Source organism: Symphodus melops, assembly GCF_947650265.1.
Source record: "Symphodus melops genome assembly, chromosome: 14".
Classification (NCBI taxonomy): domain Eukaryota; kingdom Metazoa; phylum Chordata; class Actinopteri; order Labriformes; family Labridae; genus Symphodus; species Symphodus melops.
In genome coordinates this window covers 14,827,203-14,969,722 of record NC_136704.1, presented here as the reverse complement: position 1 = coordinate 14,969,722, position 142,520 = coordinate 14,827,203, and the positions used below count along the sequence as shown (strand labels likewise).

Genomic DNA, 142,520 nt, shown 5'->3' with positions numbered 1-142,520 from the left:
TAATTCTCTCCCTTGTGAGTGACCAGCTGGGTCTGCAAACTATTCAGCCGTAGAAGCCAATGTCAACCCTTGTTGAGCCCTGTCATTGGAGGACAACAGTCAGCTCAAGAATATTACAGGGAGGGAGCTGGATTACATGTTAACAGACATGTTGTTTTGGCACTTTTAAAGACATTTAAACTCCATTTACATTTCCCAAAAGACTGGGAGATAATCATAGTCCTGCTCCACAATGATGAGGGCAAAGCCATCTCAATTCATATCCACTAACAATCCACAATTTGTCTCGTCCTTCTGGGTGAGTACTTTGGGCCAGAGAAGTTAATAATGCTTGTAATGGTCAGAAAATATCTGTCACAACACCAAAGCCAAAAATCTCCATTAGTAGCAGCATGAAAAAGTAAAGTGTTATTGTTGCTGCCACAACATAGCAGATGGTCAGGCGTTTACTAAGCTGGAAGTGAACCCGACTACAGCACCATTGACATTCACCAACTGGATAGTGGGGATAGCTCCCAGGGGTGACAGTATCATAATAGGCTCATGATGCCCAGTAAGATCCCCAGTTTATTCTCCTCTTTAAATGGCGCATTAGGAGCAGACAGGTGTGGAGAAATCCATTTATATCATAGCTGCAGCTTGTCCTGTGGCTGCAAGAGCTCAATGAGCAGTACAGCTGGGGTGCCATTCTTGCAGTATTTTTCACTGTTGCCTCACTCTGCAAAGATATACAGTGGAATCTATTTAATGTTTCCCGATGTCCTGCTAGTGATGATTCCTGCAGTTCTCCCTGTAGAACAGTTATCCAGTACTTTTCCCATCTTTTTTGGAGCTCTACAGTATATACTTTTGCTTTTCTACATCTTATAGGGAAATACTAAACAGTGAAAGTACCTAAAGCAAATATACTCAACAAAAATATAAACGCAACACTTTTGTTTTTGCTCCCATTTGTCATGAGATGGACTCAAAGATCTAAAATTCATTCCAGATACACAATATTACCATTTCTCTCAAACATTGTTCATAAATCTGTCTAAATGTGTGATAGTGAGCACTTTTGCTTTGCTGAGACAATCCATCCCACCTCACAGGTGTGCCACATCAAGATGCTCATCAGACACCATGATTAGTGCACAGGTGTACCTTATACTGCCCACAATAAAAGGCCACTCTGAAATGTGCAGTTTTGTCTCACAGCAAAATGCCACAGATGGCGCAAGCATTGAGGGAGCGTGCAATTGGCATGCTGACAGCAGGAATGTCAACCAGATCTGTTGCTCGGGCATTGAATGTTCATTTCTCCACCATAAGCCGTCTCCAAAGGCGTTTCAGAGAATATGGCAGTACATCCAACCGGCCTCACAACCGCAGACCACGTGTAACCACACCAGCCCAGGACCTCCACATCCAGCAGGTTCACCTCCAAGATCGTCTGAGACCAGCTACACAGACAGCTGCTGAAACAATTGGTTTGCATAACCAAAGAATTTCTGCACAAACTGTCAGAAACCGTCTCAGGGAAGCTCAACTGCATGCTCGTCGTCCTCATCGGGGTCTTAACCTGACTCCAGATCGTCGCCGTAACAGACTTGAGTGGGCAAATGCTCACATTCGATGGCGTCTGGCACGTTGGAGAGGTGTTCTCTTCACGGATGAATCTCGGTTTACATTGTTCAGGGCAGATGGCAGACAGCGTGTGTGGCGTCGTGTGGGTGAGCGCTTTGCTGATGTCAATGTTGTGGATCGAGTGGCCCATGGTGGTGGTGGGGTTATGGTATGGGCAGGCATCTGTTATGGACGAAGAACACAGGTGCATTTTATTGATGGCATTTTGAATGCACAGAGATACCGTGATGAGATCCTGAGGCCCATTGTTGTGCCATACATCCATGAACATCACCTCATGTTTCAGCAAGATAATGCACGGCCCCATGTTGCAAGGATCTGTACACAATTCTTGGAAGCTGAAAATGTCCCAGTTCTTGCATGGCCAGCATACTCACCGGACATGTCACCCATTGAGCATGTTTGGGATGTGCTTGACCGGCGTATACGACAGCGCGTACCAGTTCCCACTAATATCCAGCAACTTCGCACAGCCATTGAAGAGGAGTGGACCAACATTCCACAGGCCACAATTGACAATCTGATAAACTCTATGCGAAGAAGATGTGTTGCACTGCATGAGGCAAATGGTGGTCACACCAGATACTGACTGGTTCTGAGTCCCCAGACCCTCAATAAAGCAAAAACTGCACATTTCAGGGTGGCCTTTTATTGTGGACAGTCTAAGGTACACCTATGCACTAATCATGGTGTCTGATGAGCATCTTGATGTGGCACACCTGTGAGGTGGGATGGATTGTCTCAGCAAAGCAAAAGTGCTCACTATCACACATTTAGACAGATTTATGAACAATGTTTGAGAGAAATGGTAATATTGTGTATCTGGAATGAATTTTAGATCTTTGAGTCCATCTCATGACAAATGGGAGCAAAAACAAAAGTGTTGCGTTTATATTTTTGTTGAGTGTATATTGAGGGTGATCATACAGAACGAACAAACAACAATTACATCATAATGTATTATGTATGTATTTTAACAGCCACATTTCCCCCTGGGATTAATGAAGTATATGTGATTTCTGATTTTCAAAACTTTTAAATCATTTAAATGCTGCCGACTCTGGGTTTGTGATCGACTGATCGATTTAAGGTCGGTATTGGCCCCGTTGACAGACATCGGCCCATCTGCAAATAATGTGGCATAACTTTGTGGGCAATTGTGTATCTGCTGCGTCGTAACAATTTAATGCTGGCCTCTAGCGCTGATTCGAAGAGGTTTTTTTATTGGGCAGAAGAAGTCACCTGTTGGTCAAACTCTGATCTGTTTTCATGAGACAAACATCCAACAGAATCTTGGCATCGTGGGAATCTAATAACGAAATAAGTGATTATAAAATAACGTCTACTGGCAATCAGCTAAACTATTGACTTAAAAATTGACATCAGCCCTAATTTTGCACATTTGGTGCATCACTTGTTGTAATGATCATTTGTACTTGCAAATATCACTAAATCTGCCACTATAGAATAGATTCCATTTAGGAGGCTCCAGTTCATATCCATTATAGTAATCAACTTCAATTCTAAATTTGAATGACCAATTTCAACTTGAAGTCCCCTGGTTCTCAAATATGTATTTTTTTTTCTCTGTTTTGCTTCACTCTGGTATTTGACCGTCACTGTGCAACTGTAGTTTTGCTTAATATGTAAACGATGTAATCTGAAACTTGTGTGGAGTAGAGCCAAGTGAATCTGCAAATCTCCTATTATACGGCCAGTATCAGTGTTAGCCTTATATACAGTTTATATAGTACCAATACGTCATTTCTTGTTTGTTTTCGACTTTTTCCAAGTGCTAACATTCTTCTTTGTACAAAGGACATATCATGTCCCTCATAGAGCAGCTCTGAATATCACGTAAACAGATTGTTTAAGAAAGGTCATTAATAATGCTTGCAGGTCAACAGCTCAGTCGCTGAGTATAAACAGGTTTTATGGTGGTGTTTATAGTCACTCAAGGTCAGAGTGCACATGTTTACTTACCGGTACTTGCTAATAGTACAATAGGGGGTGCCCAATTGACAGCTGACCTTAACATGTGTTCAGAATAACTGATGACATCACAAATGTTTTTGAATCAAATTATGACCAACTAACTTAAGAGTGTTCTATTTCTGAACCCTTTGGACTGTCTCATACAGAACTTTTTCATTTTAGACATAAGTAATGTCGCTCTTAGGCGTCTTCATGTCCTTTGCTCTTCTGTACATAGTCTATATTTTCAAAGAACTGCTAATAATAATAATAATAATAAATTACTCACCACTATTCATCCCCTATTTCCTCGCAAAAGTTACTCAATGTGTGTGCTAAAGTGTGAGAGGGGTGGCATGAGTCAGCACATTATCCAGTGTACTGCAGAGGAACTGCTTTGCTCAATTTTCCTCGGATGACTGGTTTGTATAACCCTCACAGTAACATCCTGTGGCTGTCTGGTCTCGGAGCAGATGTTGGGTAGGCAGGAATATTTCAAACTGCTTTCTGATCCTGCTGCCTTTGACTCTGACGCTGCAAACAAGGTGTCCAGGTTATCTAAGAACAAAGCGGAGTGTCTGGGCCACATTTTAAAGAGGATGGCTAAAAAAAACAAACCTCTCTAGTTTTCTTGCTAAGAGATGGATGAGATGATTTATTCAGCCATGCTCAACTTTCCTTACACCAGAGTCATTGACCTTCTCATCCTGGCGCATTCAACTGTGGTTCATAACTTACCAGGTCTAAGATCAAATATGAATTTCTGGACACATTTGGGTGAGAGATTTAAAAATCAACTTTCTGTATTGTTGGGAGTTATACAAGAAGATTGAAATATTACTTGCATGCATTTGGTAAAAATGAAGCTGCGCATATAGCCTGTTAGCTTAGCTTAATAAAGCTGTATTTTCTTGGCCAAATTAGAAAAAAATAAAGGGTAAATCATTTTGAAGGTTTATATTTCTGCTCTTCCAAACAGTCACTTTGGAACTAAAGAAGCCTTTCGATGGAGAGATGTCACATCTTAAACCAAGTCTGTTACCTAAGCATCAGAAAATCAATTAAACAGTTAGCCCAGCTCTGTCTAAGTGAACATGTCATACCTGTGCAGCTAGCTGTAACCGTTTACTTGCTTCTCTTTTAACTCATACAAAGAATGTATTGTTTAGCTTATAGTTCCTCAAACAGCAAACTTTCTCCAACCTCCAATCTCTAATTAGCATGTTGACAACCAGCACTATGGTAAGAAGTCAAATAATCATGCTTTCTTTTTAACCAAAGCAAATGTCACATCTAGCTGATTTTGTCTGTTGCTTAAATTAGGCAGTTCACCCCGAAAAAAAGTACGCTCTGCTTGCACAGAGTTCCTGGAACAATTGGTTTCAGTGCAAAGGTCTGTGCCTGAGGCGCTATTGATCTGAGCCACGATTAAAAGGGACAGACAGAGAGAGGGAAGAAACCACAGTGAGAGAAGGTATTTTGTGACGCACAAAGGCAGCATCCCTCGTGACGACATGGGTTCAGACACCTGCAGATAGCTAGTGTTGCTATCTCATGCTGCATCTGTCACTCATATATTTCTGGTCAATTAAACCCAACCATGCACGCTTTATTTGCTCTGCAAACTCTCAACAAGGCCATGAATTATTGAAACCCCAGCAGTGAGTTGTATCTGTGTCACAGTAGTTTGTTGTTTAGACTTTTGACACAGGGAGTCTCCTTGGGGACCATTACTCATCGCTTGTGTCTGACTTACTGCTGCGGAGTGCCACATTGAGATCTTCATTGCCAGTTGGCAGCACTGCCTGAAAGAACAATTATATAGAGACTATTTGATGTTGTATGAGGTCACTGCAGTAGATCTACGCGTTGGTATAGGTGCTTTGTTTCATTCATTTTCATTTCACGGGAGTAACATAAAAACATAAGCATACCTTTTATTTCAGGCAGAATACGAGAACCACGATAAAAATATATGAACACAATACTTTTTGTTACTGCTTACTCTCACATGCATATTCAACAGGGCCAGCCTTCTGGTGGGGCGTGATTGCCTTTTAATCATATCCCTGTTGTGGGGCCACCTGCATGTGACACCCATTAAAGATGATGTGGGTCAGATAACATTTCCACATACTTGCACCTGTCACACAAGCAAATTAAGACAGATGTGTCGGCAGCCTGCCATTGCTACTGAAACCTTTCCTCGGAAATCTGCCAAATCATCTGAATGTTGCTGAGTCATACATTTGGACCAAGCTCTACTACTAGTGTTCATGATTATTTTTGTTTTAATAATGAAACTTTCACCATGTCTCATTGCCGATCATTTGTTTTATGCTTTCTTCTCTCTGCGTCTGTGTTTTAATTTTCTGTTGCAGTACGTCTTGATTCTTGTTCTGTATTAAAACTGTATTAGATTAATGTTTCATTGGCAAAGACCCTTGACTGACCTAAATTCTGAACGTACTGGACAAAAGCTATAGTAAAAGAATAACAAACGTTGAAGCTTTATCTTACAAAAATATGTAAGGCCAAAAGAGAGCTGGATGGAACATGTTTTTTTGGGGGGGGGGGAAATACCATTGGATGCAACTTTGGTCGATAGAGCAATGAGTTGGACTATTAGATCTGTCACCTTGACAAAAATTGGATAGGATTCCATGAATGTGAGACAGATATTCACAGTGCATAGAGGGTGAATGTCCATGATTTCATGAATGCATTGAGTGACGTGGACAGTCTTTCACTGTTACCAGAGCGTAAAGCTCCAAACCACAAAGTGAATTATGTTCTTATGTATTCAAATCAACTGAGATGACATTTTTTAAAACCCCACCTGTTGTCAATCAAAACCGACCGCAGAATCAATTCATTGACTGACTTTGTAAGCCATGCCACGTTGTGTCTGACCTCAATTCTGAACCCTGCTTACAGCCAAACATTTGGTATAAGGCAAAAACAGTTTGGTGTTGATGTTACACAAATCAATGTATGCAAATGTTCTTTTTTTTTTTTTTGAAAGACTGAATTTCCACATTTGTCTTGCTTCAAGCAGTAATAGTCTTCCAATGCCATTTATCTGAATTGTTAGCTTGGGTAAGACTGGGGAAAAGCTATTTTGTTTACACACCTTAAATGTCAATTTTATAAACCTCGACCACTGGATTGTTTTACAGTATTTGCTCTGTTGTTTGACACAAGACTGATGCTTTGACTTTCATTTGACCCAAAGTGGGTTCAGAAAAAAGTGTTTAATCATCATTCCATTGGGCAAATATTTCTCTCGTGTTAACTGCTGAAATTTTAGAAGAAATGTTGCTGACATAGAAATAGATGCATGCACTGGCATCCCTCTGGTGCATCAGTAGTAAATGAAATTTTTCTCAGACTGCAATGTGCCAAAAAAGCGAGAGTAATGACTAGTAACAGCATCAAACTCTGTGAATTCTGTGAGTGAAGAAAACAGTTGTGCAAAATGTGTGGAGGAAGAATCAATAGTATTGTGATTTTAAGTTGGAATGGCGACGTGGTGCCAGGATTAATTTAGTGCTAGTATACACTCGACTAGAGCGGAATGAATGTGAAAGGTCAAGTGGGGTGTACCTCACTTCATTACTCTGTCATCTCAATCAAATGCAACTCCCTCTACTTATTCACAGGCTCCTTGACTGAACGTGTCAGAGCTTCATTGGATTGATGAATGTTATTCTCCCGTCGCAACAATCCTCAAAGTGCTGCGCTAAATAATGACCAACAGACCTGACTAATGAGTGTGGTTAGTCGCAGCCGAGGTCAGAGCTTTCGTTTGCCTCTCTTACTTTGTGGGCTGTGTGATGAGAGATCTTCATTTGCGGGCCGTGATGATGATTGATAATCGTAGGTCTAAACTTTTCCACGGGAGTCTCCACACTTCACGATCGTTCACCTCTGGTGTTAGTAAGATGAATGGTCCTCCCTCCTCTGGAAACAGAGAAATAATTTTCTCTTCTGCTCTCGTGAAAGCTATTGTCGAGAAAAAAAGGGGGAAGGAAAATATGACAACGGGGAAAGATGGCTGAATAGTGATTACTGGAAACTGGTAGGGATCATTTTTCATGTTTGCATAAGTGGTCATGCTTTAAGTACCCCCTAAAGCTGTTTAACGACTTTGCATTGAGATAAGAGTCTTTATTTTAATCATTAGTCACAGAATTTACAGAATAAAGCACAATGCATAACCTCTAATTACATTTATTTAGTGTTTCTCATGGTCTTTGAATGATCATTTTCTTCTGGCTTTACACTGTCAGTGATACACTTGATAGCAGGAACCCTTTAGAAAGTGGGGGGAAAAAAAGTATACTGGCCACAAGAAGGCACTGAAGCGCCTTGTGATTCTCTCACCCTTTTCAATTTCCAGAGAACAGCTATTGAGAGTTTTCTGATGGGCTTTATTTTAACTGGTTGTATTCACAGCACTTTTCCTTCACAAAGCAATATACATACAAACTAATCTTCATCTTATTCCAGGAACTGATTGGTATTTAACTTATTTCAGAGAATTGTACAGGTCATAACCCAACTCGTGGCAGATAAGCAGAAAAATCTCATTTCTAGGTCCATGAAATTTTGCTTTATAATCGGTTTAGTTGTTTTGCCTCAAAGCCTTCTTCAGAGGGATTTTGCTGGTCACGCTCAATATAAGCATCCTAGTATTGACTTTGTGCTTCAGACCAACGCTCAAACAGCAGCCCTGCCTTTTGGGATGCTGCTTTGCTTGTCAGGCATTTTTTTTGGAGCAAAACAATAAAATCCAAGGATTTCACTTTGATTTTGCAAATAAACATCCATCGCGTTTTTAGCTTCTAATGTTCTTTTCTGTTTTCATGTTGTGAACTCAAAGAGAATGACGATAAATTCATAAAGACATCATCATTGATAAAAGAAAAGTGCAACCATAATTTACAGCGAAAGGCTTTTTAGTATTCTGTGTGAGCTTGACGCTCAGTGGAGGAGAAGCTTCACGTCTGATGTCATTGTCCTGGTGTCATGGCGTAAATTGTTTCCATCACTGCTCGAGTGACTTCTCGGTTCTCCTCGTACCGTGGCCTTGTTGTACTGGCTCCCGCAGCCTCTCGTCATCACTTTTCGCTGTACTCGCAACCTTGCAGGTCGAATCACACCCTGCATCTCATCAGAGAATATTACCTAACACTCGGAGGACAACATTCATCAACGTCATGGGGCTTTTGCCAACAGTGCATTTCTTTCTGTGGCTGCCATGAGTCCATTTCAGTTGTTCCCTCAGCACAGGTTACCTTGTGCGACCTGTGCCACTTCAGCAGAGCACACACAGTATCTCTTTCAAGGTTCTTCATCTTAAGTTTCTGCTGATGTGAATTATCTCTAAATTCCTCTATAGCATGTGTCCTGATCTCAGTTTTAGGTTGCTCTCTTAATGGGTTGCCACTGTAACACAATGCTGCAGATGTCCAAACGTTTTAGAAATTAGGGGAGAAAATGTCTGCAAATTCAAAAACACACAATGATCTGACACAAATACAACAATTGAAGCCCTACAAATGAAAACTTAATGTAATGCATGAATGGGACTCTGGATAGCCTCGCGGTTATGATGCTAGTCCCATGTACAGAGGTTGCAGTCCTTGTCGCAATGCATAGGTTCAAATCCGACTGCGGCCCTTTGCTGTACGTCATCTCCCACTCTCTCCCCCACACATTTCCTGTTTTTTTTTCATTCTGTCCTTTTCAATAAAGGCCCAAAAAACAAGTGCATGAAAAATAACAACAAAGAAACCAAAAAGCACTGACAGCAAAGGGCCATACAAATACAAAGAATGACAAGAGAGACAGAAACCAGACCCTTTGTTTTTATTAATAGAAGACAAGTTGATAGATATGGAGTTAAATCTGAATTCACTGACGTTGATCAAAAACTGTCATTGTAAAACCCAAACAGAAGTGTATTATCTAATTGACAGAGAACTTTACATAATTAACAACTGCTGCAAAAAGTAGCTGTTGTTAGCTTGTTGCCTTAGTTAGCCATGCAGCTGAAATTGGAAACGCCTCTCTTTGCCTGGTACCCTGTTCGGTATAGGAGCTATGAGCATCAGGTATGTGTTGGTGTTCTGATAGTTTTTGTCTTTAACTTCACTATTGATTTTCTCCATTCAATGCTTTTCACCAAAAGTCAACTCAACTTAGCGCCCTCAACAGGCCTGGAGTATTTCTATTTTCATACAAAGCATTTTTCTGTTGTCTTCTTTTGTATAATTTAGTGTATTTGCAGCATGTTTGCTGTAAAGGCCTTTGTTCTGCAGCAAATATTATGAGGCATGTTTTGCCTTTGTCGTAGTCAACTTGCATTTTCATGTACATCCAATTGTTCCTAAATTTGCACCACATTTATCCCATTGAAAATTTTTGCAGAACCTTCGCAGCTTGGGATTATGGATACAGAATACAGATCATTTCTGTTTATTTTTAAACAATTTTATTAATCGCATGCAAGCTCCTATTTTGAGGATCAAACTGTAAAATATATAAATTCGGCTATCATTACAATCCAAAACCACATCGAAGATGCAACACCCATGATGATCCCAGATGTTATGTTGCGAATATTCTCTGTGCACACCAAAGCTCAGCCTAAATGTGTTTGACACAGACATGGGTGAAGAGTTTGCTCTTTCCAGAACAAATCATTATCAAACACACCTTGTGTCAGTGTTTACAGGAGCTTTTTCTGCCAAATTCTTTCTAGACTTACAATTTCTTATATTCATGACACGCCACCAAACATGCCTGAGAGCAGGTTGCACATTAAACTTTCATGAGATAAAGAACTGTGGTATCAACAACATTTTAAGTAACAAGTCCACTCAGTTTACGAGCATTGCATCACTTATAATATCACCACACAGGCAGACATGGCTTAAGCACAGCTTTGGGGGCTGTATGTTGTTTAGAGCCTCTTAGAGGAACAACAGACATCCAAAAACACCCTTGGGAATTTAGAATGATCCCACTTATCTTGGAGTCACGTAAGAGCTACAGCAGCCACATCAATGTAGAGGAAATCACATTAGCTCCCAGAAAGCCTTTTGATTTAGAGAGTACAAACACGTAAGCCATGTCAAGGGAGCTGGCATGCATGTGCAAATCACAGTATCTAATTTATTATTGAACATTAGTGAGCTGCGTCCTTGGCATTTTAAACACTGCAGGTATGAATCTTGAATCTATGTGAAAAAGGGGAAAGAAGAACATGATGATGAAAGGAGCGAACTAAAGATATTCAAGAGAGCCCCCAGCCTATGCAAATGAGCTGCATGGAGATTGTTTTGAAAGCACACAATAGATAAAAAATTAGGTTTTAAAATAAATGTATACAAAGAAAGTATGTTTTCAAATAAAACTAAGGAGAATAAAGACATTTTGTATTGAACAAGGTTGAATCGCCGCGGTCCTTTTTTTAATCTGACATGTGACAAGGGATTCTTTCTCGTCAATAACAAAGCAAGTTGTTTTCCGCCACACATCAGCCTCTCTCTCTTCTTTACTTCTTTGCCCTTTCGACTACCCGATCAGAGTACAGCAAAAGGTCTTTGTGGATCCCGGTGTACACAGGTAGACCAAAGCCAATTTCAGATATGTCAGTGGAACTGATACCCGGCTTCCTGTGACAGCTTGAGTGGAACAGCCTCAGTCTGCATCTGAAAATCACCTCTGCTTACTGAGCGGAAACCATCCTTCACACTCGCCTGAAATGCTCTGTCAAGTTCTGTCGTCACACATCTATCATTGTTATGTTTACAATATGCTGGTTTTGAATTAAATCATTGATAAAATACTATGTTATCTTTAACCCCAGTCTTTCAACAAAATATCCCCCATGTAGCCTGTTTTCAAACAACCTGCGCCTCTCAGGCTTACCACACTACATGCAGGCTACGATGACAACAGCGGCCAAGCTATTGACTTTCAAAAGAGGCTGAAACAATAGACCACATGGGGGATGAACTGAGAAATTCTTTTTTCCAGCCTGCTTTTTTTAAATTTTGTTTTATTTTATTTTTTTCAATACTCTGTTTATCCCCGTGGGGCAATTCATGCACCAAGTGGTCGACCACAGGAGCAGTGACCTGCATACACCCTGACGGAGCAGGGGGAGCAATTCGGGGTTAAGTTTCTTGCCCAAGGACACATCGGACATGTTCCTGTTTGAGAGACCACTCTACCCACCCCCTGGTTGCAGATGTTGTCATCTGTTGACTCTAAGCTAACTAGGCTATTGTTGCCATTCAACTTCTCTGAAACCTGAAGAAATAATTTTAGTTACCTGGATCACTTTCGAAAATACCAATTCTATTTTTTGCCTGACAGCTAACTGTTTTCTGGTTTTGCCAGAAATACACAGACAATAAGTGTTGAATGCATTGACGTGTTCATTTGATAGCGTCTGAAGGGTGACATAATATATACATATACAGTTAATGTTGCAACCTGGGCCAACTCGAAAATAACAAAAATCCTTAAAAATGTTATTTAAATAACAAAAGTCTACCGAGCTTATGAAGCTTACATGACTTCAACTCTATACATCACAGCATGGCGGACAATGCTAGTACTAAACATGCCTGCCTTGATTAGCTGCATCTGCTAAGTTAAAAACTATAGTGTTTTGGGGCAGAGTTAACTGAATCTCAGGTAACCTCTGCAGGGTAGTTAAACAACTTACTAAGGCCTGAAGCACTGACGGTGCGAAGGACCCTATTGTTTCCTGAAGGAGTGTTTTTATTCTTCCACGACTTTGCCGCCACTTTTGAGTGCCAAAACATGAAGGAAAAAGGTCACCAAAATTTTCAAGGTCACCGGGTCTGGTGAAAAATTTGTTTTTCTATTTTTGTAAAAAAAAAAAAAAAAAAAAGTTCTCAAAATGACTCTAGGGCGCCCCCTTTTGATGACATTTAATTATGGTTTTTTGACTACGCAAATACAGTTTTTTTTACATGAATCATGCCAAGACCTAAAAAAACCTCCCTGATTGCTTGACTGTAATTTTGACAGGAAGTCCACTCGGATTTCTTGATAGTCAAAAAAACACTGTTTACAGGATACATACTTGAAGGTACTTATCCAAAAGCGTTCATGCGTTTGAAGCAAACTCTGTGTTACTGTGTTTTAGACATATTAAATATATTATGTTGTGCGCTGAACGTTATTTCGTTAAAGGGCGTGGCCGTGGTGTGTGGTCAAACTTTGATGTCTTTTAGATTTTTATCACTTTTAAAAGTGTTATCTTAAGTTTAAACTCAAAATTACTATTCAGATCTACTCATGTATGGATATTTAAATAGCATTGCTTTCAGAAAACCTTACTTTCACCTCAGTCTGTCCGTGTGTTTAAGACATGTTTAAGATCTCCTGTTGTGCTCCTCACCATTCTACAGAAAAGGTCGTGGCCTCGACGTGCAGTCAAACTTTGACTTTTACACAAATTAGACTGTATGGCCGACTGCTTGGCCACGTCTCGCGGTTGGATTCTCGTGGTTGCAACACACCCCGACGTGCACGAGGTGCTTCGGGCCCTTCAACACTGCTTGCGGTTTTAACGTTATATTTGTGTCCCCTTCTAAGCTGGATACAAACTGCATTCATTACCTTCAACTCCTCCTCCAGCACTTGACAACATTTTTCATTCTGCTTTCCCTCCTTTAATTGCTGTGTTCTGGGATTATGAAATAGAACGTGTCAATATAATTGGAGCCTGAATGGCAGCCCCCAATGCCCAAGATAAGTGTGCACCTTCTGTACTGAAGCATTCCCTTTACTTAAAAAAAAAAAGGATATTTGCACAACAAGCACAAAGTGAACTTTAAAGCGTTGCAGTAATGTATGCTGGTCCCTCTTTGTTTGATGCTGCTCTGTTGCAATAAGATCATTCCCTCAATGCTCATATTTAATGTGTCGAGTCGGAGCTTTTCAGTGACGGCGGTTTGCTGCAGAGCGTGGCGGGTGTCAGTGGGGAGCTGTGATCACACAATCGCATTTCCCTGTTTTCCCCTGTGGAGCTCATTCAGCATATTCCTGCGTAATTACCTCAAAGTGATTACAGAAATCAATGGAGTTCTGTCACTGCCGAGGGCACTTCCCATAGACTTGTATCATCACAGTATACATACCTGTCAATCTTTGATTTGATTAAGATTTTGGTCACATTTGACATCATGTTCAAACCCCTTTGCGTCACACACTCATTTGGACTCCTGCAACCTGTTGGCCTAAGGACAACTTGAGTGCCTCTTACATTTATTGGAATTGTAGGACTGGGAGTGTTTGCAGCTTTTTATAGAGCCCTGGGGACGAATGTCAGGATGCATCCCTCTGTGAAACCAGCAGCATTTTTTATGGGATCTGCTAGTGGAGATAATGAGTGAGAGCGGGGACTCTACTAAACCATCCATCTTGAGGCCCACTTGACAAGAAAAAGTGTGTTACATACTGTTGATATCTCAGGCGCACAGCAGACAGAAACATACCAAATACACCTGATAGTTCTTTAATTTTCCAAGCTGTTGACTAAAGACCAAATTAAACCCAGTAACATACGTGTACTCAATGCACCATGAAGTGTGCCTGTGTGCCTGTGTGTGTGTGTGTGTGTGTGTGTGTGTGTGTGTGTGTGTGTGTGTGTGTGTGTGTGTGTGTGTGTGTGTGTGTGTGTGTGTGTGTGTGTGTGTGTGTGTGCGCGCGCACAAAAACTAATGCATAAGTGAGTTGTGAGGAGCAGGATCATGACATACTAAATGACCTTGGACACTAACATTAAACTTGTGCAGTCTTTTTATTCCCTAGACATTTTGTCCCTTAAAAGACAGGACACAATGAATCAGGAAACAAAAAGACAAACGTCTAAATATATCTAGAGATCCATCAGGAGCGAAAGAAGTTCTCAGGTTGAAAGTCAGATTTTTATTTTTTTTTATTTCACCTCCACGACAGAGCAAACGTTGAAGGATAGTAATCCGAAATGAGGTTGTCGGAGGCATAAAAGACAAGAAACACTTACTCTTATTTGAGCTCATTTAAATGCACATACTCATGAATATGAATATTTTCAGCTCTCTGGAATCTAATTTCCCTGCTATGACTGTGCTCTATTCATCAACACATCTAATACAATATATATAGAGAGTGGAGCGGTTTGAACCATGATGACCTTTGCGATACATATCCTCCTATACTCTTTCTTGATAAGAGTAATAGTGAGAGAAGGCTTGAGGGAATTAAACATTAATTTATGTTAGTACAGAGATGTGTGCAAATAAAACATTTTTTGTCTCTGTTGCAAAACTGGTAATAAGACTTTATTTCAGTGGTTTCTAATTAAATGTCTGCAATTTTTAGGTTTAATTAGCAAACCTATGTGGACCTTGTTTCATTTGCTTTTTATTGAAGGCTCTCTTTGTCACGACAGGTTACCTCGTCACAAACACTTCCAGAGGCTGTAACCAACCCAACAAATCATCCAATGCCATCTTTTACCCTTAATACACTCATTAACCCTGCCGAAATGATCATTTTCTAAATGTGTCAGCTGACACAAGACCTTGACTCTTGTTTTATGCAGCATACACATCACATAATAGTGCTCATATCAACTAAAACAGCAATGCAAGAAATTACTCTTCTTCTCTGTCTGTTATAACCTTGTGAAAAAAAGAAAAAAAAGTGCAGATCGACAATAACAACTCAAAAGCCTTACCACAAAAGTCATACTTGGAATTAGAAGCTTTAAGATGACAACATAAAGCAACAAAATAAATAAGAAGGAAAACATGCAGGATTTCCATCGGAAAGACTTGTATTCTAAACAGCCCCACTTTAAACCCTGTTTTACAAAACGCTGCTAACAGTGATGTGTAAAAATGAAGATGCCACACTCCTCTGATTGCTGAAGGCTTTTAAAATAGTGTTTTTTGTGAACAGATCACTGGGAAATTGGCTCATTCATTTTCACGCCAAATTTAATTTCAAGAAGACATAACACGGTTATGTCTGCCATATTGTGCTCCCATTATTTTATTACAATCAATTTGTTACCGCCTGTGTATTTGGAAGATATGACTAAATTTGTTTGACAATAATGTGACACTTGCCGGAGGGGACTATTCATAAAATGAGGAGTTTCACCTCCAACACTGACACTGACACTAATGCTGCAATGTGTCTGATATACGGCGATGACTCCAGGGCTGATTGTGTTAGGCCTGTCAAGGACTCCTCACAACATGCTGAGAGCAGAGGTCCAAGCCAATGATTGGAATTTAGGGAGCTTGCAGGGTCATTGTAATATGCTGACCTTGGACCAAAAAACCCGAGACACACAGGGAAGGAGGTCAGGGGCTAGAAAACCATTGAGGAAGAGCACTGTACCGGGCAAAAAAAGAATATACTAGAACACTAAATATTAAAGAGCAATTACTGATTTTTTTTTTTTCATTTTTTTCTCAAACATTAAATTTCATTTGAAAATGTTTTGATGTAATCATGAGCTATCTTTATTTTGTCATCTAAATTTATTTTTCATTTTTACAAACGCTGTACAAATGTTTTCAATTGCCAGGCCAAACAAATGAAAAGCTCATTCTTTACGAAAACCTCTTGACTATTGGCCAAATGTGGCTTAAAAAGTGAGAATTCAACAGATGATTAACTGACTCAGGGAATAGCTTTTAAAAGAAAAGACTCGCACACTTTCAGTTCGTGACAACAACACTCAAATAACTCACTCAAATTGTAAATGAGGCTTTGGAATTACGTCTTTAAAGAAAGAATATGCAACTTTTTGGTCCTGTCGATGTTGCCCTGGAGTGCTAGCATGAATCCAAAACAACCTGAGCTGCATTGTTGTGCTAGCAGGCTAATGGTAGCGCCCTTTGGTTTGCTTGTAGCCTCACGTTGCATGCAAATGTACACGACATGACCATGATCCAAAAACGCTTACGTGACATTTAAATAAGCAGCTAGTACAGTATATTATTCTTATTTTCTCTATTCTTTCAATAAGCCGGCCGCACATTCAGCCTTTAAAGGAAAAAACAACAACATTGTGTTGTGGCTCATTTTCATCCATCTCATTTGAAAGAAAAGAATGTGCAACATTAGACACATAAATAGAGCAGAATATCCTCTGTTCATGTCTTTCTGAGTCGTGACTGTCTACAATGAGTGAGAAGTGTGAGTCCCCCCAGCTGGACTGTTGTCAGGTCGCGTTTACATACGCCTTACGTATTAAAGCTTTTTAGCAAAGGACTAGAGAAAAGGAGAATAGCTTACTCACTGGGTATTAAATATCACAAAAGTGTTTTTAGATCACGGTCATTCGGTTCCAATATATGTGTGATGTATAGTGAACCAAAGTGTGTTAACATTAGCCTGCTGACACAGCAATGCAGACAAAACACAAATTGAAAACATTACATTACAGATGTATTTCATTGACCTTATGGGTTTAGTTGTGTATTAAATTCTATGCACAAACATTTCAACACTTTTGGCTAAAAGTATCCCACTGTCTTCTTCAAATCTTTTTTTATTTGTCCTCTTCTGTTCGCACTTTAATTTGTTGTATGAATGACACCAACTAAAGTTGACAAAGAGCCTGACATTGCAAAAGCACACTTAACATGACACCTTACAAATGCTCTTATCTGCTGCGCCAACAAAAGGAACATTATTATAACCTGTAGCTGTTAATGGATTCCATAAAAATATTACACTTTGAAATGACGAACACATCAGCTTTCCCCCAAAGGTAAATTATTAATAAGATTTCGTGTAAGTCTATTTTCACGCTGTTTTGGGACTATTATGAGTGAGCTGTGCTGACGGGAGGCCATTACTCTACCTCCGTCCTATGAGTGCCTGCAGAGCTGGATTTTATGATAAAGTGCTTTAACCTTCTGTCAAAAAGAACAGCAGTCAAGTTCCTTTGTTTTGCCTTTAATGATGAATGCATTTCATAATAGCTCTGATTCTGATGAGAGGAAAGGAAAATGGCACAAAGACAGGAAAAAACATTGAGAGCAGGTAAAAAAAAAACAACACTTCAACTGCATGTAGCATACTAATGAACGCATTTGTTCAGAAGTTTTAAATTGGCTTTAGGTGGATTGATACATCTGAAATCCAGTAAAGAGAGGCACACAATTGACTTCATACACTGAAATATTTAAAGCTGCAGAAAGCATAAAGTAAACCTATGCAGTAAAAGAAAACAGACATCAAGGCAGGCAGTGTGAGCAGAAAAGAAAGACAACCAGGTTGCTGGAAGTTTGACAAAGAAAACTAGCTCTCCTTTTAGCCTATTGAAAATTACACAGTGGTCTGCAGACGTCAAACACATTAAATAACCTGCCTGTCCTCTTGAGCCAATCAGAGAGGAGCTCTGTAATCAGTACCAGATTGACTGCAGGTGTGATCAATCATAACTCCCCCCTGGAGTGAATGAGACTCTAACATGACTGAACAAAGCAAAAAGTACCAAACGTCCCACCTTAAGTCCAAACGAAGCACACATATTGAAGAAATACATCACGTAAACATTCCATTTTAAATAAGTTGAATTCATCAGTTTGTCATTTTAAAGTCATATTAACTGACCAATGAGTGAGAGGCGTGTACACCTTCTTATCGGCCTAAACATCCTCATCAATATATTCTGCACGTTAGAAGAGATGCTATGATCCATGACAAAGATTGTAATGGAAATGTACCCTAACCTTAAAAAAAAAAAAAAAGTACAGTGACGTTTCCAATTATTCTTGTGCTGCTGAGGTGTCCCTTTCGGTTAAGGATGGTTGATGTCCTATAGTTGAACCTGTCTATAATCTCCCTCGAGAAATGAAAGTAAGTTTCGCTCTACGGGTAAATAAAAGCCACTAAAGTTTTCACATTAACTCAATTCCATTAAAACCCACCCGGGACCAGAGACAGCAAAATCATTTGGGCTTTATTTACCAAGCTGCTGGGGGAGGAACACATCTCATGTAATGAATATCCCTAAGGGCTGCTGTGAATTCTTTACAGTAAGCTGAGTTTTCTTTCACTGCAAGTGAGGTTAGTTTGTGGTAGTCTGTATCGGCTATGTGAGTGTCTTTAAAGTTATGGAGTGTGTTATGTTGTGCATAAATATTGGTTGAATTGGTTGTGCTTGCTGGAAAAACCCTGCAAATCCACTGGATGCTGTCCGGTAAGCTCAAAAAAGGTGGACACGTGACATTAGCATTCGCTAAGAAACAAAATAGAACATTTTTACATTAATTTCAGAGAAAGTGGGTGGGGTGGGGATCTGGTGGTGCAAAATCTGGCTAAATGCCCCCAAAACAGGTTAATACACCCACGTTGGCGCAGCTCAAACACGACTTAAGAGGCACTTGATTGTCTTCCTGTGTTTCACACATCAAATTGAACTACAAGATTAAGAGACAGACTGTTGTCTATAAGGATGAGTAACTCATCTGGGTACATACTAGTCTGAGAGCCGGGATCAAGCTTTTAACTTTATGATTAAATACTGGGCTTAGCTTTATCACTTCAAACAGTGCGGCATACTTTGATTGTAATTCCCTCAAATATGGCACATAGCTTCAACTGAAAAAGTTAAGAAAAGTCATTTTCCTCAGCTCCTCATGCTGAATTAATACAAGAGTCTGTATGCCTTGGGAACATAAGAGTGGAAGGGAAATAGAAGGAACTCATACCGTGAAGGGTTTTTCATCTATCAGAATAAAAGTTCTTTAAAAAAAAAAAAATAGAGATTCAAAATATTTTTTACATTTTATATCTACATAAGCAGTCTGCTAATAAAACAGGACAGTGGGCTTAGGAAGCGTATGTCGCTGCATTACTCAGTGTGTGTGTGTGTGTGTGTGTGTGTGTGTGTGTGTCTGTATGACACCTTATCCTTTTATTTGGTGTGCTTGTTTTTGTCAGTCAATAAAATCAAGAAATGCTTCGCTAACACCTCGCTGACAGGTTCGTCAAAGTGTGAGACTCTTTGTCAGCAAATCACTACAGACTAAATGTGTCAGTATCCTCAGGAGGAGGCAATTTGCAGATGTGCGAGACAGTCAAGATAAGCCTTAACATACGACAGAAGCACGATGTAGTGGATGCCCCAGCAAAGTACAAAGTCCGTACGAATGGCTGTGGCTGCATAAAACCACCATCAGAGTTTATATGTATCAAAAGAGGTGTGTTACAGCTTGACTGACTGATTACTTTAACGCCTGAGTAAGCGCTGTGGCTCACCACCTTCAAGCCTAAACACACCTCTGGGCCTTTCTCTGAATCCCACGTGGCTGCCAGTGAAATTGAACTGTTTGAAACATGAACAGGATCAGATGATTTTTCTTCTTCAAAAGGAGGGAGAAGATATCCCCCTGTCAGTTCTGCTCTGCTGCTTGTGCAGTGATAAAATGGGATCGATGTTGATCGTCTCATTATTTAATAACGTTGCCTCCGAGGTTTGATAGGGAAGAGCAAAGAGCGTGCCGCTCACGTGCCTTATTACAGACGTACAGTGTGCATTAAATCTGCGCTTTTGTTTGTTAATTCTTCCTTGTACTGTATGTTCAATACAAATTCACATGTCGAAATGTCATTTAAATGACAGAATTATGATCCTGTCTAATAAGATGTCGACGTCTGATAATGCAGTATTATGAAACTAAGTTGTTCTGTTTTCACAGGCCACTAATAAATAGAGCGCTATAGTTGCCACAAGGCTGATGAGGCTTTATCACACTGCATCCACAAACATTTACTGAGTAACAAGGGTCTAATCTGTGAATTGTGATGATCTGATAAATGTTAATGCATTCAATAACGGATGTGAACTCACAGTTCCTTTATATCTGAGTTGATGTGCCATGAAAGGATCTTGAGTCAGGTTCTGTCAAACCAAATCATATGGACATATGAAGCTTATAGTCAGTAGGTCTTTTTTTTTTTTTTTTTTTTTTAAGTATGCATACGTCACTCATTTTCTTTGGCTAATGGTTCTGATTATTTTTTTACATTATGTTTGCAACATGCCCCTCCTTAATCCAAAATAACTCCCTAAAACGTTTCATTTTCCTTGACGTGACTGGCACTAAAAAAAAATCCAAGGTTAGCAATAGATCGCTGTAACATCATCTGGCTGCATCAGAATGGTTAATAAGCATGAACTTAACTCAGGCATTATAATCAGGCTGAGACAGAACTACAATAACGCTTTTTTAATTATTATTATTGTGGTAAAGTTAGACTTCTGCAATGTGTCTATTGAGAAGGGTCAAATTGAAATAACGATAAAAAAAGAAAGCTTAACAGCACAACCCTTATAGTCAGATGAAAACATTTACACATTACAGCTTGAAGCAATTTGATTAAGGTCAATTCACAAGTTAGGAATGCAAGACCGGTGGCGCCGATAGCGCAGCGGCAGCGCGCGCGCACCATGTTGCGAGGCTTTGCTCCTCGCGCGGGCGGCCCGGGTTTGCGTCCGGCCTGTGGCCACTTTCCCGCATGTCTCTCCCCACTCTCTCCCTGTTTCCGACTCTATCCACTGTCCTATCAATAAAGGCAAAAAGGCCAAAAATAAACCTTAAAAAAAAAAAAAAAAAAAAAAGGAATGCAAGACTACATTTATATAAGTGCAATGAGGAGACTCGTATTCAGTAGGTTGATCTATGAGTGACTGACAGCGTGCGGGCGAGATACATTTGTTTATCGTTATCATAACTATAGATCAGACTGAAGATCGACATTTCTTACTGGGACATATTTATTACTTCTTTCTACAAGCAGCCGTGAGGATCGGGAGTTGTATGGGTTTCCACAGCTCTACGGTGATCCTTTCCTGTATGCCAGCGTGGTTTATTCTGAGAAAAAAATCTTATCTTGCTGCCTTTTGAAATACATCCTGTGAAACTATGCTCGGGGAAATGTAAACCAGGGCTCCTCAGTGTGTAAACTGTAATTTTTGTTCTGAATCCAGCCAGATGACAGCGTTGACAGTTAGATAAGAATTTTTAAAACTGTCAAGTGTTCTCACAGATGTTCTGTTTTTTTGCTTGAGACATCCGTATTTAACTGGGATGGTATCATAAGAAGATACAACTCCTTTACAGTAGGTTTAGCGAATATTCACACGAGTGTAAATGTGCTGTTGTAGAAGCTGAACCAATGCACTTTTTTTCTTTTCTTCATATACAGTAGTTGCACGTATGCAACATTGGTGGTATATTGACTTTCTCAAGGATGCTCAGACATGTGACTGCAGGAGCTGGGGATCAAACCCTCGACCTTTCAGTTGAGAGATGACCCAATGAATGTATGTGCAACTGCATCTTGAAATAATGAGACCCATTATTAACTTAAGCGCAAGTAAAGTAATTAAATCAGGGAATCAAGAGTATAGCATGACAAGCTGACCAATCGTTTGTTTCTCCACTCCTATTGATAATGCTGCGTGCTCCAACACCATAACATTACACAGTGCCACATCCTATCAGTCATTTGTATTGCACCTTTAAACTCCAGAGAAAGTGGGCTAAGCAGCGGCATAAAGCCATGAGCTAAGCCTTTGTATGGTTCATCGGAGCAAAGTCTTCAGCCGTGGAGATGAATTTGTGCTAAAATATGTTTATAAAAGTTTGAAATTCTCTCAGATACATCTTTTTTTTGAAGTCAAACTTTTTGAGTTGCTCTACTTTCTGTATCATCTAAAACGATTTCTATTCAGAAATGTCTTGTGAAACAATCAAGGCTTTATCTTGTTTGACATGGCTATGTATCACGAAGGCAGAAGGATTAGAGTGTTTAAATACAATGCATCTTTTAGCCTTATTACTTTTTCTGCATAATCAGTTCTAGTGCTCTATGTTATATTGACTGCATAACATTACCATGACAATGTACAGTAAAGAAGCCTCACATGCATCCGTCCCTGTGCTAAAGATCCACTGATCTCTCTCTCACGACCTCCCTCGTAGCCTTTTGTGGATACAATCTTAACTGACATGCTCCACTGTTTTGCATGTTGAATGGAAACATTTAAGACCGAGTTAATCCCCCCCCCCCCCCCCCCCCCCCGATTCCCTGCTGCTGTCACTCGCACGCTTTTGGAAAAAAAAAAAAAAAAAACATCCACGAAATGTTCCTGAATAAAATCAACGTGGCACCGCACCTCCAATAGAGCAAGTCATTTTTAGACAGGAACATACAGGAAGAATCATTCGCTTAAACAGATTTGAGCTGCTTTTGAGGTAATCACCTGAGAGATTATGGGAAAAAAAAAAAAAAAAAAAAAAAAAACACCATGAGCCATAACTCAGACAGAGATGTTAGTTCCTGCTCCCTGCTGAACTCTGGATGAAATGTTTCCACGGTGCATGTTTCTGCTTGATCATTGTGTCGGCCATTAATCTGATGATTTATCATTTCCAGTCGAGCAGGAGTAACTTACAAAAAAATGTCGCTGGCAGTTTTCTGTTGAAGCTCATTAGCATATCATGTCGAATTTCCGGCCAAATAAACTCGTCCAATGGAAAGACAGCAAGCAGAATTGCACATACAGTAAATACCCAATAAGATTTCTTGAACTGTCACAGGTGTTCAATATGTAACACATTACATATCAGAGCTTTACTTAAACCTGTACAACTAGGAAGACTGGATGCTTTGTGCCAATAATTAAAACTAATAATAATCTAATAGAGATAAGACTATGATCATTTTTTTGTTTTCATGTTCCATAGTTCTTGTGAATATAAAAACATTTACGGTTTAGACATAAAGATATGAAACACTGCCTTTCAGTGCTTTTTTATAGGAAGTGTGTGAATCTATAGTGTATAGCTCTCTGACTTTATGCAAATCAATTGCTACACCAGTGGTGAACACTGAATTGGATCCTAAAATGCAAATAGAACCAGGGTCTTTATGTCATTGTTTCCTTTAGATATCACTGACGTCTTTGTAGTTCTCCATGAATGAGCAGTCTGAAAACATTTTGTAATAATACATAAGACAATGTCTTGTGCTTTTTGTCATCAGAAATCTTCTTGTTTGGCTCATTTCTTCTTGGATTAGACTTGTTATCATTTATTAATCTGTCCATAACCTGACAGCTGTAAAGACATTCTCTCTTAAATCATATATTGCATGATCAGTCGGATCAAAAGGCTAAACCCGCGCAGCGCTGACTTGCTTACAAATTGTCTGCTCGTGGATGTGAAAATAAATCACAGTGATAGATAATGTCAAAGTGATATATGTTGTGTGTTGTGGGATAGCTTTTAAACTTGATTATTCAGCATAAGATTAGAAAGAGGCCAGAGGAGAGTTAAGCATCTTTACATCGTGTGTCATACAAGCAGATGTTGACAGATGTTTTTGGTCGTAATCCCCCCGGCCAAATAAAATAAACATCTTCTCTGTGTCATTGTCTCTTTACATTATGTTAGAATTGAACACAGAAATAGATTGTCTGGTCTAAATGACATCGTTCTGATTTTTGGTCCAAAATTTACAGCAGGTCTGTTGGTACTCATTTACTTATTAATATGAATTTTCAACTAAAACCACTTAGCTTAGTTTACTATTGTGCTATAGTATGCCATAGCATAGCATAGCTTAGTGTTGAGACTGTAGCCTGGTGCTTTCTTACCCCTTTAAAGGGCACTCATTGAAATACTTTGAAATTCAAAAATTGTACCTCATAGTATTATTGGGACATAACAGAACTGTATTTCTGCTAAAATGTATATATATACATTTTTAAATTTCATTTAGAAAAATAAACATTGACGAAGTTACCATATTTGGTTCAAATGCCACAATAGCAGGATCAGTGACTTAGGGTGATCTCTTCTGATTGGCTGAGTGAGGATCATATGCTTCTTGACCTTACTGGGGTGCAGATGGGTGGCCATATATAATGTGTCCTAAAATTACCAAAAATAGTCACTTGCCCGATAAAGGGTTGCCCCTCGCCAAAATATGTCCCAAACTTTTTTTTTTCTTCCAAAGTTAGTCACTCTGCCCCCTTAGTGCGTTCACTTGAGATAGTTTTCTGCATAGTGTGGCTGTCAGTAATTGATTGATCTGCAGCTGCGTCATTTCTCTGAAAATATATAGATAACTGAACTGCTTAAATAGTCCACCAAATCCACATGGGTGACTGTTTACAGTATACAGAGGCACTAATGTCCAGGTGAGTTATCTGTGTGGGAAACACTTGATGTTCATTTGCTGGCTAAATGTATCATATAGACATCTACCTGATGAGTAACAACACATCAATGTAATCTTGAGGCCCCCCTGGATGATGAGGCCCTATGAACAGCTTGTGTTCAGCGTATAGGGAGGGGCAGCATTAGCGTTAACCTCGTCCCAGTGTTACTTCAGTGCAGGTATCTAAATGGGTACGATACAAACATTACAAAATAATACTTTGTTTTGTTTCTTGTTTGATGTTTCAAGGTAGTGCTTTCCCCCCATATTTGGCTGTGGGTTATTCCATCTTCCCCCCCTAGAAAAGAAAATATCACATCACTGTTTACTAAATCTGAAAATGTGTCACAATAAATCACAACCATCCCTCAGGAGCACTTGATGTGAAAAGACTTTAGGCTGGTGTCAAAAATGGGAATAAAGAGCCTTGTAAATATTCCACAACTTTTAGAACAACATTTGCCTGTGAAAATAAAGGGTGATTCCAACATGTCTGCAATTCTAATGAAGAATAATGAGTAATTAGCAGTGACATCCAAAACTACAAGTAATCAAGTTCAAGCCCAGAGATAACACATGGCATTAGTTTAGTTAAGGTCATGACTATATTGTAATTGCATCTCAATTAGCTGCTGTATTTATTTGGTAAAAGGCCAATCTTTAATGAGCAAGCAATAATTCCATGACAGGAAACAAAATGAATTATTCAGGAGATCAACCCTCTCTGTCATTGCCCATTTTTGAATGCTGGATCTTTTCTTGAGGTGACCTCTCTTTCAGGATTGGCTCTCAGGTGTATCGCGTTGAATGAGAGACCCTACAGCACCACTTCAATATGATGGGTAACATTTTATTTGTACTTGTAATTATTACCAATCATACCTTGTCCTGGGTAAAGTGCTCCGTTTAATTGACTTCAGGGTGTCTTGTAAATTCTCACAATGGAAACCATTTACAGTAAGTTATTCTAACAGTACTCATTACTCTGCATGTATGTCCAAGCCTTTAATATGAATGTAGTCTGTTAGGAGGGTGTTATCTCACATTAACTGTGAGGGACGTCAACAGATCTTTTTTGAGAATGTGACATCTTGATGACTTGGAAGCATATGAAGAGGGAAATCCTTCTTTCGTGAAAATCTTGACGTATTTTTATGTACAGCTAGATGTTTTATAAGCTACAGTATGGTACTGACTTTGAATATTGCTCGCATACTGTAACCTTTCTGACCTACAGCTGATGAACTGTGTAAACCGAAAGTCCCCCGTTTCCAAGACGTAGTTATCAGTTCTATTTCCAGAAGAAAAGATGTTTCAGTCCTTGTAGAATCAATGGAGTTTTTCAGACATACAATAAGAGTAACCAGGGAAGAGCTTGTTAACAATGTTATATTCTTAATGCAAAAGAAATGAAAACAGACTATTTTCGATCTTTTTTTTTTTTCTTTAGAAGTTGACTATGGTGGATATATTGCTCTTCCAGTTGGATGTTATAAAGGATTATGGGCCTCCATGGAAGCATTGTGTCTTCCACTCTGTGAGTATTAGTAAAGGAAATACAAGTTGTCCATATATTGCTCCTCACGGGCACCTCATTGGGCATTATCCCTTAATTAAAGCTTCTCCTAAATAACTCTTTCAGTGACTCGCAGTGTATAACATTGTTAACAGACAAATGCATGAAGACATGGGATCCAGGTTGATTTCATTTGTTTTTCGTTACTCGTAAAAGTGCTCTGCTTTTGTGAATTTGTTTTTGAAAATGTTTTCCAAAATGTCAATTTGTCTCAAGTTTTGTAAAAGTGTTCCACACTTTGTGCCTTTGTTTTGCACTTCCCAGCCACCAAAACTTGTCAACTGTTAACTTTAAGTTGAAGCAGGATGGTGCTTGACAAAATACAAGCATTTTTGGTCTAAGTTTCTACAACGAAATACGTCCAATACGTGGCTGTCATTTCAGATCATGGTGTTATTGTTTTCTCTATACGCTTCTCTTTAACAAACTTTCTCCCAGGCCCTGCAAAGTTTGAAGTTGCTCTTCTAAATGTCTAAATGTAGACTCCACAAAGCATGCATCATCTTCATTGACCTTTAAAGACAAATCCCTCTGCAGCTCTGATGCCTTCGAGTGGTTCAATAGTCCCTCTGAGAGTTTGTCTCTTGATGGGGCAAAATCAATACGCAGTTCTTGCACAACATTCATCTTGGTGTTTACGTTTGCCTAATCAGCAACAGAAAAAATCACTGGCACTCTGTCCAAACGCTCACTTGCCCCGCTCAGTAATAATGCTATGTGCTAATCTGTTATCTCATGTGCTCTGGCATTTTCTGCTGCAGAGTGCCTTTTAATTGGCCGTGCTGCCCTGATGTTTGCTTATTAAAGCTCAAGCTCCTCTCCTCTGTCTCTTCTTCATTTATTTAATCCTCACAGATCTTCTAACACATTCTTAATTAGCATTTTCACACGGCACTGTCGTGAGCATTCGAGGCAATCATCAGTTCATGTGCACCACATTTCTCTGTGACTGTGTGCTGAGAATACTATTCTTGTCTTCATTTCAGCCTTACCTTGTTTTGTCATTTCACCGTTTTCTATTTTGACAAACCTGCTGTTTGTATCTTAATGTAATTGGTATTTTGTTACTGTCCTGATGTTTTTTAAGCTATAATTGCATATTAAAATGTTTGTTTTTTTTCCTAACAATTTCCAAGCAAGAAGGGTAGGAAAACAGCTCTTGTTTTGAATTTCAACTGTGCATGTCTTCTGACGGGAAGAGTCGACGAAGCCGGTCTCTGCAGGACATGTTGACAACAGAGGAGATTGAACAAGGCAGAAATAACATGATTGGAGGAATCGATGCTGCAGACAGAAAAACAAAAACCATTATTGAGAATGATGCTGCAGAGCTGTCTGTTCAACCCTTGATGGAAAAATGGAGAGAAAAAAAATGTTTGATTTGACAGAAGCTCGCTGGCAATGACATTTGTGTTTCATTTAAAGAGACACTCTTTTGACTGCTGGTGTATGCAAAGATTTACAGCATCCATTCCACGACATGGAGATGCTTTACTCCTGTTTTCAATCAGCTCTTAATCATTAAACTTTGAAGGGGATCACTGAGCCGTCTCTCCAAGCATCTTGAACGAGTCCTGTGGTCATGGAGCTACACATGATCGATGCCTCCTGCTCTGTTCCTGTCTCAGAGGCTGCGCAAAGGTAATAACCAGACCATGACCCTCTCAAAAATGTTTTTCCCTTTGTCTTGAACCACTTCTGTTCCTGCAAAAATCCAAACCATAGCACACACACACACACACACACACACACACACACACATGTGGAGGGCATTCAGTACGTTCACAAACACACCCCTGTCCTCCATCAAATCAGAACTGTGAGTCAGCTATTGGAAATGTGGCAACTAAGGAAAGCACTTGATATGCAGGCATCTGCTTTGTGGCTTATCTCCACTGCTCAACTGTGCAGAGCAATTGCTGCTTGGCTGGCGTCGCAAAAATAATAATAAAAAAAAAAAAAGCGTTCTCTTTTCTTTTTCGCTTTGACCTCTCTTCATTTTTTCTCTGCCTTCTTCAGTTTGGTCTGTTCTGCTTCCCCATGGCTTCGCTGCTCTTAATTGCGATTTTGGAAAGGCATTATTAGAATCCGTTCCAATTATGTCAATTGCAATCAAACGGATGATTTAACCGTAATGTGAAAGATGGTCCAGTGCCATTGCAAAGCATGTTGGCATTAAAGTAGCGCTGCAGAAAAGAAATGATATGGCAAGCAAGCAGGGAGAGAAACAAAGGCAAAAATACAATGAAAAAGAGTCTCATATTTTCCATATATTTTCTTGGGGGTTAAAGGCTGTGTCCTATGAGAGTTCTTTATAGCAACTAGAGATTCACTTATAGAAGGACTTGCTTATAGTAAAAAAGTTATTCAGTGCTCTTTTATGGCACAGACACAATATATGACCCAGTTTATTTTTTTGGAGGGGATAGCTGGTATAACATTGTCTCCAAAACATAATAGTGATAATCTTTTGTTGGCAAGCTCGATTCCAGTACTGTCTGACAACAGATGTATGCAAATGTTTGGTTCAGCAGCAGGTCAAACTCGGCTTCATTCATTTGAGTGAGGTGCTCTATACTTCTACTGTATTCACAGTACACACACACACACACACACACACACACACACACACACACACACACACACACACACACAGTAGTGGGTTAATCCTAGTGTGGAGTATATCGTTGCTACGAGTAAAACAGAAATTTGAAAATGGGGAGCTGTGGAACCAGCACGGTTGGTTGGAAGTGTTTTTGCATTTCCTGCATTTTCTGCTAAACAAAAGGGTCAGCAGTTCATTCCCTCATTTGATTTAAGGGCAGGATTTAGATCCTACTGCAACCCAAAGCTCCATGGTCACCGTTACCATCATGGTGTGACGCTGAGCCTCAGGTGTGTGATTTCACAAGAACTTTGCATAAAATTTATTTGATTTTGCATTATGTGCATGAGTACAATATGTTGACCTATTACGATTTTACAACTGCCCAGTTTTAACACAGCAGACGTACTGATGGCCCAGCATGTGCTGATTCAAGCACCAGTTCCACGAGCTATACGCATCTGTGAGTCCACCAACAAAACAAACTATGGTTTTTTTTCTGTTGTGATGGCTGGACGTTGGCCGTGGTTGAGACAACATAGTCCGATGATGGCGGCTGGTCAAGCAATGGTCCTGGGGATGACACAGTCAGATGGTGGTGGCTGGGCGTCCAGCGGTGATTTTGGACATATCGTCAAGAAGAAGATGACGATTGCCTATAAAGGTTCTTTGAATGCATTTACATGAACGTTGATTTGTAACAGAGGCGTAACAGTCATACCTTGAACCAGCTATTGAGAAACAAGTATTAGGTATTAATAGAGCAGGGCTCAGTGAAAATCTCAGGAAATATAACTTTAATGATATCATTAACATTACATTCATTATGAAATCCAAATCTGAAGTTTAAAAGAAAAATGAGTCAAAGTGGAGGCTTTCATTTTCATATATCATTTCATATCGCATATCATTGGAATTAAATGCTCTGCCCCTTTGTCAGGAACTTGCCCCCTTGCTGGATGCTCAGGCGCTGTTTCTATCATTTCATTGTGTATTGAGCAAACCTAAAACTTCACTGCAAGTTTAAGGGATGATCCAGCTCAGACAGCTGCTCAAATTAGAGATTAAAATATTAAAATAGAGTCAAAATGTTGGAGGTTTCCCCCTACATGGATGACAGACGTTAAAACCCTCGAATCTTTGAAATCTTCGCTGGTTTTGTGCACATTTGCATTTCCATGCACATTTGATCCTCACGTAATGGTGGACTTATATTCTCACATTTCAAATAACATTTTAGCAAAATCAAGCCATATTAGTAGTTAGTGAGTTAGCAAACCAGCACAGCCATGGGTTTCATTTTTATTGTTGTTTTATTGTTAGAGGTCTTAATGTAGTCTGAAATCAACACTACAGCAAACATGTCTCTAACATCTTTATTCATTGAGTTGACGTGCTGCTATTATAGGTGTTACTAATATGATCATATATGAAAATGAGTGAGGGTTGGGGTATCAAGTACTGAATGAAGTCTAACTTCAAATTTTCAACCTACTTAAAGTAAACCATCCTCATCTCAACCTCAAGGTGTATCCATTTTTTTTTTTTACCTGTTTGCAGTTTTTCCTATAACCTCTGACTACCTTTCTATTTTTATACCCAAGTGGGTTTAACAAGGAGAAAATAGCAGACAAATGATAGGCCTAAGGACTATTTGTCAGTTATTCCCAGTTCCCAACCATCCCATTACGTTTTTTTTTTTTTTTTTACGAGCACTTCTGACATCTTTCTCGAAGCTCACATCTATCACTTAAGATTTCTCTTGCTCTCCAGCTATATATAATCAGGTTGCTTGCACCGCCTATATTTAGCCCATTCAATGTCCTGTAAGGACGGGGAGAGATAAGCATTATGTGGATGGGACTGTAAAAGCTGGTGTCTTTTATGTAGCTATTAAGACTCCAACACATTTTGTCAAAACCATTTATAGCCTCATAATATCCTTCAAATGCTTCTGTCTGTGCCCTTTCTCTCTCTCTTGCTAACACATGGAATTAAATCCTTGCTTACTCTCTCTCTCCTTTCCCGTCACTCTTGTTTGATGTCAGTTATAGTTTGAGCCATTTGCACCGCCAACGCCTCTGATTGCTCATTCCAGCTTCATTATGTATGTTAAATGAACAAATAGATTCACAGGCACCATTAAGTTCTCATACACACCCAAATGTGACTCCTCTAATTGAAATGAGGCTCAAATTACGCTATCTGAGGGTGGCAATTTACCTCAAAGTATTCACCCGTCTTGCTTCTTGTATAGCACTATAATACAGTTATCTTCACACTGTCAGACTTAACAGTTGGTGCAGAAGACAAGTGACACTGAGCAGCTCTCTGGAGTCAGATAGAGTGCCTTTGAGAGAGTTTTAAATGTGAGTCTGGTATAGTGGCTGCCTGACAAATTGGTTGGTGAGCTGTGGTCAATATAACTGTTGCTGTCATACTTAATGGATCACCGTCAATGTTCAAAATGACATTTTGAAAAAAAAAAAAAAAGAGGCTTATTTAAATGTGAAGGTAGAAACCATATAGGTTAACTTGTGAAGCTGGATAAAAACAATAAACAAATATCAATCTACCTGCACGACACCCATCCAATTTGACAGTGGTGGCGTGATAAATGAGCGCGGTCTAACAGCGCGTGTGATTGATAATTGTTGAACTGTGGTCGCCCGCCTGCCATCTCCACTGAGGCCTTCAAATTCATCAGGCATAGGAGGCAGATTGAGCTGATGACTGATATCTGTGTCTTTGTGTGTGAACCCTCAGCTTTTAAGCTTTCTGCTGCAAGCCAGGCAACTCAGCTGATCGTAACATCATGACGATTAATGATGTGATACGCATCAAGTTATGAACCTGGCCTCAAATAACGGCACAATATGTTGAACCCTTCTCATACTTAAATCATCCGCCTATGGAAGTCTTAATCTCAGAGCCCGAATCCAAAATAGCTAAGTAACTCAGAGTTTATATAAGGAATGAAAACACTGAAACCAGATTTTAATCTATTTTTTTATATCTTATGAATATTTATTTTCATTCAGATCTTTGTGGATAGCAAATATAAGTATATTTCATAATCATTAAGGCATTTTATTATTTCAAAACATTTATCTGAAGGCCTAAAAGTTTCAGCTACCTGCTGTGCCATTGGGCTTTTGCAAACAAAATTTCATGAATCTATTTAAGCAGGTGCTGCCATCCTCTCTCTACACACATCATCCAATGTGTTAATGAGGAATGGATACGCTTACACACTCTGTTCTCTGCTGATTGACTTCCTGTTTCCATCCTTCATTTTCAGATAGGGTCGTTATTAAGCAAATGAGTTACTGCTCCAGTGGGCTTAACCATCAGATAGCCATGACTGAAGGTTAATGACAGGCTTGTTCAATGGGAAATAGGAGCACAGGGGGAAACCTCTCGGGCAAGGCCGCTGCTATGTACATGTGCACTTTGACCCGATGTCATCCGATTCGAACACCAGGTCCTGACTCCCAAGGGTACAAAATCTGTGAACGCAGGCGGCAACAGATGCTCAATGCTAAACAGGAACAACATCATTAATCAAGGCGGGTAAAGGTGTCCTTAGCTTACCTCACACTTCTGCATAAGTTGTTTATTTCAGTAATGTACACCAGGTAGGGGGGGGGCTGACATAAATTATCTACAGTGGCAGAAGAACAATCGGAGAGAAGCTAACCTAAGCATGCAATTCACTAACATTTTTACACTACACAAGAGGTGAACATCTTATTATTCTCTTATAATTAAGCAGCAAAAGTATTAGGTAAAGAAGCTTTGCCGCTGGGACTATGATAATCCAGTGGTTGATAAAGTATTTAGTGGAAAAAACGTCCTGATCGCAGAGCTGCGCTTGAAACATCTCTAGCAGGACTCAAATTAATTGCTTTTCTTTTTGATTTACTGCAACTGCTCTCCAAAACCTTCCCCCTTGTATTAATGTGTTGTTTAACTCCATTGAAGTTATTTGTGTAGTTAAAATCAATCTTCATCCACTCTATAATTAGGTTTTCTGCGTTTTCCTCCTCCCCTGTCAAAGCAAGCCAAACAGCAGCCAAAGACTTTCTTGACAAATCCAAAATCCGCACCAAAAATCTTTCGCCGCAGGTTAATTGCCACGTTTGAAAAGTCAACCTCCTTTTCCAGTCTTGAATGAATCCTTCCTTTGTCTCCTGTGTGCCAAACATAAAAAGAAGAAAAAAAAATAAACAGCTTGAATCCTCAGGGCTGGCAGTGCCAACAGACATTGTTTGGCTCAGTGCCTGACTTCATAAGAAGATTCTTTCATTTGCAGCAGGCTCTCCTTCTTCAATATAGGGATAGAGGGAGGATGAGAGCTGGATTTTCCTGTATTACAGCAGAAAATCACTCTTATAATCTGAATTCGTGGCATTTCTGTGTCACTTTTGGTTTCCCTAAGAAATCTAGCAGTTATTCTTAGATGAGCAGCTGGATATACATTACATTCAATTGTACACACTTATAAAATGCAATACAAGTATGAGATATAGGTACTTTACATTTTCTAAAGTCCGTCCAGTTGACAAGAAGACCAATTAAAACTCCATTACTGGGGGCCGCTGGTGGCGCAGTTGTTAGTGCGCACGTCCTCGTGTATCGGGGCTATAGTACTCATGCGGATGGCCCGGGTTCCGACTGGCTTGTGGCCCCCCTCCCGCATGCCAATCCCCACTCTCTCTCCCCGACCTCTGTCTCTTTCCACCATCCTACCTCTGTAATAAAGGCATAAATAGACCAAAACATTTTTTTTTTAAAAACCCAACCCTATTACTGTGTATATTGACTTGTATTGAAGTCTGGGTAGAAAAGAAAAGAATGGAGACGTTTGAAATTACTGCAGAGGTAAGCAGTTGCACCTTGATAATCACTATTGTATTCCACTACAACTAAACCCTGCTTTAGGCCTACAGTATGCAAAGACATCAGATAGATACAAGTATTTTCCAGGATGACTTTCCAGTCCATTCAGGTGTCAATGTATGGCTTACAAGACACTCTTTGTTATTCAATTGTGTTTTTAACTGTAATAAGCATAATGCAGTTTGCATTATGATCCTGTTGTTAGGTTGAACTAAAGTTTGACAGAGTCAGCATTTCCAATAGAACCACCATGCCTCACAAACTAAAAAGTGATGTCACTGTAGCCCCGTCTCCACCAAGCGGTCCGGTATGGATCAGTACAGTTAAGTGCGTTTCCACAGCCAACCGTGCTCTATTTGGTAGGCGGTGATAGCCGCGTCAGCTAAGTAATAGCGTCACATGATAGCAGTTAATCGCTAACAGCTGACCTGCTAATAAATTCAACAAAGGAGAAAAAGGTGACACAAACAAAACCAACGATGAAAAACATCCAGCAATTCATCTGCTTTGTCACTGGCATGTGGCTGTTTATTACAAAAAGCAATCAAGGGAGAAATGTATAAATAATCGACTGGGTCTTTAAATGTGGCTTTCGATCAATCAACTGACTGCAGTGTTTAACTCCACCTTTTACTGTCGGATCGATATTCTTGGCACCCCAACGAAAAAAACCCCAAAAGTAGGAAAGTACGGGTGGGTAATTTGGGAAACTTTCCCGACTTTGGACTTTGAAAATGGTTCGAACTGAGACGAACCAAACTGAACCGCTAGTTGGAAACAGGGCTTTAGACTACGTCTATGTTTATACTTTCTACGGGCATAATAAACATGTGGACACTTTTATTACAGATTTGGATAATGTAGGCATCAGGTTGGCACTGCAAACAAGAGTGTATGTCATCATTGAGTTTTGATTTCCTGTCTTCTTATATATATATTTTTTTCCTAGTGTTTCTGTGTGTTAATGTTTGTTATTGTTGATTGTTTCATAGTGTAGTGTTATTGTTTAGTCTTTAGTGTTTTCAGTGTTATTTTGTGATGTCCTCTCCCTGTGCTTCTCTGTGTTTTCTTTCATCCTTCAATACCCTGTGTTTCTTCAGTGTTCCATGTTGTACATTGCAGTTCTCAGTGTTTCTTCCCCCCTGTGTCAGTTCATTGTCCTTGGTAGTCTGTAGTTTGTCTGTGTAGTATTTTGTATGTTTCTGGTCAGTGTTTCAAGTGCTTTTTGTGCAAGTGTTTTTTTTGTTTTTTGAGAAGTAAGTTTTGTTTTGCCTCTTTAGTTTAAATAAGTCATCTTTTTGTTGTTCTTGCGATTGGGTCCTCCTCCACTGTTTTTCAACCTGTGACCATGACGGTAAGGCATATCCTCAAGTTTTGTTCAAATATTCTAAACTTAAAAAAAAAAAAGGAGACAATTTTGAAAGTCAGTTGTTGAGTCACTTGGACTTCATTTTGTAACAACATTACTTCAATTTTTTTGATTTGTCTATTGCTTGAATTTATGATGTAATAACCACAAAAGCCAATTCAAATGTATTTTGTGTTGGCATGCTGCTGACTCTGTCATCTATGATGGATAACCTTTTTTTTTTTCTTTTCAAAGAAACTGCTTAGTTAGCATTTTTGCATGCTGAAGACAGTATTTACTGGGTAAAATGTGCCAAATTTTTAAATAGTCTCTTCTTCTAATAGTTTCTCTTCCTCTATGCTCATGGAAACTTGGGATGAATTATGTTACGGAAAGATAATTCTACTTAGTTTATTCCTTGCTACTTGCTTAAAGACACAGACACATTGGCACTTGTAGTAAAATCTCCCGTATTCACTGAGACTTAGCAGTTGAGGTGTAGCATTGTGTGGAGGACTGAAGACTTAGGGCCCCGTTTACACGGAGATGCTGTGACAGTAAGACGAAACAGTTGAGTAACTAATTTACTTTCGTTCACATGGCGTCGACCCCCCCCCCCCCCCCCCCCCCTTAATTGTACTTGCGCAGTAGCCGAGAACAAACAACAATGGCGGTGGATCCACTTGTGCTATGTGTGCTTCAGCAGCTACTCGCATTGTATAAAACAGAACCTTGATTTGATACATTGTGTACATCGCTGCCAAAAGAGCATCGAATACTTGCATCAAATAGTTCAACCTTTACCCAAGGGGCGACCATACACAGCATTTGAGTAAGACTTGGGAGCACTAGCCGCTGAGGAGGATGTTGTGGTGGAAGTGGTTATCTGTACAGATCTGTACGATCTGTACTTCGAATCCGGAGTGGGGTCGTTTTGCTGCGTTTCTTTCACAGCGTCTCCGTGTAAACGGGGCCTGAAATGCAATAGTCTGGTCTACAGAAGTTTCCCCTTTTCAGCTGGCTGGAGCCACCCTTACCCTTGTTTCTATGTGCTGCCCCTGTTGTCTAGCAACAGCTGCAGGAGACTAGGTTAGGTTTTTACATTATACTGGTAGCTATTTGAATTGAAAGCAAATTCTTACATTTAAAAGTGTCATTCGGCTGCTTGAGAGTCCGCTGATTTATTTGAATTGGCCAGCAATAAATCTCTGGATTCGTTGGTGCACTGGATGCCAGAAATGGGCACAATTTACTCTTTGCAAGTCGTGGTCAAGTCTTCCGTCTTTAAGGGTAGCTCCTAGTCCACTCCAAGTCAAGTCTGTTTTGGTTTAAATAAAGATAATAAAGTAAAAATATATTCTTAAAATACTTTAATTTAATTTATACTTTATATCCGAATATAGACCAGAAGCAGAACGGTTTAAGTTAGTAAAAGGCTGTCGTTCAGCTGGTCTGAAGGGCTTCTCTTGCCATCTTACTCCAGCCAGTCAGATGACATGTTGTAATTTTAACATCACAATGAGAGGTAGGAAACGAGGAAGCGCATGCTTTGTTTGGCCCTGAAAACATCGACAGCACTCTGTTCAGAGCAAAGAGACATTGATTGTCAGTCGGAGATGAGCCCGTCATTCAGGCCTCTTGTCTGAGAGTGCTGACATTTCCAGAGAGATGGCAGCTTCTCTGCTGAATTCCTGCATCCAGTTGCTGTTTTACATTTTCAGGTCGTGGCTTTTTATCTGCAGAGCCGAGCATGCCAGCCACATCATTAATTACTAACTCGATGCTTAATTACAACAGATTATTACGGTCTGTAAAAACAATTTGTAGAAGTTCATATTTAGATGCGAGACCAATAAAGCGGCTAATAAACAAAATTAGCAAAACATTCAGTTATAAATTGGTCAATTAAATATTCATTATTCTTGCTTTGATCATTGAACACATTTCACAATTCATGAATGGATTTGTATGAGGATTTTTGCATTTAAACCCAATTCAACATTAACCACAGTTGGCAGTTGCTCTTTGTCATATCTTTTTTTTTTTTTTAAATAAGACTTTGTTAAGAATGAAGAACATTTTTTTATATACTAATAGTTGACTCCATTAGAGAATCCTTTCAGACAACATTTCTTTAGCCACTTGTTATAGTTGTATAGTACATATGAGCCTCTTGTCTGAATGAGTCATTCATGTTAACAGCTTGAATGGTCTTTTAGACATTTTTCAGCAGCTGCTAATGGCCTTGTAAGTGCCGACTGTGTGTGTTCGTATGCCATATGTAGACCAACTTGTCTGAAAATATCCCTTGTTTGCGGACATAAAAACAGACTGTAATTCTTTTCTACCAAATCTACCTCCATCTGTTCGAGACCAGTTTCATCACTCTTTGGGCAAACAGATTGTGCGTAGACAAAACATGTCTCTGCAAATACAACTGGGAAGTTAAAAACCTTGACACCCGGGGACAATTAATTTTTATTGAATTGAATTGAATTGTTCAGGGCTCTAAAGGGAGCAGTGTAAAATTTCAGATTGCCTTAAATGATGTCACTTGAGTCAATGTTAGTGAGGCCCGAAGACTTCCAGTTTGCATGGGGACATTTAGAATAAGAAGTAATGATTGGAGTCTCGCAGCTTGAAGCTTGCTGGACTGCATTATGGGTAATATAGGCACCAAGTAGTCACCGCCTAGAAGAGTGCAAGGAATTTGAAATGCAAAATCTCTAATTTTGCTAAACCTTTTGTGTATCTTTTTTTTTTTAAAGAGGCCCATTGTGAATCCTCCACTTGAGCTTTATCAATAAAGTTTTTTGAAATCCAAAGACATTTGTAGTTTGATGCAAAGGTGAGGTCAGTAGTTGGGATGACAAATCTGTCAGTAGGCGATGGAGAAAACTCAAATCTTACCCTAAGTAGCTTTTGTTGCCCTTAACTTAGCTACATGATTGATCATAAAACACTCATATGGGTATAGATTTTACAATCGGGTGCATTTCACAAAAAGGAGCGTGTGATGATTTCCTCTTTGTCTTTTTTTGTACCATGTTACTTGATCTAACTTCATTTTTACTCTCATTATTATGTCTAATTGATGACACACACACGGGATAGCTGTTTTATTTCAAATGCCCTTTTTCGGATAGATGTGAATTATTTAGGAGGCTACCTCAGTCGGTTGCCCAACATTATCGCTTTATTCTTCGCCCATTTGATTAGTGATCATTTATTCATCGACTTGATAACATTTAATCGAGAGTGTCCACAGAAAGCTGAGTCTGCGATACAGAGTCAAGCCTTTGGAAAAAGAAAAGCTTGAGGGTAATGATTTCGTCACAAGTTATTGCTCCTTTCTTCATTCCTTCTCTCGTCTCTTTTACCCCTTTTTTTCCAGCCAAACTGAGCTTGCCAGACCTACATCGTGTGCTTTGGCCAGGAAGTTCAAACATTTCATCTGCAGTGAGGAAGAGGAGCAGGCAATTAGACCCATAATATTAGAGGAAAGCTCAGAACCCAAAGACTGCTGGGTTCACAACGAGGTCGGTTGTTATTTAAAGTTGATCATCCTAAAACAGCAAACATTGTGGCGAAGATCACTGTAGATATCCAGAAGCGCACACTTCATACAGTATGGTCAAAGCACACGAGTATAATCTTCAACGATTGATGTTTATGTTCCAATGACAGCATGTTTCTTGCTGTTGAAGTTGACCTATTTATCACACACACTGCTGGCAATAAATGTCTTGTATTATTAACGCAGTCTCCAAAGGGACATTGTCACCCGTTGTAGGCCACCGTGCAGTGTTGTTCCCAGTGCATAATTTATGCCTGCAATTAAGTAAGATCAAGCTAGCTAGCTTCGCTTTTACAAATGTCTATTATAATGATTTTAAATTCCCCTGAGACACTAAATATCTGTGTGAAATTTCATACCCTGGGATAAGAAATTGTCACACTTATGTCTGTTCAAGTGTCCAGTTGAATTGTGAACATTTGTATCCATCTAATCTGAATCTCTGAAGCTGAACTTACAGAATTTCTTCAGTGAAAGCCAATTTATTTTACAACTTGCAAGACTAATCAATTGAACGTCTCTTTTGTTATTCTTTTCCAGCTTTCCGACAGTCAATCAGTTTGAGCACTTGTGACCCCCATTACTTGCATCGACCCAGAACAAGAGATGGGATTCGATAAAGACTAAAAAATAAAGGTGAATTGAAGAAAAAAGTGGAGGTCAGTGCAGGTAAAGTATCAAAACGCCCTACTTTCTATATGACCCTTGTTGCCATTGAGTGTTTTATGTGTCTGTACTGCATGCGTTTCACTGTGAGCCGCAACATAGCAAAGACAGAGGCCCCTGGGAACCGAACACAGTATCATGAGGGTCACAGCTGACCAAGAACAATTCAGCAGTTTGATTTTTTTTTTCACAGAGATGGGAAAGTTGCAGCTTAGAGCATAATTAATGTATCTTTTGTCTTTCTGTCTGACAGCCATTGTCGTTTCTGCTCAACCCCATTATTGATGAGAATGAGCCTGCAGGTAAGTTTTTGTATCTCAAACTGTAAGACTGTTGTTTATTTTTAAAACCTGCAACAAAAAGAACCTATTTTTTGGGGCAGTGAAAAAAATGTTCATACATTTTTCAAGGAAAAAAATCATCATAACATTAAAGATTCTATGATAACTTGTTTACTATCGTTTGTTATTTTTATGGAAGCAAAGTTGGTAAAACAGATGCTAAATGGTTGCTGACTTTATTCTTCTTAATTTGACTCTTACAACTTTTTTTTGGTAAGACCAGCTCCATCCTGTAACTGAAAACATAAATCATCTTGGGTTTTTTTTATGTCCAACATTAATTAGTTTTGTTATTACGAAGGCAAAATCCTGCATGCTCAGGATGTCGAACCTGTTAGCAAGCAGTATAACCGGAGGGGAGATGGCGGTTTGGCACAGTGTTGAACCATCAGGCTACGACCCAGTGATCCCGCAGACGGGGTGCAGAACTCACCGGAGCCTCCACCTCAGATCCCCCACTGCGTAAGAGTGTCTCCACGGATACATGGCAACGGCAGTCATTCTGGGCTTCGCTCCCACGCGAAGCCATGGGTCTTCGGGGAGGACTGACCCAGTCTCGGACTCTGGAACATCAGTGATCGATGAGGCAATGCTTGTCTTCAACTTCAAAATGGTAAGGCAGCATCATCACACTCCAATGCACCATCGGCCAGTTACAGTCTGTAAGAATGTAGAAATAGTAGCCTGACAGCAGAATAGCGGGTTTTCACAGGCCAGCGGGCTTCCATGTTTCAAGTAGGCTAGAGAATATGCACCGCTGAGATATTCCTTAAAACGGTTTAAAAACTAGGTAACAGACTTTTCATTGTTGGAGCCTCTGACCAAGCCAACAGCACGCCGACACATGCGCATGTCTCTGAATTTATGAATAGGATTTCATTTTCTGTGTGTTGTTTTTGTTTACAATCTGACTAGCAAAAGATGAGCGAGAATGAAGATGGCTTTCAGAAATGATATGTAAGTAAATAAAATGCATTAAGTTGCTAAATAGCTCTGCTGTGCTGATGAGTTGGATGTTTCTTGTCCGTGGGTTCATCACTGTGACTTTCACTGATACAGAATCAGTTCTTAGCACGCTACATAGGGGCATGGATGTGTCCAACCACTTTCATACAGTCCTTCACAACCTTCACACTACATTAAAACCAATGAACTGAGAATATATTTCTAAGAGATGGCATCACATGTATAGTAATTTCATGGCTGCTGTATTTTCTGTGAAGTCACTTTTAATTAGAAATCATATGAGTGTGAACAATTTTCATCAACAAGCTCATTACAGGCTTACAAATTAAATTTCACAACCGATAATTCATTTAATGAAAAATCACTTATTTGCTTCTTCAGCAAGAGGCCATTTTTATATGGAGCAACAGGCAAAAACACTCATTATTCCAGTGAACAATCTAAATTAAGGGATAAGTGTGATTACATTTTTACTGTTTTGTTTTTTTTTGCCAACCCCTAAAATTACACTTGTGCCTTGGGACATGTAGGATAAGTGGGAAACTAAGTGGTGATAAAGATGAAGTGTGTTTAGAGAATATAGCGAGATGCTGTTAGCGTGATGAGTTCTAACAAGTCAAAAAGAAAATACCCATTTATCTTACACCTCACCAGGAACTAGTGCTGTGTGTCCGTGCCATCACAGCCTGTTGTGGCTGCTTTGCTGTTCAGTTATGGTTTTCAGCAGCCATTGTGGTTATATGATTGATTGAGCTGGTTAAAACTGTCTTCACATTGTGATGTCATAAAGATTCTTTATTAATTATTATTATCCTCATCCATCTCTCTGATATCGTCAGTTACAGTGTAATCGATTTATCCAGTTGATTACTTGTTAGATGTCAAATCTTTTTTTTCCCTTCTTCTTCAGTTTGATATTCTCTGGATGGAGAGGTTTGTATTATGTTCCTACTTCAAGGAAAAGCTTAACGCCTGCACTCTGGTTCAGTTTCACTGCTGACTGCTTTTTGTTTTTCTGTGTGTGAAGCTGCACTTGGAGGAAAAGCAGCTAAAATAAAGCTGACAGAAAGGAGTCTGAGAAGTAACCTCAAATACCTACTATTAGCCATAAGGACATTTCTGTTATGTTTTCAGCGGGCAGCTCCAGCGTCGGCTATGAGTCAGCCATCATTATAACTTCAGAGCCACCACAATGAGATGTTTGCGTAACTGAGTTAGTACGCCGGCCAGAGTGTGTGTCATTTATCCAAGACCGCCAGTCCAAATGGTTTATTTAAAAACAACATATCCGGAGCTTACCAAAGCCCAGCATGTTGGGCTGTCACTTTTGATTTAAACTAGCACATGAATGAAAAAAAAAGAAATCTAATTTTGGATCCGTTATATGACAGATTTTCATGCAGCAGGATGTGCCCCGATGCTACATGCTGCCTGAAACAGTCTCTTTTGCTATCTTTCACTTGTAGGGTGAAACTAAAGTTCAAGTTTCAAAATAAAGCAGTTTACAGTTTGCTGTAATGAATATTAAATATTCAAAACAACTTCAGTATTATGCCCTTTTTGGGGTTCATATATCTAATTTATGTGTCTACTACAGTGCGTTACTAATGTCACTAATGTTTGACTGTTTTTTATATTCTGCCATTAAGCAATACTACAGTTCTGTTGGACAGTGGGCCCGTCAGAGAATAAACCTTCATAGGGGCAAATAAGGTGGTGAACAAACACATCTGGAATGACCTACACAAACACAGCAATGGACATCATGTTCCTCACACCTTCACACCGCCTGGGACGCTCTGTACCTCCTGCAGAGTTTCTCCCCATCAGGGGGCATGGTGCCATAGTGATGAGGGAAAATGGTAGGAGGTGTTGTCTCATCTTCCTTTGTTTTTAACACTCCCCCACAAATAGAAAAAAAGGCTCCCCACGTGTGCCAAGTCAAACTACATTGTTAGTTCCTTATATTTTCGACCACTGAAGCTTCAGACCTATTAGAGATCAGTGGGCGGAACCTCACTCCCAGAATCAAAACTTTACATTGGACATGTTGCTTAGAAGCTCTATGGAGAGGGCTGAGCTGAACAGAATTTCCAAGATGGCAATTCCTTCTGAAGAAATCTCGGGATCAGTTGAGGAAACGGCCGTATGTGTTGTAGTTAATGTCTGTAGAGCATTCTGGGAGTTGTTGTCTTTCACCCACAAGCCAAAAAGACACTTTCTGCCTTTTCTCAGTCAAGAAGGCACCAACTTCAAACCTTATTTACATTTGTAATAGAAGTGACCCGGCATTAATACATTGTCACGTTTCAACGGGTGACGTCTCCCTTTAAAGACGGGGTCGAAAACTAGCATGATTTAGAAGGTAGCATCCTCTCCCTTCTCCGTCTTCCCCCAACCTCCTCCCCTCTGTGCTCGCTCAAAAGACACTCCCATCACTTACATGCACTAGCGCCATTGGTCCAAAAGTGTATTTCAGCTAATGCTTTGAGTGTGGGCTCGTGCGTGCTGAGGGCTTAATTGTTTTAATAAAATGCGGTCGAGCGCTGACATTGGTCAAAGTATTTGTTTACCTAACTGCTGCAGATGATGGATTTTTTTCCCCTTTCTTTTTCAGAGCACATGAATTATTATTGCTGTCATGACCTAAAGATTTCAACCAAAAACTTAAAAAGACCCTGCCTTTAAGTTAAAACAACAAAAGCCTACACATCCCGAAGAGGACAATACAGAATAATGTATCTATTGGAGAAATGGTAATATCTTTCTTTGTAAAAATGCCACTGCAAAAGACCTGTATTTTGTCTTTCTCCAGCAGCTATGATTACCTGAATGATTCCTTAACTACAGATGGCTAAAGGGCATCCTCAGCCTAATACTACTGCCCCATGTGTCATTTATGTATTCAAAAAAAGCCCAAGTGGCTTTTGTGTCCGTGCATACACTGGTTACATGATCCTGTCTGCTTGTAGTTTACATGTCCCTCCGACTCCAAAGCCTTTGACCCTTATAATTTGAGCCTGATTGTGCAACTGTTTCTCTCAGCACGAAGGTCTGTGGAGGTAGCAAACACGGGAAAGGAAATGTGCATGCGGACTCTTGACAGGCTGAGCACTCATTGGCTCCAGTTCCGCTTTAATTTGTCTCCATGCCATAGTTGTAGTCTGCAAGCGATTTCTCTGTCTGTTATTCGAATTTTTTCTTTGAAATGCATCAAGTCGAGAGTGGAGCCTCTTTAGAGCGTCTTCACTCTCTGAGTGTAAGCAGAGAGAGAAAAACACAAGCACAGATGGACGCACCTCTGTGTCATTACTTGACAGGCTGACAGCCTCTTGTGATTGTTTGAGTCTTCATATCATTCTTTCATTAACAAATTCCTCTTTGCTACTTGGTGTTGATTTACAGTAATAAGAGCTATCAGGGGACTTTCTCCCCTTTCTTCTTTCTCTGTAACCTCACTACAGTAAATCTCATATCTTACATCCAACACTAAAAGGCGCAGGGCTGACAGAAGAATGTCCGACTGCTGATTGTGTAGATAATCACCATCAGCGCTCTGTCTGTAAAATGTGCAACCTTCCTGGACATTTGCTGTGGCTTATTGGCTGCTTTTGACAGGATAGTGCTGTTTTTTGTTTTTTTTTTGTTTTCAAGGCTGCTGGGTCTGGAGATACAGGGGGCTGTTTAATATGCATGGACTCACTAATTACAGCCCTCTTACTCTAATGATGTGGCCTTGAGACTGGCATGCACAGGAATGGGGCTGAAATATGCATGCATACACACATGATCTTTCAAACACACAAACACACACTCTGAAATGGAAAAAAAAAAAAAACATGACAACCAGGCTGGATAAGTTTGAATTCATGTGGGGAACCCCTTGAGCAAACCACAACGTTCTTGGAAATGTCAGATGGCGGTGCGTAGGTTTGGAGAGCATGTGTTGTGACAGATAAAGTATAAAAGCGAGCTATAAACAGGGATCAAAAAGAAGAATCGTTCATTAAAATAAACTGGAACATGTGTGCGTACCTGTGGAGATGCTAAGAAAGAAAATTCATAAAGAAAGACAGCTCGCTGTGCTAAAATGACTCAAGTGACATGAACATACCCAGAGAAAATTGTTCTGACAATTGGCAGATCAAATGGGTAATTTTTGGTTTTCTGTGTGCGATATTCTCATGCTGTTTCACCACAAAATCTGGCACCAGGATGTCGGCCTGGGAGGCTGCCGAGCACACCGTTACAGAGTGTCAGTGAGTAATCTGAAGTCTCACCTCCTGTCTCCAACCATCCATTACATCTCTGAAACACTGCCACAGCTTGCGTGTGCATCACGCACGACACACGCAACTCTTTATCTGCCCAAGTCTTCCTCCATTCACACACAAGCGTGAGCCTGAAAGCAACACACTCTGATGGTGCTTTTGTTTCCGCTGCTGCTGTCTCTCTCTCTCTCTCTCTCTCTCTCTCTCTCTCTCTCTCTCTCTCGCTCTCTCTCTCTCTCTCTCTCACACACACACACATAGAAAAGTAAACACACCCTCTCTCTCTCTTAGCACTTTCCAGAGGCACTGTGGGAGCTTGCGGTGGCAGAGACATTAAACATTTTTTTTTGGGGGGGGGAACCCTCTCCTGTTTGAGCCAGGGCACAATGACACAACACTGTGGTGAAGCTCCTTTGATGAATTTAGAAAATACGTTTCAGCAAAAAATTTCTGCAGATTCAGAGTCACCCCTGTGTCGTGGGAGGTGATTGTGTTGTTTGTGAAATACAAAGCGAATTAATAATTCACACGAGGGAGAGAAAAAAACATTCCACAATTCATGAGAAGAATCCTGAATTCTGCTGGACTTTATTTATTTGATTTTTTTTTTTTTTTTTTAGAAGCCTTGTATGAAGCTGCACTGACAATTCCCTTTAGCAAAGTCTGAAAATGAAAGCGAGGCATCGAAATTGTTCCTCGCCCCTCAACGGCGCTCCTGCTGCTATACAAAGCCGAAATTCCAGCGCTCCGTGTGTCGCACCGTGGCTCGCAGAGGAGGGAGATCACAGCATTGTGCATGCTTTCTGGAGCCGTATCTTCGCCCTGCTCTGTGGGTGGTTCTCACACCCACAAAATGGATCAATTATCCAGTCACAGACACCCATCCATAGCACTCTCACACAATTAACTCAGCCTCACACATGACAAGAGGACTTTCTGATTTGAGAACAGCTCCCTCAGCTGTTAAATCGATCTATGCATAACCTCCCAACCTTCCCATAAAATAATAAATGTCTTTTTTTTCTGTTTGAGTCCTTCAGTCACAGCAGAGCCCACATGTGGCAGCTTATGTTGTCACAGCAACAGGCGATTCTTCCTGAAGTTTAAATGTGTGAGAATGTGACAACCTAACTGGATGCTTGGACTTAATTAGGCACAAGTAAAGCTCCAACACTGAGATGCACAGTTGTTTGCACACGCTCAGCAACTGACCCAATTTGCAAAGTCATATTTGTAACAAAGAAATGGGCTCTGGATGTGAGTGCCCCCAGTTTTCCTTTTCACACAGTTGACAAAGAACACAATGTTGCTGTAACTGCTGATTTGTTCTGTACTAAGATTCAGAGGACACATTGAGGCAGATACACATACTAACAATTATACAGTGTCATAATGTTTGACTTGACTTGTCCTTGGAGGCCTAAATGAAATTATATTACATTAATTATACTTTCCTCAGAAGGCTAAACAGAGAATAGATTAGTGGTACTAAGACTGATGTAATTGTAACATATCACCTGATTTCTTAGTAATATAAAAAAGCAAAACTTTAGGAAAATTAGACTCTGTTGCTGTTTGGTGCTTCCAGTATTACTAGACAATTGAGGGATCATTCCTGCATTTAAGATTACAGAATAAAAATACAACAACTCTTTTTTCTAAAGCTGATCCCATACCTCAGACTCCACCAAGATGACGTGCACCAGGTCCGTCTCACAAATGCATGCAAAAACGCAATCATTAATAAAACACAAACTTTAAGGACAATAGTAAATGGGCGAACAGAAGTAAAAGGTTTATGCTAATTATCTACGTTGTAGAGTTTTTTATGAAGTTAGAAAATTCATATCCAAAACCCATCAGAGCATATCTTGCAAAAGCACTGGTATGGATACAGACAAAGTAGTAGCAAAGACATACACACCTCTGATGAATTGCACCTTTCAACCCTGATTTTTTTAGGTTAAGGTTAACAGCGTGCAGTCATCCATCCTGCAGCACACTTTGAACTTGTGTTTGTGACTGCATGATGGTCGTGTGTGAAGAAGACGTATTGGGAACAGACTGAGTGAAAGTGAAAGACTTGTTGAAGGACAAAGCTGGCACAGCTCACTGAGACTCCGAACACCGAGATGAAGTAACCTCATCACGTTTTGGGGCGATCACAATGCTGCACAATCAGCAATAACAACATCCGATTTGCTAAATCCAATGTGATCGATATGAGAAATTCATGAACAACATAGTCACATTGTGGCGATTACTTTTGGACAAACTTTTCAGAACAACTCACATTTCCATTAGCATATGTTCAGCCAGACATTTTATTGCCTCCCTGGATTTTTTTTATTGCTCCAGCAGATGTTCTAGGGGCTATCATCAAAGAGATTTATGCAAGCTGATTACAACCAAAGAGTCTCCAGAACTGAATAAACATATTCAAGCCGGAAATGGACACAGGCTCCGTCTGTAGCTAAACAAGGTCTGGTCTCCTTTGGTTGGGAGTTTAACCTGAATGTGGAAATAAACTGGGCAAGTCTCACAAGAAAAAAGTGAAGTGCCTGCAAAGTAAAATCAGAATTAGGTCTTTAAAACACTTTTATATTGGATAAAAGTAAATGTGAAAAGACTGAGAACCATGTCTGACTGAATTATAACTTTAGACTGTTAGAAAGTTTTTCATCACTCTAAGGTCCTTTTTTTTCCCTTAACATAATCCCTATTCGCTAGTCCTAAAAGAACATTTAAGGATCGACACTGTAGCGTCTCACTCAACCGCAAATTACTACAGTCTACAGTTCACCCATCTAGCGATGCATCAGTAATGAACACTGAGATCAGTAACAGGCTGGGCAGGAAGGTTGTTACTAACGTTATAGCCACAACTAATGTAGTTGTGTCCAGGTTTGAAATAAACAACCTGCCACCCGCCAAATGTGTGCAACTTTGTGCAGTGCTGTTAAATTTGTTTAAGCCTACCAGTAGGAGGTTATAAAAGTAGCACAACATAGTAATGTGTGACAGAAAGCGACATAGAGCCTGGTCTTCTGTTTTTCTTGCTCCGTGAGCAGAACAAGGCAGCCTGGCTCACTGACCAAATAGCACAGCAGGAACTATTATCTCCATTACAATGGGTCTACCTACTAAAGGTGTTTAAACAGATGACTCGCTTGTCTTACGTCCAAAAGACAAGTTCCACACAACAAAGGTTCCTACTTATTTTGATATTAAAAGGTTTTTATTGAAAAAGCCATGACAGAAAATGGGGTGTTTTCTGCAGTGGCAATTTAGACAAAAACAAACTTCAACCCACACACAGAAGCTACAACATAAGAAAAGTGAACACACAGTGACTTAAATGTTTTGTTTGCCTTCATGTCTGAATGAACCTGCGTTCATGTCTCTGTTTATTTCCATATGTTGTATTGGGTCCAATTGTACCGGCTGCTAATGTTAGAGTCAGTGACTGTGAACAAGTGTACCATGAGTGGCAGTTGGCAATGTAATATGCTTGTTACTGCTTTGTGCCTGCACTGCACCACTGAAGGCAATGAATTAAGCCATAAACAGGTTGTTTGTCTATCCCTTAACATTTAATTAAAAACTTGTGACTGCATACCTCCAACTAATGGAGAGAGCTCCCAGCGGCCTGTGCAGGCCTGAGGCTTGACCTATCTCTCTGTATTTGGCAAATGGAAACATTCAGTCTGAAATGACACAAATTTATTGCGAAAAGGCAGAACTGGAGACCACCAGGATCTCGGCTGCAGTCTCCTGGGCTCTCTCTGAGCTGTCAATATGAAGGACCGACAAACAGCAGCAGTCAGCAATTAACAGATAACCTTTTACATTCATTTAGGGCCAACCTTTAAATTAGACTGGAAATACACTGCTCATTCAAATGTGTTATAGCATTGGGCCACTGGGTTAATAATTATTCTTTAAATACGACAGCAGAAGAAATTTTACAATGATATAATGTACTGCCAGGATATATTTTTAGATTTTTGAGTTTGTCAAGTATAACCCAGGAAATGAAGAACTTGTGTTCTATAGAAATCCTCCACCTCCACGAGGTGTGCTCTTAGTATCAGGGACTCAAAAGGGGGAATAACCTGTTTCATATAGTTAACATTAATGAGAAAAAACATTGGTTCTGACTTTAACAAGGTTTTAAAGCACCATTTTTTGGACTATCATAGGATTTCCCTCTTATATTTAATACAAATGATTTACACTCATCTACTCAAATATTCATCAATGGTATGATATGCAGGTTTTACAATATAACCCTTTGATTTAAACGTCAGTTTGTCCGATTGTCTTTCATTAGCCAGTAAGAAAACCTGATCTGTTACAAACACAGCATCCAGTGCATTCAGGAGGTCGAGCGGCTTTCATGAAGAGCTTTCTCTGGAGGCTGAAAAGATTGATTAAAACAGAAGACTTATGTGTCTCGCAGCACAATTATAGTCACTCTTTAAATTGACAATTGTTTGAACTAAAGTTTAAGATAAAGCTATGATGACTTCATCTTAGCATCTTTCGCACAATCACATTTCTCTGTACTGATGTGATTAGAGACATGTCTGAATGTGCAGATACCCCTCAACACCCAAAGACCGAAGTAGATCGAAAATTGGGCTTGTCAATTGCTGCTATACTGTATGTAATATATATAAAAGAGAAAATGATATGATATGAGTTGTAAATGTAGATAATAATACCATTTCCAATGTCAATCTGAATTTAATGATATTTCCTTACTTCTGGTTACATTGTTTACTTGTTCTATTTCAGCTTTCTATTCCTTGTATGGGAGACTGTTGTGGATCTTACAAGTGGCCACCAGCTCTGGCCTGATTTTGATGAGATGACACACTTTGGTAAGCCTTAATCCTAAACTCCCTTTTTTCTCGTGTAAATACATTTTCTCAAAAAGTAAAAGTTAAAAAAAATCAGTAAACCTACAGAACAACATATTTGTGTCTAATGTAAATTCAAATTAGGATTATCAGGATGAAAAGATTGACTATAAGTGTTTCCTTTCACTGCACCTTATCTAATTACTGATAGGCTCTACCCTGCTGTACAAGTTGAATTGCTGCTTAAGTCTTCAACCTGCTGAAGAAGTTTTCTTGTACTTTTTAACGTGTGCTTTGCTGAAAGCTTTAACCTTGCCGTTAAATCAAAAAATGCAGAGACACTTTTATTCAGTTATCAAAACAAGTGACATCCAAATCATGGAGCTAACAAATATAGTCTTGCTTCCATGAAGTAAAGTACACACAGTGTAAAGTGAAAACCATGCTTCTTTATCAAGCAGATACATTTTAGCTTGTGACAGTTGTATTATTTATAATAAAAAAAGATGGTGGCTGGCTCGAAGTGAGAGTATGTAAAACCATTCTTAAAAACTATGATAAAAAAAAAAAAAAAAACCACCGAAGGTTACCAGAAGTGAAAATGAAAATGCAAACAATGCAGGGCACTGGAAGCTGTGTGGATCCTTAGTGCATTGCATATCTTTTAAGGAAGGTGTAAGACAGATCAGAGCAGGTAATAGAGTGCCAATGATATCACTGGCAACTCTAACAAGGTAGTGTAACCTGATCTACCAATGAGAGGTAACCAGACCAGGTGATTATGGCACAGACAATGACAGACTGCCCCATGGAGCTTTAGAAGAGAGTCCATGCACCCCAAATCAGTTAGTTACCACACAATATACTGTTTGTGTTTTCTACAACAAAAAGAGCTGTCCGGTGGTCTAAACTTTGTTCCTGTTTGTCTGTCTAACGAATATTATGACATGCGCCATTATTAGTTTGTGGCAATTGGGTATTCCACCATTAAGACAGATAACAGCTGACCAGAAGGGAGACCCTGCTTCTGTCGTTCTAGATGATGTTGACAAGCAAAGAGTTGGCTGTCTTCAAGCAAAAACATGCTTTTGTTTAAAAAGAGCAACACATTTAATGAGCAAAATGTTAAATTTGTTTGATTTAGAAGTCAATTTGCAATTTTAAATTTCAAATTGTTTTCCACGTTCAGTCACATTTCTTCACATAAGACGTTTGTTTTTGCATCCTTTAGCATCAGTGTTTATAGAGACTTAAGTCCTAACACAAGCACACAAGTTGGATCTCTGTTGGTGTGGGCCTATGTGCCTCTTACTCCCTGCGGTCTGCTGCTGGCTAAGCCTCTGTTAATTTCACTAACCACCTTGGCCATCTTCTCCACAGTCATCATTAATCATCGCTCTCCTCTCCATCCCTTCCCTTCCCTTTCCTTTCCTTTCCTTTCCTCTCCACCCTTCCCCCACATCCTCGCCTTTATTTCCCTCCTCTACTGTATCTTTCCTCCTCTCTTCTGCTGTGTCGTGCTCGGGCATTTGTGTAAGAGCTGCAGTGATGAGATAACACCAACAGGCCAAATAGCAAGGATGCAATAGACTTGACACAAAACTCAAATTATATAGATTATGCACTACTGTTGTTGAACCCAGTTTACCAGAGAGGATCATAAATCAGCTTCACAAAGAAAATAATGTGTATTTTTTACAATGCAAGCGAATAAAATGTTAACCAGTTCACATATCTTATCCAACAGTCTTATTTCCTATTATTTAAAATGGCATACAATGATGTGATTTTTTTAATGTATGTTCATGATTTGGGAGTCAGCTGTAACATGAAACAGACTAGTATAAAGCAGCTGTAGGACAAAGACCTCATAGTCAACTCTTTGGGTAAAATACTGCTCAGAGAATAATAACAACAACATTACAAGCCGAAGAGACAGATGTCCAACAGTATGAAACTGCATCAAAATGATTCTTAGTCTGTCATGAAGTGTATGGTATGAGATTGGGGCAATATGGCAACAGCCCTTTCTTAGATTAATTATTTAAATGCCATATTGCAACATTTGAGCAGGCTTTTGATTCACTCATGAATCCATATGCTCCACATCCATATGTCATTTGTTTTTTTGGCGTATTTTTTTCTTCAAGAGTAAGTTGTTGTTTTTTTCTACACAAACATTTGCTGTGAAATGATTCACTCTGTCGACTGCTAACATTAGCCTACAGCCCGATGTGTATTCGCTATAACGCCACATTCTAACAGCTACAGAGTACGCTGCACGGGAATGCAGCTCTTTGTAACCTTGTCTGTTATAGATAGATCCAATATTCTTCTAAAAGGCTAAAGAAACCAATCACAGTAACTTTGTTACACCCACTATTTTTGTCATATGTGTGTCCAAGTTTATCATAATATGGGGTGGTTAGCGAGCCAGAAAATAACATTCTGAAGCTAATGAGTTGCACTAGAATATTTAAGTAATGTTAATTAAGTGTTAGGCTAAATTTAAAAATGTTTTTGACTTTTTCCACTTGGCCTCCACTAATCAGTACTTATTTTTCTGAACCACTTTATTTGCTGTTGCCATTAAATGTGTTTGCAGCTGGGGGCGCTGGTGGCGCAGAGGCTTTAGTCCTCATGCGCAGTCCTTCACGTCCAGCCTGTGGCTCCTTTCCCGCATGTCATCCCCACTATACTATACTACAACTATATTATAATTAATTCGGCACCTAAACAGCATTACAAAACTGAAAAAAAAGGCAACGGTACAACTAGTAAGCTTTAAACATAAGTTAGTAAACTTTAAATAGCTTTAATCAAATACTAGCTGACATCACAGTAACTAATAACTAAATATTTCATGTTACACATGTCCAACTTGAATTTTTAATATTTATTGAAATATTTTCATAAGCAAGTTAAAACATGCAGATTGATAATACACTAACAAGGCTGGTGAAGTAGCTTTTTAACTAACCCTAACCCTAAAATATTCTTCATAAAAAGATAATGTGAGACTGAAGAAATTTAATGTACAGAATATTTGTCTTAAGGTCAAATAGTGTTACATAACTTGATGTGTTTTAAAGTCCTTATTAGCTTTAATAGGGCTAATGGAAAGTCATTTTAATTGTGGCAATTGTTATTCTGCTAAACTAAACTCTTCCATATAACCCTTACTTACTTTCACAAAGTGAATATATTCTTCCCTGAGACATTTTCAAGAGCAACAGACTTTACTTCAGTTCAACTGAATGAATTGAACCATGCATATACGCCGAGGTGATAGACAATGGAAACTAAGCAAGGATGTTTAAGGGAGAGGATCTCAGCAGCCCAACTGTGTCTTCAAACACTGGGGCCAATATGAAAGGTCATCTCTCACCACTACACACAGTGCACCTGGCATTTCAGCGGAAATGATCCCTCTCCCTGCAAGGGTGAGGCTCCTTGAAACGTTTGTACACCTCCACAGAGGAGAGAGGGCTGGAGTGTGTATGAAATTATACCACAACTATGTATAGTTTTTACTTCCCTTAGTGACCTCATCGTAGGTTTGAGGTTACTTTTTCAATCTAATCAATCACACATTTGAAGATATACCTTCTTTTACATCATGTAAGCAACATTTAGAACTATAAACCACCTATTCATTTTTAAAGTCAAATTTAGCTAGCATATTTAAAACAACCAAGGTTGACCAAAGTGCAAAGACAAAGAGATGATGTGTGTCTTCAACAATTATTTAAAACTTTAAAGAGCGGGGGCAGATGATAAAGAAAAACAATCGTAGTACAATACTATCTATCTTCTCTCCCATGACTGAATCTTTCAGTCCTTATAGAGTGTTATTAAACTTAGCATGTTCCTTAAAAAAGTAGATTTAATGGCATGGCCATTGCCAGTGTATAAAAAGCAAGGTTAGTGCAGATGGTTTGGCTGTCAGCTGCCCATGCTATAATTTACAGGTGTCATTACAACAGACAGACTGTTAAAGCTTTTGTTCTTGATTTGAGAGGACTTGTTTAAAAAGTTTCTAAAGAGAGGGAGCATCTAAACTCTTTCAGTTTTGAAATGTTTCTGATTTGAGCCATTATTTCTGAGGTTAAATCAGTGTCAGGTGTGTCTCTGGCTTCACCTGAACCTCGTTCCAAAAAGGTCTGTTTGGTTGTCTGTAAGACATCAAGTCTCCCACCGGGGGTGTTATAGCTCACCGAGTGTCACTTCATAGTGTGTATGGCACCCCCCCACCAAGTGGCTAATGAGGTCAAATGACAAATTACACAGTCAGTTTAACCCAAAGGCTTGGGGCCTCTAACAAAGAACAGCTTGTAGAGAGTTTTTTAGCCCAAATCCAGGACACCTGTGAGGCAGTAGGTCACTGTTTCCTTCATGCCTGATTGGATTGGACAGGATGGCAGAGTAAAAGACATACAGAAGAAACCTTAAGAGAAAAGATCTGCTGATGAGGACAAAAAAAATCACTTGCGTATAGCTACTCTAAATATTCTAACTCGAGCAGAAATGTGCGGAGCAGGCGTAACGTTTCAGCAGACGTTTAGGTTCACAGCCAGTGCAGTCGCCCCTCATGGGCTGAGATTAATTGCTGGATGGATAAAGCCACAGTGATTGGCAGATGTGTTGCAGCATTGAGAGGACATGAGAGAGATGAATGTGGAGCAGTTCAAAGTGAAATTAGCAGAGTTCTTTGAATTCCTCAAAAAGAAATATGCTTGAATCAGACATTTGGAATTATTCTTCTGAGGTTGTGATTAATGCTTGCGGAAATATTAACAACACTGGACGATTCGTAGGTTTCACAGGTGTCCAGAGTTTTGTTCTGACTTTGCTTTCATTTGGAGACAAAGACTGAGACCCAAGCTGTTCCGCTAGAAATGTATAATGTATTAAAGGGGGAGTTGGGATTGCTCTCTGTAGCTGCAGTTGTCTTTGTTCTGCATTGTTGTGTTAGCAGGGGAATGTTAGCACACTTTGGCTAACTCATAGCTTCATATTGCACATAAGTTGACACAGAATGACTGTCTGATCTAAACACACATGTGACATCCAAATAAGCAGTGAGTAGGCGGTCTCCTTTCCTCCAGTCCTAACAGCTTTATACGCAAGTTCATTAAGTCCATTATGTAAACACGGCTCCGACAACAGTACAGCTGGCAAGACTCACACTTCTCAGTCATTGTAGACAGTCATGACTCAGAGAGACATACACTTGGATATACTTGATTTCTGCTGTATTTATGTGTAGGATGTCACACATTCTCCTTCTAACTAACAACGTCTCTTCTAACCCTGCATTGTGTTATAAATGTTTCATATTCATGGCCTCCCTCTGTGGATGTGAAGCAACCGATCACATTTGACCAGGTGGATGTTCTAACTTTCTGGGCTCTTAGGAAACACAACGGTACACAACGGATTGCAACGGTAAAAAAAAAAAAGCTCTTTTCCTCAATCGTGTATATTTGTAGACTAAGTTGAATGTTGAATGGTCAAAACAAACAATTAGATGACTTTGGAAATATGAAATTCTAAAAGATTAGAATAAACCATACATTCATAATTTAAGAAAAATAATTCAAATGGAAAATTTAATTAAGGTGAAAATATTAATTTATTGATGCCCTTCTACAATTTTAAGTCAATATACGATTTTGCACAACTGGCAAGTTGTACATTCTGAGAAACTGATATTACCAAATACATTTTCCTTGCATGCATTTTTCACACTTTCCCACCCAATCATCCTCATTTTGCAGAATGAAGACGATTCAGTACTGTTCATGGAGGAAGCAAGAGAGAGAGAGGGAGAGAGAGAGAGAGAGGGCACAGGGCTTTAAAATGGCATGCTGTATTGCAAAAACTAACAAAGGCACCTCAACAAATATTCAGCCACATGTAGTTTATGGCCTATCATCTGATGGAATTATTTTCCCAGCGGCTCCAGGTGCAGGGACAGGATAAAGGCAGTCTATCACCAGAGACCCAGACAGCTAATGCAGCATAAAAAGCAGCTCAAAATGTGCCCATGGTTTGAGCTACCCTTTCTTGTAACCGGGTCTAGCATAATAAATTACAAGGCGCCTTGAATGACAAATTGTGGGTTTTTTTTGTTTTTTTTGGGGGGGGAGCAACAAACTTCTCAATGCATCACTAATAAGGTTAATTTGAGTCCCAGTGGGCAGTAGGCATTAGCTTTGGTGTTTATCTGCTTTAGCAATGTCCCCTCTGAAACTGACAAAAAGAAGCAGTGCTGGCAGTGTCATTAGAACGACACTAAGTGGATGGGGAATGCCCAATTCACTCTTCAGTACCTTGCCAATTGAACAGGATGCAATCAGAAATTACTTTTTGTTTCATCAATGGTAAGAGATGCTTGTTGTGATTGTTGTTTTGCACATTTTAATGGTTATGTGCGTGCTGCATGTTAAATGTATGTTTCCAAACATCGATGTCCCATTTCCCTAATCTGATTACAATTACTAATTTAGGTTATGGCCGACACAGCACAACAGTTATCTCCGGCCAAACGGTAGACTTCCTTAATTAAAAATGGCAGACTTTGAGACTGCTGCCGAATGAATAATTCTCCAAGACGCTCCCAACCCCTCAGCATCATTCAGTCAAACAGTTTATATATGCCAGAGAGCTAAACCAGAGGCTGCTGTTAAATTCACCAGGGCTACTGTTGCATACAGTGGGCCTGATAAGCCTCATTTGAATAATTCCCATATAGCTCTGCTGCTTTATCTCTGAGTTTACCCATCACAAACGTGCGCTGTGGTGCTTATAAAGTTGTCAAACGACACTGTTAATCAATTGCAAACTTTGGGCCCTGCATTGTATTTTGGCGCAGATACTCTTCACAGTCTCTCTGATTAGAAGACCTCTTTTAGCTTTTGCCTTTGCAGGAAAAATTGCCTTTTTAATTTCTTTACAGCCGTGTCTTCGTTACATTTGTGAATTTTGTTGAAAGCAAGCCAGCCACCCTACACAGTCGGCATTCTAGCTTCATGGGAATTGATTGTATGTTTGCAAAAAAAAAAAAGTGACTGGCTAAGCTCCAGCTCTTGTTTTGTGTTGTTGTTGTTTTTGTGGTTGGGGGGGGGGGGAGTGTCTAAATCTGAAGTTTCAATTAAATCCTTCTGTATAACAGATTAGTGGGAGCCTATTAGTTTAAAAGAGTTGTGAGATTTTCCACTCCCCCATCTGTTCTCAAAGTCACCATGACAGTGACAAAGTCTGCAAAGACCTGCTGCTAAACCAAATACTTTCAGGGTTATTGGAGGCTGATCTTGGAAATCTCAAGGAGGTTAATGAACCACAAGACACCATACATATTTCAATGAAATTGTAAGTTAACCAGTGAAATTAAACTAGGGGGGGGCACAAGATTGCCTCTGCAACAACAGCATCTGAAGATGGATATTGTCTGCTTGGTGCCAAAACTATTTTGAGAGCCTGAGCCCCGGACTTGTCCCCGGGCAGCCTCTGATCTGCTTTGTCATCAGGTGTGAGAGCTACTAACACATCACACATACAGGCCAACATGCTGACACCTACAAGCAACAACACTTATATAGATCTTTGTGACTTTTGAGAATGAAGAAAAAGAGGAGAAAATCAAATTTACTATCACTCCATTTTTTTTGTACTAATCTGAAGAAAATGGAGCTATGGAGACACTCAGATGACATTCTTAAAAAACCTTAGAATTTAGATACACACTTTTGGGCTTTGCGGTATTTCTGGGCACAACAAATGAAAAGAGAAGTAATCACGTAAAAGCAGGAGTTTTAGGTGATTTTATTCACACACACAAAGCTTTGACCATTGACAAAATCGTGATGAAAGACATGCTGTGATGCTTCCAGGTGTTTAATGGTGTTGTTGTGGTCAATTTCAGTCTGTTGGTCCCCACGTTTACTCACGCTGATAGAGATGACGCACTGACATATGGCTTTTTTCTCTGTGTTTATTCAATTTCCTTACTCATTGCCTTTTCTGCTTACCTTTCCATTTTCGTTGCGCGGTGGATATGCGAGCTGAAATGAATTTTTATAGCGCGCAGCGCTTACTGTCCAAACGCAAATGAACAGAGCGCACACTCATTTCTTTGCCTAGTTTTTCTCATGCATGTGAATGCGTTTGTGTGTTGGATGGAGTCGTGTCCTGAAGAAGTTTCCACAGCGTGCGTCAAAAGTACGTGAGGCTCGTGGCGCATTGGACGGCAGTAGTGTAGAGTGAGCGGAAGGAGGAGGAGGCGGGAGATCATACATTAACTCCTGCTGGCTGCGGGGACTCTCCAGTTGAAAGGAGCCAAGCAAGAGGATGCACAGAGCATCACTGACTGCTTTTCTTTTCTTTTCTTTCTTTTTTTAAAAGCGAGTAATGAAACCCAGACGAAAATCCACTTGAATTGTTCTTGGCTACTCTGTGTTTTCCAAAGGATTTTACGCATCCGAAAAGAGTCAAGCAAATGCTGCGGAGATGAATGTTGCGTGGTTTTTTATGCTCCCGAAGGATCCCCTGTCCTGATAAAGGGACAAAAGAGGACAAAAACAAGGTTGTCCATTATTTTCCAAAAAAGGTTGCAAAGGTGGAGCGATTAGAGAAGGGCTGATGACGGGACTATTAATCCTTTCAGTGCATCAAAGGCACCAAAGGGTATTAGAAACGCTTGGATGGAAATCGGGCGCGTGTTTAGAACTGTTTTTGGTTCTATATGAAACTGGTGATTAGTTGCTGTGGCTCACCTGAAAGGATTTTCTCTGTGAACTAAAGATTTTAAAAAAGGAGTACAATTTGCTGTTTTTATCCACCGAAAGGTATGCGCGCTTTCCCGGCTTGAAAACTCTCATCTCAATCTTTTTTTTTCTCTTTAAGTATTCCCAGATCTAAATGGAATTAGTTGAGTCTGAAGCCGTTTGTGAAAGGAACAGACATGGTACATGGGCACAGCTTCCCTCACGGTAAGACATCTGTATTCATCAGCTGAAGCACACTTGGTCAAAGCTCTTAATGCTTGCTTTCATCTGAGAAGTACAGTAATCCTTAAATCGGCGTTAGGGACCCCCAGAGACACGAGCAACAGATAGAAAGTAAATATAGGATGTAAAAAAAACGTTTGTTATACAAAAGCAGATATGAGGAGGTGATATGGCAACCTGCTTCTAAAACCAAACTCCCCACTGCTGGGTCAGCACTTGAAGTTCCTGCCCCCCTCCCCCCATTGTGTCTTTGGTGCAAATAATTTTATTTGTGGTAATGATCATTTAGATGTTTTGAAAGCCAATTTGTCATTATGTTTATTTTATTTTTTGACTATTTAACTATTTCCCAGAATGTTATTCGTCAATCGCATAGGCCAAAGTTGCAGTAGGCTAGACATTTTAGACTTTTAGATTTGTTTGTTAAATAAGAAACATTTTTGTACTTTTATTATTTTACACTTGAGGCAATGTAGGCCCTAAGCTGTTCTGAGTGTTCTTCAAGGTTACAGTAAGCTAGTTTTAGCTGCAGAATACAGCAGCAAAAATCAAGATGTGCTCTACCAAGTGAACATTTCAGAAGAGACAACAAGTGTAATAAGTCACAATCAAATCAGCATGTTGTCTTTTTTCCTGTTCTTACAGTTGTTGCAAGTCTTCTCATACTTGGGTTGTCTGGGGCAACAAGGAAGGATCCAGCAGGTAAGCCTGATCACCAAAACCTCTTATTACTTTTTTTTTTGTCTCCATCAGTATGCCTCCCTTTAAAGTTTGCATGTCTTATTTGTCCTTTCCTGTTTGCTGGTTGTGTTTTAGTGAAAAACAATTCTGGAGTGAAGCCTGCGGGTCAATGTGGAACGTGGGTGAAGGAATCAGAAGGAGGGCTCTTTACGTCTCCCAATTTCCCAAACAAATACCCTCCAGACACAGAGTGTGTTTACATCCTTGAAGGTAAATGTTCCCTTTAAAGCTCAGTGGGCAGTGAAAGAAATCAGAGTAGTTATTCCCTGAAGCTCAATTGATTCAGGGGTCATTCTGGGCAGAATGAACCCTGTAACTTTTGGGGAAGTAACGAGATGGGTTTTTTATTAGGCTATTTTCTAAAAAGGAGGTGATCTAATAGTTCATTGATCAAGGAAGCTATTTGAAAAGGGTGAATTTGGGAGCCTTAAACAATTACAGCTATGGTGTTTTACAGATGAATCGAAAAAAACTGGCAGAATTAGATCTGTGTATCGATCGAGTTGGCGTGCTGATCATGAAACAGGTTGAGCGTTCATCAATGAAAGCATGAGTCATTTTTTACTCCCTGCTTTGTGTTTGGTAATTATTTTCAATATGTCTTCCAGCTCCCCCAAGGCAGTGTATCGACCTACACTTTGAGGAGAATTATTCCATCGAATCCTCTTGGGAATGTAAATTTGACAACATAGAGGTTCGGGATGGACCTTTTGGCTTCTCCCCAATGCTCGGAAGGTACTGCGGTCAGCAAAGCCCACCCGACATCAGGAGTAGCGGCCGATATCTGTGGATAAAATTTGTAACCGATGGGGAACTGGAAGCGGTGGGATTTTCAGCAAACTACAACTTCACTGCAGGTACCTAATTCTTTTCTGTCTCTTTGAGCACATATGTGCTTTGGAAGCCTGACAACGAGGCTCCAAACGAATAGCAAACTTCATCTAAGAACTTGTCTTTGTTGGAACTTCTTGAGTTTTATTGATTGTCTCTTTACACACAGTATTTCCATCTGCGATGTACTGCCATCGGTTGGGACACTCTTGTAGCAAGGCTGTTATTTCTTTTCTCTCCATGTCAGGAAAGATGTGGAGCAGTGTCAAAATTGAATTCAGTTCAGCAGCAACACTCCTCAGTTTACACAGTTGGGAAAGGCAAGAGCAGAGGAAACTAATCGGTATTGTCGAACACAATTGTGGCAATTATGGTTGAATGTAAAACCTTGGCTTTTCTAATTTCCCTAATCTTTATTGAGGCAGCATAAGGATTGATGACAAGTAGTCAAGGCATAGCTATGATTTAATACTCCTTCACCTACACTTGACTGGGTTTAATAACACTGTCAAGTTTTTTTTTTCCACGAGTTTCAGTATTTCAAGGCACAGTGCCACTGAATACGAACAGTACACCAATTGGCCTTCACATACACTGCACCCTCAGGGATTTCAGGGATATCATGCCACTGGAGATTTGAGTGTGTCATTGTTTGTAGGATGAATGCTCAGTCAGCACATTGACCTTTCATTCAAAATGCATGCTACTTGCTACAGGCTATTGAAAAGACAGCTTCTGAGATGAAGCGGGACTGTAGATTTATCTCTAAACGCCTTATGCGTGAGCTGCTATCCAGGAATCAGCATGGTGAAGCTCTTCATGGGGAATTACAGTGAACAAGTGCACTCGATAGGAATAAATTCTACTGAAGGTTAAAGTGGGGGCTCTCTATCAGGGATTATTAAGATGACTTACTGCAACCTTTCTGAGATTTGTAGATGCAAATTGGTGTAAGACTACACTAAGGTAAAACAGCTGTAGCTCAGTGAATTCAGAGTGAAGTGCCAAATGTGATCCCCCCCCCCCCCCCCCCCGTGCAATTCAGAGGGGAGCCGTAGAAGACACAGACAAAGCTCTCAAAAAGTAAAACATGAATCCACACATATTTCAAGGGAGTGTCAGACATTTTTCTCAGCTGAGGCATGAATCATTCAGCTGTGTTATATGAGTTGTCTTGTTTCATTCACGTTAAAGCTCCTCCCCAGAGTTTATAGCTGGTCATGAAACAGACTGAAATGTATACAGATGCCTTTCAATGAGTCAGTCAAGAACATCAGCGAAAATATTAATTACTTCTTTAAAGTTACTCTTAATGGCTGTTTCAACTGCCACCGGGCAGGTGTCACACGTGGAGCAGGGAAGCAAGGCAAAAGAGAACAGGTGTCCAACAACTGCACCTAAAGATGCTCAGGGTGTGAAAGTAGAGAGGGTTGAGCACATAACCAAAGCTAAAACATTTCAGCATGTTCAACACGTATGGAATAGAAGGAGTCGCTGATTTCAAAGGTTTAGTTAAAGTGCCACTCCCGCCCCATGTTCACATAAACCAGTCCATGTTCACGACACTTTACTGGTGGAAAGAAGTGGTAATTGCTGCACCTGTTCTTGGAACTAATAACAGACGGATGGACCTTCAGTGCTCTTTCTCACAGTATAGATCATTATACGACACTTCATCACTTGGCAGCGATCATCATGCATCTTTAAGAACCTCCTAAGAACCTCACAGACATGCAAGTTAATTATAAATATGATACAGTGCTTCTAAAGGCTGACGTTTTCTTTTCTGATATTTTAACATTGATCTGATTTTCAAATTATTAGATGTTTTTCATGTCCTTTTTGCTTCTTATTTTTCTTGATTTAGATTTTTTTTGTCCTCTCTTTTATAATTCTATAAAACTAGATGGAACAAATTCTAATTTGCACCACTGTCGGTTTTTGTGTTTTTTTTTAGTACTAAACTCGTGTCTAACCATAACCCCAAAAACAAGGTATGAACAAGAGCGTGACCCCTTTGTACTCTACTGTACTACTTACATGTGTGCAGGACAGAATCAGCCAAGAAACAGGATATACCACATTGTCCACTTACAGTTCCTCACGATAACTTTTACATTTGAGTTCAACTTTCTTGGGAATTTCTTATTTACATTTTATTCCAAAAATAAGGTAAGGTGGTTCACAGTGATATCATATTTTATTTGTAGAGTAAATGAAGGTGACACAGCACACTTGGCTAAATAAATCATAATAAAATCACTTTTACAAATACATTTAGGCATGAAGAAAACAACTCCAATAAGTTCTCATCCACTTTACCTTCTTTATACAATTTATTTTTTCAAATGAAGCTACTGTCACAAAGTCCTGGATGAATATGTTTGGTCAAGGGGAAACGATTTGCAAAAGCTTGTGTTCACCTCAGCTCACAAAGCACAGAGAATAGAACGTGAGTAATATCTCTATACTTCGCATACGGAAAGTTTTCCTAAGAAAAGTCAACAAATAGTCTTTGTGAGTCAAATTTGAGTTTGTAAGTATGCAAATAATGGAATCAATTGAGCTTCAGGGAATAACTACTCTGATTTCTTTCACTGCCCACTGTGCTTAAAGGGAACATTTACCTTACCAAAAATACATAAATATTGAACTAAACATGGAGGGAGATGTGCTATTTCTGTCGCTGATCGTCAGAGATGTGTGCTGACCACATTTGCTGTTGTGCATTATTGAACTATCATTTCTTATGCCTTCTTCTGGGGGGAGTCTCATGAAAATTTGCCAGCAGTAAAAAGAAAAAAAAAAAAGCGTCTTGCCTCTTGACCGGATAGGAAGTATCTGTGGCATATGATTTGCATAATTAAAGAAGATAAAAGTCTTGAATTCACTCAACTTGTTACTCTGAAATCTGGCGATGTGAAAAGTGTCTCACATCTGCGGCTGCTCTTCTAGCCGTGGTAATTCACACAGCTCTCGGCTGATGAATGGGAGAAGGAGAGAGAGGCAACAAAGGTGCCATGATTCAGCTCGTCTTACTCACTTTCCTCGGTCATATTAGGAGTGCAGATAGAGACACTCTGATGCGTTTCACATTCTGCCAGTGTCCTTTCAGAGCCTCGCGCACTCAATGACTAATACATATAGCGCAGCAATCAGTGGATGAAACAGAAGTGACGAGAATCCCACAGTTTTTGGTTTAGAATTACGATATACATGCTGACGTATTAAGCATAGCATTTCCTTTAACGTACACATGATGCATCAGAGGAAGGTAGAAATACTGCTGTAAGAGAACTGAACATGACTCTGAAGAGTGACTAGACAAACTTGGCTGCTCCAGTGATGTGATGTGCTATTTGTTTGTCAAACTAATTTCACCCAGATGCCTCACGCTTGTCTTTGTGTGCGTCACAGAACTTTAACAGCAGTTACTTCTGAAGAGAGTATTGAAGGCTTTTTTGGGGGGGGGATTAAGAAGGACATTGTGAATCATACATGATTCTGATTTAATTCAGCTACAAAGAATCAGTCCTTAACAATGTGGCCGTCTGGCACATTTGTGAATATATCCTTAGAAAGCTGGAGTGCTGCGAAGGGAGGCTCACCTACGTACTAAATGAGAAAACTCTGGAGATACCAACAGTTCTTCAATCCACTTGGGCTCCCTGGTGAACCACAGTCAGCGCTCATGAAGACCATATGTATGTCATAAGATAAGATAATCATTTATTCATCTCACAAACTGAAACATTTACAGTGTTACAGCAGCAATGCAGGATAGCAGAAGAAAAATCGTGCAAAAATTACATTAGATAAAAATATTATAATTTAAAAAAATAAGAATAGTTCTTAAAAAAAACAGCCAGTTACAGGGCTATTCTTGTTACTGGTATAGTTTGAACTCTATAATGCACACTGCATATAAGGGTGGACATGTTATTATATGTTATACAGAAGTGTCCATAAATTATTGCTGCAATGCAAAATGAAATAAAATCAGGTGGCAATGACATCTTATATCAAGATTATCCTTATCCTTATCCTTATCCTTATCACATTATGGTTGCACAAAAGTTAGGAGTGAATTGTCCAGTTTGTGGGTGTCTTTTGCGATCTCCTGGGAGCAGGCTTGGTTAAACAGTCTGACTGCAGCAGGAAGGAAGGACCTGCGCTATCTCTCCTTCAGACACCGAGGGTGACGAAGCCTGTCACTGGAGGAGCAGCCCAGTGCTGGTACAGTACCATGCAGGGTTACTTCTGTCATCCAAATATTTGCTCCAGTTAATGCTGTCTTGCCACTCTAGTCAACCAAAAAGAACAGTTTGAATTTACCCAAAATATACACATTCACTTTCTTATTGTAAGGTAGATGCAACATCATACACATTCTGTTGACACTGAACATGCTCTGTTTTTTTTATTTCATAGCGCCTCAGACAGAGAAACACTTAGATAAAGATCATATTTATTTTATAATTGATGAAGTCAGTTTACTTTCTTATCTAACTGAGGAGAAACATATTCCAAAAATATTCCTCTGAGTTCAAACTGATGGACCATTAACTAATCCCATTAAAACACTTAACAGTTAACTGAACAGAATATCCTAATTATACTGTAAAACAGTATGCAAAGCAGACTAAGTATATTGCAGAAGCAATATCCTGCCACTGTCCCTAAACAAGTAAAAGACACTTTTCCCAATTAATTGGGTAGATAAGAGTGGGAAAATAAACGTAGAAAAGAGAGGGTACATAGCAAACTGTCCGTGAGAAAACAAGTTTTGGAAGGAGCCTCAGGCCCAGTAAGTCACGGCATGTATTTCAATTTGCAAAATAATTCCTGCGATGACTTTATTTCTGTTGTCTCATCCATTCTGACTCTCTCATTATTCCTCCCAAATGTATTCATGATATTAAGACACACTCTCTGTGCTATGTGAGTGATTTGAATGGAAACAAAGCATTATGAGTCAAATTGAACTGTCTCTCATTGAAGCCAGTACAGTAAGAAGCTTCTAGTTGTTCAAAGCGCACGTCAAGTTGCCTGCAATTGGATTCCGATGATCTCTGGAGTTCGGTGACGAACCCATTGTGTGACGAGCAGCCTTATAGTACTGACAAATAATATAACATTGCTATAAAATAATTGAATTCAGCCTGTACAGGAGGGAAAAATTGCTGAGTGGAGGAACCATTGTGTGTTTTTCTGTGTGTGTGTGTGTGTGTGTGTGTGTGTGTGTGTGTGTGTGTGTGTGAGTGAGTGTGCGTAAGCTAAGGTGTTGAGGGATCTGAACAATGTTCTGCTGCTCAGATTGTCCGAGGGCGTCATGACCTCAGAACCCTGTGGACTGGTAGATTAAGTGGTGCTTCAGCACCTTAAGCCGAAGCCAAAGCAAATAAAAGCTGCAAGTTCTCCCCCTCCTGTTCTCAGCTCTCGGATCGCTCACTGTTTGCAGAGCGGAGACTTGGTGGCTCGGTGGGGAGGCAGAATGCACTCTGTGGAGTCTCAGGCAGTGTAGTCATGGACTTTTATATGTAATGTCAGTCAGGGATTAAAATGATCTATTATTACAAAGCATATTCATGGCACCCAACAGGTGCTGGACTGCTTTGTAGATGTGACATACATCTCTATTGTGTTCGTTTACTCATTTAGAGTTAAAATATGGAGTCAATGTATGAGGCCTAAAAAAAACCTGAAAGGAATTGGATTTTTAAAACATAGATTTTATCATGCATTATTTTCTTCTGTATTTATTTTAAACCTCGAGAGGTTGTCAAGTGTTGTGGTCGGTAATGTTGGACCTTACTCTTACATTTGTAAACTAAATGCAAACAAATTTGCGTGAACACAAGTTGAATAAAAATGGATCCTCTTTTCTTTCTGGAAGGAAACTGTGGAATGGAAACTGGTCAGCATGCTGATCAGGCTCGTGTGTTCCCTGAGGCAAGTCTCAGTGGCTCTGCTACTTTATGTTTTCCACTATCAAGAATCCAGGCCATGATTAATGAATCTAAAGCCAGGATGACGCTGATTGATCTACTGTAAATGCCTTACAGTCTTATCGAGCTCTAACTGGACTAAGAATCTTTTTGGAATCAAATCAGTCAAATGGCATTTAGGATTATAGCGGGAACAGGATATATGGGCCCATCATAAAGAAGGCAGAGCTGTGAGATTGAACTTAGATGAGCTCAAACTGGAAAATTGAAAATTGAACTGTAGAGATTGACTCTTTGCTCTTGGAAGGATACTGATTTGGGCTGTGCTATAATTGAGGCTGGACAGAGAGTTCAACCACTTCCTCATTTTACATCTGCTTCCAAAGGCTCAATCGGTGGCAGCCATTGGCATTTAAATGAGAGCAATTTCTGAATTGTATCCTCTGTACTGCCAGTACGAATCTTCAAAAAAAACAAAAAACAGTTTGTAGAAGGCATATTTTAACTTGTGATTTCAGTGAAAGCCATTATTCTTCAGGATGGCTGTTGGCCATATTTTAGTGCAGAACTGAACATAGACTTCTGTTAAAGGCGTCGTTGGTAATTCTGTAAAAAACTGGCATGATTTTGGCATGCAAACTGGCATGACTCTCTCTACCCATGGGGTAGAGAGACAGTGACAGTTGGGCATTGGCTCAAATGTGAATTTATACATTAGCCTTGTTGTTGTCTTGTTAGCTTCCTTTCTGTATGGTTTATTTGATAGAGACGGATACAACTAGACAAACTAAAAACAACCATCCAATGCAAGTATCATAGTGTCTTTAGAGTGTGTATGTTCCATAACCCAGCCTCAAGAGCACACTTAACAAACTGCAGGATTTTGCACTTCTGCATTAGCTTAATTTTTTAAAGACCGGAGGATACAAGACACATCTAGCTGTGTTTTAATAAGTTCAATCATTGTTGACTGTAAATGTAGACAAGTCCTAGTCTGTGCCTGGTCAAGAAAGCTGAATTCTCCTGCTGCTAATTACACACCCCATGATCCATGCAACTGGAGCAGACTATAGATTTCAGGTACAAATACTTTGAATAAATACAGCTAAAACCTCAGTCAGGTGAAAAACTGTAAAATGCGCCCTCTTCCAGCATTTCATATTTTTTTTATGAATGTGAATACATAAAGGGAAAAGATGACTAAACTGAATGTTGAATCCATAATCTGGGTGATCTTTGGAGATAGGTGCTCCAGAAAAATGTCCATCAGTTTTCTACTAGAAAGTTCAATGCAAAACAAAATAAAAAAAATGTTAATTTTTGTTTTGTTTTTTTTAAAGTGTAAACATCAAATCTCTCCTGAACTACAAAGCAACATCTTTAATCTGTTCAGATGGGAAGCAGGCAGTACGGTTGTAGAATCACAAGACCTACGTAGCTCAAACAGAATTCCCATCTTCTTGGAAACAGTTTTGTGAGATGTAGTCTGTCTGTTTTCCAAATACTGCCCAACCTGAAATCAAATAAGACGTTTTGAAATACTCTTTTCCATGCTGGTGAAGCACCTAAGGCCCTGGGAGTAAAATTTCATTTTCCCTTTCATCGAAGCATTGTCGTTTTTTTTTTTTTTTCTTTTCAAAGACGCAGGAAAGGTAGATGAAATTCATAAGTAGAAATGGAGAGAGAGAAATCTCCTGTGGTGCATTTTTCGGCTGTTCTTCCAAGTTCTCTGTGTAGAGCACATTTGCTGGAATGAGCCACTTGCATGCCGTCACTCTTCATAAATCACACAGAGACCTCCCTTCCAATGTTTTGCTCTAATGCTTATTGTCATTAATGCTCCCTACAGTGACAGTCTCAGTGCGTGTAAGTTTTCTCCCTGATTGTTTCTACTGCCTACTGTCTTCCTTATTGTTAAGGCTATGTCTTTTCTCTGCTGGAAGACTGCGTAGGTGTACATTAGTCACAGAGTTGGTATTCTCCTCATGTGTAATGCAATTTTCCCCAAAGAAAACCTATCACATGAAGGGCCTTGGGAGTGAAAAAACAACCAAGCCTCTGCTGGTGTTTGTTTTTCATATAACTGTTCAGCGTCTCAGTCTTCCTGTGCAGCTCCTTATCTGTCTTTGTGTGTGTTTGAGTTATGGTTGACCACATCAATCTCATTCACAAAGGGGCTCCTTGGCTTGCTGAAGAGACCCTTCCTCCACAGTGCCTCTGCAAAAAGAGATGGATGGAGTGAGTTAGCATTGCAGGCACACCTCTTGCAGCTGTGGAAGAGGTCGGTCGCACCCTCGCTCTCCTTACTCATCTCTATATGTCTCTCTGTTTTCAGCCAACACTGCCTCCTTTCTCCTCTCTTTGCTTCTGACATAACTGGCTCACGCACATTTGTTCACCTTGGCACACATGTTTAAAATGCCTTTTGTGATGCTCTAGAAAACTCAGCTATCCACCCCTTAAGGAGGAGTTGGAGACAACCTCCTTCTTGTTATTCTGCGATGATTTCTGTCGCAGTGTTAACTTTGCAGGCTGCGTACAAAGTTAAAGTAACAGTGTGTGAATGTAGGGGGATTGCTGAAAAGGAAATGTCTGGGGGAAAAGTTTAATAAGAGGATCATTTAGCAAACGAACCCCCAGGTGAGTGGAGCTTGTTTTGTAGTGGAAAAAAAAAGCTGCACAATAAAATTGCTGCTAAAACTTAAAGCTTAAGACATTCTTTACAGATACAACTTAACTCTCTGTTCCAACTTTGAAAAACTTTACTCATTGCAGCCTTTATGAAATAGACATTATCTTTTTGAAATTATTACAAGGGTAAAAAGCTTTCTACCATTCATTTGAACATTTTTTTGATAGTGTCTTTGAAACAATTGGTTTTCTCAAAACATTTAGCTACACACTGTCTAATAATAATAATTAATAAACCCTACCCTGTGAGCTGAGGTAGGGTTTTGTGGTATTTGCAAGACTTCACTGATACATATCATCATTAATGGGTTATGATTCAATATATCACTGATAAGAAATAATGAAAATCGATTCAAGTATTATGCTAAAAATGTTAGCGCAACCGTCAAATTATAAACACCACAACGTACATTTTATTGGGTTAGAGATCTGAATAGTTGCATCTAGACTTTCACTTATCACAGCCCTTGTAACATCAAACATCATAGTACTGCTTTCTTTGCAACCTGCACCAAGGAAATATGGTGTCACTATCTTGGCATGGGAACTACTACAATGTTTCCCAGTGCAGTGTTCCTTAAAATTGATACAGTATCACAAAACTTAACATCCAGATACTCAAAAGAGTTGTTCATTTCTAACACTCCTGAAGTCTTCAGGTCATTCTTTATAACAAAAACAAAAATTCCATGCTTATGTCAAATTTGCAGTACCACTGTCTGTTGTTCCTTCACCTTAAAACCATTCAAATCTTGCCCCACTTCTACTCCTCGTCTCTCCCTCCTCTGACATCACAACGTGCTCCTTCCCTCCTTGTTGGCAGTAAAGTCCCGGGAACGAAATGTTCACCTGCTTATCAGACAACGAGCACTCACTCAGGGGACAATCCAGCCAGAGTTTATCACTCCGTGGAACTTAACTCACAGGATGGCTGATATTTATGTCCTTTTGGCTGTTTGAGCCGATCCCAGCCAATTACCTGGCAGATCAATCAGGGGCTATTTCTGCCTCCTGCCTCCTCTGTGGCAGTTTGTTAGACGGGCCTGCTGTTCAGCTGCAGATGCTGCAGGGGTCAGGGCACAGAGATGCTTTAGCTGGAAGTACGCGTGCTGGGTATTGAGTTGGTTTTGTGGCCTGGTTCGGGGATTGTTTGTATACACACACAACAACATGCGTGCTAATACCCATTTGTGTTTTGGCCATGTTTGTTTGTGTGTCTTATCTGTACCGGGATCTTGGCTGCTTTCCTATTCAAACCCACATGTCTTTCCTGTACTACATCCACAATAGAGCCACCCACCTATTGTGTATTCACAGTGTTCGCTACATTGTACACATGGCGCGTATGGTCCCTGCTCTCGCAACTGCATTAGAAATTAGCTGGCTTGTTGAAAGTGTGTGTTTTTTATACCTCCCCTCCCTTTCTTTGTAGGTATAACAGCTCGCCTAAGGCTCTTTGTTTCATTAGCCTATCACTGCGGAGGAGCATCGTCTGTCACGCTGTGAGCATGACTCTCTCCATTATGCCGTATTAGACAGCAATGAGATTGAGCTGTGTGTTTTATCTCTGCATACGTTGAGGCTTCAAGGCTGGGGAATGTCTTGAAGAATTATTCTCTTAAGGATTGACTGGAAAGGTCTTTTTATGTTTTTTGGAACAGGATTGTTTGCATGCGCCTGATTTGTGCTATTATTTCAGGGACATCACAGGACTGATTGTTTGATATGCTTTACAATTTGGTTTCTTTTGTTTCTTTCTTCTCCTGAGTGTGATACCTCATAAGGGAGTTCTCTTTATTAATATAAACTGACAAAGCCTGTGATTTTTTGATATTCTGGATGTCTTACACCCCATTTTTTGCCAATTGTTCGGACTTTGCACTCCCAGAAAATCATTTTAGGCTCTGTTTATATCTTGCATTAACATCCATCATGGGTGATCTTATAGCACGTGAATGAGTTCACGCCAGGTGTGAATGAACCCCGAATGCATACTAAGGATGGATTGAGATCTGACAACTTAGACCACATATGGAGCATGTCTGGCACACATTTATCCAGATTGGTTTGGTGGTAGAGACGCTCATGCATCCTGTTCAGCATTAAGGACTGCTCCCTCAACTGGGAGAACAATGCTGCCTCCCACTGGGTGTAAACGATGACTCATTCTTTTTAAACAGGCAGGTGCTTATGAGGTGGGCAAGTGAGAGCCAAATTCAAGTGCTCAAAGAAGACCCATTAATGCGAAGCATAAACACAATACTTAAGTGCTATCCATCTAATATCCAATATCCCAGGATAGATGTTAATGCAAGATATAAACAGGGCCTTAGAGCACTCTTATTCAAAAGGGACATAGATCACATTTGGCATTTTGATAATCTGATAGGTAATATCTATCTCTCGGTTTACTGCTAGGGGAGCAATATCAACAGTAGAGAAGGGCAAGAAAAATGATAGGATTATGAAATGTGGGGTAATCCTCTGAACATTCTGAGCAATAAAACATTGTTTGAGCCAAGCCAAGCCAAGCGGACACCTGCAACAATATATGTTGCTACCTTATAGGAAATGAAATGAGTTGATTGTACATTTTCAGGAAATGAAAGAGCAGCCGGGGTCGTATAGCAGCTGTTCAGGTCTGTGCACTGGTGGGACCGTGTTGAAGGGTTAATGCAAAACATTACTGTTTGATGTGTTTAGAAAAAGCCATGACAAGTGGTTTTGGTTTACAACTGCCTGTAATTCAATGGCTCTCCTCAGCTCTGTCATATTTTTTATATTCTACAGCATTGTAGGGCTAGATATTAAATGGAATAATAATGGACCGTAAAAGAAACAGAGAAGTCAATGCCACACTGTTTTTAGTTCATTTCTAACCAAATTTGAAAAGTCAAGAGGTACAGAGGCTAATTTTTACACAGGACACACTTGGATCTCCTGCTTCCAATATTTTTTCCACTACCTGTGGGGGAGGGATTGCTATTGCACCCAATGGATCCCTTATGTGGGCTTATAGGCATCTTAACATTTCTTCAAGGATAGACCATGGTAACATTTGAATGTTCACCGTTTGTCCTAAAGGTTTCATGTGACATTCCCTGGAGGCGTGAAACAGATTGCACAATGTTCTTTGCAGGTGCTCGGGTTCCCTTTAAGCCGAAGGTGCCAAGCATTTGCTCAGCCTGGAAACCTTGAGTCACCAGTGCTGAAAGACCTGTCAGGGTGACGGCATAACAAACATTAACACATTCTTAGCAAGGTGTCGTTTTCTATCAGCTTCTCTCGCACACTTCGTCTTCTTCCATCCCTGTCGAAGATGAAATTGCTCACCCATCTGTGATAATTGCAGCGCAGGACGGTGCGAGGGGACATGTTTTTTTCCTCGTTACGCTACTGACTGTACATCGATGGTGTCCAGCAAGTCAATTAAGACCATTTTCTCCCATCGGTCGAGAGTCTCGTCAAGTCTTTTCTGGCAGATTGCCGAGAGCGAGAACCTGGAAAAGTCAGGAAGTCAATAATGTGCGTTCATCTCTGTTTGTCCCTCAAACAAACACTAACCGCCTCCTGTACAGCTCGGGCTTTCTGGCATTTCATTTTCCATTTGGCAAGCTCGATTAATCACAGCACTCCTATACAATGCGATGCACGTGGCCCCCCCACCGCTGCTGGCTCTCATTATTCCCCGACGCTTGGAAATGAACAGCAAGCAGAGGCAGAGCGAGAGCGAGAAGAGCGCAACAGCTTCACTCTTTTTTAACGTACTGTGCATGTGCAATGCAAAGAGACCAAGACAGATGGAAAAGGAAAAAAAAAAAAAAAAAGAATTTGTCGATACAGAGAAAGATTTGGATTGCTGTGAATAGGTTATGGCGGCACTGTGAGAGAGACAGATAAAACATTGGTGCTGTTCCATGTCCCTTCAAGGCTCGGCTTCTATCTGAATATTCATTGAGCTGACACTGGCTTTTTCTCGCCACCGTCTATAAAACGATGCCAATTGGCTTTTACCTTGTGGCCTCTAATAAGCCTCTGCGCCTAGCATGCATACAAACGACTCTCCGTAATGCACAGACACACTAAATGATTTCTGATGTCAACAGCCTGCAAACAGCTCGACAAACACACTATAAGATCACACCTTTTTCTCTGTCACAGTTGTTTCTACATCTGCAGGACTGAAAGCAACATGTGCTGACTTTATTTCCCTCTATGCCTGCACTTTGATTGTTTATCCATTTGATCTGCTGCAGTGGGATTATAAAAATGTTTTTGGAAATCTTTCAGTTTTTCCAGAAACTAGATTATTCATCCATCAAAGTGTTTTATTTAATTTTTGTTTTTTCAGATATGATCACAGATTGAGAGGTTTACAGCAAAGCCACTGCCATTACATTGTCTTTTGGACTGAGCAGACGCATTAGCTGCTTACAATACTGAGGGGAAATCATTTTATGCGAGAAAATCTGCATACTTTACAATCACAAGAGAAGTAACGGCTGTTATTATGAAAGATTAAAGATAGCTTTGATACGTTCTTTTTGTGCACAAGCATTGAGTTTGGCACATGCAAAAATACATGGATGATCTTGTTGTGCGTCCTGATATGCAAAGAGGAATTTTCTCATCCAGGGCTTGAAGGCTCAAATCTGTATGCTGCTCCTTATCTCTGCACACAAACACAGTGGACCTCTACTGAGCTGCAACATCTGAACCCTCACATCAAGAAATCCTTTTCATTTAGCTCTCCTGTTTGTTTGCTGAAGTGACGTTCGCTCACACTTTGTATGCTGCGTGTTTGCGAGGAAAAGAGCTCAAAATACTCTGGGGTTTATCTTCATGTGAAGTATACATTAAACACAGTGATGTGCACATGCAGTATTGTCACACGCACAAACACACACATTATTCAAAACCACCCTCGCCATGTGCAGTAATCCTGAATATTCAGGCATAATCCTTCCGGGGCTCTTCTGGTTAGATGTAGAATTGAAGTGAGATTGAAATCAACATCACTTCCCTCGATAGCTGTGTGCCACCAGGACATCATTTTCTTTTTTCTTAAATTGGAAAAGGTTAGATCGAATCTTTGAGGCTTTGCCGAGAATTTTGTCGCCCTCTGGGCCACACTTGATTTCCAAGTATTTCACAAGTCCACCGACTTCCTCTCCTGTTTGCGTCGGATAATTCACTGTTTCTCTTACTCTGTACCTCTGTGTTATAGGAGGTGGAGATGTGTGTAGGGTGCTGGTATGATTTCAAAGGCCTTTGACTTGTTGACCTATTTTAGTTACATATGGATTAAAACACTATAATCTCATGTAAAGCCATATGCAAAAAGCCATTGACAGCACACTTGAGGTATTTTTATCGAGACACTGTGAAATAATCCTCAAACAGAGCAGACAGAAAAATAAGTGCGAGATTGTGGTGAGATAAGGTTTAAAACTCCTAAAACAACGCTGTGTGTTTAGAGTTTATACGAGAGACAGACTGTGATGATCAGGAGGAGAGTCTGAGCTATTGATTTTATCGTATTCTGCCTCTGAAGAGGTGAGGCTTTGAAGGAAACTCAGATTGTTTTGGAAAAATCCTCAGTGAAAATGCTTAAATTGAGCATGTGGAGGAGAGAAGGGCTTTGGTGTGGCTTAAATATTCATTGTCTCAAAGCAGTTGTTCTCTTGTCACACAACTTGTCAAACATCTGACGTTTCACCCTCTTAGCTGAAACAAAAAGAATGTGTTCAGTTGCAACATGTTTACATTTACATATTAAGAAAAGGTAAGGATTTTTAATCATGAAGAAAAGTGTGTTACCTAAGCTCAAGCTGTTCATTGATTTCAAGCCTTATTGCTTTGTCTGACTAAACAGTAAATATAAGATCTTCAAGTCCTCCACTGGAAGTAACCACAAAAGACATGCACTATGTCATGTACAGACTCAAACTCAGCGTTACATTTCATGTTCAGTCAGAAGTGTTTTACTCTGAATGCCCTGAAAAGTCTGTATAGCTCCCAGAGGCTTTAACATGTGCAAACAATAGTTGATGAGTTTCAAGATTAAAGACTTTGTGGATCAACCTTCCAAACATTGCAAAACTGTTGCTAATTAGTTATACATCAGCGAGTGTTGTGCAACTTCTTTTGGCAAAACTACAAATCTCTTTGGGTGTCCTCAGTGCAATCCTGATCTTAAATTGGGTTTTTTCATTTCATTAAATGTGAGTGGATTTCATCACCTAGAGGGATAGGTTTGCCTGGGGTTCAGAGAAGAAAAAAAAAACGTGTATACTAATATAAACCTAGAGAAGGGATTATTTGACAGGCATTAGAGATGGGAATGACAAAAGTTTACAAGAGGACAGGGCATGTCAACATAATGAGTAGCATTGCAAACTCCATCTAAAGGACTTTCTCACCTCTGCTTTGCACCTTTTTTATTTATTTTTTTCAGCTCTCAATAATCTCTGCATGACTTGGCTGGCATGATACGCCGACACACCAAAGAGCAGCCATTTATTACACTGGATTGAGATTTCCATTTAATCCTTCTCTTTTAACACATGTCCTTGTTAATACCCCTTCAGATGTCTGATTAGAACTCCCCCCCCCGCCCACGTACTGTACATACTCATACACACACACAACCTTATCAGGCACAAAAAAGCCAATTTGAGAAAATTTAAATCTTTGAAAGGATGTAGTTATCTTACCCCTTTTCTGACTGACATTTTTATGCAACTCAGTTGATGCATGACAGCTTCCATTAACTTCTGATCCCTGAGTTGGTATAAATACTCTTTTCAATTTAGATAGTGGCGAGTGTTGAATGGGGCGTAGCGTTGGCTTGCATGTAGAGTACCGACCTCTGTTAGACGTCTTGACAAATCATTCATGTACACACCACGCAGCTGCGCCTGAACATTCAATGAAGCAGCTGAATCCACTGACGTTCAGATATACATCTCTCAATCGTTAAGGGCGACTAAAGCCTGAAAATGCAAATGTGAATCTTTTGTAACCTGACCCTCATTTTTCAGTGCCCTCATTCAATTTGCATTCCCTGTCTGTACGCAGATGCCCATTATCGTTTCCTTCATCCACTTCTTCACTCCTCTCCCCAGAATTCATGACGCCTCGTGACAACCTTGTATTCGTGCCCTCACACCCATTCCTCTGAGGCTCATAGCCTTTAAGTGAGCACGAGAAAGAGGGAGTGAGAGAGTTGGAGCAAGAGAGAGGGCGAGATAGGGATGCTCTAATGGGGTTTATCAAAGTCAGTGTGAATGCTCTGACAGTCTGGGCCTGAACTTCAAAGCCCAGTCTCCACTGCAATGCCAACTACTCTGGACATCCATCAAACACCCAGGCAGGCGAGCGCCTAAATTGACTAAATTAGATGACGGAAATGTTTGTATTGTATGGACAAAAACTCTGATGAAGGGCTTATTCCAGCGAGTCGGTTGGGACGGTGATAAAACCTGACATTTCAGGGGAGTTAGCTCAAAGGTGTCGCAAGAAGCTCCTTTCTATTTCTTCCTCCGGTCTTCCTCATTGGTGGATTACACCGGAATGCTGCAAGGTCTGCTCCAACATACTTTATGACACGCAATTGAGTCAAGAGGAGATGAAAGGAAATGCTGTGTGATTTGATTCCTCATTCGGGGGTCTTAATTCCCCGAGACATGCATTGGGAAACAGCAGTCCTTTGGATTGCAGCAAGTCTGACCAACAGGGTTATTCTCTCTTGGAGATCAGAGTGTTTCTCCCCATTTTTTTTATTTTGACTTCAAAGGTTACATAAATAAAGCAATAAATGCAGTGCAGATACAGTACATATATTCATCATTTTGATAGCTGTGCAAACACTTGAATTCATCATGAATCAATGTGTTCCTGTGTGTGAGACCGTGTCCATTTAGAGGAAGAGTAATCTTTCCTGGCAGTGATGAATAGAAGTCTATTTATATCATAAAAACACAAGACGCTTTCCACACAAAACCCATGAAAACCCATTAAGTGAATTGCACTTGCATTCTCCACAGGTCACTAAGATATATCTGAAAGAAGGACATCATGTTACACTTGGAATTGCAGAGTCATATTCTCACCGCATCCATGTTTTACCATTATGGAGCTTTCTTGTTCGGATTGGTTACGAAATGGTTATGGATATGGTCTCGTGATGCTCTGCGAGATTATGGTCCCTCTTGTGGTACGGTGGTGCTATCCTGAAAGGAGAGGGAAGAGATGAGATCAAAAGACTCTATTGACCATATGCTTCAGTATTTAGCCAATTAAAATGCATAAAAACACTCATCTAGCTGGAAGCAATATCATGTTTTGTAATCACTTTAAAGATAGAGTCAGTAGCTTTTTCTTAAAATATAAAATGTAGACTTAAAAGTAGTGTTGCTCAATCATCACTTCAGGGCCTCCATTCAGGTGTGGTAACTGTGTCTGCAGAGAGCCTATCCTCTGCCTCCGTTTTCATGGTTTGTTTCGTTTTGGTGAAGCGGGACGTTTCTGGGCTGGAAGCTGGTGTGTTTCCCCCCAGCGTGTGACAGTGTGCGGTGGACTTTAGGAGTGAATACATAATCGACAACAACAGGAGATAACCTGACTTAATAGGATATATATCGTCTGGAAAATGTTGACTGTATGTACTAAATAAGCACTGATCCATCCGGCAGACACTGAGATAGCTAATAAAAGCGTTATGGGAAAATCTGACCTGATGTTGGCCCGCTGTTGAATGTCAGAGAGCCACAAAAGTCATTTCATCTTCTGTTCACCATGAATATTATACCAAAGGTCATGACAATGCTTCAAACAGTTGTCAAAATATTTCCCTAAGAGGCAAAAGGGTCAACTTGCTGGTTGTGTAGAGGAAAAAGCCAGGAAACTACCAAGATGCCCGGGAAATGGTTAAACACAAGGGACCATGAAAGTCTGTCCAGATTTAGAGTTTCACTGCAGCCCCTCCAGTGGTTTGATCTATTTTGGCCTCGGACGTGACTTTTAAATCCAGATCTGAGGGGCCAGAACCTGAACATTGACTCATGAGACCCTGTGGTGAAGGACAGCACGTCTTTCTTGTCCTTTTCCATAGTAGCTTACTGCGGGTTTGTCCTCCTATCCTTTTTGTTTCTTACGAAGTTTTAATTTCCCAGAAAACCCACTTGATCGCCACGAGTCCTGGGGACTCACTACATTGAAAACCTATCAAGAAAACCGGCCATTATACTTATCAGTTACTAAAGTAGAAAGCAGATCATTAAAAACAGCTGAAGATAGACAAACTGTTGGGAGAAGAGAGTGGGGGATGACATGCAGCAAAGGGCCAAAGCCGGATTTGAACCATCCGTCCGTGCGACGAGGACTTTAGCCTTTGTACATGACGTAACTCCTCGGCTATCAGTCGTGTTTAATTACATTTTTTATGTATTAATATTGCCATTAGAACCAGAAAAAACAGTTTTGGTTTCATGACACATTTTAAAGAAGCATTCTGATGCTCACAGATTCACAAAACCAGACAATTTCTATCAGCATATTGTCGGGAAAAGGCACTCTCAGGAAACTGCAATACACCAGTAACACATACACACAAATTCACACGCACACACACACGCATACACCTTAACTGTATAGTTATTGATTGCTCCTCTCTATTTTGCTGAGCCAGATGCTGCTGTTCCCAGAATGCTGCTTGGCTGGTGCCCCCCAACCCATCCCCCCCCCCCCCCCCCCCGCTCCTGCTTGCCTCTCTTCATCTCTTGCTAGAAAGCTATCCCTCATCAGCACTCACACTTGCACACAAACGATGGCACACACAGACGCTCACACCTTATGTCATCACATCACTACTCTTCACCTGCTTTTCCATCTTGAATTCAGACAGCTTGTAGCCTTTCACATTTGTCTTTTTCCCATCTCTCCTCCTCTGTCACTCTCTATTTTACTCATTCACCATCACTCGCGTTTCAATTTTTTTTCTTTGCTGTTTTAAGAAAGTATTCTTTCGCTTCCCTGCAAATGTCTTCACCATCAGCTTTTTTCCTTATTCTTTTTCTACTTTAATACCTCTCCATGTCTCTCTCCTCCTCTTGCTTTCTCGACAGCCAGGACCAATTTTTCTCGCCCGTGTCAGTCTTTTTGTGCCAGCCTGTTATTCTTGCCGTTTTGCAGGACAGGTTGTACCCGCCTCTGTCTCTTAGCACCTTGCAGGGGCTGGTCGCTGACTTACCACTCATCCAGGGATCGCTCTGTGTACATCATTTACAAAGCTGCTGCTCTCTGTGTCTCGTTGGTTACTGCTTCATTGCCAAACTTCATTATCTTTTAACCACTTAGAGGACCTATCATTTCCTACTAATTCTTTTGTCTGTGCTCTTAAATCGGGTCTGCAACTCAGACATTTATTTACATGACATGATAATTTGGTGGTAATTTTAAATTAAGCCAATAGTCATTTAGGGAGAAAAAATAGACAAACTCCGAATGACAGCAAAGGGATGTCAACAAGTGCCCAGAAAACCACCATTGCCTCTTAATCTTCGAAGTACAACAAACTGGTCTGGATACTAAATGTGTGTACATTTAAACTTAATCTTACACAATTTTGCCAATATGGAAACATAAACATGTTCTGCTCTTCACACCATCATCTTTTTCTTTATATCCTAAAAGATGCAACATTATACAATGATTGATAGACAAAAACATTATCAAGTTACATGATGGATGTTCCTTGAAAGAATCAGCCATTTCAAAGACACGAATATGCAAAAGTTGTTTTGCCTTTTGGATTGAACAACTCTTCATAAAGAAATGAAGACAATGTTTGAATGTGAGTGTTAATGTCATGTCTTCATTTTAAACTGGAGCAGAGCCTGTTTCGACAGACTTTGCCCCTGGAGGTGTAGTCCCCAATATTGTCAAGAAGTTTTTATCTGATAACTTCATTGCTCATTGGCTTCCTTTTGGTCCACAGTTAAAGTTATACACTCTTCACAATGTGCAGCATATCGGATGAACGGTTCATTAGTTGTGTGAGGAGGAAGAGATGTGCAGAGATTATTTAGTGTTTGTTTGGTTGCATGCCTATTGTCATTAAAAAAAACAAGCAGATTGTTCTTTTATTAGAGCATTAGCGCTCCTATGAAGATTTATTAGTATGTTGTGAAACAGACTGAGAACTGATTCGTCTTTATGACTTACAAAAGCAAAACAGACCATCTGCTAAGAGGTAGTATTTCTAAATTGTAACTTCAAATACCTGAAAGCTGCTGCCATGGGGTGAGTGTCAGAAGAGAGGATTCACAGCACGCTTTGTTCTGATCATTTCCCTCTGCAAATAATCACAATGAGTGATATTTGACTGTTCAAAGAAAATACTACTTTCACATGTACAGAATACGATCTGCAAAGTCCTGCTTTGTCCACAGGAGACACCAAAATCAACAGAAACCAGACATTTCCTCCAAGGAGTTTTAAATTGCTGTTGAGAAGTAAACACCCATGACAGAACTCCACACTTTTTGTCAGGATAAAACTCAAAATTGTTTTTTGTGATTAGTGAGCAGAGAAGTAAATGGTGTTTTATGCATCCTCATTGTCCCCAGAAGTCTCTCTTGTTTTCTAACAAGTGAACTGTGACCTGGTGATTAATCTGGTTGTGGGAACCACAGTCAGAGAAGCTTAACCAGTTCTAATCTCCTCATCTGGCACTCTGCACTGTGTCAAGCACAAGTGGGCTTTATTTCACGTATTCGTCGGTATCTATCAAAAATGGATAGAGCTATATTTAACTCTGCACGTGTGAAATAATGAATGTGAGGGAAGAAAAATGAATGATCATAGCAGGTGTCAGAAGTATTCTGGTTTAAAGCCGTGGGGCTGAGGGAAAATTGGACAGATCTTTCTGCTTTTATTTATTCATGCTCAAATCTGGCAGACTTGTGGTAAAAAGCTATGTTGTGGCACAGCTTCCCTGCTTCTTACAGCCCTACAGCTAGTGCTAAGAGCTAGTGCTTGGCTAGCGTCCTGTTGCCTTCTTATAGTGCTGGTGGCAGGCGAGAGTCTCACTGCCAAGTAGGCCTTATCCTTCCTTAAAGCTCTAAGTATTATTGGGGGGAAAAGCACCATCACTGCTGAAAAATGAGGGCGGAGAACATTGAACGACTTCAAACTCAAATTATAGCAAAACATTATCTTCGAAGGCTATTTGAAGATAATTGAAAATCTTATGTGTCTTGGATATTTTTAAAACCCCAAAATATTTAAGCTTAAGGCTCCGCTGTGGAGTTTTTAGCTGGTCATGAATCACATTAAAAATGAAAAGTGATACCTGAAGAAGTAGAGTAGGATTTCCTGGCACAACGTCACCAACTACCAAGGTTCATGAAGAGTGAAAGGCCTGAAGAGGTCAAAGAGCTCCAGCAACACTTCATTCAGATCGACTTTATTTAAACATTAGACCAAGGCATTTTGGCTTGTGGCCTTTATCAGGGTCACCAAGAAACACATTGCTTAAATAGCAATATTTAAATAGGGTAGGCAAGGAATTCCCTCTCTATATGACCTACAATAGAAAATTACACCAATAGTTACAAATAGAATCATTTCTGTATTAATTTATGATGCCTAGCCTGTTAGTGTTTCACAACAGTTGATAGTATTCTGCCAAAACAGCCTTTGTTGTTCATAGGGAAACATTAACAGTGATGCGTTCAGCTGTTTAAAGAGGCAAGACAGGATTTTTACATAGAAAACATTACTGTATACTTGCAATAAAGGACAGACAAAGAGGGGAGATCTGTTAAAAGGGGGTACAGGGTTAAACCTGTATGAGTTAGAGTTTGGGCCATCTGGGTCTTGGTAGTTTTAATTTATTTGATTTATGAATCCATGTATCCAAATTCTCAAAAAACCCTTAGAAGAAGAAAACACTCACTTTTTCTGCTCTGCATCCCAATTGGCTTTTTACACTCAACTCAGTCTCATTTTTAAAGTGTCTTTCATACGTACAAGCACGCAGCCTAACGTGCTTCACGACAAAAGCTAAAACGACTTAAACAAGAAATAAAGAAGGTAATTAAATAACACAACACGATGCACACTTTTACCCATGATTGTACAGTCCAGTGTTGTTAGAAAGGTGTTTCTTTGCCCTTTTAGCAAGTTCACCATGAAACTTTGAACTTCAAACTGCTATTCAGGGATTAACAAATCCTTAAAGCCACAGTGTATAAGCAGCATATCTTTTGTGAAACACACACCATTTCAAAAGCACACACACTCAGACAGTGTCATGGCACAGTGCTTTAAATGTGCCCTCATAAAGCTCATGATGCAAACTCATAAACAAACACTAATATAAAGTTGCTCATTTACCCCCTTAATCTGTGATGAAAATTTAATGACGTGAAAGAGTGCTCATAACTTTGCCGTTATACCCACACGTCTGGTAGCCTTTATTGGCCTTGTGTGGAGCAATAAAACAAAACATCTGAGACTTGTCACCTGCTCGTAGACGTGAAAAAGAGTTGGGTAAAGTTTTGAGAACTTAAAATCTCAGACACTTCCAGCAAGTGAGCGCATCAATGTGTGAATATATTTCAATGTATTCTCATTTTCAAATCTGATTGAAGACTCGTGCAAAAGAGGCAACTAGCAGAAATATACAGTGCATAGGATGTGAAGCTTTTTTTTTTTTAACAGGAGCATGTGATAGTGTTGTACTATAAAAACATGATTTGTTAAAGATCACATGCTCCTGCTGTTTGGCGAGGATTTATAGACCTGCTGAAGTGGGACTGGTTTTGGAGGTCATATGAAATCCTTTTTGATGATGTAAGCTACTCTCTAGCTTTGATTAAGATTTATAGATCATCGCCTTAATCTTTCATCCGACAGCATGATGAATGCTCCTCACAAAGACATAAATCGTTGAAAACATTTCTGAAATGAACATTTTTATGTTTTTATGTCTCTCTCAGCCACTGGATAAGAAGAAGACAAGTTAGAAATGTAAACTCTAATGTATCTCTACAGAAGGACGAGTGGAGGAACGATATGAGTGAGGCATGTTCAGGAGAATGCTAATGCAATGAAAAAACTATCCTGGTGTGCCTTGTTTTTAATTTGATACATAATGTGGAACATATTTCCAACACATTTAAAGATGTATTAAATTGCAAGCTTAAAAGCGGAGCTCAATTTCCAAAATCCGCTGTTACTTATTAACCATGAAACAACAAGCTGACCTTTGATTTCTCTATGCTGATCTTGAGCTGCACGTTCAGTTAATGTTTTAAAAACATCTCGTCTTTAAGCTTTGCTTTGTGGGCAAAATACTCTTCAAGAAACTTTGCCATGGAAGTCCTCATTAAAAAGAGCTGATGCGTCTCGTTGGCTTTTAAAGTTAAAACTGTACATCAGTATCAATTCCAGTCTGTTTCATAACCAGCTCAAATCTTCTCACAGGAGCTTTAAACAGTTTTTTTGTATTGTAAATTGATATAAAATTGCTCCGACCCTTGAAAAGAAGAAGGTGGGAAAAATCTATTTAGATGTCATTACAATACAGAGCTCCATCAAAGATTAACTTTTTAAACACGCGATACATTTGCTGAATGTAAGCATGCCGTATGTACAGTGCAGACCACATCTCATGTATGAATGAAAGCAAGAATGCTTGTGTGAGTACACTTAAAATACAGCCACTGCGTCCTTGTGTTGAACACTGACACATTGTTGCCCATCAACGTGTGTGTCTTGACATCGTTGTCACATCGCTAACAAGCAAACACTCAACATCCCCGATGCAAAGTGACGCTCGCTACATGTGTGACACGTCAAAATGATGCCGACCTCAGGGTCCACATCTGATGTCACGGCTTCAGGGCTGTCATCACTCTCAAGAGTCACAGGCTGGTGACCTTTGAATTTTACTGTGACAGTGGAGCACAGAGACTACAGATGAAGAAGCTTGCTCCGAGAGCGATTATGCCAAACACACGAACTCCCGGATATGAGGCGTGGATGTTAAACAATAAACGGTACACAGATTGTGTTGGACACTGGATTTGACGAGTGAAAACGTTGACAGTGTGTCATATAATGGTTCAGCGACAGCCAGCTTGACACGTCTAACTTTCCAACTGCCAGGAATGCAGGCTAAAAGCTTGAAGATGAAGCAATAGGGGGGGATGGGAAAGAGACATTTCTAACCCTTTACGGTTCTGCGCCATGGGTTAGAGAGGCGAGGAGAAGTTGGCATGTTGACAGCTGCAATCTCTCTCATGCATATGTGCACATAAACATTAATACAAAAATCTGCACTGGACTGTCAGAGTTCAGGTGTGCAGTTCTCTTCTACATGATTTGTTTTTTAAAGAGAAAGGATCCCGGTAAAGACAATTACCTTGACATAAGAGCTGTAAAGTTAGGTTTTAGGATGCAAAGTGTGCCAAGAGCTCCCTGGAGAGCAATATGAAAATATTGAAGGAGGATAATATGAAAAGTGTACTGCAGGAGCTGTTAGAGGGCAAAGCCATCAAAACTAAAACTGCTCAGAGCCCTTAGAAAAGTTTTGGAAATATTATCTTTTATTCATTGTTTTCCAGATTAACATCAGCCAAACCTCTCCTCCATAATGTTGATGTAAAAATGTACATTCTGTATTTCAGGGGGATGGTAGAAGTTAAAAAGTGAATCCAAATTATGTGTGTTATCCTTTTATAACTTTTATAACTCCATCCGACCATTTCCTGCCGGTTATCCGGAGCCGTGTTGCGGGGGCAGCAGACTTCCCTATCAGGAACAGATGCCCGAGCCAGCACAGCTGTGACTAGCACATAAGTCCAATAACAGAACACTGCTCAGGTTCAGATAGGAGAGGCCATTCAATCACCCCTGTTTATAACTTGCACTGTACAAATCCTACAATCCATATTATGTACCCGCACAAAAAGATTCCTCCATCTCTAAAACTGGTCAATATTTCAGAGGGAGAGCGCAGTGCCTTACAATAGATCTGAGAATGGACAGTTATTAAAGGGCTAGATGACAAATAGCAAAAGAATATGAATGATGTCCAAAAGAGGCAGCTCAAAAATACAGACATTAGACGTTTTACCACTTAAATCTCAAAGCGCTGTGTCCTGTGAGAGCCCAAGCATAGAGTCGATTCATTTTTCTGACTATTCTTAACATCTGGGACACACATAGATTAGCCCTCAAGGGCAGTCACACAATGAAGCCTTTGGTACTGACCGACTATGGATTCAGCACCAATGTTCTGCTCCTGTCTCGATTTAGGAGATAGAAAGGGACATGGCCACTGGATACTGTTACCTAAAGTCTTTTTCCAGGCAATTTTGTTAGGATCATGAACGTATACATAGATGTCAATTCATCCAAAAGCTGAACAAAAGAACACTTAATTCTTATGGCAGCACTGGAGGAAAAGTCATCGTCACAAAATGCCCTCAAATTCACACTGCCCACTTTGGACAGTAAAGCAAATTATATGGCAAGCCAGCTAATAGGATCTTACATTTTTGACAGACCAGCCTGCAGACACGCATTTCCATTGCTCAGCTGGCATGGCTTTTTATTTTACACAAACTGCAAAGTGAAAGTGAAACAATGCATTTTGGGTGAGAGTAGCTTTTTTCTCTCCACTTTGATTCATTGCTCCTTTACTTTTTCCAATTATGTTGTATTCTTTAGAGCTTCATCCTCTCCTACATGGAGGTCAGAGTGGGGAGTTAGCAGAAGTCTAAGCAGTGCATATTAAGTAGCTTCAATTAACTCCTTGACCAGTTTTACTGCAGACACACCAATTAGTAATCCTGCATTGTAGCAGAAACCTTTCAGTATACTCTTTCAACTTTCTATGTTGCACCAGTAATACGTGAACTACTCCATATATATAAAAGAGAAACATGTTTCATGATCTGTTCAGGGTTTTTTTGGGGGGGGAGTACTTTTCAAGTTCTCACATTGACAACACCGAAAGGACAAATAGAATAACATGCGAATGTCAATCAGTGGTAACTGTGCAGCTTCTGGCAGGGTTCCAGTCTCATTAGAAGAAAGCAAGTGGCCTTCGTTGACTGAAATGCTCAGCATATCATAATAGATGTAACCATATGGATGTGTTGATGACTTGTAAAAGCAATGACAGTATGCAGTACAACCAAATGGAACATCTGGACACTTAAAGCCAAGCATGCATATAATTGGACGTGGTTACGAATGCAGGCACACGTGTACTTGTATGAATCACAACCTGTGCACACATATGGGCAAAAATAGATGGACCCAAAGTGCTGAATGAACTCTCCCTTTTTGCTACAGTATTGTTTGATCGACCACAGTGCCATAACAACCTCATAACTCATTCTCTCAATGAAATCTGCTGTGCAGAGTACGCCACTGTATTGAAATTTATTGCATGACGCTCGAGCAGCTCTCCCTTATAGCATGATGATGGTGAAAGGGAAAGATGGGTACAGCAGTGTGGGAGTGTTTCAGTGGGTTGTTCATCTGTAGCTCCTTCTGCATGCCAGTATTTGTTGCTCTGCCAACAGGGACTTAATCAAGTGTCACATCAGTGAAAGGGAGTATATTTATGTGTGCACACCTATTTCTGTCCCCGTGAGAAAGTGGAGAGATTTAACATCCTTTTTTCTTGTACTAAATAAATCTCTTGTCGTTTCTGCTCAGAGAATGGTGATTGAAAGTAGAAGCTCAATATTATGGGTAATGCACTTTTGTTGTGTTCTTGTTTGAAGTAATTATTAAGATAAAGCCAGCAGCCAGTTTGCTTAGCTTAATTGGCATAAAGTATGGCTCTTCGAAAAGACAACAAAATTCATAGCTAATGAAAACATACGAAAGGGGCATTAATCTTTTCACCTGGATCCATGCGAGAATGAAACTATTTGACCTTTTACCCAAAACGTCAAGCTATTCCTTTGAGGATCTTAGTTGGTGTTGATTTTGACGCTCCCTGTGGACAAACCAGTACCTGTGATGCCTTTGCTTTTTTTAAAAAATTTTTTACTGCGTTTATATGTAGTCTTCTTTACCACAAATCTTTGTGTTTCTTTGATTGTTTTGTGCTCTTAATCTTCTAGTGTGACTCTTCTGGCTTCAAGGAAGATATAAAATGATGTCAAATTGAGAAAGCTTATCTATGTTTTCATGCCCAAAGAATGATTCTTGTGTCAAAGTCCTTTAATCCATTCAAATGAATAACATACACATAATGTAATTGCACTTAAATACTAGAATTGCCCCCTATCTTCATCTCAGTGTTAACACATTTCAGCTGTTTCATTGTTTCCAAACATGGACACAATGACATTCAACACTGGTCACCCTTCATTAGCTTTTCTTATCTTCTCCGCAGAGATTTGTGTAAAAAAGTCAAATCGGAGGTTACAAGTGAAAATGCAGTTTTCAGTGTGCAAATAAAAATGTAATTCCTGCTAATATGTGACTGCAGTAACACCCTACTCACCCCTCCCTCTTTTGTCTCTTTTGATTGCATCTTATTTGGGTGTAATGGCCATGCCTTGGAAATATTCTGTTCAGTGAAGAAAGCACTCAGCCTGGGTGTTTGCCATCATTAAGTTTAAACAACTCTCAAGGATTATTACCTTGTAATTTCACACAATGTTATAATTAGAGTGACTCTTCCTGTGGACTGTACACAGTCAGTGATGTAAAACTTCACATTTTTTCTCCATTTATCATCCAGTGGAATGAGAGTTGCTGTTGGTGTGACACCAGATTTTGCAGTTTACTGCCAGTCACTCTGTCAAGAAGTCTTTCCAAGAATAATTTGCTGACTGGCATAAATATTTTCGGCCTTAATGCACAATCAGGATTGGGAGGCTAAATTTAGCAGGCTTAAGCGTTTCTGGAAATAGACTGCAGAGAAAGTCGGGGGTGGTAAGAGAAAGGCAATGTCATGAAGGTTAGTCCCAGAACAGTGAGTTCAGAGAAGAAATTAATTTGACTAATCCAATTCAAACAGATCACACCTAGTTTAAGCTTTATGAAGACAAAGTAAAATTTCTGTATGTAAAGGAGGACCTTAATCATGTTCAGTTTGATCAAAAGGAGAATGAATAAGAGGGTCGCAAGCGGTCTTATTTGCCATCACAGAGCTGCTGTTTCTGCACACCAGTCCTGCATGGATTATCCTCTGGGCTCAGTGAATAGAGAGGTTCAGTCAGGCCGAACACAGCACACTGAATATTTCCCTTCCTATTCAGCCAATTTAACACCTGCTTTTTCCCAGCAGACAGAGGTCAAAGTAAAGGAGACAGAAGATCGAAGCTTGTGGGTTTGTGTGCGTCAAGGTCCAGCAACTTCACTTCATCTTTCCCCCATGAAACGTTCACTGTTACCTGCAGTGTTTGTGTGGTCGGAGAGGCCAATGGGGTATAAAACAGAAGCTGCATCTCCTTGGTGACGAGAGAAAGCTGCCGCCTGCTGATGTGTCTGCAGAAAGGGTTGTTAGTTGTTAGCTATTACTGGGGGGAAAAAATCATTCAGAAGTGTCGCCACAGTGAATCGGGTTGGGAAAAGTTATAGTTTAAGGATTTTGAGCTCGGGAGACTGAGGCTGAACTTTCAGAACTTTGACCTTTTAGTTTTCCAACTGCAAACTAAACATGAATTAGTAGCTGTGGTGTATCCAGTTGGATTTAATGCTACTGCTTCTATTGTTGAACTGACTATACTAAATTCTCTCGTTGCTCAACGCCACGATGTAAACCAGCACAAAACAAAGCTCAGTCAGGAAGACTGTAAGGGGTTTACGATCAGGTCTTTCTCATTGACTTCTTTTTGCTCGCGCACTCACTCGTTGACATTCTCAAGCTGTCAGTTTTGGGCTGTCATTGGGTAAGCAGCTTTCTTGTCAGCGGTACTCATCCAACCAATGGCACTGTGCTCCTCCCTCGTTTTCAGCCTATCATCATTCTGCTTCCCTTTTGCATATGATTCTTTCTCTGTCCTAGTTCCTTCATGCTGATGTTGTGTGCACCCCTTCACCTCCCCATCACCAACATCTTCATCAGCAGATCCATCCGTGATGCTCAGAATTTCATTCTCCAAACACATCAACCACCCCATAGAGTCCAAGCGCCGAAGACCTTTCTCTCCAGTCACATTTTCATATTATTCATTGTAATAAATAATTGTCTTAATATCACTTGTCTCTCCTGATTGAAATGGTGTTACGTAGGATCTGTCTGGTTTGGCAGTGTTTTGAGCCAGACAATGCAGAGAGAGTTATATGAAGGCTGAGCTGAGGTTATACTGGCTTATTGATCAGTGCAGTGTGTAACCACATTCACAACAGAGATGTGGGTGTATTGACAGAGTGTATTGCCAAGGTAGTGTCCATCAGCTGCCATTTTACCTTTCTGACCAACGACCTTAATTGTTTGTCTCAGTGATTGCCGTGATTTTTAAGAATACTTTAAAAGTGGACTTCCAACCCTGCCCCCATTTTTGTGTGCGAGGCAGGCTTTAGGCAAATAAATATATAAATAAAGGTCAAGTAAAGATTACCCTGATGACATAACCCAGAGTCATTAACTCATACTAGATTAAGCTCCGTCCAGAGCTGCAGAAAACATCATCTAACTTTTTCACTGCTGAGGAGTGCTCCATACAATTTATAAACTGTCTCTGAATCATTGAAGCTCCCCTTGTTACAGTTGCTTGTAAAATGATGATCAAAATGGACTAATTTTATTCTTAAAACTGATTAATTTTGACAAGCATTTTCCAAAAAAATAAAACATTTGGGGGGAACATTTACTGTATTCCAAAAGCTCAAGGTCTCACATGGATTACTCCTTAACGTTGCCATTGAGTAAATGCCTGTGTGCATGTGTGCTTGTAAACAGTAATGCATACTCTCAGCATTGCTTCAGGAAACACATAATAAAAGTAGCTGTTGTAGTTGCTGATGGGTTGTAAGGATTATGTTCTCAAAGGGAACACAAATGTTGAAAATGTATCCAGCACTGCTGACAGTTGTGATTGTTTGCAGGTGTTATAGCTTGCAGTCCTTCTGGTCTAATGACCTGTTCCCTTTAGAGTTCTTGTTGCGCTACACAGCTGCACTGCTGGTTTAATATTCTTAATGCAGCGGCAAATCCTATTAAGGTTCTTTTCAACAATGTGTCAATCACTTTAGAAATGATAAAAGTGCAAAAAAAATGTGGAGCTTGAAGTCCAAAATCTCCAACTGCATCTTACTTTCTCTCTTTTTCTTAATCTCTTGGTCATAATCCCTCCCTCTGCCTCTGTCAGACGCCATATCTTCTCACAAACACAGATTTAAATGCTTTCCCTCCACACACTCTGCTTACGGATTCAAGTGTTTATTTAAAGGCTAATATTTCCATTCGTTCCACCTTAAAATCGCATTATTTCTAATCCTAAACCATGTTATGCTAACTATTACTGTGCAAATGTGGAAAGCTATTTATTCTACGTTCCTCCTCTAAATCCACTTGTGTGTGAATTGTCCACTAGATAAAGTGAGTTTGACTGCAGTTTATCACCCTACTGGGTCAAATTGTAGCCTGTTGTTGGCGTAGAGAAGTCCATGAGCCATTGATTCCCCCCGTGGGCTCTGCTGCACAGATGCAGAGCAGAGGTGGAAATTGAAAAAGGAGCCTGCTACCTCTAATAATTCGATGACAGTGAAATGAGACAGTATCTCAAGAAAGCAATCACAATCTCAAATTACCTTCTTTTTTTTATTTTTATGCGAAAGCATTGTTTGCAGATCAGCAGAACTGTCCTCGCTCTGTCCCTTTATGTCATCATTTCCCTCTCTCCTTCTTTTCCTGCCTCTCAGGTGCTCTGCGTGCAGTAATGAGCGGCATGAGAGGCGATGTTGTGTTGATTTATTGCATGGTCGCTCAAATGGAACCTGAATGGAATGTGTCTGTCATTGGGCCGTCGCTTAGATAGAAACACCTGTGATGCCCAGGGACAACTAAGTGCTCTATCAGGGATACGTTCTCCCCCTCAGCTATCAGCTCACCTTACAATCACACACCCAAAAAAAAAAACACACGTAAGTGAGTAACACAGACACAGAATGCACAAGCATTGTAAGCAAAACATACAATCCTCATTGACAAAGTTGCGACTTCATTCACATCAAATTTGCCTGACATAACAGCAGCAGCATCTCGTTTACCAGAGGTTAAAATTTTCAAACAATTTAGTCTTGATCTACAAGAAAGATTTAACACAGAATGAACAGTTTGAGGCTGAAAAATTCAAAATCGATCCTGCAGAACAAAATATTCCAACAATGTTTCTGTCTGGTCAACCTGTTGGCTTCATTGACTACAATCTAAAGATGATCTCTGGTATCCATCAGGGTGGTTACCCGAATGCTATCATATTGTATAGTGCTGTCCTTCATCCAAAGGAATGACGGGAATCAGGCAAGTTGTTATGATTTGACATCTAATTTAGAAAAGAAAAACTGTAAAGACAATCAAAGTTCAAATTCCGAGCCACATTGATCCATATCTGAAATAGAACACATCTGTTAACCCATTAAATACAGTCAAACATGTACTTTTAGAAATTAGCAAACTCTTACATTAGCTTTCAGCCCCTTTCTTACTGACAAAAAGTATCTACAGTAACTGCGAATGTTTGTTTTCTTTTAAAAGTAGTTAGCTAGCAGTTACTTGAATTGGTGGTTAATCAAAAAGACATTCAATGATAACAGTTGTCAGATACCCCACATGTGAACATTAAAAAGAGGTCATCTTATTCATATGATTGCTTGCCATAAATTGTTTTAACAAAAAAAGTCTTTTCATTGTTTTGGTTGGTAAAAATGCAAAGAAGGGAACAAAATAAACCTACTGGAGTATTGCAGCTTTATTTATGAGTTACTTGAACACACAAGGTTAAAATGAAGTCATTATTGAATTACATAATTGTCAGATACCACTCTGAAGGAATTCCAAACAAACACACGAGCACAAGGGAATGGGGACATTGTTGGGGTTGGTGATGGAGTAGCAGCTGTCTAGGATCAGCCTTGTGTCCTTGTCATTGTTTCCCAGGGGCATCTGGGAGGAAGGAAGGAGGAGAGAAGGAGAAGAGCAGTTAACAGCTTTTGCTTCACATAAAGCTACACACACAGCCAAAAAACAAGTCTCTCAAATACATCACTGTGAACAAAGGTGCAGAATAAAGCAAAACTCCTCAGGATTGAATTCCCTGCAGTGCACTCAAACCAAGGATCTTGATGGAAAACGGTATTGTACGTGGCATACTCTGTGAGGTTATAGGTGTTTGCACCAAAGTCCCAAGGTAGAAATGCTCCATGAAAACGTTGTAGACTGATACAGTTTGTAAATAGGGGGCTGGATGAGTGGATGAGTGGATTGATTCCAACAAGCACATTTCTCCTTCAGTGCCAAAATGCACAATGAGTTGTAGAAATGACTGACATTTTAGTCAATGACAAAAAAAAAACGAAAAGAAAAGAAAAAAACACAATCAAAGATGATACAAATCAATTTGTTTTTCTCATGCCATATAATGTACCCTTCCAAAGACTTTTTTTCTGTATCAATGTAAAAAAAAGTGTGTAGACATTTGCTGTTAAAATAAAGTAAGTAAATTCAATGAAAAGCTCAGCCATTGGCCAACAAGAATGTTGACTAAATATAATGAACACACAGTTAAAGGTGCAAGCTAAAAGCAATGTGGAATGGTTAAAAATATTAAGATAAAGAGATGTTATGGTTCATATAGAATTTGACATTATGTCAAATTCTATATGAACCATAACATCTCGAAGATTGTTGCTGTTGTTGATGAACGTTATGACCCTGAGAGTCATGTGCTTCTCTTGCTGATCTGTCCTTGACCAAGAGACTGTCTCCCCCTCTGTAACAGGAGTGTTTTCTTCTCCTGCTTCTCTTATGGAGATCAATAATGTATCACATGAATCATCAGTTTGCACACAAGGGCAGAGATCACACAGTTCTGTAGTCTGTATGCCTCTGAAATGCTATGACAGTCCATCCTGTAAACTCAGTATAAAGAATGCTATACTGAACATTAACAAACATTATTGTAAATGTCAATCATCAATGTTGGGGTTGGGATTTAGTAGTAGTTTTTTTCTCCAAGGTTTCCCAATCACAGACCATATTCTGCATTTGTTTTAAAGCCTTGTACTTTGTTGGACACAGGTCAACGCCTGTGTGAAAGCAAAGCAAGTGACTTAAGCTTCCCTTTGATAAATAATTGAATTGTAAGTCATGTTACTTTGGACACCATGAAAAGTTTCAAAACGCCTTTTCTTTCCCTCTTTTCCCGACTGTCTAGTCCAGTGGAGTTCTTAGCAGTGTTGTTGTTGTGAAGCTGGTTTTCGTCATGGCGTTAAATTAGGGTACACATTGCTGCTAATCGCAGATCACAGACCAAGTTCACTGGCCATGTCACCCAGGGAGTGATGAATCCTATCAGTCCTCCTCAGCAGATCCTGTGACCTCCTCGTTTTACTGCTTCTGTCCTGTGTAGTCCAGCTGTCATCCTCGGCATCAACAAAGCTCTGATAAGGGGATATTAGCTTTTAAGCTAATCTTTACTGCATTGTTTGATCAGATGTTTATATATGTGCTAATATAGAGAGAGTTTTATTTCTTTCTATAGTCCAGTATGTAACATGTGAGTTTGTTTTGGAGTTGAAGCTAGGTGAGTGGAAAACTGCAGACACACAGTCAATATAGGAGACTGTGAAAGTATGAAAGAGACAATCATCCCTGCCAAAATTGTTCTTTAGCTACGATTGAAAGGGCTGGAAGTAATCAAAACTGTGGAAAAAAATATCTTCCTTTTTCTTTCAATTTCTTTTTCGACTTATTCCTCTGCCTGCCTCTCCACATCCATCTACAATTGCGCATTTGATTAATGGCAGCCATTCATTAGCTTGATCAACCACTTTAGCCGAGATTATTAATCAGATGCTTATTTAAATGTCACCACTGAGCAGCAGAGAGGAAATGAGGCCACTGGGAAATTGGGTTTCTGTGTGTGGGCGTAGCTGTGTGTGTGTGTGTGTGTGTGTGTGTGTGTGTGTGTGTGTGTGTGTGAGAGAGAGAGACAGAAAGCTCCCTTTGGTTGCTGGAATATTGCCACACACTGATAGCTATGAACCTTATTCATACTGTTTAACATACATTTGGCTCAGCCCCGATTACTGATGGAATGGGTAGCAATAGTCTTTGAGATGTTTAATTCCAAATGAGAACTTATTGTGTCTTTAATAGAACACATGTTGTGCCTGTACTATGAAGAGCTAAACTTGTGGGATTGTATTTTGCTAAAAGTGTATATCTTTTAACAGCTTTGTATTTCATTATTTTGTGTTTTCTCTGTTTTTCCAATAAAGTATGTTTCTCACTAAAGGGGCTAATCAGGACCTACTCATCATTTGATTCAGATTTGTTTTAAGAGAATTAAATCCAAGTCTGCTGGATGCCAGACTGAAATACCGTTGCAGCACTGCTACTATTGGAAAGACTTTAAAAAAAAAAAAAAAAGAATATGATTAGCAAATGGCAGCTGGCATCTACAGTGTCTACAAATCTCTAAGTTTGTCCTTTTTTGTCAGGTGTGCAACTGCTGTGCATTTGTTGGAAGTGTCATTTTTTTGTCAGGATTAGTAGTTGTAAGGCGATGGCAGTGTTTTGCTCTTTGGGGAGCTCAATATGTGTATGAGCAGAGCTGCAGGGCGACTTAAATCCTGCGTTGCAGGCTTTAAAGTGAACATTTTCTGTGTTGCAAAGGGTAAATACAGTAAAGCCCCAGAAGATTACTCACTTAGTGGCGCTTTATAAGAAGAGGAGAGGGTGTGGCCACGCGAGGATGTGCTTTGTATTCAGTTCGCCCAGGCAAAGGCATTGAGAAAGCAGCTGCAGTGTGAATTCAATGACAGCACAAAAGACACATACTCCGCATGTCAGCACGTATACAGTAAGCTATGGTTTACTTTGGTGAATTTACTCTGATAATGATTACTCAGTGAAACAATATACAGTGATACTTTTGAAGTTTCACCTCTGTAATCAAATATTACCCAACGTGACCAAGCCGAGGCATCCATCTTATAAACAACAGGACTAAATCACACGCGGCTGAAAGAGTACATATGCTTTTTTTTTTATAGTTCATCAATCATTTTATCAATCTATGTAATTGATTGAGTCGATTAATCAAGGAGGGAAGTGTAGGAGAGGAGAGGTGATTTGTAGCAGCAGGGATGGGACCCACCTGATTGAAATTCAGGAGCCAGAGTCTAAAAAGGTCATGGGTCACATGAGAAGCATTTATAGGCATAGCAATGTCTTAGCGGAACCTTTGTTGCTGTCTTAAGAATAGCCTTACCAGAAGTGTCCTTGTGAGTGTGTGTGTGTGTGTGTGTGTGTGTGTGTGTGTGTGTGTTGGGGGGGATATCTCTTCTATTCCTTTGAGGTTGCCTGGCCTTGTGATGGTTGTAGGTTAAGTGATGCCAAAGCCCAATAATAAATCTTTGGAGCAACCAGCACAGATGACCTGAAGGTCACTGTTTCATTAACTGTCTTCCACTTCGATTGGATCTCATCCCTCGTTCCTGTCTGCTTTTCTGCCTGCCTCCCTACCTGCTCTCTTTAAGCACCTAAACCCCATGTGGAAGGCAACATGTACATATAGGTGGTGTCATCCCTCACTCTCTCATCCCAACATTCCCTGTCTCTCTTTAGCAGTCCTATCTAATGGAGGCTAGATGGTCCAAAAATGACTTAAATGTGTTAGGACACTTATGTTGAATTTGAAACATTATTGTCTCGACTTTTGTCTGTAATCAAAAAAATGGGACGCTTAGGTTTGATTCTGTCAAAGCTAATCCAACCAGTAGATGTTTGTGTTTTGCTATTAAAAGAAAAATGCCCTTACTGCTTTGAAGCACACAACTCAGTGCCTCTCTAGATGGAGAGTGGCCATGTGGGTGGTTTTGTATAAATGGTAAAAGCAGGCCGTAGGCCATTGCTTCCAAGAAAGACAAAATAGACTTGCTCACTTTCATTTTGCTTTCCAAGGCCAAAGAAACAACTTCTTTTTTATGCATGGCATTCTCCATTCAAGTTCTGCTCATTCAAAAGTTAGTTGGAAAAATCACAAGGGAACTGAAGTAAAAGCTTCAGGAGAGGCTTTTAAGTAGAAGTACCACTTCTGAGTTTTTTGTACTCATACGAATGCTTCACTATGTCTCTGTTACTAGTGAAAGCACCAAGGATAAAGGATAAAGTGAGTTTTGTCTCATAGATATATTTGTCCCAGGAATTGAATGGGTTACATTTTCAACCAATATTGGGAAGCTCAGCTCTTCTAGATCCTTGCTTGAAAATGTCTTAAATCTGGCCAAATGTTCAGCAAGTTTCATCTTCGAACCTGTATTCCTTCTCCCTGCTATTTCATTCATTTTTCTCATGTAGTGTTCTGTCACCGGGCATGAAGCATTGCCATTTATATATGGGACTTGCTCTTCAAGTGTGCACCAACACTGAAGCTCTGACTCATGTCTAGACAGAAAAATTAGGGCACACATACAGACAAAAACTCTGACATTTAGGCAAGGTGTTCCTGCTGTGCAATCAGGGCTCATTTTCTAAACTGAGCTCAGCCAGCGGTCGCCATGTCTCATTCTGGCGAGGAACAATCAGATTTAATGGGAAGCCTTTTTGTGTTTCCCTATTTTCTACAGGCTCTGTCTTTAAAATGAATACAGCCCAGAGATCGCAGCTAACGACGTATCTCTGAAAGCACTTCTTCTGTGGAAATATTTAAATCAACAGGGGTTCACTGAAAACTGTGGAGGTTTCTTTTTTGTTTCAAACACAATGCCATTTATGGCGACAAGGTGACAAGATGAGGTGCTATTAAAGTGAAACTGCAGTACAGAAAATTAGTCAAAGAATAAAAGTCATATGACTGCTTTTATAGCTTTTTTGACTATGTCAAACAAGTTTTGAATAAGTGACAGGAGATAGCAACAGTACATTTTTCCTTTGTCTTGGTGGAATCACGTTCTTATTTTAAATCAACTGCATGTCAAAGTAATTTAAGTCTATAGTTTATCAGAAATGAAACTGGAGATTTGTTGAAAAAGCACATAAACATCACACAGAGGGGCGATGATGTGGGGAAAAAGACAAGAAAATGTCAGACAGTCAACTTCTGTCTTGCGTTAGTGATGTTGAGTCTTTAGGGATAAAAGTCAAGACTCTGATGTTTCACGAGCAAGACGAGGTAACACCTCACCATTGATGTATTTGTTGATGTAATTAATTGCAATATGATACAGATTGTGTTTTTTCACAACACAGATGTGTGTTTTTCCGCAGTGCCATTGGTTAGATGAGTACCGCTGACAAGACAGCTGTTTACCCAATGACAGTCCAAAACAGACAGCTTGAGAATGTCAGCGAGTGAGTGTGCGAGCAAAAAGAGAAAGACCTGATCGTGAATGCCTTATAGTCTTCCTGACTGAACTTGCGCTATAGAGCTTTATTACCAGAATTACAATTTGGGCCAAGTGGGCACCAGGGAGTTGACATTATTTACCATCTAATCTAATTTACCATGTCTAAGGAAGATGTAAGTTTCTGTTTATGTAAATGGTATTCAGAACATTGTAGATCTTACTTTGCTGTTCTTTAGCCATTATAGTCTGTTCAATTTAGAGGTTTTTCTAAGCTAAGCTTCCAACGAATGATCTCATGCTCTGTATCTTGTGATTTGAAGTTATATGCTTTACACAAGATTACATTGGCGACGCATTACATTCCAACCGACTGAAAAGAAAAGAAAGTAATCAATGATTTAATGGTTCCAAAATAATTGAAGCATGAGAGCAACAGTAGCTTTCTCTGGAGGAATTCTCTCAGTGCTTTGTTACACCTTGTTGTTTTTGTCTCTGTGAGGATCCTGATTTTGTAATCATTAATTAAAAATGAATGCCCTTGCCTCTCTTCTGCTCTCTCCTCAGATCCAGACTTCGCAGACTTGGGAGTCCCCCCGCCTCTACCCTGTAGGTATACTCGCTCTCTCTCTCTCTCTCTCTCTGCCTTTTTTTTTCTTCTGTTTCTCTCTTCGTGTTTTTGACTCACTTGTTTTCAATCTTTCTGAGTATTCTCTTTTCATCCCAACATGAGTTCCTTATGCTGTTTTTCATCCAACTTTCCTCCAGTTTTTCTTCAGTTTTCCATGAATGTAATTTGACTTTTAGCTGTAAAAAAAAATGTGTATGTTGTGTGTTTCTGTGTAGTATTTGTAGAAAGCACACACAGCTGTGATTGTGTGTGCATGTGTTTATGCATTCCCATGTGTTTCAGCCTGTCAGTATGATATGGTTGGTCCAGAAGGTATCGTTGAGTCCCATCAGATCACCAGAGACGGAAAAGCAGGCGCCACAGAGGCCGTCGACTGTAAGTGGTACATCCGGGCTCCCCCGCGCTCCAAGGTTGGTGACACCAGCAGCTCTAACTTAGCCGTCATTTAGATTTACTGGCAAATTTTGAAACGTCACATGAAATGAAGTGAAATTGTGTTCCTGTCAGCTGGATTGACTGCATCATAACGCAGTTACGTCAGACCACGAATCAAAAAGAAACGTAAATAGTGCATGTCTTTAGAAATTTCATTGAGCTTTTGAGTGTTTTTTTTCTGATTAATTTGCTGTCTCCATTCAGAACTCCTCCACTCATGCGTTAAGATCAGCCGTTGCATCAGAAAGCCTTGATGTTTCATGTGGGTTTGTCTGCAACTGTCAGCACTTTCCCACCGTGAGTGTGTGTGTTCCTGGAGGAAGGGGGATGGTGAGGGGTCAGACGGATACGCAGACGGGTTTATTTTGGGTCAGGCCTTTTTTTTTTAATCAGCGAGCTGTTGCCAAGAGTAATGGAGGGATGGTAGAAGGAGAGAAAGAGGGAGAGAGATAGAGAGAGCGGCCAGACAGAGAGAGAGAGAGGGTGCTGATGAAATGGTGTGGCTATTGCAGCTTGACCCCGAGGACCGCATCGGCCTGTTTGTTTTCCCAGACGCTGTTCTCCACGCTGCGCTGCATGCATATACAAATACTGCATACATCCACACATACACACTTTTGCTAAACACGCAAGGGACCAGTTTCCTTATCTGCCAGAGGTACCTGTGCTGCACTAATGCTACTGGATTAAAAGTTTCCTGAAAGTAGCGCAGCAGTGCAGGAAAAGGCCACATTTTCAAACACTTCACACACAACGTTCATACACACGTACGCATGGGGCTCAGTCCGTAGGGACTTGGGTTGGAAAGTGGAGGGTCGCCGGTTCAAGTCCCAGTGCGGAAGTTGTTTTAGTAGCTGGAGAGGCGCCAGGACATTTCTCGAGGAACTTCTACCCTTGAGAAAGACAAGAACCCCAAAACTGCTCTGGTACACTCCCTCCAGTGTGTAGCAGCCCCCCTATGACTGCCCCCTTTCTGTCCACCAATGCATGTCCATGGGTCCTGTTTGTGCATGATTGTGTGAGAAGCATGTCACTAAAAATAACAGAATGTAAACCTGAATCCCCTGGGGGGAGATTAATAAAGTATATTAATAAAAAAAAAAAAATTATGCACAAACCAGTCCATAACTGCCGTAAATCAAGTAATGAAACAGGTTTGTTTCTTCATGCAGTGTCGGATTGAATAGAAGATGGCAGCACATACAGTATATTGTTTTAACAATTAATTCAAGTACAGAAAATGCACTATAAGGGTTTAAAGGGAGTAGTCACATTTATAATACTTTAAAACTTAAATGTTGGGGTAAAATACCTGCAATTACATTTCTTATGAACTGAGGATAGGGGCGCGTACAGTGGATGACCTGGGGTGGCATTTCTCCCCGGAAATCTGATTGGCTAATTAACCCAAAAACCCAAAGGTTTTGCACAAAGAAGTAAATATGTGTTATCATTACTTCCATTACAGGTTTTTGTTGCTGCAGTATCTGTATGCGTTCTCCCAGGTGTGAGATAAAGCAGCTGAAGTGTCAGCAAAACTGTGTCACTATTTGTCTCACTAATTCAACGTGTTCCAAGGTGTTATCCATCATTGCTTTGGCTAACATTCTTTTGAAGTCAAACAGAAGTCCAAGTAGGGGAAGCTATTAACCTTTTTTCCACCCCTGATCAAATCTGGTTCATAGTAGTTTTCACAATGTTTTCCACACTATGCTTCAGGCTCTTGTTTTCTACTGTACACTCACACTGGCTTACGATATTAACTGCTGATAATCTTGGTGCGACTGTGATTCATGGCAGCAGCTTCTTAGCTCTTATCTTCTTCCGCCCGCAGATTTCCTGCCAACGCCCTTATTTCCCTTCAGAAACGTCCTTCAGATTCAGTTTCTTTAAGCCCCAAGGCCACAGGAACTATAAGACTGCGTCATCCTCCTGGAGCCATTCTCTCCATCATCAGCACTCATGTGGAGCCATACAATAAGTGTAGCATTGAGACAGGAATTAGCAGGGACCCTGGCCATTTAAAAAAAAAAAGCTGAATCGATTCCTCAATGTTTCTAAGTGCAGCGCATGAGTCAGCAGGTACACCAAAGAGGACCATAAGTCAATTTTCTGCGCGTTCCATGCATGCCACCATGTGTGAGGCTGTGTGTGTGCTGGAAAGAGCGACAGAGTGCCACAGCCTGGCAGTATGATCTATTTTTCTTGGTCTAAATCAGTGTCATATTTCGCCCTGCAGGAGTGCCTCACAAGACAACTTATGGGGCCAAAGGCTGACACTGATAGACAAGGCAGCAAATCAAATTTTTAGCACAGATCTATCTTCGGTCCTGAAGCTTTCACACTCAGCTACACATGAAATATAACTTACTCCATCTTTCCATGTCTCTCTTGCTCTTTTTTGTGACACAATTCTCCAACATTACTGCAGAAATGCAGAGGATGCAAACACCCCCTCCAATCGATGTGTATTTGCATGTGGGGGGCTTTCTTTTCCCCATGCTGTTACAGTCCTGCACTGTACCCAGTGTGCCAGAAACAGCGGCGAGATAATGACATCCTATACCGGAGGCTCTAATTAGACTGCACCAGAGAGAAAGAAAGAAGAGAGGGGGACAGAGCAGGAGGGAAATGGGAAAGGAAGGGATAAGAGATGTACTTAATAATGTCTTTTATCTGGGATCTTAATATTTTGGGATGGACTTTCGGGAGGGGGGACAGAGAGGGATGGCAGGAAAGTGAGGAAGAGTGAAAGATGTACGGTACCTGCACGTATGCAATAATGACCAAATGTTGTTGCCAAAAGTTACAGCATTGCAGCAATGTGTTCCTATCATGTGAGGACTTTTCATCCCATATCATTTTTTGCTATAATTCGATTAGTCAGAAACTAACCTTAGATGAAGAATTATTAAGCTAATATTTGTAGCCTAAGTCACTGAACAACAACAGGCAGCTAATGCCAACACACTACTACGCATGTGTTAATCAGGATGGACAGTGACAATAGTTGGATTAAAAGTTTGAAAAACGTCATTTTTTCTTATATGTTCTTCCAATATTTTCAAGTTGTCTGACAGCTGTTATTGTGGAGGAATATTTGTGTTACCTCATTTTCTCCGCAGACGTCATTTGTGTCCTGTTTGTCTCACACTGTCTGGATTCTTCCACCACACCTGCCTGTACTGTCTGACACCTTCTGTATCTTTTCGTGTAGATAATGGCCAAAATATGGACATTCATTCTGACAGTAATGAACAGCACGAACACTGTTACAGGCACCTCTTTAGCGACACTGAGAACACATTCTTTCCCCCCAGTCAGTGATGGATTCTGCATCATTATTAGGCGCTGCAGAATCAATGAGGAGGCAGCGCTATTTTTCTGCCGGAGCCAATCTCTCATATAACAAATTGGTGATTGTATCTATCTGATCCATTGCCATAATCTGGCTTTCGCGATGCTGTCTGCTCTCAGATTTTTCTTCATCAGTGGTCAGCTAGAGGATTGAGCCAATGAAAGCTGAATGAAAAACACTACAAAAGCCTTTTTTTTAAATCTATATCTCTTGTTTTGTGCAGGTTTTTTCCCCCATAAAACAAGGCTTTTGGACTCTGCTTTGTCAAATATGGTTTAGTGGTTGCAAAACAGTATCAAAGACATTACATATTGTAGTTGTATATTTCAACGTGCAAACTCAGCAGGATTCACATGAGCGAAATTTAAATGGCTGCAGTCTGTGATACCATTTGCAGCACTTGATGTAATAGAAATGCTCCAAACCCGTAAGGCTGTCATCTTTTACAGCATAAAAGGGTGTATTTAGCCGGATTTTGTGATTTCTCTTTCTTTTATTCCTCTGTTACCTTATCCCTGCCAAGTACCAATAATTGAAACACTCTTATGTCTTGGTACTTTCAAACACAGCCTGTAACTATCAGGACTTACAATTGCAGCCACGTCCAAAAGCCACATTTCAGTGTGCGCTGAAATAGTGTTTTAGGTTTTACAGTTCACACTGGCTATGCTCCAACAGTAGTTGGATTTTCAGATACAGTAGTACATCTGCAGTACTTATCTTCTAGGTAAAGGGAACAATGAATCAATCCAGTGTTTTCTGCTTCTTTTTTGGATGATTTAGTGCAAGTGCTGCATTGGTTTACTTTGTAGTCGTACATCAAAATTGATAATCTCATTCTCTGCAACCACAAGCCTTATTCTTACCCTTGTTGAGGACAAACCCACAAGGTAGCTGAAAAACTAGGCATACAGAAAGAATTCATGAATAGACAATACGAGTCTTGATTATTCTAATCTGAAACATATTATTAAGTTGTATATTATCTCTGGACTGCATTAAGGGTCTAGCTCAACAGCAGCTTGAAATTGATATTCATTAAGAGGTTATATTGATTGCAAAAAGCGGACTTAACTGAGTTTAGCTCAAAGGACTGCATAGAGTGCAGCTGTAATTTAATGTATGTCAGAAAATTACACATTTAACAGTTAACAGCCTTTCAGTCATCAGAAGCCAGCGACGCTTTGTGCTAATTCCAATAGAATAACACTAATGCATTTTTTTGGATAGATGCAATGTTGGTAATGAGAAGTCAGGGCATCTCTAAAGTGATCCTAATTCACCCTTGAGGATGTCTCTAACCACATTTCATTGCGACTCCTTGAACATCTTTTCAATCAAAACCACAAACATCAACATAAAGGAAAAGCCTGCAGATTACCAAAGAACAGGCTGGACTCTCCATGAGGAGCAAAGTGAAAATCCCGAGCGACCTTCGAACTAGTGAACTGAGTTAATGAAATCTGGATCTCTTTCTGTCAAAAGAGTAAAGCACATGCTACAGTATTAAACAGTGAACATTGTAAATATTCAACAGATAACAAATGTTACACAACATGGTTTCATGTGTTCAGTGGATTTGGGAAGTTTTGCCGCAGCTGGTAATTACTGTCAGTTTCCAACCCTTGCCAAAAGCCATAGGATTTATGTCTGAGAACATTTAATATCTGTAAAAAAAAAAAAAAAAAAAGATTAGACAAGAACGATTAAAACTTTTGTTGTTTTTTGTTAATTTAGCAAATGACCTTGGTTCATAGAATCAATCCTCTCCTCGCCATGATTTGCACAAAATCTTTAATGGCAATAAACCAATCTCAGGACACAAAGTTAAGTTTAGCCAAAAGCCTCCTTACGCCAGCACCTGCCCTGTGACTCCATTCAGAATTAATGATCAGGTTTTGTGCTCTTTAATGATCTTTAATGATTTCAGGTCTATATCTTTAATCAGCAATTACCACTAGATGGAGTCTGTTTAAAAAGTTGAATGCACACCATAAGCAATGTTTTGTATTTTTAATTAGCTCCCCCTGATTGAATTACCTTTAGTTGGTTAAACACGGCTGCAGTAACTGTATTCTCGGCAGAAAAACTGTGTGTCCAATGTGGCTGGTACCTGCTGAACTTTGTATTTTAACATTGGATTACAACAAGTAGAGATGAAGCATAGTTTTATTTCCACCTATAAAACTAGTAGGCTATTTCTTTGATCTAAGGCTATTTCTTTGATCTAAGTGTAATGGATTGCTGACATTTTTCAGAGATTTTCATGTCCCACATAAACATATTCAACTTATTTTGTCATGTAACTCCCCCAATTCTTGAAGCAAAGCAAATATGGCCACATAATGTCTTAAATGGCAATGTTTTATTGCATAGAAAAATATTGAAACTAATTCAAGACCTCAGGGGAATTCAATAGCTTGTTTTCCATTTTACCTGTCATGATGTTGAAGCCGAGTTGACATTGCGAGGTCCATTATCCGGCTCCATCTGCAGCTTTCGCCATTTAAAAGCGTCACATTCCCCTGTCAAAATGCTGGAGCGGTCCACTCATTAACCGTAATGATGCCGAGGGCTGTGTTCGGCCAACCAGAATATGAGCTGTGATTGGGTGACCTGCGTCTGATGAATGAGTGACGGACGGTGATACAGAGGCAGTCAGGAAGTGTTAATTTTCAAGGTTGAAAGCAAGGTGGATATTTCACTCAACAGTGGGTTGTTTGGGTAATGAAGTAGTCCATGTTGTGTACACATCTGTCAAGGTTTGAAAGAGTTTGTTAAATACTTTGTTTCCTTTTAGTCAGTGATCTAAAAGTTAAGTTAAAGGTTTTGTTTCTAAAAAGAGCTATAAGTGGGTGACATTTTCTCTCTTAAACCTCTGAAACTTGTGAAAAAATTACCAAGGTCTCCCTAAAGTTTAACAAGGTTGTAGGTTTTGTGTAACGCTTTATCTCAACAGATAAGGGTAATGAGACCAAAGCTAATAGACTCAGTCCGTCTCCGAGTCCTCATTTGAAATGCATATGTAATGACTTTGTACAAGCTGCGGCCTGTCAGTCTTATTTCATTACAGGGCTGCTGTATCAGACAGTTGGATAATGAGTAAATTGCACAGGAAATGATTGGAATGAGCTGAAATCTCTTTTCTGTCACTCCTCTTTTCCTTTGTTTTGTTTCAACTGTCATGTTCACGTTGAAAGATTGCATCATTTGATCTCTGCCTTTTCTCTTTGTGTTCCTCCTCTTTTTCTTCCTTATTGCATGGACAGATCTACCTGCGTTTTCTTGACTATGAGATGGCCAATTCCAATGAATGCAAGCGCAACTTTGTGGCAGTGTACGATGGTGGCAGGTACTACAACTTTTTTATCCCATTCACAATTATTTTAAGGACCTCAATCTTGTAATCATGACTTGATCATGTAATTTTCCTTGTGAGGGCTTATTATTGTCTTTCAAGTGTCAAGAAGAAAAATGAATGGTTTTGACAAGAACAGTTTCCCTTTCAATGAATCATTAGCCTTACCTGACCTGCTGGGTAACATCCTGCACACCAAAGAAAAAGATTGATTAACTCATCAGTTTCTATTTAACAGAATCTATGTGCACACACAAAACATCAAGTGTTTTCCTATTCAAGACAGATTCAAATAAGGTTTTGTCATTGTCCAAAATGTCCTGATTTTGTTCTCATTTTGAGTCTGTTATTTAGCCAATTTAGCCTTGCCTATTTTGTTTTCAAAACAATATTGTGAGTAAACCCTTGGTGAATCCATGAGGTCACTGCACCATGCTACGAAATAGACTGACATGCAGAAGCAACGGCTGCACGATGGCTATTGGCATCTCTTGAACAATCAATGTCTTTGAAAGTTCACCGTATTAATGCAAAACGCAATAATGTTGTAATAGACTTTTGGTTCTTATCTCTTTCTGTCATGTCTCAGTTCGGTGGAAGACCTAAAGAGCAAGTACTGTTCCACGGTGGCCAACGACCTCATGCTGGTTTCCACACTGGGCGTAATCCGCATGTGGGCGGACGAGGCCAGTCGCAAGAGCCGCTTCAGGATCCTTTTCACAACCTACCAAGAACGTGAGTGGACACACTGTTACGCTCAGGCACACCAATGCTGATCATCATAAAGATGTTGACGCCTGGCTGACTGGCTTTGATTAGATTATGAATCAGACACATTGACAGCAACACTGACACACAAATAAAACAGGTCAGGTCTTTAATGGTAGCCATTAATGGAAGATGGAAGCGCAGTAACCATGTTTATGATGAGGTATACCCGACGCCATTCATGAGAAAGGGGTTGTCAGGGTCTCGATTTGGTCTTTTCACCATTTAAATAGCAGCAAGCAGAAAGTCTAGAAAATGATTTTCATTTCATCTTTATACTGCTTATGAGTTATGTACATAGTGGTTGATTTAAGTCAGCACTGCCAAAGCACGAGCTCAAAGAACAGAGAAATGGCCGAAGACAAAGGAAGGTCAAGTGTGTCAACAACTCCTCATTGTCTTTAAACCAAACACCTGAGAGTGATTTTAAATTCACACATTCACCTCTTCCTCTTTCTCATTCAAAAGCTCCTCATTCATGGAGCTTGTAATTTGACATGGGTCACAGAGGGCCTGTCTTTGAGGAGGGTTAAAAGCTGCATGAGGAGGGTTAAAAGCATTTCGAGTAAACAGAATCGGTGTCTGCTAACAAAATGACACCGAAACGTGCATTCTTCGACACACACACTCACATACATACTGCCTTACTGAATGTTGCATCTGCATATCTGGAACATGGAGAGGAATCGGAACTTATTTGAGGAACCAAAAAGTGCCCAGATAATTTTACTTTTTATTTATTTATTTTTTTAACACGATTCAAATACGAGAAGTCTGAATTCTTTTGATTTGAAATGTCTACAGAGATGTTACAGCTCAAATTCAAATAAGTGTTGTGTTATTGATTTATGCGATGGCAAAAAGAAACACCTTCCCAGAGGCTGACTTTCACAATTATTAATTGTGAAATGTTAGGATTTTGAGGAGGGTTTGTAAAAAAAAAACACATAACACTTCTTGTATTAAGATAAGGTTATGCCTGAGTAAAATACACTTTTCCTGAATGCAGCTTGAATCCAAAGCACTCCAAATCCTTAACATACATACGGCCATACACTGTGTCTCTTTTGCTTGGATGTTTGTTGTTTGTGTTGTGAAGTCAGTGTCCCTTTTGTATGGCCCTTTCACCAAGCTAAGCCAGGATGTGCTGTTGCCGGGGCAACGCCTCTACCCGAGTCACTCAGGCGATCTCCAGCCAGACCGCAGCCTTTAGAGCTGCTCCATCCACCACAGCTCAGCAGCACTGCAGCAACCCTGTCAGCAGGGGGGTTATAAAGGTGTAACAGAGAGCTCTTGAGCAGTAAGACAAGTAATGCAGTCCGAACTTTTTTAGAGAGTACCGCAAATAGTTTTAGGATCTTTTAAGAAGTAAGACATTTTCTCTTTTTTTTAAAACTATTTTGAGATAATTTCTTTTGCACAATTCTATGGGTTAAATGACTTGTGGAAAAGATGCAATGCTGTGTATGTTCATGGGCATATCAATAAGTTTATATATGTTTTTTACTGATTTGTTGTACTACTGCAAAACTGACTGAAGTTCTTGCCATGTCAGGGTTGCCTCCATTATATATCAAAAAAGCATCAGTGTTTTTGAAATAGCCCAGAATTTGGCTGGCTACAAAAAAAACCATTACTCATCTATTGACTTTTACGTGGACATTTACTCCTGTTGTATACTATGAGTCATCCAATCAGGACCACCATGTTCAAAATAGAAATACAGTAAAAAGTCTCACAATCCCTGTACTCACTTTAAGAGAGCCAGTGTGCAGCTCGTAAAAAGGAGTGTGCGTGTTCTGTTACAGGTGGACTCTCTGGATTTGCAGCTTCTAGACCATTTTTACATATAAGCACTCCCTTGTTACAGTAGATCCTAAGGGTTTATATGTTTGTTCACAGCTGCTGGTGCCCAGTGGGATCAGCAGCTTTTAGAAAACCATTCACAGCTGCTGACTCCCTGCGAGATGCTCCAATGGGAAGAGTAATGTTCCCAAACACAAACATTCAGCTTTATAGTCCGTGCTGTGTTTACACTTGCTAATACTACTGACTCTTTCTATACTCTCATCTTCTCTGTAAGGTTAACAATTGGAAGCATACAAAAGTGATGCTTCTTTACCCAAGAAGCAATTATGTCTTAGGTGATAAATGTGGTTGTGTGACATCTCAGCTGTCAGCATTGCTACGGCTCATCAACAGATACTCGTCTCTGGGGTTGCAGATGGAAATATGTTCTGTCTTCGCCACTCAAATCACATCTCGTTTCTTGCAAAGCTGTTGTGCTGTATGCATGAAAGCATTTTAGAACAACAAGAGTTTGCTAATGGTTGTTAAGATATGGCTCTTTGTTGGGTCTTAGCTCAAATCTTATATTCAAATAATATTTACACGTTTGCTGTCTTTTTTAGTTACTTTTGGATAAAAGATAATTATGTAGAGATGTAATCATGAAGCTTATTAATACACTGTAGAGTGAGGACAGAGGCAGCATGAGATGGATAAATAGATCAATGAATGGATGAAATTAATGATGGGTGTGTTTTATAATGGTGGATGGACTGATCAATGCTTTTATAAATCGATGGATAGATGAAATGATGAACAGATGGATGTGTAATTGGATGAATGGATGGATGAATTGATGGTCTAAACAATGCAATGATCACTTAATTGATGGATGCATTGATAAATGGATGGATGGTGGATCAACACATTGATAAATTGATGAACTGATGGATAGATGGGGCTGGATGGATAGATGGTTTGCTTCATCGATGGATGGATAATCAACACATCAATACATCATTGAACTGATGGATGGATGATTGGATAGATTGGTGGATGGATAGATTGATGAACTGAGAGATGGAGGAACGTACAGACTGACAGATGGATGGACAGTTGGTTGGATAGTAACAAACATTGTAACAACACGAAAACATTTCAACAACATGACCTATTGAAACAGTTTCCCCATTGCATTTACAAAATCAACAAAATAATATTTAGGAAAACTACAATATCACATTTCTTATCAACAGACATTGAGGTCAGCAGGATTTTCACTGAGCTGAAAGTAGAATGTCATGCCTTTGTCAAGTGCCTGGCACAGAACAAAAGACAACAAACCCCAGATCTATAATTGTTATTCGATTTAAAAAATTCATTAGAACAATGTGTTGCTTCCAGCTCTTGACTGCAGAATCCCCCTCTGCAGAGGCAGCCAGACTATTCTCAGCAGCCTCTCATTTAGGACTTAATTTATGCTTCCAACAGAGACTGTGAACGTCTCTGTGTGGGCAAAAGGGCACTTTTATTAGAGAATGTCTTGGAATTAATTTCGCAGGAGATTAGTGCAGCTCGCACTTTTCATAACGTCTGGTCTTGCCCTTTGGTGTGTGGAGGACTCTAAAGCAAAATGAGAAGGAGTGGGCTCCCTCTGCTGGGAAATAATTGTCACAGCGTTGACATACAATGTATAAAGGAAAACAACGATGAAGAGAGACATGGAGGAAGGGGTCGAACATGTAAAGAAGAGCAGCAGAACACACACAGTGCCACTATGAGTCGTGAAAAGCCAGGAAATGTCCAAACAGGATGGTACAAAGTGAAAGAAAGGGATAAGTCACTCTAATTTGGTGTGTTATTATTCACTAGGGATAAGTGCTGGGATGAAAACAGCTATACATCACAGTGGTAACACTGTCACATAGTCCCCAGCTCTGGCAAGCTGTTTTAGTACCCAGTGCCAGTGAAAGATAAAGAGAGAGAATGAGAGACTTACAAAGAGAGAGAGAGCAGCCAAATAGAGTCATCCATTATGGTCACATGTCACTGGAAAATAAATACGTTGTAGAAGATTCAGGAATTTAAAGTGCTTGTAAAGTACTTTTGCCCTTCACATTTTTATTGGACTGTGTGCATAATGACATAGGTACATGTAGTTTACTTTATAACTTCTGATTTAAGTTTCTTCACAAATCTACACCACTTCAATTCAGAGGTTATACTTCTACTTTTTACTGAGCCTTTTTAATATATGCAGTGTGTCATTACTAAGCCTATAGTGCTTTAAATACAAAATTCATGAAAAGCTAATGAAACGTATACTTTTCAATGGGATTCAGAGACAAGTTGAGACAGAGTTGTTCCTAACTTTTTGGTCTTGTGACCCCAAGTTGACTTTGCAAAACTTGAGGGATTCCTTTGCTAAAATGATTCAAATGTCATGTGATATTTCTTTCTGTAGTTGCAAGTAAAGATTCATTTTAGACTTATAATTGTTGCCACTGCAGAAAGGCCAGGATGGAATTTTGCACAAAGGAAAGAGTTTATTTGTTTTAGTGTTAATTAAATTAAGTGTTGCTCGGAGAAGTAAAATGTTGGAGAATTAGTGTCACAGTGCTGGTTTCAGCTACATGTTTGGGGAAGTATAATTTAGCGTTAAGTAAAAGATCTGGTACTTCTTGTACTACTTTTCATCTGACATTGTGTGGCAATATTTCAGCGAGGGGGAAGACAATACGGTGAAAAATGCTCCCTCAATATACATTTTGAATTTTACATGGCAGCAATGCATCTCTCTTGATACAGCACATTTTCTGAAATTGACTTCGGAAACTTTAAAGATTCATTGAAGAAGTTGGGAAACACATTTTTGATTAGTCATGTGAAAATTCACCACATTCCATAGATGCCTCTAAATCAAATATTGCGATCATTTTTCTATTATCTTCTATGATGTGCTTTAAGCCAACCATGGGTATCAAAAAGATCACTGCTGCTTTATGAATCTCATAAAAATGTTTTAATGATGGCAGTGAAATAACATTTTACACTGTAGTCAAAGGGTAACATATTTTCACTGTGGTCACGATGACACGGCAGGGTATCTTTCACTTTGATTGACATTAGAGGGGCAATAAATTGGCCAATCAGCTGGCTTATGCATTAGTTTGATTGGTTGTCGAGAGCAAGGACACCTCGACTTTCAATTAAATAGCTCCTTTGCCATATTATACAGTATATGTCATGATGGAGCTTACAGGACTGGTTTTATTGTCTTGCTGGCTGGCAGGTTTACTCGATGTCATAGAAAGGTGGAGGTAGCAGAGTTCCTGTCTCAGACAGGCTGCAGTGGGTGGACCGGTGTCATTACGCTGTGTTGGAAGACATGCTCATGTTCACGGTCTGGTATAGATTTATGTTTACCAGGAAGGTGAGGACAAATAAACAACATCCTGCATAAAAACAAGAATAACTTGTTCTGTGTATGAGTGCAGATGATGTGAAATGTCACAGCACACACGACCCAAGCACAAACACACGTTCACAAGAAATTCATTCATATCCACAAGTTGCCTGTGCAAATGTTTGAAGAGGAGGAAAGGATGAAAATTCATGAAGAACAGATGGGTTCAGGGGGGAAACAGGTCTGATTTGAGTAATGCTCATCCAAATGTATTTCCTGAGAAATTTGGCACACTGGATCTTCAGGTCTACTTCAAATACTGATGAGTGCTGCAGCATATCCAAGTGTCCAACACGTTTGCTGTTTTATAGGGTGGAAGCAGTTGTGTTTAACTGTAGATATGAGACAGCACTACTATAGATTTCTGTTATCTCTATAGTTTGATTCGAACAATCCCTTAATGCCAAGACCATGACTTTCATTTTCTCTTTCCTATACCAGCTCCATGCGATGCAGATGCCTTCTTCTGTCACAGCAACATGTGCATAAACAACACACTGGTGTGTAATGGCATGCAGAACTGTGTCTACCCCTGGGATGAGAATCAATGCAAAGGTGAGATGTGGCACTTACACTGAAAGGTATTGGCATTGTGAAGAGAGACGCTATGATAGGCTGTAGTTTCAGAATTTCAGCACCATGGAGAGCGACGGGCAGATGGAAACGAAGCCCTGTGTTTTCTTTTGGTCTAATTGCCTCCTGTAACTGTCAGCACTGATTCTGCTAATTATGATGCTCAGGGTTTTTTTTTTGTAAGTCCATGATGTCATTATATCATTCTTTTTTTGTGGTCTAAAATGTGTTATTAACTAACAAAAATGTTCTGTTGGACCCTTTCCAGCATCTTTTTTTTATCATTATTTAAATGGGCTCGCAACTTAGTCTACAATTTGTGTTATTCTAAAATTGGCTCACTCTTCTTGTGCCAATTTTAGAACTGTTTTGATATTGTGTACAGATGTTTTGTTAAGTTGAATGCTCTTCTTACTTATTTGAGTAGTAGGGAAATAATTTGAAATTGTCTGTGCAGCACCAGAATTCAGCTACATTGATAGCACACCCTGAAGGTGGTCGTGTGCTCCAAACTATGTTTTCACTATGACTCTAAAATACTGTATATGTGTGTGTTAGTAGTTTGAAAAGGCAAGTTGAGGTAAATTGAATGTGTTTTTTGAGCTGCTCTATTTTTGAGATCTTATATCAGGCCCTCATTTGTACCTATATGTTCTATAAATCTAAACCTATAGTTGAATTCTCCTCGTTCTCGCATCTTTGTATCAGATGCCCTTTTAATAATAGTAAGTCAAGATGTTTGTACTCTGATGTTCAGTCTGTTTTTATTTGCATTATGCTGCTAAATAATTACTTTTCTATTTCCTCGACCTTTAATAACCCATCACTTCTTGCGAGAAGATGAGATCTATACGGTAGCTCCCCTTTGCCCTCTAGCATTGAAACTCCCACAGCGATAAATAAAATGTGGTTCTGGTGCTCATTAAATTGTTGTGCTTTGCTAAGAGTTAAGACATGTTCTCTTTCTTTTTCCTTCATCCATATACACCTGGTGCAACTTCTCTTGATTACCTTTCTTTGCTTTAAACTTGGATAGTAAAGCTGCACACATAAATGCACGTGTAGCATGCAGTACTGAAGCTCTTAACCAGAGCCAATGACAATTTATGTCAATTAATATAGTCCTGCATGACTGATTGTTTTTACGCAGACTAAGCTACCTTTCCAAGCCCCAGTCTAAGATTGAAATTGTGCAGAGCCCAGCAAGAAGAGGCCAATCCTTCTCAGCCTGTTACTCCATCTTTCACCTTGTCTGCGCTCTAGTAATGCATAGGACCAACACAGTACCCACATTTGTCCTCATTAGTGGTAAATGTCATGCTTTATCCCTTTCCTTTTTACACTTTAGAATGTAACCATTTGTAGTGACTGGAGCGATGTGTGCTGTGCTACATGTTCATCCAGCATGCAAGTGTCACAGATCTCCCCACAGTGTGACTCTCTACACTGTTAGTCTGTGCTGCTATAGTTGTTCCCTTGTGATGAAAAGACAGCAGCATATCACCTAAAACAACTCTTCTGTCCACCTTTCTGACTGCTCATGCAAGTCCCAACCTTCCTTTTGCACATGATGAGGTCTGTTTGTTTTTTTTAAAAGATGTGGATCTTTGGTTTTCTAGGACCAACCCCCTTAAGTGTCCAGCTTTGCTTTATTGCACAGGTATTGTTCGCAAGGTGACAATATCTCTTGAAAATGCACAGGTCTAATGATTTAAGGTAGACAAAGCAAACTAACTGAATTCCACGAACTGAGCTATCAAGTTTACCTGAAAGCTGAAATAAAACTGTATTTTCTGGAGCACTTTTATTGAGTCTCCTCCTAACTACAATAACTGCTGCTTGTTGTTCGTAACCCTGGGCTCCTGGATTAGCACGTTCATTTCAAAGGTGTTAAATTTAGACACTGTCACAATTTTTGTCTGGCTTGGTAGATTGCATTGCGTGTACTAACTAAACTTCTTTACATTTTCGTCAATTTATGAAATGTAATCAATTTGGCAATGTGTGACAAAAGTTAAGTGTTCTCTGTTCTATCATTGTAATAGGTATCCTAACATGTTTTGCAGGACATCTTACTGGGTGACGCACTATAGTGACACACTATATGACAATATATAAACTTTCCCTTTCTGATGATTTTTTTTGTCACTTTACAGAGAAGAGGAAAGCAAACATCCTGGACAACCTGAACAACACAAACGGAACCATAATTGGTGTCACTTGTTGCATCGTCCTCATACTCCTCATCGTCTCCGTCATTGTCCAGATCAAGCAACCACGTAAAAAGTACATCCTGCGACGTGAGGATTTTGACCCCACTATGTTCCAGGAGGTCTTTGAGCCGCCTCACTATGAGCTGTGTACTTTACGGAGTGCAACAGCAGCTGCAGCCACCTCAGCAGACTTAGTTGACCTGGCGGAAGACTTTGAAAACTATCACGCCCTCCGCCGTGCCTCCTCCCGCTGTGTCCACGATCACCACTGCGGCTCCTCCTCCAACCCCGGCTCGGCCCACATATCCCAGCTATCGCTCAGTGGACGAGGAAGCCGTGGAAACTTGAGCTCTCGAGACACAGCAGCGGCCACCCTCCTCACAGACCTTCCACAGCCGCCTATGTCGGTACGGCCTTTGCTACCGACCACAGGAAACCGGAGGAGCATCTTGGTCATGAAGCACAGCTACTCACAAGACGTGGCGGACACTGGATGTGACCTGGATGACGACCTGGACGAAGTTCCCACCACCAGCCACCGACTTTCACGCCATGAAAAGGCAGTACAGCGGTCAGTATCCATTGATTTCTGATGAGGAAGTGTCAGCAGCCCTAGAGTTAACTGTGGGGATGTTATGAAATGTGTCTGGGAAGCTCGGTTCTCACTTCTTTTCTCATTATTTTTTTAAGAGTATTATTAGCTTTTTTGTCATTGATTCTTGTTCTTTCTCCACTTTTTATCATTAAAACCCTTTTTAATTTTCACAAAGGGCTATGTTATGCATGCTCATCTTTAAACATGTCAAAATCCCCAATGCTAGGTTTCCTCAAACTGTGATTTATAGATTACGTTTGTAGCTTTGAATCGGGTCTTTAATCAAATACAGACCTCATTCTTCTGGAAATGAATACTGTTGAATACCAGTCGTATTTAAACTATTAGCACAAGGGCTTGAATCTGTGCCTCATAGAGATGAATAACTTTACTAACACTTATGCAATTCATTATTAACTAATCATTTCTATTTCTAGCTTTGATACTAATGATTTATCAGATGATTCTAGATAGCACACGTTTTTGGCATGAGCAGCATTTAATCTAAAAGAAAATGTATTCTTTACAGTATATTGGCACATTGACTGCTCTGAAAGTAACCATATGTTTACAAAATCAAAACATGAAAGTGTATCTTGGATGACAATAGGTGCAACCTTCTGCTGCATGCACTGTCTACAGTATGTGCTCTTTTCAGAGTGATCTTCTCTACTGTTTGTTCATTTTCCTACAAGTTTGCATGCAGGGCTCCCAGAGACTAGCAGAGCACTTGTGATGAAGTTGATTCCTGTGATGTAGTAGCACATTATGCATTCTGATCTTTCTATGCAAAAAGGAGTTTGATATTAAATGAAAGAGCCGTGACATTTCAGGTTCTGCCTCATTGGCTCTTTGAGCAAACATGAATCAGAGTACAACACAACTAGGGTCTAAGAGACAATCTCAAGGTAAGCACCTTTATCCAACAATCAACATTACTATATGTTGTAGTCATCATTTGCCCAGTCCGTATATACTTTTGTGTCAGTTCTTTTTTTTTTCCTATTCTGTGATTATTGTTTTTTTGCGCAGGTTTTATTTGATTTTTTATGTTTTGATTATTGTTCATTTTCACCAAGATGGTTTTCCTGCTTGCAGCCATCTTGCCCTCCTGCTGAGTTTGTTTGAAGTCTTTGTGATGCTCGAGTAAACTGTATGTCCTCTCGAGGTCATACACTGTGTCACTCAGTGGTTACTCATTAGCATGGACTTTTTGAATCATCTTTTTTCGGAAGCTGTCGTTAAATAAATGTGTCTAACCTGTGCACTTTCTCCCTCTAGGCCTACAGAAAATGATTTCTGATGTTAGTTGTGTGAAGACAAGTTAATTCTACAAAAAAAAGCACACAAACAAAAAACAGACATGTTGCTTTGTGTTGTTTTAATTGAACAATTTCTGCTGGATTTTTGCAAAGGCGAACAATAGCACCTTAATCATATTCACACAAGGACCAGTTTGCTCTGAAATCATGCTTCCTTGAATTCCTCCCCGGGGACGAATACAGTTTTTTAATTGAGTTGAATTGTATGAAGGTGGGCTAGCTTAAGTTTTTGTATTATTCTGTCATTAGTATTTTCCTCCCTCTCTCTTTAATCACTCCCAAATTGAAATTTATACTGCATTTATATAATGCATGCAACACTTATCAGGGCATTAAGAGTCAGTGCTATCAGACGGGGCCTCCTTACACCTAGTTTATACTTATGTGTTTCGTCAACGTCGTAGCTACACTGTCGACGTGGACCCCTACAAGGACCCTACGCAGTAGCTTGGTGCGCACCTCCAAAAAACGATGCGTCGACGCGAACTGCAAGGACTGTGATTGGTCCGCTCAGTCATTTCCAGTTGTTTTTTTTGTTTTTTTCCAGTCACAACGTAAATAATAAAAGGATGTATACGGCAAAGAAAATCGGCCCATTGACATATTAAAATAGCAAAAGTGCATTTCTTCATCCATGTTCCTCAGTGGGCTAACAAGTGTGTTAAATTGTCAACCTGGATTGGTTCAGTTGTCGGACGGGCCACCCTAGTCGCTTGCCGGTGAATTGCAGAGCAACGCGTTACCTCGACGCAGAACTACGAATGCTCAACGACGGCGTCGGGTCTACGCCGAGGGTACACCGTCACCTTGACGCAGAAGTATAAACTAGGCTTTAGAGAAGCAACATGGGCAGATTTTGAGGCAATGCTGTGGTTGAAAGTTTGTCAGTAGTTTGGGGGCCCCCTGCTGGTCTGGGGCCCCAAGCAGAACACCTGCCTTACTTGCCTTACTGATAAACAGCACCTCTGATCACCACCTTCCCAGCGCCTCTGATCACCACATTCAGTTCCTTCCTCACAGGAGGGGTGATCCGCTGGGGATCAGCACGCCCAGGTCCCCGCCATTATCTGCCGTGCAGCTAACATCGTGCCAGATAGTGGGCAGCTGTATGTTGTTTATTCAGGCTGAGCCCCTGGACGAGATTACTTTGTGATTTTGGTAGTTGCAGCTAACAATAAACAAATGTGTTAATTAAAACTATATGTGGTCCTTAAGATTGTCCCTTCCCAATGTCATTTCAGCTACTTTTTCCTTTGGAAGACGTATATTGATCGGGTTATTTTTGTTTTCAGATTCCCAACCTGAGCTTGATGTCAGAGCAAAATTGCAGCTGTGTGAATAAAATTGAGGCTAAATAATTTTAATAACTTTGTAATGAAAACAATCTTGATTGATCACACGCTTAAACAAACGTCCTCTGTGGGTTTGCATGATTTATGTCACTCGTAGCATTTGATTTTTTTGTGTTTGGTTTTATTGTGAGCCATATTTATGCCTGTGTGTAGAAGTGAATGTGATTGCTCCATATGACTTGCTCTTATCATGACCTTGCAAAAAGCATGACATAAATTCATTAAAGACAAAGTTAAAAACTTTTAAAGGGAGAAAGTTGAAAGATTGCTCCAAAGGGAAATAAATTACACTTTTGATGCAAATCTATAGAAGTTCATACTTGCAGCGTAATGATTACATACAGTATAATGGAGCAGTCACATTAAGTGATACTCGTTTTGTCTGGATGTGTGATATATCTGCCGTCCTGTTGTGTGTGTGTGTGTGTCTGCTTATGTTCTACATTATGTCGCATTGTCTCCATCATGTAGACTTCTTGAGAATAGTGCAATCCTGGATCAGTACGAACGGGCGTCACTGAAATATGAAAGAGCGGAGCGGGGATTTACACCAGCATGATGCTGATGATACTGATGAAGGGACACTTTGCTGAAAGCATACAGAATTGTCTGTAATGTGGGACTAGAAAGATATCCTGCAGCTAAAATGCTGTGAGAGTTTCGAAAATAAGTCAGCTATGTGCGTACTGTATTAAATTCAGATTTGTTTTTTTGTCTCACTGGAAACAAATGGACCTTTACAATGAGCCTGATTATCCATTAGTCCAATTTTAAATCTGGGATGTTAATCAGGAACACTTGTTTCTGTCGTAGATTTCTCACTGATAACAAAATGAATGTGATCAAACATCGTCAAGTTCATTTTTTAAAGCATGCGTGTTTCAATTAATAGCATTATAGCAACATTATGATTTGAAAGGCTTACTATAGATGCTTGCAATATAGGATAGGGTTTTTTTTGGGGACTTAGCAGAAAGTAGAAGTAGAATTCATTCATGACTAACTCAAATAAATCTAACTCTGTAGGAATTACCTGTAGGAGTTTCATTTGGCTTACAACTCAAGGCCGCGTGGCTTGTGCATGCTTATTTATACCCATTAAAAGCATTAACACACATTAACACATTAAGATAGGAAATGCCCCCATCTAATTATACATAAATCATGTGGACATAGGAAGTGATTTTAAAAAGAGCATCTTCGCTATTTATTGCACTGCATGCCGTCGCTTAAACCTCCGCACATAGAATCGCTATCATTTCTTGCTCAACACAAACTCCCTTTAAAATATGTTGACTGACTTTTTTGACTGATCGTTTTATTAAAAAAGTTCTCCTATTGATTTGCCATGTGTTTACTTCAATTATGTTTGTCTTCTAACTCTCTCTCTTTACCGTAGGAGTATAATATCTTTGTACTAAAACAGACTTTTGTACTTTAGGGCTAACTGAAAGGATGGCCGTTTTTACAGTTATTTAAATGATCTTTCAGGGCTGGTTTTACTGATGCTTTGTCAAATTAAAATGACACTTCACTTTTCCATTATTTGTTTTCTTGTCAAAAGTTTCTCTATCTTTCTGTAATGTATCCTCAAACTGTCAGTTTCCATGATAGAATCTTGTATCCATGTTTCACAGTTATATGTTTTCTGTGGCTGACTTGATTTAGAGAGAAATCAAACAACTTTTTTTTCCCACTCTACAGGACAATAAAATGAGTCATAGAAGGTTCAAATAGTAATAATTCTTACCTGAAAGACAAGTTTATTGAGTTCATCTGTTTATCCTAAAGAGATCAGACCCATACAAAGTGCAGGAGAGGTGGGCTAGCCTCAAAGTGAAATATTACTGTTGGCAGACTGGTTTTTGTCAGCCTGCATTCCATGGAAAAAGATAAGAGTAAAGCAGTTGTGAGCACAATAACATCAACGCATGCAACTCACATACACATGCTTATGACTTCTTTTCTTACGCTGTCATTGTCAGAGTATGTTTTTATGGAATTTGACATCTATGTGTACATTTTTTCTTGTATGCAATGCCACATGCATCATTTACTTCCATGCTCTTCACTGAATTTTTCCTCCATACACAGTCATACAGAACCATTTTTCTGCAGATACTGAATAAAATGTTTCTTTTATATACATACATCGCACTACTGTCTGTGTTTTGTCTTTCTGTTTCCTAATTTTTTCTAACACTTTAGTTGTTAAAACAGTTTCAGATATCTCACGCATACACCCATCACTAGTTCTCTCTTCTTCACTCTCTTCCTCTCTAAAACACACACAGTACCATCTGCCACTACATTAATAGAGGTAGACACCTCAGTGATTAGGTAAGTATGAACCAATTTGATCACAAGCAGCCCAGGTAGGCAGTATATAAGAGAAGTGGAGGACGAGGTACAGACTGAAAGTAATAGTGTTTTCATTTCTCTGCAGATACATCAGACAGATGCATCATTCCTCTGCATCTTGCCAAGTTTGAGCAATCGGAGATAAAGTGTTTCTCTCCCTTGCATCTTGAGCGACCTGTTGTCCTGAGTAACTTTACAAATGTAGAGTGTTGTGATGAGAAGCATCTTAAAAAAGAAAAAAAAAACAGGTTTGTGGTGTATGCATCAAGATTTTCTTTGCTTTGGACTGCAGAGGGTGCACTTCCATTTCTGAGCTCTACAAAGTGGCTCGGATGGACAAACCAAGGGACTCTGATCATTTCAGATATGGGCCTGGAACTGTATTGAAAATAGCGTACCTTTAATGTAAAGTTGTTCATGGAGAAAATAAAAAAACAAAATCAGGTTTTTTAAATCATTTTCATGTATATGAAATTGCATATTTGAGCTGCTGATTTTACATCCTATTCCTCATTTACACTAGAATATCAGGATTTTTTAAAAAGATTATAGGAAGAAGTCTTGATGAGAAAACAAAAAAACTGAATGTTTGGATTAAAGTTCTGTTAACCTTCATGACTAGGTGCACTGCATACATGATTCTACTCAACACACTAACCTTTATTTACTCTACTTTCACTGATTTATGAACTTGACCTGTTTGTCTGTTCTTGTCTTTGTCAAACTCCATTGTGTTTTTTAACCTGTTTGCATATTTCTTTGATAACATAAGAAAATGCTGGACAGAATATTTTCAATAAACTAATGTTTACTGATTTTATTGTGATTATTCATTTGGTCTGTTACACCTGGAAGATATGTAGGCTAGATTTGATATCAAAGATTATCAGCATTTTAACAACACATTAACACGACTCTCAATCGATGATACTTTTAACTTTACTCAAGGTATTTCATGACAGGTTGCAATGAAAATGTGGGACTAATCACACAAACAAATGATAAAGAGTTTCATCAAATGGCCATCTGGTTGTGAATGTTTTGCAAATAGAAGCCTTTAAAAAATAGTTTAAAGCGATGCTAAATTCACAGTTTGTATTAAAAATATAGTAATCGGTCCATTTTGTGTCGGTATGGGAAGGGATTTTTTGTACATTTGTATACAAACACGACTTTACAAAAAAAACTCAATTTCCCATGATTCCACTGAACATGACGTGACGGGATAAGCATGCGACTCTAGTATACAAACACCATGATATCAAAGACACCCGTGTTGCACAGTATGTACTTAAAGGATAATTATTAACGTAAGAAGTACATGTGCATTCATGTCTTATAAGGAGCCACTTTCATATAATAACTTTAGAACTCTTTAATGTTAGTTTCTACGTACAGTTTAAGCAAGGGAGCACTTGGCTGTGCATAGTTTAAAGTGAAGCTAACTCACAGAGGACACGGTCATGGCTTACGCGCAGATACTGAGAGCGCTGCACCGCAATCTACAACACAGAGCTTCAGGGTACTCCATGCAGAGATGCCTGCTTCTCCACACACAGAGGACCGCGTCCGTAGGATCCAGACTGGACTTTCAGAGGACAGGGGAGACTCGTGGCTCTGTTGTCCCGGCGCTCAGCTGCTTCCTTCGGGTGCAGAGACAGCGGGACTTCTCGCTCGACTCTACAGTGAGAAATACAAGCAGCCCCGAGGAGAGAGGAAAATCCGTCTCCAGGTATCCGAGTGGAAGTCCGAAGCCCTCAGCTGGACAAAAAGGTAAGGAGGACACTGACATGCAAATCATTTTAGCGTTTGTCCACCGTCTAAGCAATTATTGGACACGCACTGAAGAGAAATGACAACCTTGACACTAGTCCTCACATTAAAAATCTCTATTATGATTTAGTCAATACATTGTTATCTTAATTGTGACAGAATTATTTCTCTAGTGATCAGAATTTATGTGTAGCATTTTAAATGGTCTATCTAGTCTTAAAGACAGAAAACTATTTTCATTCAAAGCATAAAGCTCTTGTTTACATTTTTGGAGACTGTGATCTGCATGTTTTTAGGCCCTTTTTATCAAGTCATTTATGTTACAGTTGACATCAAACTCTTACGTTGTGATGGATAACTTTACCTTTGTTCTCTTCCAGTAAAAGATGCTGGCAGAGACTTTACCTACCTGATCATCGTACTCATCGGGCTCGGAGTGACAGGTGACTATACTCTCACAGTTTCAAGCTTTTCCATTAAGAACAAGCAGATTTATTCATGAATATTACTACTAACATTGTCTGGTCCGTGTGTTTGTATTTCAGGTGGGCTGTTGTATGTGGTGTTTCAGGAGCTTTTTTCTTCGACAAGTCCAAATAAAATCTATGGGAAAGCCTTCAACAAAGTCAAGTTGGATCCAGAGGTAAGCATGCACATTTTTTTGTTCTTTTTTTTTTTAATTAACAGCAACGCTGTAAGGCCTTGTCCTCTGCTTACCGACATTCTCTGAATCTTTTGATATTATTACCAATTGCAGATGATGAAATACCAAAATGCTTTACAATTTGACTTTTTTTTATTTTTTTTTATTGTTGCACTTTTATTTGGAAGCACAGTTTTCCACCTTTAGTTCAGATACCCAAAAAAGTCACTACCCTGTGGCAAGATAACCTTTTCTACTGGAGAAGTTCCACCAGGTGTTTATTCTAAGCATTTCAGAACTTTTCCAGTCATATGATGTCAATATTCCAACTTTGGTGACATGTTGCTGCCTCTTAATTAAAAACTGCAGTAGTATAAATGACATTTTTCAGCTTCAAAAATCATGTTTTTTTTTGTTTGTTTTTTCCAAATAAATATGAAGTCTTTGTGTTTTGAAAATCACATTTTGTTTTCATTTACATTTTACAAAACTCTAAACCTTTCAAGAAATAATGTTATAACAGGTACTGTCCTATATGTTAGCTAGCTTTATGTGAGCTAGCTCTCCATTTAAATTATGCATGACTGTGAGCTTTACAAAAGGAAACTTTTGTAACCAAGGGGAAAGTCTTGAAGTCCTCTCCTGTTAAAGTACGATGTAATGGAACATTTGTGTCTATTGCAAATGTAGGTGATTGGTGCATTTGGGGAGCCAATCAAGTGTTATGGGGAGACCACCCGTCGAGGAAGGAGGCAACAAGTCAGGTGGGATTTTTTGCACGTTGGGGAATGAATTCATGGCACATTTGTACCTGGTTTAAAGGATTTTAATTGTAATATTTTGGTGTTCTTGGGTTCAGTTAATAAACTATTTAAATCACATAAAAGTTTTTAAGTCGGGATTATTCAGGCTGAGCGTCAACTGAATAAACAGACTTATGGTCATTTTTAACGATGTGTGGGTATCTGTTTCCACTGTAGTCACTTTGAGTACCTGAAGAATGGACTGAAGCACATGCAACTCAAGTTTTACATTGAAGGCTCTGAGCCAGGCCTCAAGGGAACTGTACACTCAGAGTCAAAAGAGGTGTGTATTTTTGATTTTTTTCAACTCGATGTGACACCCCAAAGCATTGCTGTTGATGTTAAGCCAGCACATTTAGTAAGAATAAAACTTTTGAAGCCATAAGTAAATCCATGAGTCATTCCAAACTGACAACGGGGATTAAATGTGCAAAAGGTATATTTATTTTATATTTAAGTTATTTTCAGATGTTTCTTTATTTACTCCTGTAACTTGTGTTTTTACAGGATCCTGAAACTGGAAAGTTTGAGTTCCGTTACATCGTTGTGGAGGTAGACACTTATCCAAGAAGAACCATCATTGTGGAAGATAACCGTAAAAGCACATAAAGGACTCAAAAGTGTCACGCTACTAAAAAAGCAATTACGTTCATAAAATTCTGGGATTTTATGGACTAAGCCAAAGTTTATGTTGAACTACAGTTGATTACTAAATTTTATGCTCAACATAAGCAGTTTGGACTGATTTAAACTTTGCAAAGCCAATCTTCTTGGTCATAAATCGGTGAAGAGCTCCGCAAAGCACAGCCTTTCTTCCTATAAATGATCACGTATTCTTATATGTAATGTTTAATAAATCATACACGTGAGACTAAAGGATGACTTGAGTTTTAAATATGTTTTACCATGAAAACTATTTAATTGGATTTAAAATATCCATATGCATGGAATCAAGGTTATTTTTTAAATACAGTATCAGTGTTGTCTTATCTCAGTGAATGTTGGGTTAAACTATGAAACCCCTTAGATTGGATGTATGGTTTCAATTGGGTGTTTGGTAGTTATTTAAATAAACTTTAATCCTTAACAAATGTTTGTGTTAAACATATCTGGAAAGATTAAGATTCCATGAGTAGTGATTGTAAAATGGCTCTGCTGTCTTTGGCCCTGTTAACCTTATGTTTTCTTGTAAAACTTTTTTTTTTTTTGTTCCAACTTGCATATTAACTTTCACTCCTGCAAATCTGTATTTGGTTGTTTGGAATTGGTAGGTTGTATTACAAGGCAATGACCACCAGATGGAGGTACTGAATCGAGAAATACAACTTGACATGACCCTTCTGATTTGTTTTTATTCATTGTCAGTGACTGCGTATTTAAAAGACATTTCAAGTAGTTTATTATAGACTAAACTATTATCACAGTGAAATGAAACAGATTGTCAGATTACTGTGTTACCTTCAAAGACTCCCGGAAATGTTCATTTGAACCGATAAAAAAAAAAAACGGTACAGCCCAGGTCGTAAAACTCATTAGACATTAGACTCATCTTCATTCTTACAGGCGATGGGCTCTTTCATTTTCATTTTTTATTATGTTATAACTCACAACTTGACTTTTATATATCGTTTGCGAAAGGGTAGTTTCTGAAGGCAACAAACCAGCACGTTAAACTAATCATGATTCAGAGTTGGGGTATGTAGTTTCCGGGAGGCCATGAAGGCAGCAGTCCTGTGGTCGCCGCCCACTGAAGGACTAAAGGAGGCAGCATTGAGGAGTGTGCTCAGTGAGTTAACACTGGGACAAACACTGGACCAGTGGAGTAGTTTCCTTTGTTTAAAGTGAACGAGTAGCATGTTACAACACTAGCTAATTACCGTGTGTACAATACCAGCTGTTAATGAAGCAGGTCTGTTTCAGTGGTTTTGTTCGCAGCACAGGTAAACAGAGTTAGCGGCTTGTTGTTGTTGTTGTTGTGGCCTCCAACACGCTAGCCTCGCTAACCTAGCTATTAGCCTCCTTCTGGACCTCTTCTCGCCCAAAACGGGGTTGGAAATGGCGCATATCTGCTGCTAACTCAGACGAACTGGTTAACCCCTAAAAAGTAAGTGCTATACTTTGTTATACGTCTTTTTTTTTTTCTTCTTTTCGTCCAGTTAACACGAGCTAAAGTAAAGGAGGAAGTGTGAAGCTAACTCACCATCTGTTTTAGGTTTACAGAAAATGAACCTAACTTAGCTTATGAGGTGACGTAATTTAAATTTATGGTCCGCCTGTGTATTTTTAAATGTTATCAGTAGAGTAATACTGTGAGCCTAGCCTTTGAAGAAACTAAAAGTAAAATGTGACTGTTTCAAGGGAGGTGTGGTTTTGGCCCTGGACCAGCAAGAAGTTCCCCAGCTATGAAAACCTCTACTCAGTGACTGATCTGAAACATGGAGTTGTACTGGTACATGTGAGTATTTTTTAACAGTCACAAATGCAGAGAATGTATGAATTGAACAGACATTAAACATGTGGTAAACTACACTTTCCACCCTGTCTCTTATACAGAGTGGTTATCATATTCATCATCATCAAGATATTCTTCTATGTCTGCTGGTACCGATCAAGACAAAGACAACTGGCTGCATACCTGAGCAACCCCCGCAACGCTCAAATAGTCATCGTTGGAGGAAGGGCCTATCTCCATCAGATGTGTGAGAGACAGAGTGTAAGTATTCACACGCACACACACACACATACACTCACACACACACTGATGTTTTAGTCTCATAATGGAGCACAAATCCACAGATGGACTTCAGGATGGTCCCCTTATTATAGCTATGAAAGTATACAAAGTCTATTAATGAGTGACAGGTAATAGTCATGAGGTGTATGGGGGGACGTGGACTGACCCGAGTCAGATCGAGAGGGGGGGGGGAACAGAACCTGCTGTCAGACTTCTTTTCTCATATCTCTGCTGGAAGTACAGGAGGTCTGATATTTGAGGAAATGACGATGTAAGTATCTGTGATGTTGCTGCTAGAGCTCTTGAGATACTATTTATCAATCAGATTGAAATTGGAGGAAAATATTTGCATGTTATTCAAAGGCGGTAGGCTGTAATATGTCAACCCTTAAAGGGCCAGACAACAGATTCCCCTCAAACCTGAAAGGTTTACATAAAGCAAACATGGAAGTCTACAGGTGGAATAACCACTTTAAAGTCCCGTCAAATTGCTTTTTATTTTCCTTGAGGGGTGAAAGAAAGTCTTGTTTTATAGGCCTATAATTATGTTATTAGAGCGGTGCATGGGCTAGCATTCATGCCAAATGTGACTCCACATTGGAGGAGGTGTGTCCCAAACTGGCATGCATGTTGTAACAATTCAAGTTGCACGACAACAAGCAGTTCAAGGCCCTTCAAAGTTAAAATGTCTGTGGTAGAGGGTCAATACACCGCCGGAGCCGTCCTCTTGATAACACTTCATGTTGATGCTCATGGATTCCAGATATCTGTTCACAGAACTGTGAACACATTTCAACACATTTTCAGTTAGAGGATGTTTTCATTACCTTAGTTGAGAAAAAAAAAAAGTACAGTATTTTATTTTTTTTTACATCAGATGTGACCAAGATTAGCGGGGTGTTTCAGAATGTCGTTCCTCTTTTATTACTTCTCTGGAGCTGCTTAAACTGGAAGTGATGTGTCACTAAATGAACCTCGACTCTTTTCTCCGAAGTGTTAACAGGCGGCCAGAAAGAGAAAGTTAAAGAGGGTCACAGTTGTGACATTTTTTTTGCAGAGGAGTTGTTTGTTCTCATGGGGTTTAAAGTTCGCTTTTTTTCCCCCGAACAGGATGACGAGACAGGCTGTTTCTTTTCACTTTTAGTGGCACGCCCCAGATAGTCTGTGGCCGTGCGGTTAGAGCTCCACACTCCTGGCCTGCGTGTACTTGCGCTCGCATTTCTCAGTTTCGTGGGTTTGACCTCGTTGGTGTCAAGAGGTCTGGCGGGGGCAAGTCATAAATTTGACAGCCGTCAAGTGTGAAAGAAGTGGTGACGGTGTAGCTGGGACCTCTGCTTTTTAAAAACAAGTTTGTTACATTTCAACGGTGCGTGTGAGATGTTTGAGTGCAAACATCAGTAAAGGCAGAGAGAGGAGTGAAGCGTTGGCCTCTTCTGGAGCTGAACAGTCAGGCTTTAAGTTGAATGTTTGTGCAGCACATCATGCGTCATCTCTCGCTTCCTTGAAATTATACGAGTGAGTAAAAGAAAAGTCCGACTTGATTTAGACTACGATTGCAATTAGTTCATCTTGTGGTTTATCTTTGCTGCTCTTTAAGAGTCATCTGATCCTTGTGTGACGACCTCCATGAATGCCTTTCTGTTTGAAACTCTTTATTTCGCTGACACTTGATTTTCACATTTCTGATTTCCAAAATGAGACTGAGTTGCACTCTGGGAAACTCTGGCTTCCTTTTGTTATTCCCCTCCAGTGCTGGTTGACTGTAGTTTTATTTCTGTTTATTATTTTCAGAGATCTGCCTGGAATAGTGAAAGTATTTTTCTTCAGCAGAGTTTTTTTTTTCTTCTTCTTCTTCTTCTTCTTCTTCCCCCTGCGGGCCACGCCACAGGTTTTGACAGTCATCGCGATTTCCTCTGCTTCCACCGGAGCCTTTCTGCTTTACTGCCTCTCGAAAACACCTGGAAGCAATCGCAGTGATTCAGAGCCTTCCTCAGACATGCTGCGTGAATCATAGGGAAACGACTTTCTCTGACGTTTCTGTGACTTCTTTCTAAGTCGTTGCCTGCTTCCTAGCAGAGAGAGAGAGAGAGAGACAGAGTGCATGCACTCTTCGAAGAAATCATCCACTTCAACGGAGAAGGCAACAAAAAAAAAAATCTTGAGATTAGCCATGCTCTCTGGAGTTATTTGTCCTTGGTGGTTACATCCACAGCACTAACGAGGATATTTTTGGAATGGTTTGGAATATTTGTGCGACAGGAAATGCCCAAGATGTGAAAAAAAAAGTAAACAGCGCAGCAGAAAGGGAGCGATGCTTGGCCTCTTGTCCCTGGGCTGCTTCTAACATCCTGTGTGCTATCTGAAACTGGTTGGTAGAGTCAAATCCAGTAAATATGTAAATACTCGTATCTTATTGGACAACATACAGCATATTATGAGGACATGATGACTTGCATGTACTGTAACCATCACAGCAGCCGAACAGATCTTTCTCCTCTTGGTCTTCTTAAGCTTCCTTTAACTCTCCACGTTCCACAACTCCTTTGTTTCACCTAGTTCCTCTTCTGCGTGTTCCTCTAACCTCCTCTTCCCCCTTTTTTTTCTTCCCTCTGCTCCCCTTCCTCTCCCTCCTCTTCACTCTGCCGTCTTTAGTGTATAATGTTCCCCGTTTAGATTTATTTATTTTTAATGGAATGTGCAGCAGGGAGGCCCCACGGTCATTCACAGCCCTGCGACCTGAGCGTGTTCAAGAGAAACTGCAAGATGACCTGATCGCACATGAAAGAGAGGGGGGGGGGGGGAGAGAGTCCTGTCTCACTCACTGCGCTTCTTTGATCATCTTATTGACAGCGTTACCTGAAAAGTGCAACCAGAAGAGCTTTGGAAACAGAGGTTAAGACGTTCGTTGGCCCTAGAGGAGGAGGGACGTGTTGAATTGTTTTAAGATCACAAGCAGTGTTTCTTCTTGTTTTTGTCCGTTTGTTTAGGCCTACAGAAAGGTAGTTGTTTTGTTTGCTTTTTTTTTTTTTTTTCTCACCCCTGATGCAGCAAAGCAGTGACTTGCGGGGCATTCCACAAACATAAAAAGAAGAAGTCAGCTAAGGATGTGAGGGACATACTCCGAGCTGAGTGCTTCTGTGTCCCGCTCTCACACAGACAGACAGACAGACAGACAGACAGACAGCTCTCTTATGTTCACCACGATGTTAGCAGAGGAAGGTGCTCCTTAAATGAACTGCGAAAGCGGCTACAAACTTCCTAGTCAGACATTTTTTTTTGATCAGAATCAAAGATGTAAAAAGTCGTGTTCTGTCATAAAGTGATTGTTCGGCTGTTTGACTGACAGTGAATGGACTTGTACACGGCCAAAACTTGACTGGGCTCAAACATGTCACAGATGAATAATGTGAAGTATTAGACTACCATATGGTCTCTTTTGCTGTAATTAGATTGAACTTTGGTTGCTCTGCCTGTGCTCTATCTTTCCTTATCGCTCTCCGTCACAGCCGCAACAACAGGATGGTCATTTGAACTAATTGTCCGTCTGTAAGGCGCTCGGTCCATCAGCACACAACGCCCGTGTCTCTTTCCTGTTAACTCACCAGTGAGAAACATTCATGGCTCCAGCATTCTGTGTACTCGACTCTTCTGTGGGGTCACGATGGTTGATCTTTTTTTTTCTTGTTTTTTTTGGGGGGGGGGGATTCATGCCATGCTGGTCATTCTGATTCAAGAAAACCATTATAAACACAGCGGACCTGCAGACATTTCACATGTACAGTTTCCTCGTTCTTTCCGAGAATAACGTCTGGCAGTTTAAGTCATATCTGTGCTTATAAACTGTCTTTTCGATCTCTGCCTGAAGCATAAATCATCTTTACCGCTTTAAGCAGAAGCAATGATCTCTGCGCAGACGTGGACGAGCAGAGCAGCTCAGTGTTGACTTTTTATTTAATGTTGACTGAATGAAATGAAAATGTTTGAGTGTGTATCGCTTTTTGTGTGTATCAATGTGTCGACTTCTCTTCTCTCTGTAGCAAACGTCTGTGTGGCCGAGTTGGTACGGCGTCCAGGATGACCTGTCAATAGAAGAGCCCTCCACAGCCCTGCCGCCAGCTGCATCCTTCTCCCACTTGGACATGCCACCACCGTATGAGGCTGTCTCTGGAGGTAACGCACACACTTGTTTGAGTCAGTACTACAAAACACAAACTGCTGCTCCCTCCTTCATCTTGCTGATGAAAAGTTGAGGCTGAAAGGCTTCTTTTCTCCGTCTATTTAACAGGGGCAATGCTAAACTCTCAGGCCACAGTTAGCCATCTAAGCTAGCATGTGCAGCTTCTGATTGTGCTGCTGATTGAACTTCAGAGTTAGGTTTCTACATGTGTGATAGGAAAGATGACAGACACATTTCAAGCTTTTTTTTACTCGGATATAGAAAGATAAAACCCAACCGGTCCACGCTGACCCTCGCAGCTCGTGCAGTGACACATGTCCTCGATAGTATAGCCTTCAGCATCATGAAGCTCACATTGCTTTGTTAGGGGGAAAAAACGGGACACTTAAACACACATTCAGCTTTAGTGTAAAACAACCCTTTTTTTTTTTTTTTCTTTCTGTTCTGCTGCACAATCCACAATACGAGATCAGAGGAAGGTTTAGTAATCCAACAGTCTGGACTTGGTGTGCAAAGGTTGGAACTGCTCACCTTTCTGTAAACACCAGCAGCTTTATTACTCCATCAGAATCACTGCAATGATCGCCAGGCTGGAAAAACAGAAGGGGGGTTGGGGGGGGGGGGTCACCACCACCTCCTCCACAAAATTATTTACAGGAGGTGTAATTCTGAAGCAAATGACTTTGATCGGTAGAGTAATCTTCTCTGAGCTCACAGTTGTATATACACACACAGCTCTTTGTCTCCTTTGAAAGAAGACAAAGTACACTTTGAGTCAGTAACCTAGTTATGAAGAGTAGAATCGCCTCCAGCCTTTCTCTGTGCCTCAAACCTCTCCTTGAAGTGTGCACTGTCTTAGTAAACATATTTCCCTTTTGTCGCTGTGCTGCCTGTTTTATTTACTGCTCAACTAAAGAGAGCACTCGATGTCGCTTGTGGTGTTTGGTCGCAGTCAAACGTTTACCACTTGTTGAGTTCCTTATTTTGTGTTCCCCCTTTGCCAGTCTGCCTCGTGATTCATTTTTCAGATCTCATCTGTTGTTCTTCTGTCTACACGGCACTTTAAAAACAGTTAAACCCCCCCGTCTCCCCCCCCCAACTGATTGAGCTTAGCCTCTGTGCCTTCCACGTGATAAACTCCTCATTTGTGTTCTCAGCTCATCACCATGAGTCCAGTTAAAAAGAGGGCCCGAGCTAGTTCGACAGGTTCTTGACTTTTGGACTGGAGCACTTCTTCAAACGCTTTCCCATCACATGTGAAGCGCTCGTTCAGTCTGACAACAGGATGTGGTTCGACGTGGGCTGGAAGTGGTGACCTTTTAAGCACTAATAGCACAGAGATGTTGCCACTTCATTTCGCCCCCACATATGCTCGCTGTCTTGTCACAGATAACACGTTGTGTCTCAGGGCTTGTTGAAATAGAGCTACTTCGACTGTGGTAATGCGCGGAGGCCTCTGTGATTAGTTCTGCACAATCGCTCTGGCCGCCTTGCAACATTCGTTTCCGACATTCTCCGAATAAAGTTGGTGTTTCCCACAGAATGACGCGATACCTCTCTCTCTCGCTCTGTCTCTCTGTGCTGATGTGATTCTCTCCGCATGAGTCAAAAGGGAAGTTTTTCTTTTAACAGGTTTTGGTACATTGCACGGAGCTGTGAGGTCCTCGTGTGTCTGCACACACACACACACACACACACTCTCTCTCTCTGTAGGTCACTCAGCAGTTTTTATGAATTTATTTAATAAATGCAGGTCGGGAAAATCCTTTCCTAGTCCAGCGTATGGATGGAATAAAGCCGTCAGGACAGTAGAATGAAGAAACGTGTCGTTTGTTTCAAAGAGCACGATGTCTGTCCTGCAGATGCATCATGCCACGCTCACTGCAGGAGTCGGGTGGAATCAATAAGTGAAAACAAGTTGAAGAGAAGTCTGCATTCTACTTGCTCTCCTGCAGTCTCTGCTGGGGCAACATTCGGTTTCCCCTGTGAGACTCCATAGACGACACCGTGTCAGATGATGAAAATATAATGACGTTTAGATGCAGAAACATTCAATTTCCTGTTCTGGTTTTGAAAAGCATCACATTCACACTGAGCCCTGCAGGAGGTTCATGGAACTGATTTTTTAATGACTATTCCAGTTCATGTCTATCGTCATCATCGGCCATCTTTATTTGCAGACCTTCATTATGACATTCAGTGTAAGTGTCGACGGATGTGTGTCAGATAAAGAACCTGAATGAAGTCTTTCCTTCAAACCAAACCAGAGGAGGCAAAGACGCCGACTTTCAGCGCGTTTTACTGACGGTGCTTCAAAGAACGCAAACAATGAGCACAACAGCTGTTTTAACTGTGAAATTCAGTGAACCTTGACACGGATCATCGTTAGTGACGTGGTCGAAGACGTCTTAGAAGGACGTCCACTTCTTTGACCGCAACACTCGGGAGTCTTATTTGCAAATCTTAAAGAGACTAGGACAACGACTTGGCTGCGTGAAGTTTCAAAACAGAAGTTTGTTGACGAGAGCTCCAAAGAGGGTCCAGATGATTCCACTCCTCAGGGGTCAGTTATTTGACAGTTTTTCCTTTTTTCTTCCTCCACTCCCCCCCCCCCCCCCCTCTTTATTTCTCCACCCTTTGGCCTCCTGGGTTACTCACGCTCATCCTGCCCTCTCTTCCAGTGCACAGTCACATGAGTTATCACACACTTGTTGCTGCAGCTTAGGGAGCATTTTGGGTGTCTTTGTTTTGAGGCAGAGGCTCTCCTGGCTCGTGTCAACACGGCCGAATCGTTTCAAAGTAACATGGATAGATTCTGGTATTGTGTTGGGTAAAATAATCCTTGATGTTTAAACTCACTTAAATGAAAGCGAACATTTGATCAGACTGCTTCAGAAACGTATTCATCTTGTCACTTCTTTCCTTTCAGAGGACGATCTGAAGCCACCTCCGTACAGCGAGTGTGCACACGGCGATGACGCCGACGCTGCTCGTCCTTCCCGCCTCGCTCCTCTGATTTCCGACGGAGGCCTGGAGACCATTAGTGTAAACGAAGCTCCTCCCCCTTACTCGCTGTCTCCTACAACACAAATCAGTCAACAGGACGGCCCGTTGAGCCACAGCGAGACCCCAGCCAGGTCCACTTAATCAATCCCTGATGCCAGTTTGCCTTTTCCATGCACTGCCTTCCTACATTCAACCTCAGTGATCGTCGCCAGCCTAACTCTCAACACACGAGAGACGTTTTCTTTGAATGCGACTGTATGTGTGTGGGAGTTTATATGCGTGCGTATGTGTTCTGTGGTTTTTAGAGTTGTATTTCTACCTTCTATTGTTTTAAAAAAAAAAAAAAAAAAAAAAAAGTTTTCATCTGGTGAGTTTGGTTATCTCAGACGACATCAGCAAAGCCTGCGTGCCTCAGTGTGGACCGCAGAACCTGCCTCGTAGCTAGGATGAGGAGATTCCCCATGATCCTGAGGTCAGCGGGAATCAGTGACGCACATTAGCAGAGAGAATAAAATGTGCTTTTCTTCATTGTTAAGATTTTTTTTTTCTTTTTTTTTTTTTTCTCTCTCCACTCCCTGAAGCCACTTCCTTTGATAGATCTAACCCGACTGAACTTCAACACACCATGTGGACATCTCCCTCTTGCGTCGTCACGCTCAAACTGTGTACAACTGTTGTCTCACCCAAGTTTGGTTTACCATTTAAATGTCAGGAATCAGACAAACATGACGAAGCTTCACTAAACAAATCCAGAGGTCACAACCATGAGGAGTTAGGAAAAGTAACATCAGCGTTCAACCATTGTCTACTTGGCGTTAACGCACGATGTTGAGTCTGCTGCTGTTAGTTAGCTAACTGTCATGTTAGCACAAACAAAATGTGAACATTACCTTCAGTCACCCGGCTGTTCAACATGAATATCGATCAAACTTGTATCACCGTGAAATATGGCCTGATGTCCCTTCACATCTGCACTCTATCAAGTGTCGTCATGGTTACTGTTGAACTGGTAAGCGTAACATTTTAGCCATTTGTTAGACGCTGGGCATTTTTATGGTTTTGCAGAATTGGTGTACAACAGGACGCCGTTATCAACACGGTAGAAGAGTGACTGCTGCTTAGTGAACTGGTTGTAAAAGTACTTTGGGGAAATGAAAAGAAGCTCGACCCTTTTTTTGATTCATTCTTTGAAAGATGCATTTCACATTTCCTCGTCCGTGTCAAGTCGTTTACGTTCTTCTGGGGAAAAAACCTACAGCCTGTAGACGGTATAATTAGAAATCTGGCAAACTGCCGGATACATTTTCACACAATTAATTCTGTCAATTTTTCTAAACTATTCCCGCTCTCAACACTTCATTAATACAGCGTACGTGTTATTGAAGACAAAGTTTGTTGACTGAGAAATATTTGATAATGAATGCGCTAAATGTAAAAGTAATGATCTCATTAGCGAGACTGCTTCTGTTTAATACATCACGTTGATTAGAACGGCACATTTCAGTGCGTGTGACGTCTGTGAATGGACGTGAGCCAGGACAAGTTGATGAAAGAAATGAACACCTTATGGCAGCAGGAGAGACATTACTCTTTGTGGATGATGGGTTGTGCTGCCTCGGTTTTTTTTTTTTTTTTGTCCGTTGTGTGTGCCACAAACTCCTATAGGACTAGGAAAGTTTTGCAATTGGAAAGATTATTGTAATCCTAAAATCTGTCTGAAAAACCAATTATCCTGAAAATCCAGTTATGAGATAATCAGAGGAGGAACTTTAGTGATGGTCTGAGATGTGATGTTGAGAGAAACATCAAATCAGTAAAATGTAGAACAAAAAGAAAAAAAGCCATCGGAGAAGAAACGCCTTGGCAACCGAAGGTGAACTTGAATGTCCTTGCTTTAAAGTCATTACGCAGATATTACTCGTGAATCGTTGCAAAATAGACAGACCAAAAAATGTGTTTTTAACCTCAGTTTCTGTTCCCTCTGAATAGTGGTTGTGTTCCTCTACCACAGACTGGTAGAGGTTTGAATAGTCTCATGTATCTTCTCTTTTTAAATGTCCTGGAATGAAATCGCTTTGACATCATGACCTTTTTTTTTTTTTAAACGTCGCTTCATATAATCCGGATAAATCACTGTTCCCAAACGACCTCGCTTCTGTTTGTTTCAGCAACAAAGTAATCCGTGTACGGTTTCTCAATATTATAAAAAAAGATCATATCAAGGGAGGAACATGAACACTGTCAACTATTTGCGGAGCTTTTGAAAGAAGTTTCATAAACAGTCGTTCCTGTGGTTTCACGATCTAAGGGAAGATGCATGGTCCAAGTCTGAACTCTCTGACTGAGCAGCAGCAAGATGACGACTGATGGCCTTAACTTCTATTCTCCAGGCTTGCTCTGTAACACACTTCCTGTTTGTGAACTTCATGTGCATTCCCATATCAGATCTTTCTAGTCTGTAATTGTACATGTAAAGTGGAGGATTCTGTTTTTTTTTGTTTTGTTTTATTTGTTTCCAGTTGTAAACGTCTTATGTATTAAAATGTTGTTCATAATCTTGCAAGTGTTTCTTTCTTGCATGACCTGGAAGTCTTTTTAGTTCAGGCTGCGTTGTCGATAAAAATTGTAGTCATCAAAAGTTGACATTCAACCATTATTACCAGTTTCTATTGCATGTACAAATGATTTCTGAGATTTTTCCGGTGACGCTTCAGCAGGCCAAACCCTCTAAAAGGAATCCTGCAGATTACGGTTTGTACTGGAGTCTGAAGTTTGTTTTCTAATATGGATCAAACTCCACATATTTATTAATCCGTCATTTCATAATGCAGCTCATGTATTTTATTCGACCCCTCCTCTCTGCTATGCATTTGTCTCAAAGTACCCGGATGTAACTCAAGCCGCCCAAACCCAACAATACCTTGATGACGTAAGTAAGTAGCCTACTCTTCCCTGTGTGCACCAGTGTGCACAGGTTATATACATTTTTTTTTCCGACAAAGTTGCAAAAATGTCAGACAAACTTTTTTTGATTTGTCATCGTGGTTACATTGTGTTTTTTAGGGGGAAAAAAACAAGGATTTAACGTAACAAAAATGTTGACAAAGTGAAGAGTTGTGAATACTTTCCGGATCCACTGTAATTCATGACAGAGAAAGACATAGTCATCACAAGCTGACATGTCCATATTAAGCTATTGTGCTGACTGTGAGGAGCTCTGAAAGACTGACAAGATCCCTTCTTCAAGCATTTTGCATAGAAGTAAAACAGGGACCGAACTGTCCTTATCCACGTCCCTACTTTAGAAGTCACTAAAATGAAGCGATTATCCTACATAGCTGGATTTTTGATCGTACACAAATGGCGAACTTTAGTCTAAAAATGCAATATAACGTGGACGATACGTCTTTACTCAAGCTAATTGTGTGTGTATATATATATATTTCTTTTTTTTTTGAGGAACTTTGAAACCGTTTTGAAACAGAAACAATACTGCAGATTTATTTCCGCATTGCTTATATTTAATAGTTTTGTTTTGAAGCGCTTGTGATTTGAAGAAACCTCTGATTGGCCACTCGAGGGCAGTATTGCACTAATGATTTCTTCAGCTGCACGGCTGAGCAGCCTGCACCTGTTGCTGCTGAGCACCACACAAACTGAGCAGTTGCTTACCACTTCAGTATAAATTGATGTCTTTTATCACGCACTTCTGAGGTTGAAAATATATTCACATTTGTTCCAAACTTCTGTACTTTAGATGGAAACGAAATAATAATTGGGCTCGATCAAGATCAGTCAAAGAGCCCAGCTGCAGTATGTATAGCAGAGTAGATACTCAAGGACATTCATTTTTCATATTGGAGCGTCTCTGCTGCTGCTATGCCTAAGCTGCATACAAATGAGCTGTGCGGGAACAATCCACAATGTGTATACTTGATTAGACCTGAGCCAAACATTGCATGGGAGATATACATGATACATTGTGATTTGACAGGCAATTAAAAAAGAGAGATACAAATAAAAAATAAATGTGGAACATAGGTGGCTTTGATAAAAGATGCAGTCATTCTTAATTGTAGAAATACATATTCAAGTAAGGTATTATATGTTCTGGCACATACTTTATCTGTATCAAAAAGGCCAATATATGAAGCAATGATTCATATATCACTTGAAACACTGGAAAGAGGGTAATCAATCAAGAACGCGGCCTTTATCCTGAATTCAAACACGACTTAATCTTGTGTCAGTGTTAAAAACTCTTTTAGAAGCATCCCTGTTTGTCACTCCTGCATGCATTGCACTGGTTAAGCTTTGAGTAATTGATGCTTCCGGGAAGTATTTGCATTTTGGGAAAACCAGCAACAATCCATCATGCTAGCAGCTCTTCTAATCATTACATCTCACTATAAACAGCTGCATACTAGATCCAACACAGAGCGCTCCCCTCAAGGATGCTTACTGAACCCGTCTCGAGATTATCGAGGTCCTTGAGGTCGTTCGAGACACACAACTGACGGCTCAATTACCCTCTGTTGTCTCGTAGAAGATGTATTACACTTTCAGGCCTCTCATATAGGTGCACTACCTATCAGATGACGAGTATTTAGAGCGTGGTATGCATGCAGTGGCCGTGGAAAAACGGCCCCACCTTTTGAATTCAGCAGGACGGCACATTCCTGGCATGGGTGAGGGGGGATAAAATGTCAAAAAAAAAAAAAATCCCACCTGAGAAGGATTTCACCTAACCATTAATCTTGACCTAAAGTGTATTGTTAAGCTGTTTAATGTATCTTTGGGGGTAAAATATGACATTCTTGTGCAAGTATTGTATAGCTGACAAAACACAGCAGAGTGAACATTAATGATCTTTGCAGGTCATTAGATTTAACAGATTTCCTCATTTCTGTTTGAACACTTTGGTTTTTACTTTACTTGTTGCTGGTGTGAAGCAGCCATGTATACAATTAATTAAAGGTTGACATGTATTTTGAATAATATAAGATCAGGGAATTAAAACTGGTTCTTCCATTGTGTGGGAATTTAAGAGTGCCTGACAGATTCATTTATTTGTGTCGTAGAACTAGAATGTGGCGATGGTCGATTTGATGGGGTTTTTAAGGGTATCAACTTCAAGGGCCTGTAATTGTAGAGTGTTATATCTGTCAGACTGCAAGCTGTCCAAATATTACATCTTCAAAAATGTTGTCAGGATGTGTGTTAATCGTGTCTTTGCAGCAATGTGACACCTTCATCAACTTTTTTTATTTATTTATTTATTTTACTTGTCAGTGTGTACATAGTGGATTTTAACAGGCTGCAGTTCTCTCCAGTAACTCGACTGTGTTTTTGTTTTTGTTTTTGTTTTTTTCAACCTTCTGTCCATACTGGCTTTCATCACCATCAAGTGTCAGCAGCTTGATAAGCAGGTACCTCGTCTCTCCTTGGCCTGACACCACAGATATAATCTAGAGGGCATGGACAGGCCTGCTCCCATGTCCATGTGATGACAGGATAAGTGGGGATGTCTGAATGTCAGGGAGAAAGGATGAGTTCCAGGTACAGGCATGTGTTTGATGATGCAGTCACTATTTTAGATAAGTTATCTAAAAAATGTATCTTATACTGCTGGTTTGATCCTACTTCTCCTTTCTTTGGACCCATCTTTAATGGTTGCAGTCCTTATCAGAGTTTTGCAAGTATTCATGCTATAGGTAATTGTTTGAGTCTATCAATCAACCAATTAACCTTCATTTACTCGAAAGCACAACTAAAGTTTTCTGATGACACTTAACATTTCAGGGCAGGTCTCGACAGTTGTATCCCCCTGTTATTTAGAAAGACTCAGGGTTATTATTTCTCTTTCACACACGGGACTTGTGGACATGCATTGATGGAGAGATGTCAGAGTGCAGCCCACAGGAAGTGTCCTCTAAGCTGGTGAGGGGTTTGGTGCCTTGCTCAAGGGCATTTCGGCAGTGCTCGAGAAGTACCTCTCCAGCTACCAGACCGACTTCATATGTTGGTCTGCATCTGGACTTGAGCCGGCAACCCTCCAGTTCCCAAACCATACTCCTATGGACTGAGCTACTGCCGCCCCATGAGTACTTGGTAAGGTGAGAAAAGTTTTCTTTATACTGGCAGAACCAAACAGAATCGGACTCATTGACGGACAGCCAACTACCATGACACCATGAGTGGCAATGGCAATAATAAAATAAATACTGACTAACTTGATATAAAAATTACAATTGTTATAAGTAGAACTGAGTATCTGTATTTGAGGAGTCAGAGGTTCATTTCAGAACGAAAGGGCCCCAACATCAATTTCCAGGATCCTGCAAAACAAGGGAGTACAAAAACTACAAAGAATTAACAATGCCAATGCTAGTAACTCTTATTCTGTGGGAAACACTGTATATACTGTAGCTTCAGATAGAGGAGGAGACAGGAGCACAGTATATCAAGTCCGCCAGCCTCTTGGTCCCCCTGGCCATCAGATTGTACAACACTTCACTGTCACGGCAGGGAAGAAGCGCACGGTGATCCCTGGACTCTTTTTTCACTTTTTTCTCATTCCTCATCTGCACTGCTGACCTCAGAGTCAGCCCCCAATTTGGACACTGTAATGCATATTGATAGTCACTTTACTGAGCACTGGTCACTTTAAAGATAATCACCCTAATCATGTCTGGTTTCATCCTACTGTTGTGTTTAGCTACATCTGTAATGGCTGACATGATCACCCTAATTAGGTCAAGTTTCACTCTATTGTCTTCAACACTTAATGCTAATCTGCTCCCCAATAGTTGGGTACCCAATGATAATCACCCTAAGCACTCCTGGTTTCAGGTTATTGTCTAGGACACTTAATGCAAATCACTGCTCCTTTAAGTTGGTGAGCCAATTTACATTCCTGCATTGACTGTTTAACGACTGTACTCACACCTCTGGCACTACCTCCAACACCTCTGTACATGCACATGTAACTAGTTTCTAGAAGGTCAGCACTTTGTTTCTAAGGTTCCTTAACTGTTTACAGGTCTCTTTTAACCAGCACATGTTTTTCTCTCCTCACAGGTTATGTACATTATGCTATATAAGTTTTAAGTCTAATTGCTAATGCTAACTGCACAGGTTTAACATATAATTATGTTTATTCTTAGTCACATAGGGGCTGCTAAATCTTGTTTGGGGGATTATTGTATACAGGGGGGGGGGGGGGGGGGGGGGACAGCGGGTGTGTATTGTAACTAATGTCTTGTGTCCTGCCTGTCTGTATACTGCTACTGGATGCCTTGAATTTCCCTCGGGATCAATAAAGTATCTATCTATCTATCTATCTTTAGGCTATACTGTATATTAACTATAGTCACTACAAATAGGTCCAAGCCTCATTTGGCTCTAAATTGTGATTTATCAAAATAAAAAGTGTGGGTTTATGCTGACTTTTAAAAGTGGCAAGAGTGTATGTCCCTCGGCCCCTGTCATGTAGATTATTCCAGAGGAGGGCACTTACTTTAAGTACCGTGCAGCAGGCCTACATTCTGTAAATGCAGTCTTTAAGGGTGTAACATTGTCCTTCAGGGGGTGGAAATTAGTAAAAAAAAAAAAAAAAAAAAAAAACCTGGGAGGGAAATTTAAGATTTTTCTTCACCAACATGCTCAATCTGTATTCAAATGGTAAACATTCTCCTGCCATGCAGCCTGCCTCAGTATTGGCCCCCGAAGCAAAGTATTCATGTAACCAGCTTGTGTTCTGTTTAATTCATCGGAGAATTGATGCTAAAAAAAAAAAAGTCTTGAAATATTTACCTGCCTGTGCAAGTGTAGTCATTCTTATCTGGATTCAGTGCTCAAAAGTATTGCATTTTCCCCGTTGGGGTATTGGGTTTGACGTGACTTTTCCTGAAACTGCCACGAGTTGTAGAAGTGTGTCAGCTCTCTGCAAACAAAGTCTCTCTGCTTGTATAGTTTGTAGAACAACTTGAAAGGGGCAGGTGCAGACCAGATTGAATTTTTGTGGGAGCTGTCAATAAGCCAGACAAAGACGTGCAATACACAGAAGATGTGTGATGTGCAGGAATAGAGAAGAAGTGAGGGAGACTGCAGAGACTAGATGAGGCTTTATATCCTTCCGAATGGCCTGAATCCTGCCAATCTCCGACCTTATGTTAATTCCTCCCTTTGCCTCCCGGGCCTCATTGCTCACCTGCTGTCCAACACAACAACTTCCAAGACTTTTTGCTAAAAGTCGCCTCCTGCCTGGCGCCCCAGGAACTGAGAGCGCTGTTGTTCCTCCGTTTATCAGCTTAGTAAGAATTTACATTTTAATTGAATCCTGACGTTTCAGCCAAACTATTCTTGCTGAGCAACTGGAGCCCCTTCAGAGAAAACAACTAACAGGCTTGAAGTGTGAGTCCGCGGAAGATGACAGGCAGTCAGAGCAGTTCATTGACTATGCAGAATTCAACGTAGTGTTGCCAAGATTGCTCATGCTGCCATCAACAGAAATATCAGTTGATTGTGTGCGTGAAGGGATGTCACAGAACTGCAGCTGGGCTTTGTGTGTGCGCGTATTTACACATAAGCTTCTATGTAATTTAATGACTTTAAATGTGCCAAGACTTTTCATGCTTCCATTGCCAGGGAGAAACTTGGAGCTGATGAGTAAAGACAGCAGGGAATTATAGATGGACTCAAGGTGTGTGTGTGTATGTGTGTCTGTGTGCGCGTGTTTTCTGTGTTCTTAGATCACACACAGATCAGCGGTCTATCATACTAATTAGGATGGACTCGTCCACTCCTACACCATCTTTGATGTGGCATGTTGGTCGACTCTGCTGCTGTGAAAGATTCTGTCTAACATTAGAGATTATAAGAAGATGTGATTCGTCAGCAGCAACTGTCTTTGTTCGGTCATTTGTTGTCATCCTTTGAGAATATTGTATTAAACAATAAGCATATAAATGCAGAGGGCATTTAGAACTTTTTAAGGCCTAATGTACTGATTGTGTTTCCATGTTTTATCTTCTGTATCAACAGAGATGTGGTGAGTAGTTCAATTAAATTCCATCTCGTCTAAACCATTCTTTATCAACGTCTTGAAACATCAGCTTTCTCTCCATTTACTATTTCAAGGTAGCCTTCACAGCTCCAACAGCTAATTTTCACCACTTACATGAACACAGCTGCTGGCATTATGTATCTCGGCTTGCTAACACGCACACAATTAAAACGCCTGCATTCGAATTTGTGACAGGTATAAAGTCGACCGTCTTAGTTGAGCTTGTTTGCATGCTAACTTTGGCTTCATGTGACGGAGCTAGAAGCAAAGTCACCAACAAATCCATCATGTATTCATTACTTTT

The 142,520-nt window shown here is 40.0% G+C and overlaps 3 protein-coding genes and 1 long non-coding RNA gene across 8 annotated transcripts; all 4 read left to right on the top strand.

Moving 5' to 3' along the window:
• The first annotated feature begins 35,136 nt into the window (after nt 1-35,136).
• Nucleotides 35,137-50,031, top strand: LOC306835226. Of its 2 annotated transcripts, none has more exons than XR_013780594.1 (5): nt 35,137-35,334; nt 39,446-39,541; nt 39,825-39,873; nt 40,214-40,525; nt 49,950-50,031. It is a non-coding gene; the product is annotated as an uncharacterized lncRNA (long non-coding RNA). The 2 variants fall into 2 exon arrangements; XR_013780595.1 differs by lacking the exon at nt 35,137-35,334 and adding an exon at nt 38,730-38,867.
• A 5,346-nt stretch (nt 50,032-55,377) lies between these two features.
• Nucleotides 55,378-120,829, top strand: neto1l (neuropilin (NRP) and tolloid (TLL)-like 1, like). 3 transcript variants are annotated; one of them, XM_079361352.1, is made up of 13 exons: nt 55,378-55,402; nt 58,922-59,007; nt 59,671-59,727; nt 59,842-59,976; nt 60,375-60,623; nt 98,361-98,402; nt 98,707-98,834; nt 105,487-105,569; nt 106,165-106,310; nt 112,039-112,152; nt 114,327-114,954; nt 115,812-115,886; nt 120,099-120,829. In XM_079361352.1, the coding sequence occupies exons 2-12, from the start codon at nt 58,980-58,982 to the stop codon at nt 115,870-115,872; spliced, it is 1,671 nt and encodes a 556-aa protein (XP_079217478.1). In that variant the 5' UTR covers nt 55,378-55,402; nt 58,922-58,979; the 3' UTR covers nt 115,873-115,886; nt 120,099-120,829. The 3 variants fall into 3 exon arrangements, with proteins under 3 accessions (XP_079217478.1, XP_079217479.1, XP_079217480.1); XM_079361353.1 differs by lacking the exons at nt 55,378-55,402; nt 115,812-115,886 and having other exon boundaries at nt 58,314-59,007; XM_079361354.1 differs by lacking the exons at nt 55,378-55,402; nt 58,922-59,007; nt 59,671-59,727; nt 59,842-59,976 and having other exon boundaries at nt 60,480-60,623; nt 98,361-98,406.
• Nucleotides 120,830-121,238: 409 nt separating this feature from the next.
• On the top strand, nt 121,239-124,108 carry timm21 (translocase of inner mitochondrial membrane 21). The gene is made up of 6 exons (XM_079361139.1): nt 121,239-121,786; nt 122,167-122,229; nt 122,332-122,429; nt 123,120-123,193; nt 123,410-123,515; nt 123,740-124,108. The coding sequence occupies exons 1-6, from the start codon at nt 121,477-121,479 to the stop codon at nt 123,839-123,841; spliced, it is 753 nt and encodes a 250-aa protein (XP_079217265.1). The 5' UTR covers nt 121,239-121,476; the 3' UTR covers nt 123,842-124,108.
• A 731-nt stretch (nt 124,109-124,839) lies between these two features.
• On the top strand, nt 124,840-135,704 carry LOC306834881 (uncharacterized protein). 2 transcript variants are annotated; one of them, XM_079361141.1, is made up of 5 exons: nt 124,840-125,336; nt 125,591-125,687; nt 125,786-125,945; nt 130,004-130,136; nt 132,006-132,650. In XM_079361141.1, the coding sequence occupies exons 2-5, from the start codon at nt 125,668-125,670 to the stop codon at nt 132,140-132,142; spliced, it is 450 nt and encodes a 149-aa protein (XP_079217267.1). In that variant the 5' UTR covers nt 124,840-125,336; nt 125,591-125,667; the 3' UTR covers nt 132,143-132,650. The 2 variants fall into 2 exon arrangements, with proteins under 2 accessions (XP_079217267.1, XP_079217266.1); XM_079361140.1 differs by lacking the exon at nt 132,006-132,650 and adding an exon at nt 133,073-135,704 and having other exon boundaries at nt 124,855-125,336.
• Nucleotides 135,705-142,520: the final 6,816 nt, after the last annotated feature.

Bases quoted from the DNA above. Each gene is read 5' to 3' on its own strand.
- neto1l (XM_079361352.1), top strand. From the start codon at position 58,980: ATGGTACATGGGCACAGCTTCCCTCACG. The intron at 59,728-59,841 runs GTAAGCCTGATC...GTTGTGTTTTAG, and splicing joins AACAAGGAAGGATCCAGCAG to TGAAAAACAATTCTGGAGTG. The intron at 106,311-112,038 runs GTGAGTGGACAC...TTCCTATACCAG, and splicing joins TTTCACAACCTACCAAGAAC to CTCCATGCGATGCAGATGCC.
- timm21 (XM_079361139.1), top strand. From the start codon at position 121,477: ATGGCTTACGCGCAGATACTGAGAGCGCTGCACCGCAATCTACAACAC. The intron at 121,787-122,166 runs GTAAGGAGGACA...GTTCTCTTCCAG, and splicing joins GCCCTCAGCTGGACAAAAAG to TAAAAGATGCTGGCAGAGAC. The intron at 123,516-123,739 runs GTGTGTATTTTT...GTGTTTTTACAG, and splicing joins TACACTCAGAGTCAAAAGAG to GATCCTGAAACTGGAAAGTT.
- LOC306834881 (XM_079361140.1), top strand. From the start codon at position 125,668: ATGGAGTTGTACTGGTACAT. The intron at 125,688-125,785 runs GTGAGTATTTTT...TCTCTTATACAG, and splicing joins ATGGAGTTGTACTGGTACAT to AGTGGTTATCATATTCATCA. The intron at 130,137-133,072 runs GTAACGCACACA...CTTTCCTTTCAG, and splicing joins GTATGAGGCTGTCTCTGGAG to AGGACGATCTGAAGCCACCT.